The sequence below is a fragment of the Eurosta solidaginis genome, chromosome 4 (assembly GCF_040869045.1).
Source record: "Eurosta solidaginis isolate ZX-2024a chromosome 4, ASM4086904v1, whole genome shotgun sequence".
In the NCBI taxonomy this organism is placed as follows: Eukaryota; Metazoa; Arthropoda; class Insecta; order Diptera; family Tephritidae; genus Eurosta; species Eurosta solidaginis.
The window spans coordinates 89,217,584-89,361,762 of record NC_090322.1 but is presented as its reverse complement, the minus strand read 5'-3'; the positions used below and the strand labels follow the sequence as shown (position 1 = coordinate 89,361,762).

The 144,179-nt window shown below is 38.4% G+C and overlaps 3 protein-coding genes and 1 pseudogene across 10 annotated transcripts; 2 read left to right on the top strand and 2 right to left on the bottom strand.

Moving 5' to 3' along the window:
• Positions 1-28,827: 28,827 nt before the first annotated feature.
• LOC137250045 (glycerol-3-phosphate dehydrogenase [NAD(+)], cytoplasmic-like) lies at positions 28,828-127,249 on the bottom strand (annotated as a pseudogene).
• LOC137250044 (uncharacterized) lies at positions 44,413-49,969 on the bottom strand. Of its 4 annotated transcripts, none has more exons than XM_067782258.1 (9): positions 49,606-49,969; positions 49,201-49,353; positions 49,077-49,135; positions 48,816-48,985; positions 48,472-48,732; positions 48,231-48,412; positions 47,861-48,026; positions 47,623-47,788; positions 44,413-47,479 (listed from the first exon to the last, which is right to left on the bottom strand). In XM_067782258.1, the coding sequence occupies exon 9, from the start codon at positions 45,533-45,535 to the stop codon at positions 44,528-44,530; it is 1,008 nt and encodes a 335-aa protein (XP_067638359.1). In that variant the 5' UTR covers positions 45,536-47,479; positions 47,623-47,788; positions 47,861-48,026; positions 48,231-48,412; positions 48,472-48,732; positions 48,816-48,985; positions 49,077-49,135; positions 49,201-49,353; positions 49,606-49,969; the 3' UTR covers positions 44,413-44,527. The 4 variants fall into 2 exon arrangements, with proteins under 4 accessions (XP_067638359.1, XP_067638361.1, XP_067638360.1 ...); XM_067782259.1 differs by lacking the exon at positions 44,413-47,479 and having other exon boundaries at positions 47,531-47,788.
• Positions 113,352-115,737, top strand: LOC137248056 (uncharacterized). Of its 5 annotated transcripts, none has more exons than XM_067778937.1 (8): positions 113,352-113,545; positions 113,798-113,950; positions 114,016-114,074; positions 114,166-114,335; positions 114,419-114,679; positions 114,739-114,920; positions 115,125-115,290; positions 115,363-115,567. In XM_067778937.1, exons 5-8 carry the CDS (start codon positions 114,523-114,525, stop codon positions 115,485-115,487), a joined length of 630 nt encoding a protein of 209 aa, XP_067635038.1. In that variant the 5' UTR covers positions 113,352-113,545; positions 113,798-113,950; positions 114,016-114,074; positions 114,166-114,335; positions 114,419-114,522; the 3' UTR covers positions 115,488-115,567. The 5 variants fall into 4 exon arrangements, with proteins under 5 accessions (XP_067635040.1, XP_067635038.1, XP_067635041.1 ...); XM_067778939.1 differs by adding an exon at positions 115,672-115,737 and having other exon boundaries at positions 113,352-113,950; positions 115,363-115,528; XM_067778936.1 differs by having other exon boundaries at positions 113,352-113,950.
• A 1,562-nt stretch (positions 127,250-128,811) lies between the features above and the next one.
• LOC137248055 (uncharacterized) lies at positions 128,812-130,257 on the top strand. Its single transcript, XM_067778935.1, has 2 exons — positions 128,812-130,055; positions 130,120-130,257. The coding sequence occupies exon 1, from the start codon at positions 128,928-128,930 to the stop codon at positions 130,032-130,034; it is 1,107 nt and encodes a 368-aa protein (XP_067635036.1). The 5' UTR covers positions 128,812-128,927; the 3' UTR covers positions 130,035-130,055; positions 130,120-130,257.
• Positions 130,258-144,179: the final 13,922 nt, after the last annotated feature.

Sequence of the window (144,179 nt, the reverse complement as noted above, 5' to 3'; positions counted from 1 at the left end):
AGGTAATTGCCACAGCTCACCTGACATCTCAATTGTCAGTGCAGGGCTCATAAATTGAGCTGAATGTCAACCGATCCTTACTTTAGCTTCTGATCACCTGCCCATACTCCTTTCAATTGAGCGACCTGCCAATTTTATCACCTCTGAAAAGCGGACTTTCATTAATTTCAAAAAAGCCAATTGGGAAGATTACACAACCTTTACAAACCAATCTTTTGCTGCTCTTCCCGTTCCGCCCGATGTCCGGGAGGGCAATCGTGCGTTCCGCAAGGTCATCGCTTCAGCTTCTGTACGCTTCCTGCTCCACCTGAGCATTTTAATGGTGCTGTTGTTGCTGCTCACATTGTAACTTCGATTGCAGTGTCGCCTGGTAATAATACTGGTTCTACTGCTTTTGGTACTAATGCTTTTGTTGCTGCTGCCGCTCTTACTAAAGCGCCTGATGATAATACGTGTTTGACTGGTTCAGCTGATAACCCTAATGACGTTGCTGATGTTGTTTCTGCTAGTGCTGATGCTGTTGCTGTTTCTGCTGCGCCTGCTACAATTAGTGGTTTGACTGGTTGTGCAGAGACAATATTAATATAGAGACATTGCAGGGACGAAAAATAGTGTGAAGCAAGCTTCACAAAACCTCTAGTAGGTCACATTCACCACTTACCACAGCAGAATTTGTTAAACTACCACTGTCTGTATTTATTATGTAACAATTATTTGTACACTTTTTATTCAGCTAATGTGTTCAGAATTCACATTTTTACACTCCAAAACTGCAATCGGTGTATTTTGTGTCCTTAAATTATGTTAAAAATCGTGTTAAAATTTGTGGTATGGTGGAAGTGACCTACTAGAATTTTGTGAAGCTCCGCTGCTTTCCCCTGAAGTTCGCGCATGCAAATCTTTATCTTCAAAAATTTTTGGGTTGTGTTTATAATGAAGCTGTTACTACTGTCGCGACTAATACAAAATCTATTATGCATGCGGCCGTTAACCCCACTTCTAATTCTCTTTCTACTGATTTATTAAATACGCCTGGTGCCGAAACTGGTTTGGCAAGTATTATTTCAGTTCCTGAAGAATCATCAGCTGATGGTGCACAGTGGTCTACTGTTGCGAAAAAACGTGTCAAAAAGAATCCTCAACACAGGCGTCGCATAATTGGCTCCAACAATGATACCGAGCTTGGCGTAATGATTCGACGCAAATGGCTCCACCTATCATCGTTCCTGCCTAATGTTACGTCTGATGATATAATCGCTTATGTTGCTAAACATGCGGATATCAATAGTAATTCGATTTTGTGCTCTAATTTAATTAGAAAAGGTAATGATCCTAACAATATTAAATTCGTAAATTTTAAACTTGGTGTTCCTCAAATGTATTTTAACAAGCTGTTGACCTCTAATATGTGGCCATCAAACGTCCTTTTCGTCCTTTTGATTTTTTTCAAAAAGCCCTTCAGTCCCAGCCTAAAGAATAAATAGCTGCTACGGTACTGGTGGTAGCAAAGTTTGTATTTACTATCAAAATACTTCCGGTATCAGAACTAAAACCGAGGCTGTCTACACACTGTCCTCAGAGCTAGACTATGATTGTTTCGTTCTTACTGAAACTTGGCTAAATGAGAATTTTTTTGATGCAGAGTTTTTCAATCCAGCTCTTTTTGATGTATTTCGCAAGGATAGAGACTATGCTAAGACTGTTTTTAGTAGAGGTGGTGGTGTACTCTTTGCTGCACGCAAACACCTTCGAGTTTCATTGTTTCATTTACATAATACTGACTCTTTGCTGAATCAACTGTGCATTAAATTGCAAGGCGCTTGTGGTTTCCAGTACATTTGTGTGTCTTATATTCCGCCGGGTAGTTCTGATGCCCTATATAAGGCAAATGTGGATAATATATTGACTGTGCATGATACAATTGGGGACAATCAACTTTGTATCCTGGGGGATTTTAATATGGGTAATATTTCATGGAGCTCCTTGGATGGTAATGCCGTTCTAACTCCATCGAATGTTACTACTGTCTCTGAGTCACACCTTATTGATAACTTTCAATGTATTGAACTAGTTCAAATTAGTAGCTTTTTAAACTTACTAGACAGGGTCTTAGATCTAATATTTGTAAGCTACAATGTTAACCATAAGCCCTCGATAGCAGCTAGTTACATCTCCCCTCCAAATCAACATCATAGCCCACTAATGCTGGAGCTTGAGTTTTATCAATATTTCGAACTACCAACATGTGATAATAGAGCGGCTTTTAACTACTCGCGATGTAATTTTGATGAGTTAAACATTTTATTTGATTTGAATCGGGACCATCCTTTTGAAAATGCAGATGTAACTGGTTGTTATGATATTTTTAAGTCAACAATTTATGACATCTGTGTGGTTCGCCAAAGAACTCAAACGGTTAAGGAATTTAAAGAATAAGTTCTATAAAAAGCATAAACGCTCTACCAATGCCAATGTTCGTGAGCGCTACATATTTTACATAGCTAAATTTAATAAGCTGAATAGATTTTTGTATCGGCGGTACATTCATAATGTTGAAAACAGTATTAAATGTAACCCTAAATATTTTTCGAGCTACATTAAGTCGAAAAAGAATTGTTCAGATATTCCGACATCGGTCCACCTTAGAGGTGTTTCGGCCAACTCAATTTCGGAAGCGGCTGACTTATTTGCTGAATTATTTTCCTCGAATTTCGTTATGGATAATAGTAGTGGGGTGTCGTCTGAATATCTGCCAATTGTAAATACTTTCGGGAAGCTATGCTTGACTGACTTGGACACTTGGTATTGAACAGCTAAAGATGTCAACCACAACTGACGCAGATGGCCTCTCGGCTGTCCTGTTGAAAAGTTGTTCATCTTTGATTTTTCCTTTAAGGCACATATTTAATATGTCACTATCTCCCGAAGTTTTTATTGATGCATGGAAATTGACTCTTATTACGCCTATCCTTAAAGGTGGTAACAAAAATTATATCGAAAATTATAGGCCGAGGTAAGTTTGGATACCACTGTGTCAAAGCTATTTGAGTGCATAGTTAAGAATAAAATTTACTTCTCCGTGTCCTCAGCAGCACGGTTTCGTTGCGGGCAGATCTACCATAACTTATCTGGCTATTTTTACGGAAGACTGTTTGGATTCCTTTCAAAAGGGCTACCAAATCGACGCGGTCTATACTGATTTTTCTAAGGCTTTCGATAGGGTATCGCATCGAATACTACTGGCAAAACTTGAATGCTTGGGCTTTCACTCTGAGTTTCTGAATTGGATCTCTTCTTTCTTAGAGAACAGAAGTTGTGTCGTTCGTCTAGATAATGTGTCATCTTTTCCATTCGCCCCAACTTCTGGTGTCCCCCAGGGCAGCGTTTTGGGTCCGCTACTATTTGTCATATTTATTAACGACATATCATCTTGCTTTGCAAGTGTAAGTTTCTTCTTTATGCTGATGACCTAAAAGTTTACCATGAAATCAAGTGCTTGGAAGATTCTTTAATCTTACAAAATGAGCTTAGAAACTTATAGCATTGGTGTGTCCGTAACCTTCTATTCCTAAATATTGGTAAGTGTCATTTTACCACTTATGCTAAAGGTTCTGGTTTAGTTCTTACATCTTATAGTATCTCAGACGTTCAATTAAAAAAGTCAACTGAAGTTAAAGATTTGGGTGTGTATTTTCATGCCAAGCTGACTTTTACCACTCACATAAGCTATATAGTTTCTAAAGCGTACGCGATGTTGGCTTTTATCCGCCGTAACTGCTCATCATTTTCAGATCCTTATACTCTCAAACTATTGTACACATCTTTAGTTAGATCGAGGTTGGAGTATGCGGTATTTGTTTGGAGACCTTTTCATGCTGTTTATATCAAGAGGTTGGAGTCTGTTCAGAGAGCTTTTGTGCGCTTTGCATTGCGGTCGATGAACTTTGTAGACCCTGTACCATCATATCACTCTCGCTGTTTATTGCTAAATCTTATGTCACTAGACTCCAGGCGAACTCTGTTGTCAATGTGCGTTGTCTTTGATATCGTTTCGGGCTCAATTGACTGTTCTTGCCTCCTCATGAAAATTCGTTTTAATGTACCCTGTCGTATCCTTCATTGTAACGATCTGTTATCGGTGTTGCTAGAACGGTTGATGCAATGAATGGTCCCCTTAGGAGGACACTTTCTCAATTTAATGCTTATTCCTATTCCTGGGCGTTTGATTTTAGTTGTAGTAAATTTAAATTTAAGAACCTGATAATCAGATACTTGTCATAAAGTTAACTATACTTTTTATATAAGCTATGTAAACATGAAGTTTTGTATATTAACAGTCTATAAGCACCTTGTTTGTTGACAAAATAAATAAATATAAATATAATTTGGATATCATGCGGCTGGTAAATGAACATAAACCAAAAGCCAAATGGGAGGAGCATCTAAAGAACTGCAACTTCTTTTCGGGTGTCGGTAAATTGTGGTCAAGCGCCAAATCCTTGTCTAATCTTAACAAACACAATGATAAAGTTTCTATAGCCTTCGGCGATAAAAATTTATCTGATTCGAAGGAATGCGCGAGCGGCTTTTGCCGACAATATATAATGCATTCTTCTGTAGACAAAGCCAGACGTCGCGCTAACAGACGAGCCCATAAACATAAACACGACGTCCCACCCATTACCAACACCCCCACAGAGGTTGATGCAGCCATCCGTAAGGCCAGGCCCTCTAAGTCGATAAGCCCCGACGGAATAGCCATGCCAATGCTTAAACACCTTGGCGATGAGGGAATAAAATACCTAACACATGTTTTAAAGCCTGGAAAACCTGCCAACGAAGGCGAGTCTTATCGACCGATATCATTCCTTACGCCAGTAGCGAATACATTGGAAACCGTTGGCTCCCTCATTTCACGGAAAATCTTCGCCTAGTCACGCACCAACATAGCTTCCGTAAAATGCACAACACCACCACCGCGCTCAATGCCATTAACACTCAGATCAATTATGGGTTAAATCAGCAAAAAACCCATCATAAGACATTGCTCGTGGCACTTGACCTGTCAAAAGCTTTTTACACAGTCACGGCACGCTACTCCAAGACATAGAAGGCTCACACCTTCCTGCTTGTCTAAAAAGATGGACCGCTAATTACCTGAGTGGTCGGCAGGCCTCGGTTGAATTTAGGAACGAAATTTCTAAACATAGAAAAATTAAACAGGGGGTTCCACAGGGTGGTGTCGTATCCCCGCTTCTGTTTAATTTTTACCTATACAAACTCCCTTCCCCACCAGAAGGAGCCACAACCATTTCCTATGCTGACGAGTGCAAGATCATGGCTACAGGAGCTCGCCCTTCAGTTGATGAATTAGTTTATAAAATAAGCAGCTATCTTCCTGATCTTTCCGGTTTCGTCACCTCGCGCAACTTGGCATTATCACCGACAATCCACGGTCACCTGTTTACGACGTGGAACGAACAGACGTCGCAAATATTGGACGCGTGCATCGATGGTCTCACACGACCGACTGTCAGTCACCCAAAGCCAAAAAGCTCAATATTAAAGAGCACGATGAAATGCTGAACAAACAGTACTTGCTTAATTGTCACAAACCAGGACATCCTAGCAAACAACTGCTTGATTTAGCACCGCCTCCACGGGGATTAGGGGACCATCTCCTAAAGCACTACGACGAGATCCGGCACCAGCCAATACTACCGTTGGATCCAGGCAATCATAAGCAGGCCCTTAGCTAAATCCACATCATCCTTTGTCAGGACGCGCCAGTTATGTATAATGCCAATAACCCCCCAATTACCGATAAATAGCCAACTTATGTAAGTGCAGACTCAGCGCAAGACGATATCGACAAATTCATATTAAGCATAACAAAATAAATAAAAGTAACTTCCGGCCCAATTCAAAATTATAGTCATTGCAAAATTTAAGTAATCAATTCCGGTTAATTAGTAGTAAGCATTTTCACCATTGTTTTAAGTAAGCAATTCAGGTTAATTAGTAGTAAGCATTTTCACCATTGTACATTTACGCTTTCTTTTAATTTGGAATAAAGAAAAGAATTCAGTCTGATTTTGGAGTATCTCGAGTTAAAGTCTAGTTCTCGGATGTTATTTTATTTAATTTTTAAGGCCGTTGCCTTTGGCATTTTTTAAAAAATCCGCTTGCCGCTAACACGACGAAATTGGCGCAGTCGGTATTCCTTTATATATTGTCACGGATATTAGCATCACTAAGTTATTGCATCACTAAGGCGATCTAAGGCCACGATAAGCAGTATTTACGTCAATAATCCAATCATGTATACAAATATATAAGGCAGCCGAAATAAGTCACACACAGATGCATTTACTTATACGCCTATGTATGCGCGGGAGACTCTAAACTACAAACATTCACATCAATAATTCAGTCATTATGTATCTACATAAACGAATAAATAATTGCGTCTACACATATGTACGTATACGAGCAGCGGAGCGGTAATGCACAAACACATGCATATATCTTATCTGAGTTGTCACAAGAGAGAGCAATAATTTGTGCACGTAGTTGTGGCTGGCGATTTTGTAGCCGAAAATAACTAGTAAGTTCTGGAAATCTAAGAGCCTAGAAGTATGCAGCGTAAACTATAAAAGCGGGGCAGGCGAGTAAGAAGTAATTCAGTTTGATTTGAGTTGTTAAGCAGTTGCAATTAAGACCATATATATCGAGCAATAGCAGTATTATTTTGAATAGTAGAGTTTCATTGAGCTATCAATCAGTGTGGTTATTAAGCAAGCTATTCGTTGCACAGTTTGAGTGTTATTGTGAAGTACTTTAATAAAGGCATTTTTCCATTATTCAATATTGGAGTTATTTATTCAACAGTTTAGTGATTCGAACTTAGCAGAGGATTGCAAATAAGAGGATTTGCAGGAGAAAATCGTTACAATTGGTGTCAGAAGAGGAATTGTTGAATAAATTCCAGAGGACAACAAGGACATGGCAAAGTTCAGTGAATTGAAGATCCAGCAACTAAAGAAGGAGTTGGAAGCCCGTGGATTGAATACAAGCGGCGTTAAGCTCGAACTTCAGGCACGGCTACGAGAGGCAGTGGAATTAGAAGGAATTGACGTGGAAGAGTATGACTTTCATCTTGAAGGCGAGGAAACAACAAAAATGGAAGAGACAGTTACGCAAACACTTACGAGCACAGACTTGAACATGATTTTGGCTGCAATATCTCCTCAAACATCGACAGTGGCTTCTCAACTGGAATCGCAAAAGACAGATCTAACATCTCAACTGGCATCTCAGCTCGAAGAACAGAAGACGTATATGGTATCCCACATGGAATCACAAGAAACGCGTATGTCAGAAATGTCGACACAGATTACATCGAAGATGGAAGCACAAGAGGCACGGATATCCGAAATGTCGGCTCAAATTTCAGCACAGATCTCTTCTCAACTGGAAGAGCAAGAAGGACGTATTTCCTCGAAGTTGGAGGCGCAAGATACAAAAATTTTACAGTTTGAGGAAAAAATCGAGGCCGAGGTGGATGCTTTGAGAGGCCGTATCGAGCAGTTGCAACTAAATCGCCCAGCAGTTTCAACTAGTAATCCAAAGGTAAAAACACCATCCTTTGACGGTTCTGTTCCTTTCCAGGTCTTTAAGCTACAGTTTGAGAAGACCGCAGCAGTGAACCAATGGAATGCTGAAGATAAAGTTGCAGCTCTGTTCATGGCACTGAAAGGGCCTGCCGCGGAAATCTTACAGACCATCCCAGAGTACGAGCGGAACCACTACGAAACATTGATGAGCGCTTTAGAGAGACGTTACGGAAGCGAGCATAGGAAACAGATATTCCAAATTGAGTTGCAAAACCGCTACCAAAAAGCAAATGAGACATTGCAGGAGTTTGCTTCAGATATTGAAAGATTGGCTCATCTTGCAAATGCGGACGCACCCGTGGAATACACTGAAAGGGTAAAAATCCAGAGCTTCATAAATGGCATACGAGATGTGGAAACGAAGCGGGCTACATATGCGAATCCAAAGCTAACGTTTGCTGAAACGGTATCGCATGCACTGACTCAGGAAACAGCCTCACTTTTGAGTAAGCCAGCGTACAAAGCTCATCGCGTGGAAGTGGATAAGCCAGACTGGGTAGACGCAATTTTGGAAGCATTGAAGGGTACGCAGCAGAAGAATAATGATGCAGTCAAATGCTTTAAGTGTGGAAAGCCAGGGCATATTGCGCGTTATTGCAACACCAACCCTACCAGTTCCAACAATGTGGGTGGTCGTAAACGCAGAGCAGAAGGAGATGAGCAAATTTCCAAGACAAATCAATCGTTAAACTAAAGCGAGTCAGCAGCAAGGGGCGACAGCTGACTCCCTCAATTGAATGCCCCATAATCTCTATCTCACAAATTGGAAGAAGGTCGAGCAATCTTACTGTCGGAGGACATGTGGATGGAAACGAACGTTTACTGACTGTAGATACGGGTGCATCTCATTCCATCATTCGAGCGGATTTAGTCAACAAGAAGGTAAGACCATTGCATGGAGCAATATTGCGTACAGCCACTGGAGAAGACACCCAGGTAATTGGAGAAGTAGAATGTGAAGTAGTAATTGGAAACGTCACGGTACTACACAATTTTATAGTGGCAGGTATTGTTGATGAAATCATAATTGGAGTGGACTTCTTAATCAACCAAGGCATCAAAATCGATATGCAAAGCAAGACGATGCGATATAAGAACATGGATGTGCCACTTAATTTCGGCTACGAGAGAGGCTACAGCAGTAAACGAGTGCTGGTGGAAGAGAGTCAGCAAATACCACCAAAATCAGAAGCAGTCATCTGGGCAAAGGTTGATGGAGATTGTGGGACAAACAAATTGTGGGTTGTCGAAGCAGCAAATAAATCAGCACTGAACATACTTGTAGGAAAAACCCTGGCTATGACAAAACAAGATGGACGTATTCCGATAAGAGTACCCAATGAGTTCAAGTCACCATTCAATTTGACCAAAGGAGCGATTTGGGGAAGATGCCAAGAGGCCGAAGTAGTTATTAACTGTGAACAGCTCCAGGAACACGTTTCATCTAGTAATAATGATCTTTCAAATGATATCACGGCATGGACGCATGGGCTAGAGGAAGCCTATCAGAGTAAGGCAAAACAACTGCTCATAAAATACGCGAACATATTTGACCAGGATGGTTCCAAACCAGGCCGCACCAATGTTGTGAAACATCAAATTGACACTGGAGATGCGAGGCCGATCCGTCAAGCTCCACGTAGTGTTCCACTGGCGAAGCGGGAAGTTGTGAGTCAAATCATACAAGAAATGAGTGACAGCGGCGTCATCGAACCATCAGCTAGTCCATGGAGCCCACCGGTAGTACTTGTAAAGAAGAAGGATGGAAAAATGAGGTTTTGCGTGGACTACCGAAAGTTGAATGACGTTACGAAAAAGGATAGCTACCCGTTGCCAAGAATTGACGACACTCTGGACTCGCTATCTGGTACGAAATGGTTTTCCACACTGGACTTGAAAGGCGGCTACTGGCAAGTTGAGGTGAAGGAGGAAGATAAAGAGAAAACAGCCTTCAGTGTCGGTGATGGTCTTTGGCAATTTACAGTGATGCCTTTTGGACTTTGTAATGCACCAGCTACTTTTGAGAGACTCATGGACCAGGTACTGAAAGGACTAAATTGGAAAACATGCTTGGTGTACCTGGACGACATCATCGTATTGGGCAAGAGTTTTGATGAACATCTTAATAACTTGGAGGAAGTTTTCCAGAGAACAGCTGGCGCTGGTCTGAAGTTAAGTCCCAAAAAGTGTACGCTGTTTAAAAAGGAAGTAAATTATTTGGGCCACAAGGTAACGATAGAAGGTGTCTGTACAGCAAATGAAAAGATAGAGGCAGTAAAGGATTGGCCAAGACCACAGAATCTGCATGAATTGAGAAGTTTCCTTGGGCTGTGCACATATTACCGCCGATTTGTACCAAATTTTGCCAGCTTAGCCCATAGTCTCCACGAGCTAACAAGGAAAAATAAAGCTTTTGAATGGAAGAAGGAGCAAGAAGTAGCTTTCCAAACATTGAAAGAGCGGTTGTGCACTGCCCCAATGTTGGCATACCCGATTCCAGGAGCAACGTTTATTCTAGATACACATGCGAGCGGATATGCTATAGGAGGCGTTTTATCACAACTGGTCGATGGACAAGAGAAGGTAGTTGCATATTACAGCCGTTCAATTGGAAAACCAGAGAGGAACTATTGCGTTACACGGAGAGAGCTGTTGGCATTGGTAGAGTGCATTAAACATTTTCACAAATACCTCTACGGCCAACGATTCCGTGCCAGGACAGATCATGCAGCGTTGAAATGGCTTCTGCAGTTCCATAATCCGGAAGGACAATTGGCACGGTGGATCGAGTGACTACAAAGCTACGACTTTTCCATTGAGCATCGAAAAGTAGTACCCATGGAAATGCTGATGCAATGTCACGAAGACCATGTAGTTTGGAATGCAAGCACTGTTCAAAAGCCGAGGCTAAAGAAGACATTATAGATGTCCGGCTAATGAATATAACATGTACAGATGAATGGGACAAGGAACAGCTAAGAAAGTGCCAGCTAGAAGATGCAGATCTGTCACGTGTTATGCAAGGGCTCGAACGAAATGAAAGACCAAACAGAGAAGAGATGTCAGCAGAGAGTCCCTTTGCGAAGTCATATTGGGCACAGTGGAACAGTTTAGAATTGATATCCGGTTGCCTTCATCGACTATGGGAGAGTGAGGATGGTAGATACAAGAATAAACTGATAGTTGTTCCCAGAAAGAGGATTCCTGACGTGCTCAGCGAGCTGCATAATGGTCCAAGCGGAGGTCATCTTGGAATCACGAAGACGCTCGAGAAGATTAAACAGAGATTCTATTGGGTAGGTTGCTGTCAGTCGGTCACTGAGTGGATTGCGAACTGCGAGGTTTGCAGCAGAGCGAAAGGGCCCAGAACACGAAGTCATGGCCAGATGAAGCAATATAACTCAGGTGCGCCATTTGAAAGGATCGCCATGGATATCGCAGGTCCATTTCCTACTAGCAACCGCGGAAACAAATACGTACTGTTGGTTATGGATTATTTCAGTAAATGGCCAGAGGTATACCCAATCCCAAACCAAGAAGCTGAAACAGTAGCAGAAGTGGTTAAAAACGAATGGGTTGCAAGGTATGGTGTACCAATGGAGTTACATTCTGACCAAGGCAGGAATTTCGAATCAGCTGTGTTCCAGGAAATGTGTAAGTCATTGGGCATTCGAAAAACACGGACAACTGCATTGCATCCTCAATCCGATGGTATGGTAGAACGATTCAATAGAACATTGGAGGAGCACTTAAGGAAAGTAGTAGACAAGTACCATAAAGAATGGGATACCCGCATACCGTTATTCTTGATGGCTTACCGATCAGCAGTGCATGAGACAACGTGCCAAACCCCTGCAAAAGTAATTTTTGGCAATGACCTTAGACTGCCAGCTGATTTGAAGTTTGGGATAGATTCCAATGCGGAGAGAAATGTCAGGAAATCCACTAGTGATTTGGAAGAAGAGCTAAGAGAAATACATGATCTGATAAGGCAACGAACAAAGATGAAGCCAGATATGATAAAGCAATTAATTCAGAAGGTTTTCAGGAAGGAGATTTGGTGCTGTTATACAACCCACAACGTAAAAAAGGTTTGTCCCCGAAATTGCAGTGTAATTGGGAAGGCCCATACAAAGTTGTAAAACGGATCAACGATGTAGTGTACCGCATACAAACCATCGGTAAACCACGAACCAAAATGAAAGTGGTCCATTTGGAAAGGCTGGCAACGTTTATATCGAGAGATTTGTCTGACCGGGACGATCAGACTAAGGTGGAGGGCCGTGTCACGGATATTAGCATCACTAAGTTATCCCATCACTAAGGCGATCTAAGGCATGATAAGCAGTATTTACGTCAATAATCCAATCATGTATACAAATATATAAGGCAGCCGAAATAAGTCACACACAGATGCATTTACTTATACACCTATGTATGCGCGGGATACTGTAAACTACAAACATTCACATCAATAATTCAGTCATTATGTATCTACATAAACGAATAAATAATTGCGTCTACACATATGTACGTATACGAGCAGCGGAGCGGTAATGCACAAACACATGCATATATCTTATCTGAGTTGTCACAAGAGAGAGCAATAATTTGTGCACGTAGTTGTGGCTGGCGATTTTGTAGCCGAAAATAACAAGTAAGTTCTGGAAATCGAAGAGCCTAGAAGTATGCAGCGTAAACTATAAAAGCGGGGCAGGCGAGTAAGAAGTAATTCAGTTTGATTTGAGTTGTCAAGCAGTTGCAATTAAGACGATATCTAGCGAGCAATAGCAGTATTATTTTGAATAGTAGAGTTTCATTGAGCTATCAATCAGTGTGGTTATTAAGCAAGCTATTCGTTGCCATTTTTCCATTATTCAATATTGGAATTATTTATTCAACAGTTTAGTGATTCGAACTTAGCAGAGGATTGAAAATAAGAGGATTTGCAGAGAAAATCGTTACAATATATATAAAAGGATCGTGATACTAAAAAGTGGCAGTGCAGTTACATACAGTAGTATAGGGACCACCCACAAAAGAACACAATTAAAAACTGGCAGTGCAGTTACATACAGTAGTATAGTGACCACACAACTAAAAAGTGGTAGTGTAGTGTGCATATAATTAAATAAAGCCACCACCCATAAATAAACATTAACAAACAAAAAGAAAAGTGATAGTTTAGTGGCATATCAACATATAGCCACCACCCATAAGAAGAAACAAGAAAAAGTGATAGTGTAGTGCGCATATAATATATATAGCCGCCACCCACAAATCAGCAGCAAAGCGGCAACAAATTGGCTTCAAGAAGACAGAGAGAACACGATGAACGAAGGAATATGACGGAAAATCAGGCTCAAATGGCACCAGTAGATTGGTCGAGGAACTGGCCAGACGGGAACAGCAGTTGGAGGCGCTGAGGGCAGCATACCTGGAGTTGCAGCACAGAGCGCGCCATACGAGGACGGACCGGGTGTCGAAGAACATCGCCCAGATACCAATTTTCACCGGGCGAGGCGATGTATCGGTAAACTCTTTCTGCTCGAGCACGTAATACCTGTTATCAACAATAGACAACGAAAACGAGAAGGAGGCGACGAGGATGATCTTCTACCGGACCATCCAGGGCGAAGCGAAAAACGCAGTAATAAATATCCCTCACCCAGACGACTGGCAGCTGATAAAAGAAGTGCTAAAGATGAGATACAAACCCGACACGGAGCCTCACGAGACCTATAAACGGATTACAGCCCTTAAGGTGAACTCGGTAAGTGAACTGGCTGTTGAAATTCAAAATATTAAGTATAAAGCTGATGAGCTTATAGTATAATATAGGGGAGGACAGGGAATAGATCTCACTAACATAGATAGTCACCTAGTAAACACAATCAAGGAGATGACACAGAGCACGTTGCTAGACAAAATATATGAATGTAGGGAATTAGGCCAAATTATATCCATAATGAATCAAAGAAGATTCGAGGATACGTGTATCCGACCCGAATATAGAAAAATATATAGAAGGGAAGAAAGGTATAGAGAGTGTCCGAAGAAAAACTATAACCAAACTCCACAAGTTCCAAATAAAAACACAGGCCAAGGCGAGAGAAGCCCAGGTAATTTTAGAAATAATCAAGGAAACTCAGCACAAGTAAGACAAAATCAGCAAGGGTCATACCAAAATAGGGAAAATGTGTCATAACAAAGGAGGCAGATTCCTCAAAATTATTATCAAAATAATAACTACAGAAGTAGTTCAGATCAGCTTCAGAGGTACCCAAAGGTAGGAAACCCTAGGCCAAATTCCGGTCAAAATCGCGGTAATCAACCTAGGCAAGACTGAGCGGAACCGATTGAGATTGACAATTTAGAAAAAATTCGGGCAAACCAAGAAGAAAGAAAAGAAGAATTAAATAATTGTGAATATTATAGGACCCAATTTAATGAAAATCCAAATGAAGAAGGGCAAAATTTTTTCGAGGGACCTGCTCGGACTGTCTTCCCACTATAACGCTTACATTGCGGAACAAGAAATATTTTGCTCTAATTGATACTGGGGCAAGTATAAGTTTAATGGATAGTGATATAAACGATTTCAAAAAAATGTTGCTGAAGAATCCAATTTCATTTAGTACAATAACTAAAAATGATATAATTAAATATGAAGTATTAACAGAAGCCCCCACGGAATTAAATCTTCCGAATTATGCAAGAGTTAAGTGGAAAGTAACTCCATTAAAAGGTAGAAAATATAATTTTATAATAGGCATCGATCTACTCAATTGTTTTAACACAACAATCAATTTAGTGGATGGATGTATAACACTTAATGAAAAAAAAAACTTATTTTGAAAGTAACCCGTATAAAAATCTTGAAGTTCATACGTTAGAAGCAAATAAGTTTGACTGGAGCAGAATAAGACTTGGCCACTTGAACAAGGAAGAAAGAGAGGAGGTTGAAAAAATAATAAAAAGGGTTAAAAACTTATTTTTTTAAAGAAGGTGACCAACTAACAAGCACGACGAAGGTTGTACATGAAATTCGGACTACACAGACGGACAGATTAACAGCAAATTATACCGATATCCCCCACAACATGAGGCAGAGGTGAGAAAACAAATAAAAGAAATGTAAGAACAAGGAATTATAAGAAAAAGTAGCTCACGATATTCTAGCCCATTAATTGTTGTACCAAAAAAAAAAGGATAATTCTGGAGAAAGAAAATACAGGATAGTTATAAACTACAGAAAAATGAATGAGGTGACAATAGACGATAAATACCCCCTACCAAATATAGACTCTATTTTGGATAAGCTAGGAAAAGCTCAATACTTTGCCACACTTGATTTAGCCAAAGGGTATCACCAAATTCTAATTAGAGAACATGATAGGGAAAAGACGGCATTCGCCACACCTCATGGCTTATACGAATTTATAACAATGCCATTCGGACTAAAAAATGCACGGGCTACATTTCAACGGTTAATGAACGAAACATTACGGGACTATATTAATAAAACATGTGTAGTGTATCTTGACGATATTTTAATATTTAGTACATCCCTTCAAGAGCACGTAAAAACAATAACAGAAATATTCAAAGTGTTATAAAAAGCAAATTGAAAGATCCAAATCGATAAATGTAACTTTGTGAAGAAGGAGACAGAGTTCTTGGGTCATATCTTAACAAAGGAAGGATTAAAACCAAATCCCGATAAAATTAAAGTTATAGAATTATTTAAATTGCCCAGAACAGAAAAACAAATAAAAAGTTTTTTAGGCATTACAGGCTATTAACGCAAGTTCATAAAGGACTACGCGAAGATAGCTCAGCCTATAACAAAATATTTAAAAAAGAATGTTAAAATTAACTTAAAGGATCCAACCTATATAGAAGCATTTGAAAAATTAAAAACATTAATAAGTACGCATCCAGTTTTAAGGTATCCAAATTTTGACAAGCCATTCACACTAACAACTGACGCATCGAATTATGCAATTGGTGCTGTCCTATCACAAGAACGACACCCTGTGTGCTTCATATCTAGAACACTGAATAACCATGAGAAAAATTATTCTGCCACAGATAAAGAATTCTTAGCTATTATCTGGAGCGTAAACTATTTGAGATGTTATCTCTACGGAAAAAAGTTTACAATTTTTACAGATCACCAACCAATTAAATGCCTTCACACCAAATACAAAGGTAAGGACATGTCACCTAGACATCAGAGATGGCTTCTCAAACTAGGAGAATATGATTTCAATATAGAATATTTGAAAGGAAAGGAAAACCAGGTAGCAGATTTTCTGAGTAGATTGGAAAATAGTGCAGATGATGCGGAAGAAGAAAAAGTAGAAAAGATGTTAACGAAAGTAGTGGATTGGATTTTGATTTACAGTCAAGCCAATATGAAGCAAATAACATAGAAGATAATGAAACGTTAGCAACAATGCACTCAGCAGAAGAAAATTTGCGGGACCATTTCTTTATTAAGGAAGAAATTGTAAATAAGTATAAAATGCAAATAATTTTGACTAACAATAAAGTTGAAGAAGCAAAATTTTTGCATGGGAAAACAATAATTTTCATAGCAGAAAGTGATTTTGATGTAATGGGCGAAATATTTCGGAAATCATTACAAAAGGCAATGTAGGTATATACTCAGAGCTATCAGACTCAAGTTATAACATAGTTCAACAAAAATTGAGAGAATTTTTTTCTAATAATAGGCAGTCAAAATTTACAAAATGTACAATAAGGGCACAAGACATTGAAACCGAAGTCGAGGCAATAAAACAAATTTCCCTTTACCATGTAAGGAAAAGCATGCATTCGGGCATAGGGGAAACATACAATAAAATAAGAATTAAAATCTATTACCCAAAGCTAATGGAATTAGTGCAAATGGTAATCAATCAATGCGATATATGTAAAGGAGTCAAATATGATCGGTGTCCTATTAAAAACCAATTTCATTACACCGAGACACCATCGGACATAAATGAAATAATACACATAGATACATACGTTATGAAAATGTTTAATTTTTTAACGGTAATAGACAAGTTCTCTAAATTTGGGGCAGCGTATTCCCTGAATGACAGAAACCACATATCGATAATTGAACAATTAGAAAACCATTTTTCGAAAATAGGAAAACCAAACAAAATAACTGCGGATAATGAATTCAGGACAACACATCTTAAAGAATTTTTAGACCAAGAAGGAGTCCAAATTCATCTAACCAAACCAAACAGTCATACAGGTAATGCAAAGGGATGTTTATACCGAAAACAGGAAAGAAGGATTTATAAAAAATTACAAGGCAGTGAGGCATAATGAGCAGCCAAAATAGAGAAAGAAGAACTTAGAAGGCATACACCCATGCAATATTAAAACGCCCCTTAAATTTTCAGATAATGATGATACTGTTTGTTTAGGCCCAATGCCTAACTTTTACGTGATTGACGGCGCCCCTCCCTAACGTTTTAATGATACTTGCAGCCACCCACACTCACGCCGCATTTGTGTGCATGCATGCACATGCATGCGTTTCGTACACATACATGTGTTTGTGTGCAGGTTGTCAGCACCCATGCACGTATATGTGGGGGGCGGTTGTGTGCGTGGCCTTTCCCCTCCTTAACACCAGAGGACTTTTTCGCGGCTTAGCGGTTGTCATCAACGAGACAACCTACCTCTTTTTCGATCGACCGCCAACCAGCACACATCGCCGAGGATCACCGTCGTCACTTTAAATACAAAGGTAACATTTTATCCTTAATATATTTTTCTTTCAATATCATTAAAGAACAAATTATAACGAGGAAAATTCTCGTGTTTGTTTATTTCTTTTGAGTGAACCACCAATCCCGAGATCGACCCTCGTGCGCCTACCCACTGCCGGTTTACGACGCACTCAGGCCGAACATTGGTCCTTACGCACCGAAAAAAGAACTAAAAGCCTAAAATTACAGTCCACAACGCAGCACAATTTTGCCTACTACACAATTTGCCAGAGGATTGCCACAAAAATATTTATTTGCCACAGCAGATCACAGCAGCCAAAAATTGAAACAAGGAAAAAGTTGGAGGTTTATATTATACATAGGTGACCAGAGCCACAGCATATTCGCCAACCACAGCACAGCACAATCAACTTTTCCAACACAAAATAAGAAGTAAGTGTTATATTTCTTGTCACTTTTTTTTGAGTATTGTTTTTTTGCAAAATAAAGAAAAAACCCGTGTAGTGCGCGAAAAATTAAAATCAAAAAAGGAGTGAAAACAGTGAAGTTATTTAGTGAGCACCAATTTATTTTTCTATTTTCAAAGGCTAAATCACTTGGTTTGTTAACCATACTTCGGTCCTTGTGATTATCTGGTCTATCCCCCCCACCAGTGGTAAGGTTTTCCAGACACAACACAAGGAAGAGGGTAACCTAACCTCACTTTCCGCACCATACTAAATAGGGTTTCGTTGTTGTTTTTTGAACATCACAAACACGAAATTAAGTTCAATTTAATTAATTAATCCGGTGCTCACTTCACTTTTTAAACACTTTTTACACTTTTTTTTGCGCTTAGCAAAAGTCTATAAGACAAACCCTTTGTTGTTGCCCTGCTGTACCAGAAAGCTTGAAAAATAAACCTCCGTTTTTGTCGCTACCGAGACAAAAAGTCTGTAAAATAAACCCTTTTCGTTGTCGCTACTCTGACAAAGTCTGCAATAAACAAAATAAATAATAAAATTCGAAATTCAATAGTTTTTATTTAGGGCTGGGCAGGTATTTTAACTCTGAAAAGTTCTATTTTTCTAATAGGAAATTTTCTCGTTAATAAACGTAAATAAAACAATGGAAACCTACATCCGTTTAGCAGAATCAATCGCAGAGTTTGATAAAGATTACAGTCTTATTCCGGAAAGCGACCATAGCAAACACACCCTTGCAATACAGCAGGAAGAGTTGCGGTCCTTGTGGAAGAAGGTAAAGTCTGCGTTTGATTCGCTATTGGGATCTGATGAGGTGTCAGGGGATGACGTTATGGCGGTCAGAAAGAAGCAAAAGGCAGCATACGCAATCTACGTGCGATGTTCAGCGTCTATATCTGCTGAGGCAGAAAAATACAAGAAGGATGAAAAGAACGTCAACCCTGAGCAAGAACCTCATGGGCTTGCGACACGGAAGTCTTTAAAGGGGATTATTTGTCTTGGCCAACTTTTCGTGACCTGTTCACGGCAATTTATATAAACAACTCTAGCTTGAAAGGGGTGGAAAAGTTATTCCATCTCAACAACAAAACGCAGGGCGAAGCAAAAGACATCGTGAAAAAATTCCCTATCACAAATGAAGGTTCCGAGATGGCCTGGAAAAACTTGTGTGAAAGATACGAGAATAAACGTATCTTAGTTAATACACAACTACAAATTTTATTTAACTTAAAAAAGGTAGAAAGTGAAAGTGGCAGTTCAATAAAAAAAGCTACAAAATGATAGATTGTATTTCGTCCCACAAATGCCACAAAATTGACACGTCCAATTGGGATGCAATCCTGACTTATCTCTGCTCAACCAAGTTACCAGAGAGCACGTTGGCTCTTTGGGAGCAAAGTATAGACCATAAAATGGACATATCCAAGTGGGAGGATATGGATAAATTCCTGTCTAATCGGTTTCAGACACTTGAAACAGTGTCTGGCTTTACAGGGCATGCCACTTCGAAAGTGCAAAAACCAAACGCGTTGCGACAATCGACAGAACCCCCTACGAAAAGACTTGGTGCTTTTCAAACAAAATTATCCATGCAAATAATAAAATCAATTTGTAAAATGTGCAAATCCCCGGAGCACAGATTACGAAAATGTTCACGCTTTTGCGAGTTCAACCCAGTAGAAAGGATTAAATTTATAAAATCCACAAGTGGCTGCCTGAATTGTTTATCCCCAGGACACACCGTGACGAAGTGCACCAGTTCCTACAACTGTTCCAAATGCCACTCTCGCCACCACACGCTCCTGCATGTGGATACATCTCAGCAAACTGCTCTGCGCAATCCTTTCAAAGATGCGGATAATATCCCAACAACTTCGGCACAGGCGCGACAATCTGCGAACCAGAATGTAAAATCCTGTCATGCCAATTGCAGCACAGGCGTGCTATTAGGAACTGCTCGCGTACACATTTACCATAATGGTACCGACTTCTCCGCGCGGGCATTAATTGATTCAGGGTCTGAATGTTCTTTCATGACAGAAAGACTGAAACGCAGAATCAATTTGCCGGCGAGGAAAATGCATGCCCAAGTGTCAGGCATCACCAATGCAGTATCTGCTCAAGTTAGAGAGGCATCTACCATCGAATTACGTTCACCAGTGGATCCATGCTTCAGCTTGACTACTCCAGTTCTGATTCTAGCCAAATTTACTGGGAATCTGGCATCCTGCCATATCAACACCATGACTATGCAGGCATTCCCAGACTTGGTTCTGGCAGACAAGAGGTTGTACGTCAACGAAGATGTAGACCTCATACTTGGTGGAGACATATATCCCCAAATTATAATGAGGGGTCTGAAAAAGAATGTACTTAATACACTTCTGGCCCAAGAGACAGTGTTCGGTTGGATACTAACCGGTCGAATAGAAGCACCGAGTCCAGCGAAGAGCATCGTGTCATTTTACAACGAGGTTGCGTTGGACAACCAATTAAAAGCTTTCTGGGAGGTAGAAAATGTTCCCAAAAATAAAATGCTTAATGAAGAAGAAAGGTATTGTGAACAGGAAACGACAAAACGTGATCAAAATGGGAGGTATAAAGTTTCGCTACCATTCAGGCAGGATTACCCTGAGAATGTTAAATTAGGACCGTCCCTAAAGCGCGCCTGTTCACAATTCTTCAGAAATGAGGGGCGATTACTGAAAAACCAATATTTAGGGAAATAGTATGTTCGGGTGTTGTCAGAATACGAAAACCTTGGACATATGTGAAAAATCAAGAATAATATACCATCCGACGATTCGGATAATTATTTCCTGCCCCACCACGCTGTTGTAAAGGCGGAAAGTAGCACTACCAAGGTGCGCGTCGTCTTCAACGCGTCAAGTCCGACGGCAAATGGCATTAGTCTAAAGGACATACTCCACCCAGGTCCAGTACTCCAAGCAGACTTGCCTATTTTACTTCTACGTTCCAACTTTCACATTTGGTGTAAACTGCGCCGCCTACCTCGCGATACGGTCACTTCTACAATTGGCTGATGATGTCGAAAATACCCACCCAATAGCATCGGGTATATTACGCGAAAGTATGTATGTCGACGACGTTTTATCTGGAGGACATACAATAGCGTCAACTATCCGAGCAAGAAACGAGATTCGCGAAGCATTCCACTCAGCTGGCTTTCCATTGCGCAAGTGGACATCAAATTGTGAGGAAATCCTTCAGGACATCCCCAAAACGGATCTGCTCAGGGAGGACTTCCTAGCGTTTGAAGAGGCTAGCTCGGTGAAGGCACTCGGAATACGATGGAACGCGCACTCAGACATGTTTTACTTTACAGCAGGAGCGCAAGAGAATGGCGAGAACATCACCAAACGCGCACTCCTATCCGCTATAGCCAAACTTTTCGACCCTTTAGGCTGGCTTGCACCAATGGTCATAGTGACAAAAATACTAATGCAGAATATCTGGTTAGAGGGCACCGGGTGGGATGAACCTGTCTCCACAACTACCTTAGAACGGTGGGAAAATTTCACCCAACACTACAGCGAAATAGATAACATTAGGATACCGCGGTGGGTAGATTTTTCACCGGAAGACGACATAGAAATCCACGGCTTCTGTGACGCTTCCGAGAAAGCATATGCGGCAGCGGTATACATGCGCGTGAAAAGAGACGATCAAATTTTCATACACTTAGTTTTAGCAAAAACCAGAGTAGCTCCAGTGAAAACCATCACGCTACCACGTTTAGAACTCTGCGGCACCGTGCTGCTCACAGAAATCATGGAATCAATATTCCGAAACATCCATTTAGGATCAGCAAAAGTTCACATTTGGACGGATTCAACCATCGTACTCGCATGGATAAGAAAGCCGCCCTGTTCCTGGTCAACTTTCGTTGCACACCGAATCACTAAAATACTCGATATGGCCGGTAGCAAGGACTGGCTTCAGTGGACTCGGAATCTAATCCAGCGGATCTAGGAAGCAGAGTTGGTCAACAATTCGTTGTGGTGTCAGAGACCTTCTTGGCTGCAAGAAGACAATTCCCACTGGCCAGCACAAGAGACCGAATACAAAACGTCCGTTGAGGAGAAGAGGGCACAAACATATGCCACGACAAGGGTAGATCAAATAGATGTTATGGACCGATTTTCAAATCTGCCCAGGGCTTTGAAAGTTCTATCCTATGTTAGGAGATTCTATAAAAGAACGCATCCTAAAACGAAAGCAATGTTCCACGAAAGATCGTGTATAATCTCAGCCGATGAGATTAAAGCAACGACTCAAGCATTAATACGAGTCTGCCAGAAACAATTTTACGGGACAGAATATTTAAAATTGAAAAATAGGGAACCTGTTGATCGAAAGAGTGAAATAGTACAAAGATGATATTATTAGAACAGGGGGCGTCTAGGGGCTTCACAAGACATGCCATACAACGAGCGTGATCCGATCATCTTGCCTTACAATTGTAGGCTGTCTCGCCTTACAGTTATGATGGTTCATCATGACTCCCTTCATTGCGGGAACCAGCTCATGCTCCGTCTTATCCGAACCCAATACTGGATACCGAATGTCAAGACCATGATCAGAGCCATCATCCACAATTGCAAAACCTGCATTATTCACCGAAAGCAGGCGCAGTCCCAACTTATGGGTACCCTTCCCTGCGAACGGACTAATTTTACCCGCACCAATACCGGGGTAGACTTTGCGGGGCCTTTCGACATCAAAAGCTACCGCGGTAGGGGATGTCGATTGTCAAAAATCTACGTATGCCTTTTTGTCTGTTTCTCCACTAAGGCCATCCACCTAGAAACCACTAGTGACCTGAGCACCCCATGCTTTCTCGCAGCCTTTTCGCGTTTTAGCACGAGAAGAGGATGCCCGAAAAACATCTACTCCGACAAGGGTACGAACTTTGTCGGAGCTTCCAGATCTCTACGATCGGAATACAAAGCCTTCCTGGCAGAAAGCCGAGACAAAACAGTCTCCAAGTATAGCCATCAAGCATTAACTTGGCATTTTATTCCCGCCGGCGCTCCACATATGGGCGGCCTGTGGGAAGCGGGAGTGAAGAGCTTCAAAAACCACTTCAAAAAGGTCGCTTCTCTCCGTTAATATACCATGGAGGAGTTCCAAACCCTTTTGTGCCGGATCGAGGCATGTCTAAATTCACGGCCTCTTAGCCCGGCGTCCAATGACCCAACGTACCTGGAGCCACTAACCCCAGGACATTTCCTCACGGGCAGCCATCTTCTGGCGCCGCCAGAACCGGATGCGAACGAAAGCCCTGCCTCCATGCTAAATAGATGGCAGAAACTCAAGGCCCTCCATCAAACCTTCTGCCGGCGATGGAAAACCGAATATTTATCCAAACTTCAAACGCGTGTGAAGTGGAAACACACCAAACAAAATATAAAAGTGTATATGGAATGGAGGTTAGGTAGAGTCGTCAACGTAAACCCCGGCGAAGATAACCGAGTACGTGTAGTCGACCTCATAACCGAGAAGGGTCAAGTCAGACGACCTTTGGTCAAACTGATCCTTCTTCCTACGGAGATAGATTGTGAGAGGACCACGAGCTCCTCTTAACAATCCTTCTGTTCCTCCACATCACTCGATTTGGCATTCAACAAAGCAATGATGCGGTAATTAAGAATTTTGTATTTTGCATCGAAGTTTGAGTTCGATTAGGGCCTTAATATAGAAAACTTGGCGAACTATTTCATTACGCCTCTGTGAAATTGGCATAAAACTCATTATTCTATCAACAAAATAGCCTGAAAAGATTCAGAAAGCCGAACTGAAAATGATTCAAAACTTTCGATCATCTACAGTAACCACAGTAGATTCAAGTATGATTCCACCATGTGTGATTGGAAAACTTTCTCTATTCAGTTTTTTTGAACATTACGAGGAGTCATATCAAAAAATTGTCCATGACTGGCCCTGTTGTTTAAATTATATGACAACTCATCATTTGGTCAGAAAGAGTAACCCACTTGGTAGTGGTATAAGGGGAAATTCAGATTTTAATCACCTACGCGCTGTGGGTAGGTAGTTCAAGCAACTCTGGTGGAAGGTGAACAGCGTGTACGTACACAAATGCAAACATAGATGATTATACATATAGGACTATGTGAGCATCTACATTAATAGTAATTCAAGTTTAAACTCACCCTCTTTTTGTTCATTGATTCATAGTTGCGTTTTGTGAATGGATGTGTACCTCGTTACAGTGCACCACCAGATAAATTGGGTACTTCCGGATCCATGATCTCATCAATTTTCATTGGTTTCATAACGTCCGAAAGGAATTGTGGAGGCACATAAGCGTCACGTATTTGACATGGAAGCTAATGACACCTAATTTTATTGAAAAGGAAACATGAAGTTTTCCGTTGCACATATTCATTTATGTAAATATGTTTATATCATCTATGAAAGCTCAAACCACATATAAAACGTTTTCCACCATAGAGGGGTTGGTTGGAACTTTCACCGACGATATTTTAGACTACAAATTATACTACCAATGAGCTCCTGTTAATGAAGTTGGTTGAGAAACCACATTTCAATTTAATAAATACAATCTTTATATCAAGTCCTCCATTCTTATTGTATATGAGTAACTTAATTACAGTCATGCTGTATATATTCACAGCTATAACATATACTTTGTTTTTTGCGGTTGGTGTCCAAATGTGCAATAAAATTTTCCAAAGAATTCATGGAGCCTTCGGTAGACACATAAAGTGAATAGTCTACAGCCAAAATCGTATTTGAAGCTGTTAAAAGAAATGGTGATCTGCAAAGACTACATAACCCAATATTTAGGTCACCTCGGATTTTTTCCTGATCTTCAATATAACTGAATGTTGCAATTTGTTTCCAGTACGTATTATGGTGTGAACCGTCGTTGGATATTGTTTTTGCAAATTTCCCACAAACAACTCTGTCAAACTTTGCAGGCTAGTTAAGCACTTCGATGGCCGAGTTTTTTTTAGGTGTATACTATATTTCGAAAGTTTACTGGTTACAATACAAATTATTTGCAAAAAGTTTTGAAAGTGTTACTTTTCGTAGGGCACGTCGATATATGATAGCGTCTACATATTACATACTACTAGATTTTATGTTTAAGTAAAAGTAATTAGGTATCCTTAATACCACAATGACTCGTAAAAATCAAATTGAATTTGAAGACGAGACAAGTGACTCAAGGAACATATTCACCGTGAATAAACACTACAAGAACATATGAATCAATTTATTGAAGAGTACCCAAAATATGAAGCTTCTCATCTGGACTGATATTCCAAATCTTAGAGACTACGGGCCCAACTTTAAACTCGTTTCGAGTCATTTTCTTGAAATTGATTAGTTCAAACATCTCTCTTAAACTTTTACCAGGAATTACGGTTTCAGGTTTTTCATCAACGGAATCATCGGCTTTCTGAATTGTATTGAATGAAAACTCTTCCATTTTTAATGCGTGTATTTTAGCGTAGTTTTCAATCAAACAAAATCGTTCAGACGCTTTGAATTTGGAATCTAGCACCTCTACCAAATCATAGAAATGTATAGGTTCCAAATCGTATATGGATGTGTTTGTAATAACACGTCAGATTTATATGGAAATGTTACTGCAATATTCTGATACTCAATAATTGCACTATTAAGTTTGAATGTGTCAATCATTCGTCCAAGTTTCTTTTCATATTCAATTCTTTGTAAAAAATCATAAAAGCTGGTATGATTTTCCGCAACTGTTTTCTCGATTTTAAAATGGCACATATTTAAAAGTTTGTGCAGCATATAGTAATCTGCAAGGTATGCCACATGTTTTAAACGTTCCAGACTCAGAAGCTCAAGAGAATCCGTTTTTTTTTTATAATAAATATACTCCCATATTACTTTAAAATCCATGTAATCCAAAACAACTGGCAGTGGTATGTTGGCACTAGCATCTGCTTCCTTATAATTACCACTGAACACACTTTCAAAAACAGTGGAAGTGCCAAAGAGTATAAATTTATGAGCTCCAACGGTTTTGGCATTCACTCCCTCACCAATAATAAAACTGCAATCAACTGGTAATGAATCTAACAAGTTAGCTTTCGGCTATAGCTTAGGTTATCCCAATCTTCAATTTTAGTGGCCATTTTCGAGTTGATTGAATCGATACTTGATTATCCTTAATTTCAACTTTTTTATTAAATGCGCGCAATACCCACTACAGCTGGATTTCCAGTTGTTAGTTGTATTCAGAAATTTCAAATTTGTCGCAAGTATGTACAATTCAATTTCTGGTTTACTAAGATCTTTAAGAGGTTTTATTATTTTTAAACCATTACCTAAACGATCATCTCCACAAGCGACGTCTAGAGCAGCATTATTTCCTCGTCCAAGCACAATTGCTGATAGCAGATCAACTGCTAAGCTATTATTTACAGTTGGTAAGAATATATATTTGCAGCTCAAATGCGTGCCCACTGATGCAATCAAGTTATAATAATGTCACTTCACAAATTCGTTGCGACTAGTGACAGTACGAATGCCATTGCAGGATTTCGAAAATGATATCTCCTCGAATCTGTCCCGTGCGAAATACTGTTCAATATCGTTGACATCAAATGGTATTGGATTTTTAACATTTCTCACATTAACATCATATCGTTTGGCAACTTCGAAATATCATACCACCTTGAGCCCGTTTTGTATATAATATGAGTATTCATCTGAATTAAAGGCCTCATTGCACAGATCGTAAACATCTATAAAAAGAATATACTGCCCACAATTCAGCCGTTTAAAATTAGTTTTAGATTGCGCAATTCTCATTAAGTCGAATAGCACAATCGACTCTGGAGTACTGTCAAAAATTAACATAACATTAGCACCCTGACCTAGAGCTTTGGATGAAGCCGGAAATTGTGACTGACGTAAATTTGGTAGCAATTTTTGCCTTCGGCCATGCGATGGTGCAATTTATGTATTTCTCCAACTTGTTGACATTTTTGACAAATTTCCTCGGAATATTTAATGTCAAATTGGTCCTGAGGTGTCTTATGTAGAAACATTCCATGTTGTTGTTGTTGTAGCGATGCTCGCCCCACCTAATAGCCGCGACCGATCACAAATTGTCATCAATATCCTCTAACGGGAGTCCAAGGAAACTTGCCGTTTCAACAGGGGTGGACCATAAGGAAAGGGGTGTTAGAGGCGTTGGTTCCACATTACAATTAAAGAGATGGTTGGTGTCATGTGGGGACACATTGCAAGCAGGGCATACATTTTGTATGTCGGGGTTGATTCTTGATAGGTAAGAGTTTAACCTGTTACAGTATCCAGAACGAAGTTGGCATCATAAATCTATTAATTTTACGATCGAAATAGAAAAGGACGGAAAAATACCTTTTTTGGATACCCTAATAATTAAGAGAGATAACCGATTAACAATAGACTGGTACAAAAAACCCACAACACCTGGAATATTGATTAACTTCTACTCGCAGCATGCTAGAAATGTAAAAATTAACACTGCCATAAATTTTGTGAGGCGTGTTCTCTCCATCAGCGATACATTGTACCACAACAAAAACATCAATATCATTAAAGATACCCTGAAAAATAATGACTTCCTCACGAAATTAACCTATAAACTCATATACGAATTTTACTCTAGGCGTGATAAAGATAATAATAAGGAAAATCAAACTGAAAAAATTTACAAATCGGTGACTTATATCCCGGGGCTCTCGGAGAGGATCAAAAATTCCAAAATATATGACAAGGAAACGGTGCAGCTGGTCTTTACCCACAGCAACCCATTAAAAAAAGTATTCAGAAAACTGAAAGATCCCATGCGAAAAGGGAAAAATCTGACGTAGTGTATCGGATTCCTTGTACTAGCGACGGGTCCCACATATGCGAGAAAGTATATGTGGGTACTATAAAATCTAAACTCAAGACAAGGATATCCGCTCACAAATCAAATATAAAATTAATGAATCATAATAATAAACTGTAGGGTTATATTTATATTCAACTTTAAATGTACCTACTTTAAATAAATTGAATTTTTTTGTTCTTGTTAATTTTTATTTTTCAATTGTAAAATATTGTCTTTCAAAAATTTTCATTCGGTTGAAATATTTAAAAACGTTTTGTAACATACTTTTAGGAGCGGTTAAATAAAAATATTTTATAAAAATAAATAGTGCTTATTATTAAATAGTGATTTATATATTAAATACCACATTGGCGATCTAGCCAGCCAAACATAAAAACCGTCCTTCAAAAACAACGAATCAAATTTTAATTCTTGTATGCTGTATGAAATAATAACGCCACCAGTTGATGTTCAGCAAAAATCGATTTATTCTCTTCCTAGTTATATATTATGCGATTGGAAACCATATTGACTTCCGAAAACGATACCATAGTTCTGTTTACTATATTCAACTTATTACGTTTTTATCAGCAAATTCTTAAACAAATTGTTAAAGATGGTGCACTTGAACAAACTTTAATTGATTTACAAAAGACCAGCGAAGAGATTTATTTAAATTCACTTTCAAATAAAGTGCGTAACATCTTGCAACGTCCAGCTCTAACTCGCTAAAAGTTTTTTAATTCGTACCTTTAAACTAGTGTGAAGTGTCCTCACTACTCGAAGAATTATCTGAAAAACAAGTTGAAAATATATACCAAATATATCGTGAACATCACAAGAGCCCTCTCTAACGCGTATTTGACGTAGACGTTGTGGTCCAAAAACTAGATTCACTTCTATAAAATTAGTTTATTTTCAACTGCACGACGTCATCTTCGTCGTATTTTTGGATTGTCATTATTTCAGGCGTCACCGCTGCATCATTAACATCAGCCTTTCAATCAAACATTGCAAGAGCAACAACAACAAAAGCTACAAATACAAAACAATTAAAGCCATTGCACAATACATTGTCTAATTTCATAAATCAATTTTAAAGCCATTGCACAATACATTGTCCAATTTCATCAATCAATTTTAAAGCCATTCCACAATACATTGTCTAAATTCATCAATCAATTTTAAAACCATTGCGACAAATATTTGGTGAGCTGTATCTAGTATTAATATTATTTATATATATCTGTATATGTATCAAAATAGATTAATAATTTGGGTTTTATAAACGCACCTTTCCGGACATTTTTATTTCTTCCTATAATATAATTTTTGTAGTTATTTCTATTAACAATGTTTCATTCACCATCAAATAATACACGTACATCTACACCACGAAATCAAGTAAACGATTCACTTATTGATTTGGATAATGAAAATTATCAGAATGATTTACCAAATCCATATGTGAATCAAAATAATGAAATTTTTGCTACATCGGTAAAACTTCCCCAATTTTGGACTAATTGCCCTGAAGCATGGTTCATCCATGCTGAAATGCAATTTAGTCGAAAGAACATTACTCAGGAAGGGACAAAATATGAATATGTCATAACTGCACTTCCACAGGATGTAATTATGACAATTGTTGATTTTATTCAAAATCCTCCTGAAAATGACAAATTTTCTGCATTAAAGAAAATTTTAATTGAACGGCACTCATTAAGTGAGAATGCCAAATTAGATCGACTGTTATCCGATTCAGAAATGGGAGATCGTAAACCTTCTGAGTTTTATCGGTCTCTAGTGCTACTCTCTGGAAACAATTTTAGCAAAGAAATTCTTAAAAAGCTTTGGATAAGGAAGTTGCCCAAAAATTTAAGTATTATTCTTACTAGTTCGAATTTGAATGAAATAAGTGAATTAGTTAAATTAGCCGATAATATTTTGGAAGTTTATAATAAAAATGAAATAGCCTCAGTTAGTAATTTTCCAAATTCTAAAAGCGAAAATGCAATTATTTCAAATTTGGTTCAAACAACTAACATGATGTGCAAAAATTTTGAAAAATTGTCATTAGAGATCAGTGAAATTAAAAATCACATGAGTCAAAATTATTCAAGGTCCCGATCTTTTAGTAGGAATCGTTTTAGAAGTCCTTCTAGATATCGATCAAAGTCTCGTGACAACCCAAATTGGCTCTGTAGGTATCATTATAAGTTTGGTAATCAGGCTTTGAAGTGCGAACAACCATGCGCTTTTAAAAATAATAGTTCGTCAAACTAAATTTATCCGTTGTTACGGCGACAAACAACGGACATTTAGACACCTTTACACGTCGCTTATTTATTTTTGATAAAACAAACAAACTTAATTTTTTAATAGATAGTGGAGCAGAAATTTCAGTGCTTCCGGTTTCAAAATCTTCAAATTCGAGAAAGTCATCAGATATTATTTTAACTGCAGCTAACGGTTCAACGATTTCGACATACGGTAAACAACTTTTAAATATTAATTTAGGACTGCGTCGCGAATTTCCGTTCACGTTTTAATAGCGGATATAGCTAAACCAATTATCGGTGCTGATTTTTTGTGTAAATATGGTCTCTTAGTTGATGTTAAACGCAAATGCTTAGTAGATCCGATAACAAGTCTTTCAGTTAACACAATTTCATGTGTTTGTAATGTTTCGCTACCAAAAGTTTTCGCTGTTGATAACAAATTTACAAAGTTACTAAAAGAATTTCTTTCTTTATTTTCTGAACCAGATTATTCACAACCAGTTAGACATACAACAGTTCACAGATTAGTCACTGAAGGAAATTTGCCATTTTCTAAACCAAGACGTTTAGACCCCATTAAATTCAAAGTAGCTAAAACTGAATTCGATTTTTTAGTAAAGACAGGGATATGTAGACCTTCTAATTCAGCAGTAGCATCTCCTTTACATCTTGTACCCAAGAAGGAGTTAAATGACTGGCGTCCTTGTAGAGATTTTAGAAGATTAAATGTCGTAACAGTTCCTGATCGTTATCCTTTGCCCCATGTTCATGACTTCAACATGAATCTAAGAAATAAGAAAATATTTTCAAAATTAGATTTGGTAAGAGCTTATCACCAAATTCCAATGGCAGAGGAGGATATCTATAAAACTGCAATCACTACGCCTTTTGGCATGTTTGAATTTGTACGAATGCCTTTCGGGCTTAGGAACTCCGCGCATACTTTTCAACAATTTATTAATGAAGTAGTTAATGATTTAGACTTTGTTTTTACATATATTGATGATCTCTTAGTGGCAAGCGAAAATGAGGAACAACATTTCAAAGATCTTCGCGTACTATTTCAGCGTCTAACGGAGTACGGTTTAAATATAAAACCAAGTAAATGTACTTTTGGCGTAACAAATGTTGACTTTTTAGGACATAATATTTCTGAAACGGGAATTAGACCCTCAGAAGAAAAAGTTTTAGCCATTCGAAATTTTGATCGTCCAAAATCTATTAAGCAGGCACAAAAATTTATTGGTATGGTTAATTATTACCATCGATATATACCAAAATTAACAGAGTTTACGACAGTTATCTATGATTTAATTAATAGAACAAATAAGAAGCGAGACAAGATTTTAATTTGGGACGATACATCTAATAAAGCTTTCGAATGCATTAAAGAAAAGTTTGCATCTGCGATATTGTTAAATCATTTTAACAAAGATGCAAAACTTTCTTTAAATGTAGATGCATCCAATATGGCAATAGGTGGTGTCATACATCAAACGTTTAATAATAAGTCAGAACCACTTGCATTCTTTTCAAAGAAATTGTCTTCATCCGAAATTAAATATAGTGCATTTGATAGGGAACTATTAGCTATTTATTTGAACATTAAACATTTTCGTTACCTTCTAGAAGGACGTGAATTTACAGTTTTCACAAATCACAAGCCTCTTGTATTTGCTTTAAATTCAAAAACAGAACGCAGTTCAAGACAGACTAGACATATGGAATTCATTGCTCAGTTTACAAATGACATTAGGTATATTAAGGGACAAGAAAATGTTGTAGCTGATACATTATCTCGTGCGTTTGAAGTAGAAGCGATTAATAATTCGGATATTAATTTAAAAATTTTACAAAGTGAACAACAACAAGACAGTGAATTAAGCAAACTTACCTCAGAGCAAACAGTTTTAAATTTGAAACTAATAAAAATTCCTGTTCTTAACTTTAATATATGGTGCGAAGTGTCAGGAGAAAATCCTAGGCCTTTCATTCCAAACAATTTAAGAAAAATAATATTTGATATGTTACATGGGATTTCACATCCTGGTAGTAGAGCTACACGTCGTTTGATAGTTAAGAAATATTTTTGGCCTAAAATGAATAAAGATATTAATAATTGGTCTAAAGAATGTATAAGTTGTCAAAAATCGAAAGTACATCGTCATACAAAATCTCCAGTTATGAAAATTCCAATTCCAAAATCTAGATTTGAACACATTCACTTAGATATTGTTGGACCATTACCTGTTTCAAAAGGATATCGTTACATATTAACTATAATTGATAGATTTACACGTTGGCCAGAGGCATTCGCACTAAGAGATATTTCTGCAGTTACGGTTGTAAATACATTTTTTAAAGAATATATTTCACGTTTTGGAGTTCCATTAGAAATAACAACAGATCAGGGATCTCAATTTACTTCAAACTTGTTTTCAGAATTAACGAAACTTCTTGGAAGTCATCAAATAACAACTTCTCCTTATCATCCCCAAGCTAATGGAATGATAGAACGTTTTCATAGACAGCTTAAATCTTCAATAATGGCTAGGAATGGATCCAGAGATTGGTATGAAGAGTTACCAATAGTACTTATGGGTTTGCGATCGATTTTTAAAGAATATATTTCAGCAACACCGGCTGAAATGGTTTATGGACAAAATTTAAGATTACCTGGTGAATTATTTGTTTCAACTACAGAGAATATAACTTCAACGGATGTTTTAAGTAGTTTGCGTGAACATTTTAAAAATTTTAAATCAAATTTGGAACATCATCAAAATTCTAGTGGTATTTTTGTTCCAAAAGTTTTAAAAGATTGTCATTTTGTTTTTGTACGTGTAATAAACAAATATTCCTTGCAACATCCGTATGAAGGTCCCTATAGAGTTATTGAAAAAGATATTAAAAACTTTAAAATTGAAATAAACAATGAAATTAAATCTATTCCTATTGATCGTTTAAAACCAGCAATGATTGATAAAATACAGATACCTAACACAAAAACAAAAAAGAAAGTTACTTTTAATTTATTTAACATTAAATCTCCGGAAGGGGGAGTATTGTAGGGTTATATTTATATTCAACTTTAAATGTACCTACTTTAAATAAATTGAATTTTTTTGTTCTTGTTAATTTTTATTTTTCAATCGTAAAATATTGTCTTTCAAAAATTTTCATTCGGTTGAAATATTTAAAAACGTTTTGTAACATACTTTTAGGAGCGGTTAAATAAAAATATTTATAAAAATAAATAGTGCTTATTATTAAATAGTGATTTATATATTAAATACCACATAAACGTATGAATTTTAAGGCAGACACCGAACACTGTGCCTACGCCTACCGCAACCTAATACTAAAGCACAAAAGCCACTATTGAGCTCTCCCAACAACAACACTACACGCTGTGATCAATTTTTCTGTATACTGATTTTTCGCCGCTTAATGTATTATTGTTTTTATAAAATTTTTCTTTACAATTACGGGACCTCATTTATTTATGCACACTCTTTGTTTGAATCGTCGCTATTTCTTAATTTATTTTGTTTTCGCATTTTAGTCTTTATAAAGCATTGCTTCAAACGTAAGTTGTGCTGATGATTTATGTTAAATATATTTATTTTCTTATATGTTGTTTAAATGTGAAAATGACTTATGTCAGAAATGTTAATATTTCATTAATTTATTAGTGTTTTTGTATTGTTTTTTGCAGTCCTGATGATAACTTTAGACTAAGGTCGAAATATCGATTAAATTAAATAATTAAACACAAAAATCAAGAGTTTTATTTATAAAAATAGGCTCAAAGAAAATTAAAACTGCTAAATATAATGAGGAATAATAGGCAATAAAGACTAAAAACTTGAAAATAAAATAATTAAAAAAAATTTTTAAGTTACACGGTTTTATTGAAAACAATACTTACATGAAATAATAATAATACTAAAAGCTAGAAAATAATTAGGTAGGTCCTAGGAAATAGTCATCACACTCCCCATCAACCTAGGGCGTTGATCAGACAAATAAAGCGTTGGGCGCGTGAAATTTCTAATGTTGTGTGAAAAATGTGAGGCGTGGCATGGCCTGATTAAGGCTCAAATGGCCTTATGACTATCAATAGAAATTTGACGCGTCCAACGCTTTTATTTAATTGTCTAAGCAACGCCCTAGATTGATGGGGAGTGTGGTGACTAGTGCCTAGGACCTATCTAATTATTTTCTAGCTTTTAGTATTATTATTATTTCATGGAAGTATTCTTTTCAATAAAACCGTCGAACTTAAACAATTTTTTTAAATTATTTTATTAAAACTTAACTAAAGCTTAACTGTAACTTGTTAAGTGCGTTAATATTGTGTGATACATGTCTAAATAAAAATATAAACCTGCTCTTGAAATATTTGTATATGTGTGAGAAAAATCACAAAAAAACATCCATTTGTAGGGGACACCAGGCAGTCAGGTGAAAGTTCAGCGAAACTATTAATATTTGAAAAAAGAAAAATAGTACATTTGCTAGTACTTGTATCTGTAGAAACACGAGGTTTGAAGTTTGGAAATAATAAAACACGTCTTTTCGTTTCAGCTTTACTAAGAAGAAGAAGTTAAGGTTTTATTGATAAGAGTTGAGTAGGTAGATAACTGCAAGCCATATGTATGTACATATATATTCATACATTTGTCCATAGTATGTATAAGAAAATTTAAAGAACAGTAGGAAATGAAGAAATGTGCACTGTGTGCAAGGTAGGTAAATAATTTCTGTAAAATTAATTCCAACACCTTCACTTAGAAAACATTTACTTTTTGTTAACTTATTAAATCATTACAAATTTCAATAAATTTTCATTGCAATCAAGTTTCAGTATACAATTACCAGATATTTCATTTCAGTGACTTCAATAATAAACTATTTAAAAAGTATATTAATTAATTTTCAATTCAAATTTAGTTCTTTAGAGCAAACTAATTGATTGTCCGCCTGCATTGGCTTTGTAAGAATATCTGGGACATTGAGTTTAGATTCAATATGATTAAATTTAACATTCTTAGATTTTACATGTTCACGTAGGAAGTGATGTCTTATATCTATATGTTTTGTTCGCGATTGATATAAGTTATTTTCCGCCAGACAAATAGCACCCCTATTGTCACAGTATATGGAAATCGTGCCTGGTGCATTTGCCAATAATTCACGTAACAGATTGCGAAGCCAAATTGCTTCTTGTGTTGCATAACCCATTGCCATGTACTGTAGCATTCATTCATTAAGTTATTCACTCATTTTGTACAAACATATATTTCAACCCGTTTTGGAATGTCTTAAAATGCATTGACTCTTACATACATATTAATACATTTGAACATACATATATTTTGGCTCGCTTTGGTATGGCCTGAGATTCTATTGACACATTCATTCATTTGTACAAACATATATAGTTGTACACCGTGCATCATCTGGTAACCTGGTATGCTACTGTTTGGAGCTTGCTCGCAACAAGCCTTTACCTGTAGACAAATTATTAACATGATTCATTTGTGCTTGCGTTGCAGATTTCCCAGCTAATTTTATTTATGCTTAGAATGCAGTTCCCAGGGAACTGAACTGAACGTATATGTGTGTTATACACTTAGTTTTAAGTATTAGTGTAAGTAAGAATTTTAGCTCATAGACATTTTGTATAAAAGAAAACAACTTTTGAATAAAGAACTTAATTCTATCTGGTGCCGCCAAATGGGAACTGCAACCTAAATTACTTTATTCTTCATTCTCCCAAACATTACATGGCGATCCTTCCATACTGCCTAAATCGGCATCCTACCGCCTAAATCGGCATCCTACTGCCTAAATTGGCATTCTACCAACGATCCTGCCAGCACTCCTTAATTTAGCAGGACTGATTACATTTTTATACTAAGCAAGATACTTACTGTAAAGGAGTTCAAGCCATCAACTTTGCAACGGCGAATGGTATAGTCAAAGCAAAGGGACGGATCACAGCGACAGTGACAACAAGGGTGCAGGACAAACCTTAAGAAATTCTTGAATACCACAAAGGAAAGGAAAAATATTACCGCCACTAAAACGACCACCACCGACGCATTGCGAAGTGGAATAAAAACAGGATCACTGCAAACAAGGAGAACAAGAAGGAAGCCAAAACGTCACAGACAACTGAGAAACCGCAAAAAACGGAGTGGAATAAAACAAGATCGTGGCATAAGAAACAAGGAGAACGAGGTCCAGCTAAGAAAAAATTTGGCATTAGTTAAGTTATTTTTTTATTTAAGTATTTTTTATACTTTTTAGAAGCATTTGGCAACCTAACGGCTGCCAGTTTACGGGCAAAAAGTAGATTTTTGCCAATAAATTTAAGATTTTTTTTCCCCTCTAATTTTCTTAAATGAATGATATAAGTAGTCAGGAAGAGCTTGACGCAGTATTCTTGTGTTGTAGCAAACTAATTGAGGAAGAAGAAAATTAACTAGAAAAAGCATTAGAAAAAGCAGTAGAAGCAAAAACATTAGTTATTTTGTTTAAAGCTGGCTTCAGGTCAAATTGAGTAAAACACAATATGCTTAAGTTTTACTACCAATATATTTCGGCTACTCTTTCGGTCTTCAGGGCGTAACTATTGACAAAATCAAAACAAAATAAAATTAAACATTGACAATTGCACATATTAAAAATTATAAAATTGAACAAAATATATGTACATACATTGCATTTATTGACACGTCTGCTCTGTCTAACGTGGAGCTGTGTACTGTCTTGTTGGAAAGTAAATATTTGTAGCTGTGCGCGCAGTTCGCTATATCTGTCTTATAATTGATCCAAATGTTTGTACCTTTGTCGACGATAAGTAACATTTCTAGAGTGAAACGTTTGTTATAATGTTGTTCTTGCTGGAGAATATTTGTTTCTTCAAAATTTGGTGTATGTGCTCTCATTTTACAGTGCATCATGAGTGCTGTTTTTTGATTCATTACATTATGGCAATGTTTTAAATCCGACTTGTGTTGGGTAAGCCTACTTTTCAATTTTTGTTTGCTTGTTCCTACATAAACACTATGGCAAGGCTCATTGTTTTTACCTCCTCTGCATGGAATTTCATAAACTACGTTACTTTTTTCCATTTCGGGTATTTTAGATTTTGTTTTGTTGAAAAAGTTTTTCAAGGTATTTATAGGTTTGTGTGCTATTTTAATATTTTCTTTATTGTAATAATCTGACGTCGCGAGTCGTTCATGGAGTTGAGGTATATAAATAACTGATTTGAAAATTACTGGGTTTTCGGATTTTTGCTTTTGGTTTTGATGTTTTGATTTATTTAATAAGCTTTTAATAGTTTTATCGGGGAAATCGTTATTCCTTAGTAATACTAATATTTCTTTTTCTATTTGGTTGTGGTACATCTCATCTGAGCTTTGTAAAATCCTTCGATGCAAACCAAGATTGCTTACAAAGTATGTCGATGACTTGTTTGCAATAGTAAGTGAAAAGAAGGTACAAAACACTTTAAACGACCTAAACTCTTTCAACAAAAGTATACAATTCACCTTAGAACTAGAACAAGACGGAAAATTACCTTATCTGGATTCAATGATAAACAACTATGGAAATGTAATCAAATTAAAGTGGTATAATAAACCGACGGCATTAGGACGAATCGTCAACTTTTTTTCTAAACACCCAAAGGCAATGATACGAAATACAGCAATGGGCTGTATTCGAAGGATGTTACAAAGTTCAGATGAGATGTACCACAACCAAATAGAAAAAGAAATATTTGTATTACTAAGGAATAACAAATTCCCCGATAAAACTATTAAAAGCTTATTAAATAAATCAAAAATTCAAAACCAAAAGCAAAAATCCGAAATCCCAGTAATTTTCAAATCAGTTATTTATGTACCTCCACTCTCTGAACGACTCGCGACGTCAGATTGTTACAATAAAGAAAATATTAAAATAGCACACAAACCTATAAATACCTTGAACAGCTTTTTCAACAAAACTAAATCTAAAATACCCGAAATGGAAAAAAGTAACGAAATTATTAAAAATTTCCTAACACCTAAAAATGCGGATGAGGCGAAGAGATTCGTCGCATTTTGCAATTATTACAGAAGATGTATCCCAAATTTTGCAGAATATTCTAGAATAATAACAAGACTTTGCAAGAAAAATGTAGCTTTCGACTGGACAGAGGATTTCAAAAAATCCTTTGACTACTTGAAAGCTTAATAAGCTCTAATATCCTACAATATCCCGATTTCAATAAACAATTTTGTATAACAACTGACCCAAGTGGATATGCTTGCGGAGCAGTGCTAAGCCAAGAGTATGAAGGAAAACAATTGCCATCAAGAGCATTTATTAAAGGAGAAATTAATAAAGCAACAATTGAGAAAGAATTAGCGGCCATTCATTGGACCATAACATACTTTAGACTATACATTTACGGTATAAAATGTTTGGTCAAAACAGACCACAGACCCTTAACATTTTTATTTTCGATGAAAAATCCGTCATCAAAGTTAACTCGAATCAGATTAGATCTGGAAGAATATGATTTCGAGGTGGAGTATATCGCAGGTAAAGAAAACTATGTAGCCGACGCATTATCACGCATAAATATTAAAGACCTAAAACAAATATCAGTAGAAGCGTGTAAAATATTAAAAGTTACGACTAGATCGGAAACTAACAAAAATTATAACAATAAAGATTCCAGTAATAAAAATGAAAAAATAAAAATTCACAAAGAGAACCCAATAATATTTGAAGCGCTAAATAAATGTGAAGTAAAGAGACTAGTCCAGCTCGTTTTCGGTCCTCCGAAATTACGTTTCAAAAAAGGAAAGAAAATTTGTAGCGAAATTAATATAAAAAATCTAATTGTTGAGGCGAAGATTGACTTAGGTCAATTCTTTGTCAGGCTTATGAAAGAAGACGGCAATTTAGGAATTAGAAAAATACAGTTGTCCTTAGGAGACAAATTGTTTAAAAATAATCATACCCGGGTAGACACATTTAAAGAAATTGGTACCAAAGTTCTCAAAAATCTAATTATAGCATTAACCCCAGAAGTTATGCATGTGACAAACAATGGAAAAATTAAAGAAATTATTCACAAATTTCACGACGATCCTGTTTTCGGTGGCCACCCAGGAATAAATCGCATGACAAATAAAATAAAGCAAAAATACTATTTGAAAGGAATGAAAAACGATATCAGAAAATATATCAAAAACTGTCACGCGATGTCTTAGATCCACTTGGTTTGAATTGCAAACGTGATTGCTTACCTTTGACACAAATAGTGCATTGATTCGGTATTAATTTTTTAAAATCCAAACCCTTAACCATGTTTGTCTTTAACTTGTTCAAATACTGGTCACAAATGTGGCCAAATCTGCGATGCCATAAATCTTGTTTCGCTTTCCGTGAGACATAAAAAACTTTGTCGCTCATTACATTAAGTTTGTATACATTATTTTGTAATTCAGCCTTGCCTACAATTTCTCCCATTTTGTCCCGTATTGTGCACGAACTATCACTAAAGACAACTGTTTTGCCATTTTTCACCAACTGACTGACAGATAATAAATTCGCACAAAGGTTTGCAACACATAATACGTCATTTACGTTAGCTACTGCTGCATACACTTTCTCGCTGTGAAACTTTTTGGTTTTTAATTAAATTTCTGTCGTGGGTCATATGAGCTCACGCTCCTGAGTCTAGGTACCAGTCATTCGATTTTACAACTCCAGTCGCTAGACAAGTGTAATTAAACTCACGATTTTGCCCATATTTTCTTTGTTTTTGTCTTACGGCACAGTCGCGAGCATAGTGACCTTCTCTTTGACATTCGAAACATTTGACAAACTGCTTTGATTTTTGATTCGATTTAGCCGATCTAGAGTACATTACCATTTCACCTTCACTGGATGTATAAGTGTCCTGAAGCAATTTCGTTTTGATAAAATTCGATGAAATTGCTGTACCAGAACTTTCAGTCGCCATTATCATTGGCTTGTATTCTTCTGACAAGCCCGCCAATAACAATGTGCCAATCCACTCATCACTTATATCGAATTTAGCGTTTCTTAATTTGTGAGCAGTGGTAACTATTTTGTCTACATACTGCTCCATGTTGTTACACTCTCCAAGCCTCGTGCTGATCAGCGTCCGCAACAAACCAACACGTCTGGCTAGCCCCGAATCGTCAAAAGCTTTTTCCAAATTGTCCCAGACATCTTTGGCAGTCTTAGCATCTTGTACATGGGAAATATTCACTGGATCTATGAGCAGAATCACCCTAGAACGCGGAACACCCTAGAGTCCTGCCGTAGTTTTTTCAATTCATCTTTTTCGTCATGTTCACCCGTAACATAACCCCAAAGTTGTTCAGATCCCAGATATGCACGCACAACAAATTTCCATGTTGCGTAGTTGTCCCTTCCTCTTAATTTTTCAATGGTGTTTAAAAAGTTATTTTCCGACATCTTCCCTAGTTTTCGTAATCAAAAAAAAAAAAAATGCTGAGATATTGATTAATACGAAATTCATATATTTTATATATCCCAGTGCAAAAGGCCCATAATCTGTAGAAAAACGAGGTTTGAAGTTTGGAAATAATAAAACACGTCTTTTCGTTTCAGCTTTACTAAGAAGAAGAAGTTAAGGTTTTATTATTAAGAGTTGAGTAGGTAGATAACTGCAAGCCTTATGTATGTACATATATATTCATACATTTGTACATAGTATGTATAAGAGAATTTAAAGAACAGTAAGAAATGAAGAAATGTGCACTGTGTGCAAGATAGGTAAATAATTTCTATAAAATTAATTCCAACAGTATAAAGCCTTGTTAAAATAACAAAAAATTAAATATGTTCATTCGAAAAAAAAGTTTGCTTAAAAATAAATAGTTTTTATAGGATTCACACACGTCCGTTCAGTTTTAAAATTTGGATTTTCCCTTATACTATATAACGTAGCGAGCCCCACCTACCACGCCGAAAATCCTGAGTTCAAGTCCCGCACAAAGCAATATCAGAAATTTAGAAACAATTAGAAAACTGTTTATAAACGGAGTCGCCCCTCCGCAGTGATATCGAGCGTATTTCTCAGTGAAAATTCGTCTGCCCTGCAAATGTCTTTCGGAGTAGGCGTAAAACATGCAGGACCAGTCCCTCCAATTTGTACGGAAAATTAAAAGAGTCGTGATTCTTTGGTGCAAATTGGAAGACGAGATCTGCCTTAATTATCTTCCGATTTATATCGCGCCTTATATTAAAGCAATGTTTATGCATGGAACTTTACTCCAGTTTACTTATATTTACATACATACATATTCTAGGAACAGTCTTAGTCTGTTTCCAGAAATGAACATTATACATTTTTTCAGCTAATTAATATAAAGGAATAAAAAAATTGTTGCTTAGGAATTTTTGAGAATTGTTTGTCTTTTAAATTTTTTTCTATACCATTTTTTCTTTTTTTAAACTGTATTTTTCTCAAGCTGATACCCATGGTGGAATAACCAGGTGAAGTAAGCCGTCATTTGTCTCGCTCTTTGTCAGGAGTAAAATAATCCACTTTTAGTACTCTTTTTCTCATCAACTAGTAGGATCGATGGACCTTTAATAGATTTAATTACAGAGATTCATCATTTGGGTATCTTTGGTGTTCCATAAGTAATGCCGTGCTAAAATATTACGTCTATATGGGTATATTTAATTGGTTCCAAAAAAATTAAATGTTAAAACACACAATTTGTATTTACGTCATATCCAACTAAGTGTTTTAGCCTGTTCAGCGCTACTGAAGACTTTCGAGGAATGTTTTTGTCTTTCCTACAACAAGAACACCAAAACTGTCGTATTACATTTATTTATGTTAAAACTTCACTAAAATACTGGAATTCTAAATATAGTTCTCAAAAATCTAATTATAACATTAACCCCAGAAGTTACGCATGTAACAAACAATGGAAAAATTAAAGAAATTCTTCCCAAATTTCATGACCATCCTGTTGGTGGCCACCCAGGAATAAATCGCATGACAAATAAAATAAAACAAAAATACTTTTGGAAAGGAATGAAAAACGATATCAGAAAATATATCAAAAAATGTCACGCGATGTCTTAGATCCACTTGGTTTGAATTGCAAGCGTGATTGCTTACCTTTGACACAAATAGTGCATTGATTCGGTATTAATTTTTTAAGATCCAAACCCTTAACCATGTTTGTCTTCAACTTGTTCAAATACTGGTCACAAATGTGGCCAAATCTGCAATGCCATAAATCTTGTTTTGCTTCCCGTGAAGCATAAAAAACTTTGTCGCTCATCACATTAAGTTTGTATACGTTATTTTGTAAATCAGCCTTGCCTACAATTTCTCCCATTTTGTCCCGTATTGTGCACGAACTATCACTAAAGACAACTGTTTTGCCATTTTTCACCAACTGACTGACAGATAATAAATTCGCACAAAGGTTTGGGACACATAATACGTCATTTACGTGAGCTACTGCTGCATACACTTTCTCGCTGTGAAACTTTTTGGTTTTTAATTAAATTTCTGTCGTGGGTCATATGAGCTCACGCTCCTGAGTCTATGTACCAGTCATTCGATTTTACAACTCCAGTCGCTAGACAAGTGTAACTAAACTCACGATTTTGCCCATATTTTCTTTGTTTTTGTCTTACGGCACAGTCGCGAGCATAGTGACCTTCTTTTTGACATTCGAAACATTTGACAAACTGCTTTGATTTTTGATTCGATTTAGCCGATCTAGAGTACATTACCATTTCACCTTCACTGGATGTATAAGTGTCCTGAAGCAGTTTCGTTTTGATAAAATCCGATGAAATTGCTGTACCAGAACTTTCAATCGCCATTATCATTGGCTTGTATTCTTCTGACAAGCCCGCCAATAACAATGTGCCAATCCACTCATCACTTATATCGAATTTAGCGTTTCTCAATTTGTGAGCAGTGGTAACTATTTTGTCTACATACTGCTCCATGTTGTTACACCCTCCAAGCCTCGTGTTGATCAGCGTCCGCAACAAACCAACACGTCTGGCTAGCCCCGAATCGTCAAAAGCTTTTTCCAAATTGTCCCAGACATCTTTGGCAGTCTTAGCATCTTGTACATGGGATATATTCACTGGATCTATGAGCAGAATCGCCCTAGAACGCGGAACACTCTAGAGTCCTGTCGTAGTTTTTTCAATTCATCTTTTTCGTCATGTTCACCCGTAACATAACCCCAAAGTTGTTCAGATTCCAGATATGCACGCACAACAAATTTCCATGTTGCGTAGTTGTCCCTTCCTCTTAACTTTTCAATGGTGTTTAAAAAGTTATTTGCCGCCATCTTCCCTAGTTTTCGTAATGAAAAAAAATGCTGAAATTTTGATTAAGACGAAATTCATATATGTTATATATCCCTGTGCAAAAGGCCCATAACCTGTAGAAAAACGAGGTTTGAAGTTTGGAAATAATAAAACACGTCTTTTCGTTTCAGCTTTACTAAGAAGAAGAAGTTAAGGTTTTATTATTAAGAGTTGAGTACACGCTGAGAAAATTTTCTTTAATATTTAGTATGCTAGCACTTCAAAGTGCTCCCCACTCCAAATTTATATACTTTTTGTTATACCCTTTTATATTTTTTCAAGTACGACGTAGTGGAAATTGGATATAATATATTAGCTTTCAAAGAACAGCATAATGGAAGTTGTTGTTAAGCAAATTAAATTTTACAGTGCGGCACATAAGTTTTTATTAGGAGCTCTTTAATTTTTGAAGAACTGCATACTTAAAATTGTGAGTTTGATATGTAAATTTTCTATATGGGTAATTAAATATAAAAGACTGCACAGAAACTTTTATTGGGAATTCCCTAATTTTTACAGAGCAGCATACTGAAAATTCGTTTACAGATTTTTAAGTTTTACTATACGGATTATTAAAAATTAAAATCTGCATATGAATAGTCTCTACTTTTTAAATGAAAGTATACTAAAACTTGCGGCCGGGTTATAAAAATTTAAATGTGAAATGAAAATATTGGCTCATATATTATGAAAAATTCAACTTACTCCAGTTAATACAATTTACCAATAACAAAAGTTATGGATTATAGAAACATATTTTTTTATTTGTTTTTGTAAACAGATACACATATATGTATATATATGTAACATTGGATTTTTAATTAGTAATGAAGTAATAAATATAATAAAAGTAAATAATATAATTATATAATAATTCAGTCAAACAAACTCTAATCTACTTCCAAATCGGCATTATTTCGACTACTGTTTATATGTTATACATATAAGTCATCCCACATTCATATATATATATGTATATATAACAGTATTATCTTTAAAGTTATATAAATTAAATCCATCGTTTTAGAATATACTCATTCCCGTTTCCAGCTCGGATTTTGTGCGTAACAATACAATATTTTAGTTCATTCCAAAAAAAAATCTTATAACTTATGCTATAATTTATAACAATAAATGCGTGAACGTCCTCGTCTAAATGAGCTTCAATACCTTGGGAAAAAACTAAAGCTTTGTTATCCTTAGCTATTGAAATAGTTTGTACATTATAAAACACAGGTCCGTGTTTAGTTGGAACCATAATGATTGAGTTTTGAGTCAAGTATTGATCGTTAAATTTCAACCAACTTCCTTCGAACATATCTTTACTAAGACCGTTATCCGTAAGGAATTTTTCAAAAACTACTGTTTGATTTTTTATAGGCCCAGTAATAAAGTCATCAGGAGTTTTAAAATTATGGAAATAGTGATTGAGTTTAAGTTGATGCTTAGTTGTAATTGTATAACATATATTAATTCTGTTAATAGCTACGGTTGCAAACTCCTTTGATTCTTTATTTTTACTTTCTCCTCTCATAGAGGACAAATTGCGCAATGCACCCGATACTTTCATTACTGTTGTGTAGTGTACTAAAAAGTGGTTTTTTGGTTTTAAGCTATTCGGAAAGAGTTTGAGGAGAGTAACTAAGTACTCATTTACAACACATTTAAGTAAGTCACAGTATTCTGGTTGGTAATGATTGACTGTTATTATATCAGTAATATCAGCCAGCTTAAGTACCAATTGCCAGTGCTCAGAACACTTAGGAATCAAATTACCAATCATTATAGGTAAATTTCGAACTAAGCTTTGCATTTTAGCAGCAGATAGAATTATTCGTTTATTTTTGATATGATCTTTAGAAATTTCTGGTGGTTTGTTTTGTCTATCATGGTAGCAAAATGAAAAACCTCTAACTTTTATATTCAATACTTCAAGTGCTATTAACTTTTTAAAAATAAAGTAGTCAAATATCAAAGCGAGATCATACTGACAAACATCTTCGAAAAAGTCATGCATAATATCTACAGCAAGGTTTTCAGTGAAATGAAAACTGGTAACATCATGAAAGCAACACTTTTCTTTAATACCTGTTTCTGAGGTTTGATTTAACGCTAAACCAGATGCATGATTCGACCTATTACGCAGGGTGCAAACTCATCTAATATTCTGTTTATGTTTTCTTTTTTTGTCAGACAAAATCGGCAGAAATAATTGGCAGAAAAACTTTCAACCATACCAAAAAATTCATTTACGCTGAGATTATCACCGATTATAACTACCAACTTAAAAAATATTTGCTTTGATTCATTATTTATGTTTATTGTTATGCCAGAGCTCTCTAAAAAATTTAGTTCACTTATTACTCTTTGAAAAATTTTTGCAATTTTGTTTTACGATCTAAGGTGTTTGTTAAAAGAAACAAAGATATATTTCTAAGTTTCGATCTGTATTTCGGAGGGAGGCATAAAATTATAAAATATAAAGCTCCACATTTCTGAATACCACGATGACTTCCAAGAGGATTATTATTTTCATAATCGTCGAAATAAAGTGCAATGGGTATCACGGTCTGACTATTTGTATCTTTAAACTTTCTCCAATAATCACCTTGGACGTAATTAAAAACTATGGTTTTAGTGTTTTCTAATACGTTTAAGTAATCTAAGGTTTCCTTGAATATAGTTCCTAGTTGGAAACATTTTTTAAGCACATCACGAATCGGTATAAACTCAGTGGTTAAAGGAACTTTACATAGGATATGAGAACTATTTTGTATTTTGTATTCATCTCTAAAGCCAATATTTAAATGAATAGGCCTAATAAAAGTACCCATTTTTTCAAAATGCTTAAAGCATCTGTATGATGTCCGAAAATCCTCAAAACAGCCTTGTAAAATATCAAATGATTGTTTAATTTGGTCTCTCTGTTTTAAGCTTTTTTCTGACCCATCCAAACAGCTTAACATATAATCTCTTAACAGTGTTAAACAAATATCATTAACGAATGATTTATAATCTTGAATTCATTTCAATTCTTTTTTTGGATAAATGAGAAAGACTATACAATTTAGTTGTCAACTTAAGAACACGTTCTTGTAACAAACTTCCAAACGTTTTAGAAATGTTCGATGTATCTGCTATATTTTGAGATGCACCCTGCATATTAAATTTTTGAGAAGAGTTGTTAATAACACTTGAATAGCTTAAATAAGTTTCCTCACAAGCATCAGATCAGTTATATGCGTATTCATTTAAAACCTCTTGAAATTCACTATCTGAATTGTAGTCAATCGATGGGTCTTGAATTGAAATACTAGGTACATTTGAAAGTGAAGGTGTTAAAGTTATTTGCTGATTGTGTTCCCGTTTCCGATGCTTGCAATAAGAATGAAGTATAGAGTAAATATGTTGGCATTGGGGTTCGCAGCACCAATACTCTTTTAAATTTGAATGGAAAGTTCTTATATGACATAGCAAAATATTATTACTTTCAAAAATACCTTGACATTTAAAACAAATAAACCTTTTCTGGATAGCTTAATACTAGTATCTTAAGTAATGGCAGCTGAGACTAGCTTTATAATTTCAAAATTATAATCAAAATAATTTGCTGATAATAATCGCAAGTTATTCCATTTGTTCAAAGTCAGTTATGAAGTCGTTCAAGCTGATAGAACTGAATTCTCTTTCAAGGCTTATTTCATACAGAATCTTTTGTAAAAGTGTCCATACGTGGATTGCAGTACATGGATATTCACAATTTAGAGAAAAAACTTTTAAATGTAAAATCAAGTGCTGCTAAGGTCGATTTTGTTCTGTGCCGTTTGTCCTCGATATAAACGTAAGAATCTTCAACTTTATCTAAAGCTCCGACAAGAACTGCTATTGGTTGGCAGGATATATTGTTTTTGGATAAATATTCTTGCCTGCGTTTCACAGTATCGTCGATTTCTGAAATATTCTAAGAAAGAAAAATATTCTCAGTTAGTATTTACAACAATTTCGATTAATTGATTTAATCAATTATAATCATTTTATTTAGCAATAAAATCGAGGTCTAGCAATTTCACATTTGATAGCTATTGTTATGATTTAATAGATTACTGGAACAATCAAAAACGATGAATAACGAGCCTCTGCCACAGTTACCCTCCGTTTAGTAACTTTTCTTTTTTTGTCGCTAGTCGCTCTGTTTCATCTGATAAAAGTTTTTGAATGTAAGGCGCCGATATTAACCGTGGTAAAAAGTGCCAAATAATTGCGTCCTTATCTGATAAAACAAAAGTGAGTGATAAAAATTTAAATAAGGTACTCAATGGACAAAAATAAATTGCAAAAATACCTTCTTCCTTTAGAAGGTGTAAAGTATTTATAATGGCTACCTCTTCCACTTCTTTAGGTCGTCGGGTCGTTAAGAGTAAGTTTATTATTTTGTTTTTAAAGTTGCTCCAATTTGTTATTATTCTGTTTTGTTTGCTGTGATAAAGTTGGTTAAAGTCAGACTCAATCTGTGGAAAAATTAAAAAGATAAAGTTCAACCGAAAGAAAAATTTTGTATTGGTAGCAGCTGGGGTATTTTAAAAAGCCAATATGTACTATAATTTGCTGTGACTATCACGATAAACCGATCGACGACAGTGACGACAATGTACGCCACCAGAATGTGTTACCACAGCTGTATATAGATGCAAGAATTTCTCCACCTAACTTACCAATCTCAGTCCAAGCTCTCCTTCCAAACAGGGAAACCGGATATAGTAATCATTCAAAGATATTTTATTTTGTGTTAAAAGTGTCCTGCGATATTGCAGAGTGGTCTGCCAACTGTTTAATACTTCGACGTTTGGTTGTTTTTCTAAACTCCCCAATATTGTTAAGGGGTTGTCTATGTCATCTGAGATAAAAGTTATATGTGTATATGAAATTCATAAAATTTATATATGTAATTATTACCCGTGCAGAAAGTTTTGCTAGTGGCAAGTACAACTGGAGCCCCTCTCGTCGATTTATCCTTATGCGATAGTTCACTCTTGATTAACTTTTTGCTTTTAAAGTCGCCAACTATGTAATTATAATGTGATACTAACTTTCCTGATGGTCCTATTTTCATACCGTTCCTATTTTCGTATGTAATGTAATATACTGATGGATTTTCATTGGGAAAAAATGTAGCAATTTTGGCTGTATATTGCTTTAGTATTTCTGGTGAAAGGCCTTGTAAATAATATAATAAAATCACTCATTAAACGCTGAGCAAAGTGAAAAAAATTTCCGCACTCTATCAAAAAAATGCATACCAAAATTTCGGTGATTTATCCAACTGAGCCGTTTTAAATGCCTTCTCTTTTTCACGATTGATCAAACGTCTTACTAATAAGTTACGTACTTTAGCATTAAAATTTTTTCCCGTGTAAGCTTTTATTATAGCTTTTCCGTCAATGTCATTAGTGAGGTAATCGTATAGCATCTGGAATAATTAATATGAATTTTAAGTATGTACTTTTAGCTAATTGAATAAAATATATATTTTGGGTTGCGGTAAAATTAAATTAGCTTACGAAAGGAATATCGGTTTTATTAACTTTAAATTTTCGTAGGCCGGGATCAGTATCACTATCTAGAACAGAGAGATATAATACAATAAGTGTTTCAACTTTAAAAAGAATCAGAAACTATAAATACCATTTAAAATTCCAAATCTAATTTTATTACTGCCTGAAGTGAATTCTGTTATGTCCAGTATATCTTCATCAGAGTTAGAATTTGCGCCTTGTGAGTTACGGCTCCCTATATCGGTTTGGGTGCAAGTTTCTAATGCTTGGGGCAATGGTGAAACTTTGGATTGATGAGTAAAATTTTGAAATAAAATAAAAATGGAGTGGCCATAATACGCCCAAAAACGCTCTTTTACTTTAATTGAAGAGCATATGTATGTACATTCATACAAACTTATGTGCCAGCAAAATATACATACATTGATACACATGTAAAAATGTTACTACAGCTATTTTTGTATCCTATAAGTGATACGAATATACATACATATGCACGCTCGCATAATAAGTTATAATTTAATTTTTTACTTACCTTTTATTACGGGCTCCAAATGATTCATGCCCCATTCATCCAGATCATTCCACATAATTTATACCACTTTTGAGTAATTAACGCGACCACAATAAATACTAAATGCATTGCATCACGGTTGCCACTTTTAGGCAGTAGCCACGATTTTGGTACTTTGGTTTTTCACTGAGGTAAAAATTCACAACATTCGCCACGCTTTCATTATCCCACACATAATTTTCAATTTACTTCAATGAAATGCTTACCACAACAATTGATGTTGTTGTTGTTGTTGTTGTTGTAGCAATGCTCGCCCCACCTAATAGCCGCGACCGATCACAAATTGTCATCAATATCCTCTAACGGGAGTCCAAGAAAACTTGCCGTTTCAACAGGGGTGGACCATAAGGAAAGGGGTGTTAGAGGCGTTGGTTCCACATTACAATTAAAGAGATGGTTGGTGTCATGTGGGGACACATTGCAAGCAGGGCATACATTTTGTATGTCGGGGTTGATTCTTGATAGGTAAGAGTTTAACCTGTTACAGTATCCAGAACGAAGTTGAGCAAGAGTGACACGCGTTTCCCTGGGGAGTATGCGTTCCTCTTCTGCGAGTTCTGGATATTTTTCTTCAAGTACTGGATTCACCGGGCAATTCCCGACATAAAGGTCCGACGCCTGTCTATGGAGTTCACCAAGGACCTGCTTGTGTTTTTCCGCTTCATACGGCTGGGTTCTCAGGTGCCGTATTTCCTCAAAATGCTTACGGAGATGACTCCTTAGGCCCCTAGGCGGTGCTGGTTCGTCAATCAGATGTCTGTTGGGATGCCCAGGTTTCAACAGAAACTGTTTGGTCAGCATCTCATTTCTCTCCCTGATGGGGAGTATTCTCGCCTCATTATGCAGATGGTGTTCTGGGGACATAAGAAGACAGCCCGTGGCGATTCTGAGAGTAGTATTTTGGCAGGCCTGTAGTTTCTTCCAGTGGGTGGTTTTTAGGCTTGGCGACCATATGGGTGACGCGTAGCACATAATCGGCTGGCTAATTGCTTTGTATGTGGTCAAGAGCGTTTCTTTATCTTTTCCCCAGGTACTGCCAGCAAGGGATTTGAGGATTTTATTACGGCTCTGAATTCTTGGAACAATTGCGGTTGTGTGCGCACCAAAATGTAGATCCTGATCAAACGTCACACCCAAGATTTTGGGGTGTAGGACAGTCGGTAGCGTAGTGCCATCGACGTGGATGTTCAATATGGTCGACATTTGGGGCGTCCATGTTGTAAATAAGGTCGCGCAAGATTTAGTCGGTGACAATGCCAGGTTTCGCGAGGCGAAAGAACTGGAGAGATCAGGGAGATAGCCGTTTATTTTATTGCACAGCTCATCGATCTCTGGGCCTGGGCCTGTGGCCATTATCGTGCAGTCATCGGCGTAGGAAACGATTGTGACTCCTTCCGGTGGTGAAGGTAGCTTAGATATGTAGAAATTAAACAAAAGCGGGGATAGGACACCACCCTGTGGCACCCCTTGTTTAATTCTCCTTTGTTTTGATGTTTCGTTTCTGAATTGCACCGATGCCTGCCGACCACCCAGATAATTTGCGGTCCACCTTTTAAGACATGGGGGAAGGGTAGACCCTTCCAGGTCTTGCAGTAACGAGCCATGGTTGACCGTATCAAAAGCTTTTGATAGGTCTAACGCTACGAGTACTGTTCTATGGTGGGGATATTGATTCAAACCGCAATTTATCTGGGTGCTAATGACATTTAGCGCGGAGGTAGTGCTATGGAGTTTTCTGAAGCCATGCTGATGAGGGGCTAGCTGCAAATGTGCTTGGAAATAAGGGAGCAAAATGGCTTCAAGCGTCTTTGCCACTGGCGATAGGAGAGATATCGGACGATATGACTCACCTACGTTAGCTGGTTTCCCAGGCTTTAGTAGCGGGACCACCTTGGCCATTTTCCATTTCTCGGGTATGGCAAAGGTGGAAAGAGACAGGTTGAAGACATGCGCTAAATATTTGAAACCCTCTTTCCCTAGGTTTTTAAGCATCGGCATGGCTATGCCGTCTGGGCCCACTGCTTTGGATGGTTTAGCGCGACCAATGGCGTCCTCAACCTCTCTAGCGGTGATGGTAATTGGTGACGCGCTGAGTTTGTGTTTATGTGCGTGTCTATTGGCTCTCCGTCTATCTTTGTCGACCGTAGGATGCATTATATATTGTCGGCAGAAAGCGCTTGCGCATTTTTTCGCATCCGACAGCACCTTATCGCCAAAGGCGATGGAAACTTTGTCTTTGTGCTTAGTCGGATTCGATAGGGACTTTACGGTGGACCAAAGTTTACCTACACCGGTAGAGAGGTTACAACCTCTTAGGTGCTCTTCCCATTTCGCCCGCTTGTGTTAGTCCACAAGCAATCTGATGCGTTGGTTTATATCCCTTATTTGGGGGTCGCCTGGATCAAGCTGTCTTATAAGGTCGCGTTCCCTCGCTAAGCTCGCGGCCTCCGCCGGGAAGTGGGGCCGGATTTTGGGAATTCTCCCGGCGGGAATGAAATGTGCCGAGGCGGATTCAATGACCTTACGGAAGGCACGCTCCCCTTGGCGGGCATCAGTCGGGATAGGGAGGGCAGCAAAGCTGCTGTCTGTTGCAGATTTATATTCTTCCCACTTTCCTTTTTTGAAGTTTATGAAAGTGCGTTTTTCGGTGACGATGAAGTCGGCGGTACGCTCGAACGAAATAAGTATGGGCAGGTGGTCGGATGCCAATGTTACCATCGGCTGCCAGTTGACGCAGTTTACGAGTTCTGCGCTCACGATTGAGATATCTGGCGAGCTATGACAGCTTCCTACCATACGTGTGGGGGCGTCTCCGTTTATTGTGCAGAACGTCGTTTCGTCTATTTGATCCGCCAACATCTCACCCCTACTGTCCGCCCGCAAGTTTGAATGCCATAGGTCGTGATGGGCATTGAAATCGCCTAAGATAATGCGATTGTTGCCAGTGAGTAAGGCCTCGATATTAGGGCGGTATCCACTGGGGCAACAGGTGACAGGAGGGATGTAGATGTTGATGATTTCTAGATTTGCATCGCCTGACCGGACAGATAGGCCTTGACGTTCTAAGACATTGTCACTGCGGTCGATGCCAGGATCAAATATATGATATTGCACAGAGTGGTGTATAATAAACGCGAGGCCGCCTCCATTTCCGCTCTCGCGGTCTTTCCTGTGAACATTATAACCAGAGCAGGTCTGCAATGCAGATCTTGCTGTGAGTTTAGTCTCTTGAATCGCAGCAATGCGGATGTTGTGCCGCTTCATGAAATCGACTATCTCCGTAATCTTCCCAGTTAGTCCATTACAGTTGAACTGCAGAATTCTGAAGTGCATGAGGGGTGACGCCGCCACTCTAGGGGTAAGTGAGGGGTGACTACGCCTAGGTTGTGGAAGGCCAGGACGCAATTGCTGTTGTGGCCTTGGGACTGGGCGCCCTTGGGCAAGCATTGGGGTACCCGGATGATTTGGGTTTGCGACCTGGCAACATGGCGCGATGAAACCCGTCGGGGGGTTGCCGTCGCGGAGACCAGAACATCTAGGAAAGTGGCACCACCCAAGGCAGGAGCTGCATTGAGCGGATGTCGCATACCTATATATTCTGTGCTGGCAGACGGTGCAAACGGAGGCAGGGACTAAGAGTATGTTTCCCTGACCTGCACGATTGCTGCCAGAAAAGAGGGGGGGGAGAAGAAGACGGGGGCAGGGGCTGATGCTCAGCATTGTAACCAGCTCTACTACGAAGGTAGTAGTTATGAGTGGTATCAGCTGTTTGAGTTGTTGGCGCCGTGGGGCGCGAGCAGCAGCGGGTACTTGTTGTGGCTTGCTGAGCAGCGAAGCTGCTGGAAGGTAGTGGGGATACGCTTAGGCGTAGACTACGGGACGCCCTTGGGCGTGAGCAGCAAGGAGCCACAAAAGATTTATAAAAGTTACGTGGACGTCGGGTTTTGGGATCAAGCCCAGAACAACCTGTCCGATGCAACCATCCCTTGCACGAGACACACTGAACAGAGTATGACCGTCCTAAAAAGATTCTTTTCTGGCAAATGCAGCAAAACCATTTCTCATGACCGGGGTCAGGAGACGGACCCGGATTGGGTTCGATACCTTCCCGGAGTAAGAGAATATGTAGCAGTCCTGCTGCAAGGAGCTGCTGGGAGGATGACAATTTGTGGGAGGGACGAAACAAATTAAATGGGGTCACACTGAAATGACAGTCCTTGGTCGGGAAAAATCCCGAGTCGCTCCGGTACATAGAACCGACTGCCTTGGGAAGCGTAGAAACATTCCATCTTTAATACTTGTATTTGGTCGATTAATTCTACCAAAGCTGGTGCACCCATTTTGGCGGCGAAGTAACAGAGGAATACTATAATACCACGTACATATTTGGTAGTCTTTAATAACGATAGGCGTTGAAAGAGCAATGCAAATATCTGGCGCATATTAGGTTGTATTTGGTCGGCGAGATAATAGGCGAGCAAATTTTGCATAAGATAGAAACCCTCATAATCATTCGATTTTGAGGCAATCATTTTTTGGAAAATGCCTAGAACAGTGTTCAATTTCCCAAGTGCTAAAATTTGCGAAGAACCTTGCCTAATAAACGCAGTTATAAGACGTATAAGTGACGTAACATTGCCTGGCCGATCCCACAAAGCTGGCACCAACAAACAATGATAAAGTGCCCAGTATGGCTCGGGTATAGTGCCGCTGCCCTCGCGTATTTCTAACAATAGCGAAAGCATTTGAAAAAAAATACAAGGCATAAATTCCAATATGTCTTGTTGCAATATGCCTTGGAAAACAGGAAATAATGCTTCTTCAAAGGAACTAACTGCTGCTTGCTCTGTTTTGCACACGATTTACTTTACTATTAATTCTTTTCATTCTTCTTATTATTTATTTCCTGCCTTTCCAGGACGAGGAGTTACAAATAAAATTTCGCAATGAAAATAATTGCAGATATACAAATCAGCTTATCATAACCAGAAGAAACATCTTTTTGAAAACAAAGAACTTACGATTCCTTTGTTAAAATTGAGTTTTTTCTTCAAACAGCACAGAAATTCTCGCAAAATTGGGTAGTTGGGTTGGTGTCACTTTGGAACTTTCTTTGGGTGTTCTCGAAAAATCAATACATTTACCTAATGATAGCAGTATTGAGTAGGAGTAGGAAATTAAAACGGGTCAAAAAATGCATCCACCTATCAATAAAGTGCTAAGGTCCGAGCGCTGGACGTTGGTATACGTATACCAACGTATGTACATGTATATGATTATTTTAAATGTACATGATTCTAGTGATGCATAAAAAGAAGCAAACGGGTACCCAAAAACCCGTTTCGAAAAATCGGTACCGGAGCAAAATACCCTTCGGGAACCGTGCCATTTGATAAAGGCCATCAATTTAACAGGACTACAAGCCTACTTGGGGGAAGGTTGAATAAATAATAGAAGGGCAATACAAAAAAAGAAAATGATACATTCTACAAATTTTTCTCCTCTTCCAAAACGAAGATCTTTTATTTTTTTCTTTATATAGCATAAAATTTTGCTGTCCAAACATTTTTTTTGCGGCGGGCAGGAAAGTTGTTGGTTTTTAGCACCAACAACACAAATAACAACGATGCAAAAACACCCACATAACACACCGTCTACCCGGTTCAGTACCAAAATGTGAGTACCGAATAATGGATATGCTCATTTTTCTGCAGCACTAGTATGCCTGACTAACTAAAACGCTACCGGGTGCACGGGTGAGGGCAGATGCCGAAGATGTGGTGGCAACCATCATACCACGCTGCACCTTTCGATGGAGGACTTGTCCGAGCCAGAGCCGCCCAAGAGCTGGAAGCAGTTGGTTAATGAAGAGGAGAAAGAAGGGTACGAAAGGATGCCCACGATGCAGCAGGTGGACGACGAGACGATGGATGAGGCGCTGTCTCTCCACGCGTCCGAGTCGGCCTTTGCAGAGAAACCACCAGCACGATCCGGGAGTGAAGCGGGCTCCCATATAGTCCGGCTCGGCACTAGTGGATCGGACCCACGGCCGTTCCGACCCCTATTCGCGCATTAAAAACGAGAGAAAAGTGGAGCGGAATTACGGCCTTCCGCCCACCCTCGCAACGCCGCCCACAAATACACTGAGGAAAGCGCGAGCGTATACTGGCCCCTCGGCCGCGCCAGCTACGCGCTCTACGAAATTTTAAAGATGAAAACCGGGACAGTAGACTGGCCACTCGGCCGCGCCAGCTACCTCAACATAGTTCCTTCAGGAACGAGATCCGTCCGGCTAACACTACAGCCGGCCCAACACTTCGGCCAATGGCTGCTCTGGCGCCCACTGCGGTCGTGAAAGTGGAAGCCGGGGGCGTTTTCACCGCATTCGTGCACTCGTTGATGCATGTTCCCCCCGCACAACGATCGACCGCAGGCTGGCGCGAGAGTTAGCACTACCGACGACCAACGCCGCCGGCGAAACCGGCTGTTTTATTAGATTCCGGGGTAAGCATGGACAGACGAAGATGGTGACGACTCACGCAGTCTGCGTCCACGATTTTAAGCGCGTTAGTCCAACGTATAACGTCGACCCCAGCGTCGCGGCTCCATATGAGCATATTCGTCTGGCAGATCCCCAATTCTATGCTTCAACGCCCATCCGCCTCGTTCTCGGCGGCGACGTGTACGCTGACATTATAACGCCGGGCACGCTACCATCATCTTTTGGCCCTCTGCTGGCCCAAAGCACTATCTTCTGGTGGGTGCTCCCGGGGACCCATCCGATCTAGTAACCTTAAAGGGTACTTAGGTTAAGTTTATTTATATAAATAATATCTTTCCTTTTTTTCGAAATAAAATGGAGTATTTCGTTAAACGGCAAGAAATATAAACACGTATATCTTCTTGTTTCTTTTTCTCAGTCCCTAGCCCTAGGCGAACACGGCTCGTCAAATTTTAACCACGAAGGGAAAAAGTGGCGAATGACTGAGGCATCAGCAACCAAGCTCGCACACTATGCAAACCATATTGCATACCGCCAAGCCCGTGGACTGGCCGTCGTTAGGTTAAGTTAGATATAGTTAGTTATAAGTCCTTTATTTTCTTTCTCTTCTTCACGGTCGGTGATCCTTGGAGGACTGTGAGGTTGCATACCGCAAGGGGGCGGCATGTTTAGGCCCAATGCCTAACTTTTACGTGATTGACGGCGCCCCTCCCTAACGTTTTAATGATACTTCCAGCCACCCACACTCACGCCGCATTTGTGTGCATGCATGCACATGCATGCATTTCATACACATGCATGTGTGTGTGCAGGTTGTCAGCACCCATGCACGTATATGTGGGGCGGTTGTGTGCGTGGCCTTTCCCCTCCTAAACACCAGAGGACTTTTTCGCGGCTTAGCGGTTGTCATCAACTGGACAACCGGCCTCTTTTTCGATCGACCTCCAACCAGCACACATCGCCGAGGATCACCGTCGTCACTTTAAATACAAAGGTAACATTTTATCTTTAACACATTTTTCTTTCAATATCATTAAAGACCAAATTATAACGAGGAAAATCCTCTTGTGTTTGTTTATTTCTTTTGAGTGAACCACCAATCCCGAGATCGAACCGCGTGCGCCTACCCACTGCCGGTTTACGACGCACTCAGGCCGAACATTGTGGTCCTTCGAGCCGGACATGCCAAATTAACGGACAAATTACTGTAACACAAATAAGGGAAGAAACAGGATTCACAGATATACAAATGAGAGACCAAGAAATAGTTAAGGACACAGAAATAATTCTTCAGATGATTAACATTAGTAAAATAGAGGACATTTTAGACGAAATAACGGAAAATGTAGTGCTAATGAAAGCAAAATACAAGGAATTACTTCGTTGGTAGCCTATCGAAATAGATATTCGGCACCATGGATGATGAAGATAGATAGGACATAAAAAACCATCTCTTACAGACAGAGGAAAAATCAATAAACAGGTAGAAGTAAATAATTATTTCGAAATAGCATTAGAACAGTTAAATAATGTTATTAATAGCGACAGCATAATATTAGAAAAAGAATTTAATACCATACAAAAAATTATGGATGAGGAATATGAGCGAAGTTTATATTTATTCTTAGTATAAAAATTCCCATTACTTTTGTAAATGTTAAAATTAGATATTTCATACCAATACCTAACAAAGATTATAATGAAATAGATAGTGAAATTGAAAAAATTTTTAAATACGATAATCAAATTTTTAAATTTGAAGAAAACAAACAATTGAAAAAATTGAAAACAAGCTCACATTGTACATTATCCTCAAACTGTCAAAATTAAGCTAAGCGATGTAATAAAAATAAATAAATCAAATTTGAGTAGTATTGTAAACTTATATTACCATAGTAAAATTTCATTTGTATGTATTGCAGTAATAACTTCTTTAATAATATCAATTTTCGTAGTTTCAATGATTAAGCATAAACGAGTAATATTAAAACTAAATAGTAGAATTCAGGAGAATCCTAATCTAAAAGGGGGAGTAGTTATGTATAATGCCAATAACCCCCCAATTACCAATAAATCGTCAACTTATATAAGTGCAGACTCAGCACAAGACGATATCGACAAATACATATTAAGAAGAACAAAATAAATAAAAGTAACTTCCGGCCCAATTCAAAATTATAGTCATTGCAAAATTTAAGTAAACAATTCCGGTTAATTAGTAGTAAGCATTTTCACCATAGGTATCCGAGGGAAAAGAAGCTAACACCGTAATTTTTCATCAGAATCTGCCTACAAACACTCTGCATTGATTTCCTTTGAGTTAGAGATATATTTTTCCAAGTAATCCCTATGCGTAGTTGAGCGAAACCAACTGGAAAAATGCACCTAATAAAAAATGCACCTAATAAAAAATGTACCAAAAATAAAAATGGTACCATATCAAATGTACCAAAGCAAAACTAAGTGAACTGGTATACCAAAAAGCATAAATGGAATCTATTACAATTTTTCAATTGGTACACACCAAATGTCATTACCATATGGCGGATATGTGGTTTAGACAGGAAGTAGAGTGAGCTGTCAATCAGAATGTGCAGCCTCTTTCTTTTCCAATTGGACCAGCAAGGAGATCGGATGTGTGGTGAAAACGTGTTAATTAACATAAAGTTATTGTAAAGTTTTGAGTTTCAAACCGCGCTTCAGTATTGAAACACCATCAATTATTTTAACAACTAAAAAGTTGTAGTGTAAAATAACCGGAAGAAACCATCGCAGTGTTTGCAACTTTAATAATTCTGTCGAAAATTTTTGGAAGCAACTTTCAATTCTATAATGAGATGGAACCACAACCGGCATAAACCCAAGGATTTTGCATCCTCATCTTCAACACCCGCTATGAAAAGTTGGAAAACCGACCAGGATAAGTTTTAGAAGGGCTCATATCTATTTTTTTATTAAAAGAAAACATCGGGTAATTGGAAAAACGTGATCCGATAATCAGATTCTCCTGGCCATAATGTTCGCCTTTGAATACCATAAATTACTATTTCTGATTAAATAGCATATATAAGTGTTGCGCTCGAGAAACTTATAATAAACTTAATTTTTATTTGGATAATCTTTCGATTAATACTTACCGTAACAATCAATACTTACCTTAAATAATTTAAAAACATTAAGAAATATTTGCTTCATATGCATTTGATTCCAAATTAATCTGAATTATCAAACTAAATTTTACAACAAAAAGTATGTATACCCATTAGTCTATTGCTTAGTCAAAATCGAATGTTAGTTATATGCCTTTATACATACACCTTCATATATACATGTTAAAATTTTAGACTGTGTTACAAACATATATGTATGTATGGAAATCTTCACCCACTTGTTCCCCACTGATCTTCCCAACATTGCTGTTTTCATTTTTTTTGCGATCTCTTCTGTAAATTCAATTCATAAAAACTTTCATGGTCAAGGTCATATTTAGTCATTTGCAAAGAGATGTAATCTCATTAGTTGTATTTAAGTAATTCTTCTCGAGCTCTGTGAGCATATACCTCCTTCTATATATACATTTAATGTGCGCATATTAGACTGTTTCAAAAAAAGCGTTATAGCTACTTTGCGAATTTGAGATCTTTTGGTTTCGTATAAAGCTTATTTTTTTTATCATACTTAACCACATAAAACTCGTAAGTTCAGTTATGGAAAAATCGTGCGTTACCCTAATAATTAATTCATCGTAAAATTTTACCATAAACTAGCAATAACGACGATCATGGAAGGCCTTCTACGCATCATCGATAACAATGTAAGTACTTTTTATTAATCTTATGTATCGCATTTAAGTTTTCCATAATTTTGCAATTTAATTTATATATGTGTGATGTGAAAGCGAATTGTGGTGGAATTTCGTAAAACGTAACCTTTAATTTGTTTATATATACGTGATTCTACAAAGCCAATTTTGAGTTTCAGAACCACAATTTGTATGGTTTAATACGGTGAAAAGTTATTCTCCGAATTTCCTTCGCCTTATTAAATTTGTTTTTTTTTTTTAACTTTGTTTATCCTTGAACACTATCCACAGTACGTTCCTTATATATGACCAGTAGTCTTCCTATTTAAGATCGGTAATAAAGTCTTTCAAATTTTTGCTATATATTACATTATATTGATAATTTTTTATTGGACGCTACTGTATCGGAATTTTTCATCAAGTACATACCTCCCTACATAGATCGAAGCAGCTGAGCTTCTCTTAAAATTTTTTTGATCTTCGTTTGTATACATATATAGGTGCCTAATGTTGCTACATTTATACATATGGCAACCAAAAGTAGGTCATGGAGCACATATGTGCAATAAGCAATGTTGAGGTAGATCAGGGTAGTTAATCGAGACTTACCCGGGTGTTTCAGGGGGTGCCGCTTTGTGGAGATGGTTGGTGATGAGGTTATGGTGGTGTTTTGCTACTATGCGGACACGTTGCTGGCACTGTGTTGACCCTTTTTTGTCTTAATCTTGCGCAACGCTGATGGAATCGTTCAGATGTTGCAGAAAGCTTCAGTCACTGGGTTTCACCTGCAATTTACTGGCTCACAACTCGTTTGCAAACCGTTACGTACAATTAATTCTACACAACCAAATTTTAGTTACTGCATATCGCGCATTCAATATATTTAAACACAAGCTTTCTAATTATTCATAAAATTTTATAATTCTTATAATGTTAAAGGAATTTTGCAGCGTATATAGAGCTACGCACTGATTTAGTAAAGATTTGATTTAACTAAGAACTTGAAGTATACATCTTTTGCATATACTGGAATACACAGTATTCTTTTCGTTTCAATTTCAATATTTTACACCTTGCGTATAATATAAACACGGGTTTATCTCCCTTTTGGCAAATCTTTAGGTTACAATGTAATTCTAACTTCACTCTTAGTCGAGCAGAATCTTCAATTCTCACAAAATGTCTTCATCGACCACCAAGTTGACCAAAGCACAAAGTTCTGTTAAGTATAACTACTTATCTTATATGGAGCGCAAGCTTCGAATATAGTTCTTGCGCGGAAATATGGAATATTCACAATTTACAAGTTTATGTCCAGCAGAAAAAATGGAAATCCTTTCACCGGTGGCTATGATAATGTCGATACGTTGGCACAATTATTGCGAATTATGTTAAACTGAAAATAATTTGGCGACAGCCTCTAGGGTTATAAATATTGACGCGAGTATTCCAATAATTTATAATGTAGGCGACACTCTTATCACAACGTTATCCAATTGTGTTAGGAAGGAATCAAACTATATAATTTTCCGGAAAGGTGAAAATTTTGCAAGAAGAAAAAAGGGAACCGTGCTGAACTTGTTCAGATGACAATAATAATAATTTTTACATATATGTTCAATACCCAAAAGGTGGTGGTTTTTTGACAGGTTGACGATCATGCCATATCGCCATCCTGCATTTGCGGCGAATTAAATTTGGTGGATTTTGCGCGATGGAGGCTGCCACACGTCGACGAGGAGACCCAATAGGGAAGTTAAGGGTAAATACAATTCTTTGATTTTATGGGTAATTCAATATAATACAATTCCATATAATAAAATACAATACAAACTATGGGTTATAAATAAATTCATAGATATACGTATGTACAAGGAGGAGATGGGACGGGTGGCAGCCTACGCCGCGCAAACACAGGGATTGGTCTACCACCAAAAAATTATGTAATCATATCTAATTGAATTCTAGAAAAACATTGTAAATTGAATAAGTAAACTTATTGTTAGGTCAAGGTTGGTTTCTTATTTTTGAAAGATCCATTCGTATACAGAGAATAACTATATTAGACACTTTTATTATAAATTTACGCAAACATTAGCTTTAGCAAATTTGTAACGTTTCGTTTGTATTCATTTATCAAGACCTTCTTGCAAATTCTTTACCAACTTAGGTTTAGATTAGTACGATTATATTAAGAACTCTTTATGTAACAATATTGTAAAGTTTAACAAAAAAAAAAAGGAAATATATATAAAGATGAAATGTTAGTGAATTTAAACTTTAAACTCTAAAAAAGAAAATCATGGAGCGCTAATTTGGGGACAAATGTTTTCCGGGTAATAATGTGAAAGGGTAAGTTGACCAAGGGGCCTTATAAACATACATTTTAGGCGCTTAAAGGCCAAGGCGGGCATGGAAGCGCGAGCGCAATTACACCAGTGCAGCTTTCCGTGTATGAACATATTTAGTTTCCGCATTTTCAGCTGATCTAATTCCAATCCATCACACCAACCACCTTTTTCATTAGATCTTTTCCACTACATTATCCACAGGCATCAAATAATTTTTGTAATAACCAAAAAAATAGGGGCTCTGTAATAGCAATGTAATGACTGAGATGTTAAGGAACTTTCGTAAATTTCTATTCTTTTAATTATTTCTCTTTTTTTAACAATTAATAAATAATTGTCCGTACCGCATCGTATTACTTGCACTGAATCACTTCATAATTTTTGGGAAGACAACTAGATTTGGCGTGGTTTTCAAATTTTTTAGTTCTCTCAAATTTTGCCTTTTTTGTTTATTATTTTTTAAGTACAACTTATGAAGACATGCTTCATTATCAGCTTTTAACAATTCTCCTCAGTTTTTTCTTTTCTTGTTTTGTTTTTTGATCAATAGAAAAAAACTACAAATTTGCATACATCCGCACTATAGGGCTCTTTTGATCTTTATTCTTCCGAAGATGGAGACGCCTAGCATGTGGTCGCAGGGAGTTACAAAGCCGAAGTTAATCGAATTTCGACACACACCCTGGATATTGGCTTTGGTTTTTTGGTCACTTTTGTACCATCAACCGATTTATGCTTCAAAAACTTAGTTAATGGCTTTTACAGCCGGCGTTGAGTTCTTATTTCGACGGCTGAATCCAAAAAAAAAAGAGGCGTTCTTATTACTTTTATTTAACTTTGTATTTTAGTTACTTTGAACTTTGTAATTTTAAAATGTTTTATCAATATTTTAATTTTCAATCTTCAATCAAAAATTTTCATGATTTTCATATTTTTAGGCGTATTCTTTATTGAATAAAAGTTTCTTTATATATAAAATTAAAAGTGGTTTCAATCACCACATTGGCGATCCTGCCTAATTACATATTTGACGGTTTATGTCACTCGAAATTCGAATTCAAATTCACATTTTGGTGAAACACTCGGACACGTACAACTGAACAATTACGCAAATATCTGCAATTGCATCACAGTTTTGCTCGTCACAGCTGACCAAAGTATTGAAAATATATTTACAAAATACAAGCTATTTAAACTGCAATTCAAAAATTAAAAAAAAAAACTTCAAAAAGCACAAAATGTGCGACGATGTTGAGGAAATCGACGAGTTTATTTGCGAAATCAGTGTTATAAAGCAAAAAAAATATTTATAATAGGTCTCTTTACCCTTTCTATGATTTATAATAAATTTGTAACTTTGCAATTTAAGAACCCATCGTGCTAGACGTCCACATAGTTTGGGTTGGCGCATAAGCTATAAGAGCCTTGAGTGGTCCGTGCTTATCTCAAACTCCTGCCCTTCTAAATAACATTGGAAACGCTCTATGGCTTCAATAGCTGCTAAGCACTCCCGTTCTGTAACGCTATAATTTCGTTGGGCATAATTTAATTTTTTTGACATAAATGCCTCTGGACTTTCCTCTTACCCTTACCGTTCAAATGTACTAAAACAGCTCCAATGCCATAGTCGCGTCACAGTACACGTACATTTTTTTTGAAAAATCTGGATTTTGTAAAACCGGGGCTGTTTTTAATCGGTTTTTTATTTCTACAAAAGATGTATTTGCGGCTTCTGTCCATTCAAACTTCCTTTTTGTCGAAAGCAACTCAGTGATCACAAACGTGATTTCTGAAAAGTTCTCTATAAATCTACGATATCATTCTGCTAAACCTAAAAGTCAAATTGGCTTTACTTTTCTGTGCTATTTTAACCAGAACTCCAAGGCGTATTTTAAACGTGTCAGATACAACATATATGTCATCGAGATATCCGAAAACGCAAAATTTTAGGTCCGCGAGAATGATATCGTCCATTAGACGACTCATCGTTTGAGCCGCATTGCATAGGCCAAACGACATCACCACAAATTGATACAAAGGCCGCCCCGGACTGTAAATGCCCTTATTTCTTTCGCTTTATCTGTCAGCAGAATTTTTCAAAAGGCATCCTTTAAATCAATTTTGGAAATTATGTTAGACTGAGGCAAACGTGCGAAAATGCCAATCACTCTCCTCGCATCCAGACTGAGAGCTATTTTGTTGGGCTTTATAACCATGCGCACCGGTAAGCTCCACGAGCTTTTCGGACTTTCTATTACCCATAAGCTGAGCATCCTGTCCACCCCCTGTTACATCAGTTTATCTACCGCTGGCGATACTGGGTAATAACGTTGTTTGACAGGCTTTGCACCATTCACGTTAATATCATGTTTTAACAAATTTGTCATACCTAATCCTTGTTTTTTAAAATCTGGGAAGAGATTTCACTGTTTCCAGTTGCTGACATTGACCCACAGTCAGTGAACATGGAACAGTCACATCAGTTTCGCCTTGCGGTACTACTACGTCATTAGACATTTCTAGCCACCTCGAATTTTTGGCCGAGACCCAACCTATAATATTAGGGGTTAGATTGAATATTTTCCAAGAGTGTACTAGTAAAATTACTTCTTGCTTTATAGATGGGATAATATAGTTTAATTTTTTTGACTATCGTTTTATACTCCACCTCAATATCAAGGAATCCTAGTATTGCATGCGACTTTTCGTCAGCGGTCGTAACTGTCGGTTTTATCTTGCGAAATTCTGGTCCGTTGGCGAAACTTTCGTTAATCCATTCCGAGCCCATGCAACTTATATTAGCTCCGTATCGAGCAAACCAAATACCGCGCGTTAAGGAGTTTAACTGTATCGTAATAACGCGCATCCTCCTCATTTAATACGGACGACACCAAAAACCTTTTAGGTTCTCCAAACGCTTTTCAAAATCGTCTTAGACGCAAGGTAGATCTTTTGCATTATAATTGTTTGTGGAAAGTCATTAAAAATATTTTCTTACTTCGATATAGTTTTGCATACGTTCAATTCATGGTCTTTCTGGATATATAATTTTACTAACATCTGATGGCGTATGCTTTTGGTTCCCCATGCTTTGTTTTTAGTTTCGCTTTGCAAATGTCGCATTGTCGCTTAAACACGTTCTTGGCCCCGCAGCCGTAATAACAAATTTTACATAACTTAACACACATATCCCATGGATGTCCTTCTTCGTCACAGTTCCAGCAGGTGAGTTTTCTGATAGATTCCCTCTCTATTGCGGAAATTTGGGGATCTCGTCTTTCAACCTATCCTCTTCCGGATGTGCTGAATCTACCATCGCTAAGTTCCCGCGAGGTCCATAATTAACAATACTCGGACGAAACGGAGTATGGGTTTTATATGCAGCATCCTTTAGTATATTTTCCCCATCTGGGCCAGCTTGCGTAAATGTATGATGATGTAATGACAAGTCCGTGATGAATATCAGGTCGTCGCAAATTCCCAGTAAGCAGCTCTACCAGCTCGCTTTCCTCAATTGGAACGGGAGGTCGATCTAGCATGACCATTACCGCATCATAAAAAAAAGTGTATGACTCATTCGAAAGTTGCTTCCTATTTCTTATTTCTTCGCGCAAGTCATACGTAGGACTATAATCCTTGAATTCGATCGCCGTACAAAAAGAGTTCCAGTCAATTACTGGTACTTGCTTATGCTTCTCTTTACCAGAGATAAGTATGTGTAAATCTTACAAACAGCGTTAAAATCATTATTTAGGCTCTCTCCTGTCAAAGAGCGTAATCGGTAAATAAATTCGTTACAGGTTAAACCCTCAGTTGAGCCATCGAACTTGAAATGCCAATTTTGGATAATATTTGTTATTTTATCTGGCCGAAGAATTTTAGGATTGTTTTCCAGAAAAATTTGTCGAGATGGCATATATCGGTCAAAATTGTATTCATCTATATTCAGTGACGTAGTTACGTTTTCTTGCGCCCGGGGCCAAATATTTATAACAACAACAACATATTCGTAAATATGTCAAAATCAGTTTTAATTTGCTGAATGAACGTTCGCAGCTAGCAATTGACACCGAGATAGTCAAGAGTATTTAAAGTGCCACTCGCAAATTTGGAAAAACATCTTCTCAATACGAGGTTATAAAAGTAAGTAATTCTAACGGATTTTTAGGTTAAATTTCCTTTCTACTACGAAGTAACCTATTTCGATAAAAAGTTCTGTTCCATCGAAATCTGGGGCCGAATCGGTACATACGATCCGTGATTGAATGCCGTTTTTAAATCACTTTAGCTGCGAAATGGTGCATTGGATTAATGAAATATGTGAACTAGGGACAACGCGTTCTCACTAAACCCATAATATATTATTATTTTTTTAAATAGTTGGATAGCCTTATTTTTATGGCTTGTGTGAAAACCCTTTTCGATCCGTGATCGTATGTTACGATTCCATAGCTGTATTATAAAATTCACCTAACCTCTTACAATTTCTTTCTAAGTCGTTATTATCCTCGTTTAACAAATTTCCAACGTTAGAAGTAATCCAAATCTAAAATTAAGGTCATTAGTCGTATAAATCTTGTATGTATTTCTTGTTGGAGACGATCGAGAAATTTTTTTATAACGCGAGAAATGTCATATTCTGCGGAAAGACCAACATCTCTAGCCGATTCTCTGGGCATTTTCCGGCGCCTTCTTAAAGGTTTTACTATATCAATATCAAGGCCTAACAATAATTATTTTATCATCATTATTGTTATGATACATTTTTTCTTAACTGAAAAAATTTTTTAATTAGAATAGAAGAAAGAAAAAAAGTTTGCTATAACCATTCAGCTATCATATATATCATTATAGCAGCGGCGCCTAAACGTTGCCGATGAAGGAATTTAGCAGTTACCGAAATAGATTTATACAACGAGCTTTGCCAGTTGTCTAAACATTTTTTCTTTCTTCTATTCTATTTTAAAAATTTTTTTTCAATTAAGAAAAAATGTATAATAACAATAATAAGGATAAAATAATTATTGTTAGGCCTAGAGCTTGATTCTAACCCGCGATCTTACAAATCAGTAGGCCGATATAACAACAAAAATTATCCCATTTTTCAAAACGAGACTTCGTTTTTTCTATTGCTTCTTAACAGAGTGTCTCGAATTACGGATAGTTAAGTCGATAATGATATTCATCCCCGAATCTTGTAATCTGAGCTGCGCACGATCAATCCTCCTTAAGTTTTCACACCAGGAATAAAGTAATGTTATGAAACTAAAATTTAGTATATTTTACGACTGAACTGTAGCTTCGCTTCTGGTTTCACTTGTGGTGTTAGTGTCCTCTGCTAATTGTTCTAGTGTTCTACTACATTCTCTAGCCCTTCGACGATGACGCTAACCGCTTGTATTCTGGTGCTCCATCGTGTTTTCGATTCACGTTTGGCAGTTTTTGTTAAAGCATTTTTTAAAAATTCCCATCGTAACGTTGAACGTGAGAATTAAAGATATATGCTTTCAGTTATTACACAACCTATCACAAGTGATTCGGATATATGCATGCATTTTTTAGTATAGACAGTTCTTCCCGGAAATAAATATCTTCCAGAAATCGGTTATAATAAAAATACAAATTATCCAGGTAGTTCTGCTTTGCGGACCATTTGGCGCCCCAGCGCCAGGGGTAAGAACAAAAACGTGTTTCTCAGGGGGCTCGCGATTTAGAGGTACTAAGGCATTTTTTTTAATTCAGGCGAGTCTTTAGTTGTTCCATGTGCAAATTATAAGCCAAATTTCAAAAGCAACGAATATTGATAACGATTTTTTGCCTGGACCTTCGAACAGTGAGGAAACAATAAAAACATCAAACAAAAATGTGTTTCTCAGGGGGCCCGCCATTTAGAGATACTAAGACATTTTTTTAATTCAGGAGAGTCTTTAGTTGTTCCATGCGCAAATTTTAAGCCGAAATTCAAAAGCAACAAATATTGATAATGATTTTTTGCCTGGGCATTCGAACAGTGAGGAGACATTAAAAACATCAAACAAAAATGTATGTTTACATGAATCAGTTTTCGTGGTGATACTGATGAAGGTTCATCTTCAAAAAGTCTTCCAACAATACCACCAACTCTGTATCAAAGTCCAGATTATTTAAACGACTTCGATATCGGTACCGTGAATAATGAGTTTTTCCGATCTGAAGAAGTCAACGAAATAATTGGTCGAGGTCATCAAAAGTGTCCTGTTATTTTTCCACGTGATTGTTATGACGAGGCATTTCCTACCACGCTGTTAAATAGAATCTTGCCAAATGGAGAGAAAGTGGAGCGTGACTGGTTGGTGTGGAGTGCCAGTAGCAATGCTTTTATTGCCTAACATGTCGTCTGTTAAGCACCAATACTTTACATCGACCTAAAATTTGTTGTCCTCGCGGATATTCGAAATTCCAGGTATGGAAGAAGCTATACGATAAACTGCCATCACACGAAAATACTCAAGATCACATTAAATGTTATATTCAATGGCGATCTTTACAAAATCTGATTCAAAAAGAGGCTACAATTGATACACTTATCAGTGAACAGCTAATCACTGAAACTTAAAAGTGGAAAGAAATTTTATATACAATTTTGGACACTATTTTATTTTTGGGTGAAAGAGGCCTAGCTTTCAAAGGCGAAGTATATATCCTTGGTGAAAGAAACAATGGACATTTTGGGCATCTAAGATCTCATAATTATGATCCGATACTTAGAGATCATTTGGAGGAAGCTAGGATTTCACATCAGCAGCACAAACGTTTACAAGTTCACTATCTTTCCCCAGTCATCCGAAACGATTTTATAGAAATTTGTGCAAAGCACGTGAGGGAAATTATATTAGATCAACGCAAAAAAGTCAAGTATTTTGCTATTATCGTTGATGCTACGCCTGATGCTAGTCACGTTGAACAGACAAGGCTACCTCCATTTCAATTCGAAAGCAACATATTTTACAATTCAAGAACGGTTTTTGGCTTTCGTGTATTGTAACCAAAAAACTGGTAATTAAATCGCGGATTTAATTTGTCATACTCTAGGTAAACAAGAAGTCCCATTAAAAGAGTGTCGTGCACAAGGGTATGAGAACGGCGCCAATATGAAAGGAGCTTACAACGGAGCACAACGTCACATTCCACTACTCAACAAAAAAATCTCCAAAAATAAAATAGGCCTTTCCTAAAGTAAAATTTTCTCCTGATTCCGAATATGACTTCCATTTTCCTGTGGCAGATCTAATTTCCGAGATATCGGCGAAAATATGAAAATTCCCATTTTTGCAGAACACCACTTCATATAGGTAGGGCAAACTTTTGTAGCTTTCATTTTTTTCGTTTTAAACTGTTGAATTGTACTAATTCCCATAAAAATTTCTTGCCTTCACCTCTTTTCAGTATCTTCAGTAGTATGGCCACTATGCCAAAAAACGTTGAAACAATTTTGAGAAAATAAATAAATTTTTTACAAAATTTCAGATTTAACCACTGTAAAATCGGTAAAATTCTATGGACGAAAAAAAAGTTAGCCCTCCTATGTTGTAGGTAATTTAACTACGAAAATTTTAAGCATACCATTACAACAATCGGACGTGCCGTTGAGACTATAGCTCCGTTAACTTGTAAGCGTCTATCCTAAAATTTTAGTATTACTTTGATAAAATTGGCGAGACATTTCATTTGGTCACTCTACCTTATTGTAGTGCAAATTTATACGTACTATATCGGTAGATGTGTTTACGGAATGGCTTGTTGTAAAAGAGATTTTAAATGTAAAAATAATCCGAATGATTTTTGCTTTATTTGCGGACATTATATTTTCGGAAACTCAGCTCGGAAAATAACTAATTCTGTCAAAGATGTATAATTTCATTATTTCCGTGTAAAAAATCTTGATAAATCTTGGACACCTCATTTTATTTGCGCCTCCTGTAGATTAACTTTAATGAGATGGGTATCGGGTAAAGGTCATAACATGAAGTTTGGTGTTCCAATGATGTGGACTGAACCCTTTAACCCCGGCCAGTGCTATTTTTGCGTGATAGACCTTAAACGTAAAACGAGAAAAAAGAGGAAATTAATAAGTTATTCAAATGTGGCATCAGCTAAAAAACCAAAACTACATGACCATACCTTACCCATACCTAGGCCGCCTATAAGTTTTGAAGCCTCAAGCGAAAGTGACTCGAAGCAGATAAATCAGACAGTGAACAAGAAGTAGAGGTCCCACATTGAGTCTCACAAGCCGAACTTAATGTCTTGGCCAGAGATTTGAAATTATCGAAATTTGATAGCGAAGTTCTATGATCTCGTTTGAAGCAATGGGGCAGCCTGGGCCCTTCGACAAGTACTTCCATATTTAATATTTGTTACTGCAATGATGTTCAAGGTTTATTTGAAGCACTAAAATTAGAAAATAAAGTGGATGATTGGCGCTTGTTTATAGACAGTTCAAAGCATAGTTTAAAAGGAAATTCGTTACCGTCAATACCAGTGGTACATTCTGCGAATACTAAAGAAACTTATTTAAGCATATCCAATTTACTTGAGCTCATTCAATATAAACAATTTAATTGGAAAATTTGTGCGGACTTAAAGGTAAGCAGTTTCGGTGGTACAATTTAAAATAAATAGCATATGAAATACATCCCAGATTGAAGCTATAATTCTCGGACTTCAAGGAGTTTTCACTAAATATTGCTGTTTTCTCTGTCTTTGGGACAGCCGTGCTAGTACGAGCTGAGTACGAACCAGGTGCCTTCAATATCGCTAACCCGCCTTTAGTAAATCCCGAACGAGTTATTTTGCCAGCACTTCACATCAAATTAGGATTAATGAAAATTTTTGTAAAGGCTTTAAATAAGGACGCGCCATCCTTCCAGTACCTAACGAAATTTTTCCCTAAAATAACTCAAGCCCAATTAAAAGAAGGTATATTTGTTGGTCCGCAAATTAGAAAGTTGCTGAAGGACGTAAATTTTGCGAATCATTTATCATCAGTAAAGCAGCGGTTTGGGACAGCTTTAAGCAAGTCGTTAGTGGATTTCTTGGCAACAACAAAGATCCCAACTATAGAGAGATGGTCGAAGCCTTGCTGAAAAAGTACAGTGCTATGAAATGCAACATGTCCCTCAAAATGTTTTTTTTCCATTCACATTTGGATAATTCTCCCGCAAACCTAGGTGCTGAAAGTGATAAGCAGGGTGAAAGGTTTCACCAAGACCTCATGATTTTTGAAAAGCGTTACCAAGGTTTTTGGAATGAAGAAATGATGGGAGATTATTGCTGGACAATAATACGGGAGACAAACCCAGAAAATTATAAACGGGTAGTTAAAAGTACCCACGTCCCTCACTATTGACCACCACGGTAAAATCGCTCAACTTGACTTTTTTAGATGTAGATATGTATGTATTTAATGTTGTTGTAGTTGTTGTTTTTTACGGAATTGCTGATTTATACTCATATTACTCAATTGAATACAGTGTAACGTGCAAACATATGTCTATAATAAAACGTTATAAAAAAATAAAAACGTAGTTTGAATAAAAATTGTCTCTATAAAAAATTGTAGGATAGACGCTTGCAAGTAAACGGGGTTATAGTGTCAACGGCACGTCTGATTGTTGTACTGGTATCCTTAAAATTTTCGTAATTAAATTACCTTCAACATAGGAGGCTAACTTTTTTTTCAATAGAATTTTTCCGATTTTAAATCTGAAATTTTGTAAATAATTTCGTTTTTTTCAACATCTTTTGAACGTTCTTTGGCATAGTGGCCAAACTACTGAAGAAGGGAGGTGAATGCAAGAAATGTTTATGGGAATTAGTATAATGCATAATTCAACAGTTTAGAACGAAAAAATGAAAAATACAAATTTTTGCCGTACCTATATGAAGTAGTGTTCTGCAAAAATGGGAATTTTCACACTTTCGCGGATATCTCGGAAACTAGATCTGCCACAGGAAAATGGAAGTCATATTCGGAATTAGGAGAAAATTTCACTTTAGGAACGGCCCATTTTATTCTTGGAGACTAAAGTTGATCAAAATTTGTTGAGTGGTGTTCTCGACAAAAACTCGAATGCTGATTACTCGCCTTGTGCAACCCACAGTCTCAATTTATGCGGTGTTCATGCTGCAGAATGTTGTACGGCTGCAATTACTTTCTTCGGAGTTTTACAAAAATGTTTTACTATTTTCAGCAGCAGTCCACAACGATGGGACACCCTTGAAAAAAATGTACCGATGTCTCTTCACAGTCTTTCAGACACTAGGTGGTCGGCTAGAATTGAGGCAATCAGACCATTCGCAAACCATGTTCCAGGATTAACACAAGCACTAAACGCATTAATTAAGCTAAATTTCACTGCACAAGCATACGGAGATGTTACCGGCATTTTCAAGGACATCAACAAGTTCGAATGTATCTTGCTGTCCTCAATTTGGTTCAAAATACTAACTACCATTAATGAAAGAAACGTCGTACTCCAAGCTGGAGACGCCGACATCTAGATGCCTTATTAGTTGATTTGAAGTTGATCAGGAACCAATGGGAAATAATTTTAAATGAATGCAAAACAGTTGCTATTCAATTGAACATCTCGCCAAAGTTTCCGGAAATTCGAAATAGAAAATCCAAAACACGTTTTGAAGATAATGGAAATGAGATCATTACGTATGATCCAGAGTCTGATTTTAAAAACAACACATTCTTGGTGATCGTTGATTCGGTAATCACTGGCATTACTGAACGATTTGCAGCTATGAGAAATTTGTACGAGATGTTTTCGTTTTTGTGGCAATTTCAAGACATGGATGAAACTACGGTTCGGCCGAGCGCAGCAAAATTGGTCGACAACAAGTCGGACGTTTCTCAAAGTTTAGAATACGAAATAATTCACTTGAAACACATTTACGCAGCAAATTTTGATAAAGGTCTGTCACCATTGGAATTGCTAAATGCCATCTATCAAAATCTGTATACAATTTTCCCCAATATTTGTGTTGTTTTACGTATCTTTTGCACTATAACTGTCACTGTAGCTAGTGCAGAACGTTCCTTCAGCGTCCTTTCAAGAATCAACAACTTTGATAGATCGTGTTTATTTCAAGAGCGAGTTTCAGGATTTTCCACGCTTTGTGTTGAATCCGTTTTGGCGAGACAGTTAAATTTTGATATTATTAGAAAAAATTTTACAACGAAAAAAGCAAGAAAAGCCACTCTTTGATATCCGAACTTTCTATATTGAATAGTTACAATTTATAATCATCATTATATTTATCAGAAATGTACTAAAATGTTACCAAATAACTAGAAAATATTATTTAAAACAATACGTGGCTGTTGGGAGAAAATTTTATTTCTACGTTACAATAAAACAGTATAAATAGTAAATATTCTGTGTTAATTTTATTTTCAGCTCTTAGTCCAAAAATCATTTAGTTGATATTGTAAAATTTTTTTTTTGATGTAATCCATCAATAATGATTCATGAATGAGACGTCATTAATTCAAATTAATCAAATGTATTAGAGGATTTTTTATAGGGGCCCGTAAATTGTTTAGTCTCGGGCCCGGATTTTCTCTCTACAGCCCTGATAGCACTAACCCCAGAGGTTAGGAATGTGACAAATCCAGCGGAAATTAAAGAAATTTTTCATAAATACATGACGATTCTGTCTTGGTGGCCCCCACAGGAATCGCATGACACATAAGAACTAATAAAAATATTTCTGGAAAATATGAAAATGGTATGAAAAATGTTTACTACACAACTACTTCTTGCTCTAGCAGCAACTGAATTTACTCAATCTACTGTATTAATACGCTCAGAAATCTCGTTTTTAGAACAACGTCAATTTTCAACCGATGATGCCTGTAAATATCATCTTATTCTACACGTTTTTTTTTAATAACAATGTAGAAGCTTTTGTTTGATAAAGATGGTAAAGTAATGAAATTTAAATCAATTATCTTTATTACTTATTAGAAATATAACATTAAATAAATAAATATAAATATTAGTTTGACTTGCTTCGTCTATAAATATTAGTTGGGCTAACTGAAAAACAAAATAAAAGCTTTGTTTAACTTTTTTCATCTAGGAAAACCTCGTCTTTTAAATAGGTCATAATTTTAGTTAATAGGTTCCGTAATATTGATAGGAAAAATAGTTTCGTTAATAAAATATAGAGTAGAAAATATAGATAGTAAAAATAATTACACTTTAATTCCCAATAATATAGAAAATGATAATAAATAAAAAATAAATGTAAGGCGCGATAACCTCCGAAGAGATCTAAGGCCGAGCTTCTCTTCCAATTTTCGTCGTGCTCCTCTTGATTTTTCCCTACAAATTGGCCGGACGGGACCTACATGTTTTATGCCGACTCCGAACGGCATCTGCAAGGCAGATGAGTTTTCACTGAGAGCTTTTCATGGCAGAAATACAATCGGAGCGCTTGCCAGACACTGCCGAGGGGCGACCCCGCTTAGAAAAATTTTCTTCTAATTGAAAAATCTTATTTCTAAAATTTTGATGTTGCTTTGCCCGGGAGTTGAACCCAGGGCATACGGTGTGAAAGGCGGAGCACGCTACCATCACACCACGGGAATATAATAATTCGCTAAAATAGGCATAAGCTACTATAAATTTGAATTAGTCATCAACAAAATATGTTAACTAGAAAATCCAAATTACAATAAATAAAAGCATTCCAAATTACTCATAATTTTCATTAAGTGCTCACAACAAATATGCACACATGCAAAAACAAAACAAAAGAAAAAACAAACTATAAACTATTCATTGAAATCAAGCTAAAATTATGTCATAAAATACTGGCACACAAAAAAAACCAACAAACAAAGTAAGCACAAATGGATTCAAAAATTAATAGTATCAGTTGAGTAGCCATAGATAATTCGTGCACAAAATTATATATGCCTAGTCTTTCAAAAGCGGATGGTACAGCATTCACTCATTAAGTTATTCATTCATTTGTACAAACATATATTTTGACCCGTTTTGGAATGTCTTAAAATGTATTGACTCTTACATAAATATTAATACATTTGTACATACATATATTTTGGCTCGCTTTGGTACGGCCTGAGATTCATTGTCATATTCATTCATTTGTACACACATACCAATTTTATTTACGCTTAGAATGCAGTTCCCAGGGAACTGAAAGTATATGTATGTAATACACTTAGTTTGTAAGTATTAGTGTATGCAGGTATTTTAGCTTATAGAAATTTTGTATAAAAGAATAAAGAAGAGAATTCAATGTTTGACTACCATTCTAGCAACACACTATCTAAACTTTCTTTATTATAACAGCCGTCAATCTCATTAAAAATCTCCAACATCAAGTCATTTACAAGAATATCTCCTTAAAGAAGTTTAAGTTTTTTTTTACAATAATAGAGCTGATCGACGAGAATATTGCTTCGCTTCCCAAGGCAGTCGGTTCTATGTACCGGAGTGACTCAGGATTTTTCCCGACCAAGGACTGTCATTTCAGTGTGATCCCATTTAATTTGTTGCGTCCCTCCCACAAATTGTCATCCTCCCAGCAGCTCCTTGCAGCAGGACTGCTCCATATTCTCTTACTCCGGGAAGGCATCGAATCCAATCCGGATGCGTCTCCTGACCCCGGGCCTGAGAAATGGGTTTGCTGCATCTGCCGTAAAAGAATATTTTTAGGACGGTATACTCTGTTCAGTATGTCTCGTGCAAGGGATGGTTGCATCGGACAGGTTGTTCTGGGCTCGATCCCAAAACCCGACGTCCACGTAACTTTTATAAATCTTTTGTGGCTCCTTGCTGTTCACGCCCAAGGGCGTCCCGTAGTCTACGCCTAAGCGCCCCTCCGTCCCCCACTACCTTCGAGCAGCCAGCTGCTCAGCAAGCCACAACAAGTACCCGCTGCAGCTCGCGCCCCACGGCGCCAACAACTCAAACAGCTGCTACCACTCATAACTACTACCTTCGTAGTAGAGTCGGTAGCAATGCTGAGCATCAGCCCCTGCCACCGTCTTCACCCCCCTCTTTTCCGGCAGAAATCGTGCAGGTCAGGGAAACAGACTCTTAGTCCCTACCTCCGTTTGCACCGTTTGCCAGCACAGAATATATAGGTTTGCGACATCCGCCCAATGCAGCTCCTGCCTTGGGTGGTGCCACTTTCCTAGATGTTCTGGTCTCCGCGACGGCAACCCCCGACGGGTTTCATCGCGCCATGTTGCCAGGTAGCAAACCCAAATCATCCGGGTACCCCCATGCTTGCCCAAGGATGCCCAGTCCCAGGGCCACAACAGCAATTGCGTCCTGGCCTTCCACAACCCAGGCGTAGTCACCCGTCACCCCCAGAGTGGCGGCGTCTCCCCTTATGCACTTCAGAATTCTGCAGTTAAACTGTAATGGACTAACTGGGAAGATTACGGAGATAGTCGATTTCATGAAGCGGCACAACATCCGCATTGCTGCGATTCAAGAGACTAAACTCACAGCAAGATCTGCATTGCAGACCTGCTCTGGTTATAATGTCCACAGGAAAGACCGCGAGAGTGGAAATGGAGGCGGCCTCGCGTTTATCATACACCACTCTGTGCAATATTATATATTTGATCCTGGCATCGTTCGCAGGGACAATGTCTTAGAACGTCAAGGCCTATCTGTCCGGTCAGGCGATGCAAACCTAGAAATCATCAACATCTATATCCCTCCTGCCACCTTTTGCCCCAGTGGATACCGCCCTAATATCAGAGCCTTACTCACTGGCAACAATCGCATTATCTTAGGCGATTTCAATGCCCATCACGATCTATGGCATTCAAACTTTCGGGCGGACAGTAGCGGTGAGATGTTGGCGGATCAAATAGAAGAAACGACGTTCTGCACAATAAACGGAGACGCCGCCCAGATATCTCAATCGTGAGCGCAGAACTCGTAAACTGCGTCAACTGGCAGCCGATGGTAACATTGGCATCCGACCACCTGCCCATACTTATTTCGCTCGAGCGTACCGCCTACTTCATCGTCACCGAAAAACGCACTTGCATAAACTTCAAAAAAGGAAAGTGGGAAGAATATAAATATTTTACAGACAACCGCTTTGCTGCCCTCCCTATCCCGACTGATGCCCGCCAAGGGGAGCGTGCCTTCCGTAAGGTCATTGAATCCGTCTCGGCACGTTTCATTCCCGCCGGGAGAATTCCCGAAATCCGGCCCCACTTCCCGGCGGAGGCCGCAAACTAAGCGAGAGAACGTGACCTTATAAGACAGCTTGATCCAGGCGACCCCCAAATAAGGGATATAAACCAACGCATCAGATTGCTTGTGGACGAACACAAGCGGGCGAAATGGGAGGACCACCTAAGAGGTTGTAACCTCTCTACCGGTGTGGGTAAACTTTGGTCCACCGTAAAGTCCCTATCGAATCTGACTAAGCACAAAGACAAAGTTTCCATCGCCTTTGGCGACAAAATGCTGTCGGATGCGAAAAAATGCGCGAGCGCTTTCTGCCGACAATATATAATGCATCCTACGGTCGACAAAGATAGACGGAGAGCCAATAGACACGCACATAAACACAAATTCAGCGCGTCACCAATCACCATCACCGCTAAAGGGGTTGAGGACGCCATTGGTCGCGCTAAACCATCCAACGCAGTGGGCCCAGACGGCATAGCCATGCCGATGCTTGAAAGCCTAGGGAAAGAGGTTAACTAGAAAATCCAAATTACTATAAATAAAAGCATTCCACCTTACTCATAATTTTCATTAAGTGCTCACAACACAATATGCACACATGCAAAAACAAAACAAAAGAAAAAAACGAACTATAAACTATTCATTGAAATCAAGCTAAAATTATGTCATAAAATACTGGCACACAAAAAAAAACCAACAAACAAAGTAAGCACAAACGGATTCAAAAATTAATAGTATCAGTTGAGTAGCCATAGATAATTCGTGCACAAAATTATATATGCCTAGTCTTTCAAAGGCGGATGGTACAGCATTCTCTCATTAAGTTATTCATTCATTTGTACAAACATATATTTTGACCCCTTTTGGAATGTCTTAAAATGCATTGACTCTTACATAAATATTAATACATTTGTACATACATATATTTTGGCTCGCTTTGGTACGGCCTGAGATTCATTGTCATATTCATTCATTTGTACACACATACTAATTTTATTTACGCTTAGAATGCAGTTCCCAGGGAACTGAAAGTATATGTATGTAATACACTTAGTTTGTAAGTATTAGTGTAAGCAGGTGTTTTAGCTTATAGAAATTTTGTATAAAAGAATAAAGAAGAGAATTCAATGTTTGACTACCATTCTAACAACACACTATCTAAACTTTCTTTATTATAACAGCCGTCAATCTCATTAAAAATCTCCAACATCAAGTCATTTACAAGAATATCTCCTTAAAGAAGTTTAAGTTTTTTTTTACAATAATAGAGCTGATCGACAAGAATATTACTTCGCTTCCCAAGGCAGTCGGCTCTATGTACCGGAGCGACTGGGGATTTTTCCCGACGAAGGACTGTCATTTCAGTGTGACCCCATTTAATTTGTTGCGTCCCTCCCACAAATTGTCATCCTCCCAGCAGCTCCTTGCAGCAGGACTGCTCCATATTCTCTTACTCCGGGAAGGCATCGAATCCAATCCGTGTCCGTCTCCTGACCCCGGTCCTGAGAAATGGTTTTGCTGCATCTGCCGGAAAAGAATCTTTTTAGGACGGTCATACTCTGTTCAGTGTGTCTCGTGCAAGGGATGGTTGCATCGGACAGGTTGTTCTGGGCTCGATCCCAAAACCCGACGTCCACGTAACTTTTATAAATCTTTTGTGGCTCCATGCTGTTCACGCCCAAGGGCGTCCCGTAGTCTACGCCTAAGCGCCCCTCCGCCCACGACTACCTTCCAGCAGCCCCGCTGTTCAGCAAGCCACAACAAGTACCCGCTGCAGCTCGCGCCCCACGGCGCCAACAACTCAAACAGCTGCTACCACTCATAACTACTACCTTCGTAGTAGAGTCGGTAGCAATGCTGAGCATCAGCCCCTGCCGCCGTCTTCTCCCCCCTCTTTTCAGGCAGCAATCGTGCAGGTCAGGGAAACAGACTCTTAGTCCCTACCTCCGTTTGCACCGTATGCCAGCACAGAATATATAGGTTTGCGACATCCGCCCAATGCAGCTCCTGCCTTGGGTGGTGCCACTTTGCTAGATGTTCTGGTCTCCGCGACGGCAACCCCCCGACGGGTTTCATCGCACCATGGTACCAGGTAGCAAACCCAAATCATCCGGGTACCCCAATGCTTGCCCAAGGACGCCCAGTCCCAGGGCCACAACAGCAATTGCGTCCTGGCCTTCCACAACCCAGGCGTAGTCACCCGTCACCCCCAGAGTGGCGGCGTCTCCCCTTATGCACTTCAGAATTCTGCAGTTAAACTGCAATGGACTAACTGGGAAGATTACGGAGATAGTCGATTTCATGAAGCGGCACAACATCCGCATTGCTGCGATTCAAGAGACTAAACTCATAGCAAGATCTGCATTGCAGACCTGCTGTGGGTATAATGTCCACAGGAAAGACCGCGAGAGTGGAAATGGAGGCGGCCTCGCGTTTATCATACACCACTCTGTGTAATATTATATATTTGATCCTACAACATCTACATCCCTCCTGCCACCTGTTGCCCCAGTGGATACCGCCCTAATATCAGAGCCTTACTCACTGGCAACAATCGCATTATCTTAGGCGATTTTAATGCCCATCACGATCTATGGCATTCAAACTTGCGGGCGGACAGTAGGGGTGAGATGTTGGCGGTTCAAATAGAAGAAACGAAGTTCTGCACAATAAACGGAGACGCCCCCACACGTATGGTAGGAAGCTGTCACAGTTCGCCAGATATCTCAATCGTGAGCGCAGAACTCGTAAACTGCGTCAACTGGCAGCCGATGGTAACATTGGCATCCGACCACCTGCCCATACTTATTTCGCTCGAGCGTACCGCCGACTTCATCGTCACCGAAAAACGCACTTTCATAAACTTCAAAAAAGGAATGTGGGAAGAATATAAATCTTTTACATGCAACCGCTTTGCTGCCCTCCCTATCCCGACTGATGCCCGCCAAGGGGAGCGTGCCTTCCGTAAGGTCATTGAATCCGCCTCGGCACGTTTCATTCCCGCCGGGAGAATTCCCGAAATCCGGCCCTACTTCCCGGCAGAGGCCGCAAACTTAGCGAGAGAACGTGACCTTATAAGACAGCTTGATCCAGGCGACCCCCAAATAAGGGATATAAACCAACGCATCAGATTGCTTGTGGACGAACACAAGCGGGCGAAATGGGAGGAGCACCTAAGAGGTTGTAACCTATCTAACGGTGTGGGTAAACTTTGGTCCACCGTAAAGTCCCTATCGAATCCGATTAAGCACAAAGACAAAGTTTCCATCGCCTTTGGCGACAAAGTGCTGTCGGATGCGAAAAAATGCGCGAGCGCTTTCTGTCGACAATATATAATGCATCCTACGGTCGACAAAGATAGACGGAGAGCCAATAGACACGCACATAAACAAAAATTCAGCGTCACCAATCACCATCACCGCTAAAGAGGTTGAGGACGCCATTGGTCGCGCTAAACCATCCAAAGCAGTGGGCCCAGACGGCATAGCCATGCCGATGCTTGAAAGCCTAGGGAAAGAGGGTTTCAAATATTTAGCGCATGTCTTCAACCTGTCTCTTTCCACCTTTGTCATACCCGAGAAATGGAAAATGGCCAAAGTGGTCCCGCTACTAAAGCCTGGGAAACCAGCTAACATAGGTGAGTCGTATCGTCCGATGTCTCTCCTATCACCAGTAGCAGCGACGCTTGAAGCCATTTTGCTCCCTTATTTCCAAGTAAATTTGCAGCTAGCCTCTCATCAGCATGGCTTCAGAAAACTTCATAGCACTACCACCGTGCTAAATGCCATTAGCACCCAGATAAACTGCGGTTTAAATCAATAACCCCCCCCCATAGAACAGTACGCGTAGCGCTGGACCTATCAAAAGCTTTTGATACGGTCAACCATGGCTTGTTACTGCAAGGCCTGGAAGGGTCTACCCTTCCCCCATGTCTTAAAAGGTGGACCGCCAATTATCTGGGTGGTCGGCAGGCATCGGTGCAATTTAGAAACGAAACATCAAAACCAAGGAGAACTAAACAAGGGGTGCCACAGGGTGGTGTCCTATCCCCACTTTCGTTTAATTTCTACATATCTAAGCTACCTTCAACACCGGAAGGAGTCAAAATCGTTTCCTACGCCGATGACTGCACAATAATGGCCACAGGCCCAGGCCCAAAGATCGATGCGCTATGCAATAAAATAAACGGCTACCTCCCTGATCTCTCCAGTATTTGCGCCTCGCGAAACTTGGCATTATCACCGACTAAATCTTCCGCGACCTTATTTACAACATGGACGTCCCAAATGTCGACCATTTTGAACATCCACGTCGATGGCACTACGCTACCGACTGTCCTACACCCCAAAATCTTGGGTGTGACGTTTGATCAGGATCTACATTTTGGTGAGCACGCAGCCGCAATTGTTCCGAGAATTCAGAGCCGTAACAAAATCCTCAAATCCCTCGCTGGCAGTACCTGGGGAAAAGATAAAGAAACGCTCATGACCACATACAAAGCAATTAGCCAGCCGATTACGTGCTACGCGTCACCCATATTGTCGCCAAGCCTAAAAATTACCCACTGGAAGAAACTACAGGCCTGCCAAAATACTGCTCTCAGAATCGCCACGGGCTGTCTTCTTATGTCCCCAGAACACCATCTGCATAATGAGGCGAGAATACTCCCCATCAGGGAGAGAAATGAGATGCTGAACAAACAGTTCCTGTTGAATACCCAGAAACCTGAGCATCCGAACAGACATCTGATTGATGAACCAGCACCGCCTAGGGGCTTAAGGAGTCATCTCCGTAAGCATTTTGAGGAAATACGGCACCTGAGAACGCAGCCGTATGAAGCGAAAAAACACAAGCAGGTCCTTGGTGAACTCCATAAACAGGCGTCGGACCTTTATGCCAGGAATTGCCCGGTGAATCCAGTACTTAAAGAAAAGTATCCAAAACTCGCGGAAGAGGAACGCATACTCCCCAGGGAAACGCGTGTCACTCTTGCTCAACTTCGTTCTGGATACTGTAACAGGTTAAACTCTTACCTATCCAGAATCAACCCCGACATACAAAATGTATGCCCCGCTTGCAATGTGTCCCCACATGACACCAACTATCTCTTTAATTGTAATGTGGAACCAACGCCTCTAACACCCCTTTCCTTATGGTCCACCCCTGTTGAAACGGCAAGTTTCCTTGGACTCCCGTTAGAGGATATTGATGACCATTTGTGATCGGTCGCGGCTGTTAGGTGGGGCGAAGCATTGCTACAACAACAACAACAACAAGAATATTACTAGGTGCGTTCATATAACAGTGTGTGTGAACGGATATATTTTTACACCTTATCAATTTATATGCTTTAATGAGTCCCCCTACTTACAGGGTTGCTAAGTATACTGTAGTGTTAATTCTAGTAAATTTGAGGAATTATTTTTTTTGGCTGAGGTTTGGACGGTTGTTCCCTATATAGTTGGAGTTTGTAGTTGCGCGTATTGTACCTAGGAATTCTCTCTGTTCCTGGGAATTCGAAGTAAGATTCGTAGCCGTGGTTGTCGCATTGTTAAAATGCGTGAAATTCACTATAGACAATTCTCTTAGTTGACACTTCCTCCTACAGTATGGACATGCTTGCGACGCAGACAACCAGGGGGTAGATTCAGTAGCTGTGAGTTTTAAAATGTACACTTTTTCTTCATACAATTTGTATGAAGAAAAATGTACACTTCAAAATTCACACTTACTGAATACAGACCCAGTTCTTGATACAGTCAGTATGATAATTATGGTCACATAGAGTTTTGGAGAAACCTTGACCTATGTATATGTCTTGTTGGCATATGGTACAAAGGTGTAACTCGCGTTCTAAATCTTCCATGCCTTGTGCAAGGTTATCGTTACTATGAACAACAGCCATATTCAATAGTAAGAAAAACAAAAACTTAATGCAAATTTAAATATATATGTAGGTACTTATATAGATTTATCTGCTTGTTGGTGGTAACTCGGTAAATGATGTTGTAATATGCCTTAGAATTCGTTTCAATTTCACTGCATTCAATTGTCCAATACATATATATAGATAGATCTGAGGAAGAGCAGCAAACACTTGAAAATAAACCTTTAAACAGTAACCCTCAAAATGTAAAGGCAGCTTCATTAGCACTATCTAAGTTCAATGGCAAATAAAAAATTTGCACAATTTCTTTAAATGCTCCTGACATCTTTGAACAAGTCAAAGAAAGTCATGAAGCAATAACAAAGTTCACACTAGATACCACAGTAGTTACCATGGAATTTATCGAAATAACAACTACGAAGGCTGTCAAAGTAGAAGATTTAGAACCCAGCCCCAATAAAACAATAATTTCTCACAAATTACCTTATATATAAAGCGCTAAATAAATTTGCAAAAGATATGTCGCGCTCGTTTTCAATTCTCCAAGGGATAGAAAATTCGTAGCATAAAAAAAATACAAGCAACCTGATTGTTGAGGATAAGACTGACTTAGGACAATACTTTACCAGGATGTGCACATGCTGTACAAATGCCGGCAATGTAAAAGAAAAATACAGTTGTCCCTTAGGAGAATAATGAATACTGCAGTAGGCAAATTAAAAAAAAATAGGTACCCAAGTTCTCAAAAATCTAATAGCAGTAACCCCAGAAGTTATGCATGTGACAAAACCCGGTAAAATTAAAATAATTCTTCATAAATATCATGACGATTCTGTTTTGGTGGCCGCCCATAAATCGCATGACATATAAGATAAGAAGAAAAAAACATTGCTGGAATATACGAAAAATATAAAAAGTACATTTAAAAATAAAAATTTGCATTCGATACATTGGTTTAACTACTACTACTATAAAATACCTTGCTCTTCCATCAACTACAGCTTATCAATTTTCTGTATAATTAGTTACAGATTTCTTATTTTATACGTTCTAAGTTTAATAGAACTTAAATGAAATGAATTAACAATGCAAAAGTATTGTTTGTCAGAAAGTAAGTTTGACGGGTTTCATCGAGGAAAACCTCGGCTTTTAGAGAGGTCATAAGTTAGATAGTATATATATATAATACATACTTCAATTTTCTATACAGTAGAAAAATCGGTAAGAAAAATAATTTTACTTTAACTCCGTATAGAATAGGAAATATTGATAAGAATAATAATTTCACAATAATACCGCAAAGAATAGGAAATAGCGATAGAACAAGTAAAGATAAGGAAATAATAATTCATAAGAATAGGCTTAAACCAATATAAAACCTTTAGTAATAACCACAATACTTTAACAACAAAAAATCTAATTATACATGTAAGCATTCCACTTTACTCCTAATTCTCATTAAGCACTCACAACTCAATATGTACACATGGAAAAAAATGCACAAAAAAGGTCAGCATAATATGTACACATGTTAAAACAAATGTAAACAAATAAAAATAAATAAACCACCAAATTTATTGTTCTCGGCATCAAGTTACCATTATGTCATAAATTACGACCACCCAACGACTGAGTGTGAAAGACAATTGAAATTTTGTAAACCCAAGCAAATTTTAAATGGGCCATAAACGTAAAACGATACAAAACGGCACACTTAAACTTTAATTATGTCACTTGAATAGCCATGCATAATTGGTGCACAAAATTAAGTATGACTATTCTTCAAAGGCGGATGGTGTAACATGCCTTAGAATTCGTTTTACTTTCACTGCATTCAATTGTCCAATACATATATATGTACACACATGTAGATCACACATGTAGCAAAATATTAATATCCAAAATAACCAATTGAGCTCAGCATGAATTTATGCATGCTTGCACATATTTGTTTACGTCTGTCAATTAGTCACGCTGACTGAAACGCCTATCTATTTGTCACACTGACCGACAAATACATTATACACATATACATACGTACTTATGTATCTAAATAGGTAACTTGTAATATGCTGACATGCATACAGGAAATCATGTACATTTAGTTTGTAAGTATTAGTGTAAATAGGTATTTGTAGAGTAAGAATATTTGGTATAAAAGGAAAAGTATCTTCAAAATAAAGATCAATCGGATTGAATCCACACTTTCCATTCAACCATCATCATACTTGTTTTATCTATTTACAATGGGTGTTGATAATACGACTAAAATATATGACTCGCCACTATCCTTTGGACTATTGCTACTGAAGGTAACTGAACGTTTTTAATTCCATATATTATTCGACCCACTCTTGATGTCGGACTAAATAATGCTCTTAGCGAAAATTTAGTAGTTTTCAAGACTTTAACAAGCATTTGGGAATTCCAATAACTAACACGGGTCAACACAAAATTTGACTTTGACTTCAAAGCATTAAATTTCATTTCTTTAGGTCGTAATTTGACGAAAAAAAATTATATGACATGAAAAAGTTTGCTTTCCTATTTAGGAAACAGCTTGCACGAAATTTTTCAAAATCTGTGGTTTTAATTTTTACTTGAAAATGAAACAATTCAAATATATATTTTTATTAAGTTTTACTATCGAAATAACTTACAAAAAAGTGGAAAATGATTTAAAGGTGTAGACTTTTACCTTCTCTTTTATGTTCGTAGGTACTATCCCTCAATAAACCCCAAATATAGTCTCCCAGCATGTTTTCACTAATTAGCCTTGATAACGTTGTTCGAAGAAGAGCCTCTCTCTCTGCTTTACTTTTTGGTAAATTTAAATCTCCAATCAAATCATTAAAATCTTCAGTAGTGATGAAATGATGTTTTGGTTGTTCTGGTGTCGGAAAAACTCCTTATCGGCATTGCTTTTATGAGAACTAAGAGATGAGCCACCTCTCTGCGATAATGTTTACGGTGGCTCTGGTACTGGTCGTGTCAGATCGTGTGCGACTGGAGCATAAGAAGATTCAAGATCAGGATATCTGGTAGGTTTTGCATTTTTACCTCTACGTCTTTTACTCGGATTCACAATGCAAGACTAGCAGTCTTTAATGTGGTCTTTTGGTTCTCGCCAGATTCTTGGTGTTGCAAATTTCATAGATCTTTTCTCACCTCGATAGCAACAAACCAATATGTCTACTTTATTTAATTTACTATTTAAATAAAATTTGCTTACCCTCCAAACATCTTTTACAATAACTACAAACAACATGTGGAGCCCATGTCTTGTCTTGATTCCAAACAGGACAGCCAAAATATGCTTCGTAGGCTTCACAGAGGATGAGAGATGTATTTAATTCATATTTTATATCTCGAACCTTAATAAATTGCCCACATATGTATATGACAAAAAGCATCAGCTTCATATGTACACTTTCGCGGCGACAGTTTAGGTTATTCTAGATTTGTACAATACACCTGATTGTTGTTTAGTTAGCACTCTAGCGCCATGAGTACTGTTACTATAACTATTACGAAAGCAAACTTTATACAGAAAATCATCAATCAATAAACAGGACAAAGAACAAAATTGTTTTTGTAGAGTCGTCTAATAGTTGGTGTAATTGTACTTCTTTCTTTTTCTTAATTCGGAAACCTTCATTGTAGTCTGACCAATAAGACTTGATTTGCTCTATAACTTAATAAAGCTGCAAAGTAGTATAGGAGAGCCAAGAGTTCGATATACCTGGGTGTTAGACACGCCCTGGAGTCGAAAATCACTCGAGGATCCTACACTTATTGCAACTGACTAAATCACTTCACAACCAAAAACCTCATTAAAAACTAAACTGTTAATTCTAGCCGAACTGAAACAAATTCGCGATGAAACAGGTAGTTTTGAATCTTATTTAAAATATATTACTTTTAAATTAAGCATTCGATGTTGCTGAAAATTTTTGATTGTCAAAACTAAAGCCTAACCTGCCGCACGTTGGGCAGCCTTTTGTAAAGATTGGCCTAAAATAGAGAGAGATGGCACTCTTCTGTAGACGGATTTGTGTTTGGAGCAGTACCGAGCAGGTCTATCGGGACCCGTCTACGGCTAGCAAGTAGTTGGGGGTTCGCCACCTTTCCTCAGAACCTCGTAACATTACATTTTTTTTATTACAGAGTACCTATTTATTTAATATTTTACAAAAACATTATTTAGTTGGCGAAAGCGTTTTAGCGGACATCTGGTGAAATCATTATAATCGAAATTATCAAATGCAAGGGGTATTACTTAACTGAATGAACAACAATAAAGATGAATAGCGGCTTTCTCCTTTCTCCTAGCACAGTTGACACGTAGGTGTATATGCGCCACGGCCTCTCTACCCACTCATCCGTCGGTGGCGTATACAATTTTTGACAGATCCCAAAAAAGTGACAACTTACCCACTCACATAGTTACCACCACCAAAGAAAATGAGCACCGCATAATTACCTATGCTAGGGTTTTATATATTTTATTATTGATAAGAACTTATTTCAACAATTTTAAAATTAAGGTTATTTATTTATCTAGGAACAGTTCGATTACTGTTTCAATTAAATTCATTCTTATTACAGGCTTATACGCCTATTAGTAGGCTAAATTAATGTATACGTGCTACTCTATTCATGTATGTGCACTTTCCACAAAAAAAAAACCATTAACTTCAGGTTAATATAAATCCTATTCCAAAGTCTAACATACGGATTCAAAGTAGTTCACATAAGTACACGCCTACTCTACCTTTACTGTTCGATATGATCATTAGTGTAAAAAAATATTGTTTTAATTAGTTTTAAATTATTATTAAAATAATTGGTGTAGAGATCTGAATGTTTCCCCACGAGTCTGGGATAGCGAACCAAGCGAACTGTTAGTTAATTAAATTTATAACATCATTAACATAAAATCATTCTGATAATGACGCTACATTTCATACAAATTCACGTGGAACATGATTTCAACATCATACGTTAACAGCATGTGTTCGCTATGTCTGGAGCTCGCAAAGAAATGTTTAAATTGTAAACATACAGAGAGGAAAGTTTTATTACATACCAGATAGCTTCTTTGTTCTTATATTTGCAGATCCACCGATGAAAGCGCTTCAATGTGTGTGTATATGCCTTGTTTCCGGCTGCATTAGCTGGTTCCAATTTAATTAATTTTCCTAAAAATTTTTCTCCGCGCAAAAATAATAAGAAATTAAAAGCTATTTGTGGATTTTTTTTTTTTTATTGGGACGTTTACGATCCGTCCTGTTCAATTCCCTAAATACATTGGGAAGCTTTTTGCTTCACGTTTTGTGGTTTCTAATATATTTTTTTTCCTTTTTTTGATACCGCGTATTTTATCGTTTCGTTAATTTCTATTTTTTTTTAACAATTAATAACTAATTGTCCGTACAGCGTCGTACTACTTGCACTGAATCACTGCATAATTTTTAGGAAGGCAACTAAATTTGTCATGGTTTTCCAATTTTTTAGTTCTCTCAAATTTTGCCTTCTTTTGTTATTTTTTTTGTTTTTATCAGCTTTTAAAATTCTCCTCAGTTTTTTCTTTTCTTTTTTGTTTTTTGATCAATAAAAACAAATTTGAAAATTTGCATACATCCGCATTCTAGGGCTCCTTTCCTTTCCGCCGAAGTAATTCGATATTTCGACACACACCCTGGAGACTGACTTTGGTTTTTTGGTCACTATTGTACCAAAAACCGATTTATGCTTAAAAAACTTAGTTAACGGCTTTTATAGCCGGCGTTGACTTCTTAGTTCGACGGCGGGATCCAAAGAAAAGAGGCCAGCTCATCGGAAGTTAATCTGAAGCTGGACATATGTCTTGACAATGGAATCATATGACTTCTGTCAAATATATACCCGTTTCAGGATTACTCCCAATTCAACACTGAGAAAAATCATTGTATAATAAACATTTTCAACACTTATGTCTAGCATTGACTAGCTATTGCTATTAGTCTTATCTCTTTTCTTAGGTTTTCCAACACTGATATTAAAAATATTAGAAAGGTACTTTTAATTCGAAATAGCTCACTACAAATATCGTTTTGGTTTAACGAATACTATTAAAATCAATGTTTTGAACACAAAAGTCTGCAAATTTAACTATATGACTTTCACTCATAAGGCACGCAATGATATTCACTTACATAGCTTATAATTTCGAGGCGGCATCATTGGCCGAATAGTTACTCTCTAACGTTTCAAGGCGTATCTCTGGTGTAGCTCGACCGCACAGCGCGACAAAAACATATATTGTCAAAAAGTTACGTCGGCGAAGGTATGAATTCTGTACTGGCATATGGTGAGGGCCAGGAGGCGTGGTAGCGACTGGTGGTCGGGATTGCTACTATTCGCACTTCGGAAATTGGAGCTCTTAAAAACGTCCTTTGGTACGATCAACAATAGGCCCGCTTTGATGCTAATCGTTAAAAATGTGCCACGAGAATCATGACTTTTAATATACCATAATAGGGGCTGTAAGTCGCATTTGTGCGTGAGCAGAAAGGACCACACATGAATGGAAGAAATCGTGTCATCGACGAGTATGTATTAGAAGTTAGCCTAGAACATCTCCTTCGGTGAAACTACGCTAGGTTCGACGCCTCCCTGGAGTAAGTGAATGAAGCACAGTCCCTCGGCAAGGATAAATAAAGTAAGTACGCCGGCGCGCGTACAATGAGACGCGCCTCCAAGGTAAGTGGGAGGGCTCGCCAGCTTATTTCTACCCCACCCATTCCTCTCAGCATTAGCTCTAGCAGCTGGTTTAACAGCTGCGAAGCGTTGGTGCAACCCGTCAACTGGAGCGGGTGCACCGCTCCCCAGCACCTTACTCTAGTGTGCGAATACGCAATGGGCGATACCGAGCGAGCGGGCCAAACCTACCACCGGAGTGGAAGGGGTGCCATCATGGCACTGGTCATCCTTCGCTTGCGCGGGCAACGGGCCTCGCCTTTTAGGCTATCACGTCCGTGCCCATGCTAAGCGAAATATAATAAAATTACTATCTACATTTTAAACATGTCGTTTTCTACATTTGTTTTCGGCAAATTCATCAATATCAATTTTGTTCAATAAATCTGACTCAATGCAAAGTATACCTAACATCTCGAGTAGCTCTTGTCGCGTTGTAGCTTTTTCAGCAACTTTGATTCTTTTTAATTGCGAGGAGGATCGTTCGGCAGAACAATTTGTGATCATTAATGTTAAAAAGATCCGAAGAGCTATTTCTGTGCTAGGAAATACATCGGCTAATTGATCTTCCATTAGAATTTTATACAAATGACTATGAGCTTTTTGTGCATCAGTGTATCTGGAGTTCACGTAACTTTGGAATTGTTTCATTTCAATGAGAAATTCTTCCATATCTCTAGAATAAAAACGAACTAAGTTATTTATAGCTTCGTGGAGGTCTCCATGACTTAGAGAAAAGTTGATGAGAAATGCAAATCTTTCTGAAGCTTCCATATACATTTCTTCACTGTGAAGATTGTCGATGACTTCGAGGAAACCTTAGGTCCTAAAATCATAGCGAGGCGAAAATTCTACTTCTGGACTTCTGGAGCATTTTCGTCATTAGGTTGGTTTTTTCTACGACGAGTACGTTTTACGATTTCTGTATAACCTACACCAGGTAATAATTGTTTTGTTTTTTCTCGAAGTCATTGATCTTTTCACAGAATGAAACTAAACTCTCTTCCAACAATCCGTACAAAAAACCACACGTTTACAAATCTGCTTTTTCACTTTGCAATGACTTACTCCCTGAACGCATAGCAGTCAAAATAGAGGTCCGTAAAATCAACATGAAACCAAATTCGAATTTTTGCATTTTATTCGCGACACACCTCGCCTCATAACGAGTATCAGTGTTTTGTGATTCATCGTCGGCAATCATTTCTAGAGCCTCTAATATGATATCAAATGAATCGTAAACTGCATTCGTCGCTTTCCAATGTGCTTCCCAGCGTGTAGTTGAAAATGTCTTCAAAGTTTTCTCATTGTTTATTTTTTTTTTCAATACGCTCCAAGGATAGGTGGAAGCGGAAAAAAATTATATAATGTCTGCATAATGGCGAAAAATCGACTGCATAAAAACAGCACTTCACAGCATGCTCTCCAACCAAATTAAGGGAATGCGCGGAACAGGGAACATAGATCGCATTCTCATTCACCCTCAATATTCTTGCTTGCACACCTTTATACTTCCCGGACATGTTTAATGCGTTGTCATATTATTATCCTCTACAATTTTGAATATCTAAACCACAAGACACTTTTATGTTTGATTCGCTAGACTTTCACCAGTATGACACTCCAACTGAAGAAAAGTTCTAAACCTTTTTTATTATTCAATATACACTCCTTTCACTTCGATACACTTATCTGCATGCTCATACAATTTGTCAAATGAGTCGGAAATGTCCTTTTTAGGAACCTTGTCTAGTTTGTCGGTCGTCGCCTTTTGAATGCGGTTAGTTGAGTTTTATTTATTTGAGTAAAATTTATTTTCAGTTCTGATTATATTTTTCTTTCACTCTCTAGAATTTTATGTTTCGAAATCGGCGCCCCAGGCAACTGCCCATTCTGCCTACCTGTTAATCGGCCATGGGTAACGGCTCCGCATACGCCCCCGAGAGGAAACCGTCACTGTCTGCTGGTAATCAAGCCCTATTGCTGTAACTGGCGCTCATTTTCCCTTACTGCGCCATTGGTACGCGATCCGCCGCCTTACGATCGCTGCTGGTCGGCCTACTGCCCAATGATTGCCGTCGGCACCCCTGCCTCTACTGACGCCTCGCTGTTCGTCATTAGCACATTAATATTGTGTTCTTATTAAGGCTTTGTGAGACGTCTACTCAACACTATATTGACTGAGTGCTACCTTAGCCTTCGAGAAAACCCACCTCATCATACACAAATACATATCTACGGATAAAAAACACTGAGTGACGTCGAAAAATACCTGGGAAGTCATACCATTTTCTTTAGTAGATATCCAATATCTAAGAATGACCCCGACACCTCCAAGACTAAGAAATGTTTTTTTGTGCCATTGTTGTCTAAGTTAAGAATATATATTCTAAAAACTTTGTATTTAATAACGAAATTTTGTCTATCCTAAACTGGTAAAATGTTTAAAATCGATTTGTTATTACAAGACTTAAACAACAATGAAAATGATAAACTGAGAACTTATATGATTCTCAGCTGTCTATCCGGGTTTATCGGCGACTTAGCTCAGATATGGCCTGATTAACATAATGTCTTAGATGCATCCTTTCTAACAACATTTTTTTAAAAAATCTCAAGATCTTTGGAACGGAATGTATCTTCTGAGGAAGTTTCGAGTGTTTATTTAATATGGCACATTGGCAGCCATGACCACGCTTCCCAAGGCAGTCGCTTCTATGTACCGGAGCGACTCGGGATTTTTCCCGACCAAGGACTGTCATTTCAGTGTGACCCCATCTAATTTTTTTCATCCCTCCCACAAATTGTCATCCTCCCAGCAGCTCCTTGCAGCAGGACTGCTCCATATTCTCTTACTCCGGGAAGGCATCGAATCCAATCCGGGTCCGTCTCCTGACCCCGGTCCTGAGAAATGGTTTTGCTGCATCTGCCGGAAAAGAATCTTTTTAGGACGGTCATACTCTGTTCAGTGTGTCTCGTGCAAGGGATGGTTGCGTCGGACAGGTTATTCTGGGCTTGATCCCAACACCCGACGTCCACGTTACTTTTATAAATCTTTTGTGGCTCCTTACTGTTCACGCCCAAGGGCGTCCCGTAGTCTACGCCTAAGCGCCCCCCCCCCCCCACTACCTTCCAGCAGCCCCGCTGCTCAGCAAGCCACAATAAGTACCCGCTGCAGCTCGCGCCCCACGGCGCCAACAACTCAAACAGCTGATACCACTCAAACTACTACCTTCGTAGTAGAGTTGGTAGCAATGCTGAGCATCAGCCCCTGCCCCTGTATTCTCCCCCCCCCCCTCTTTTCCGGCAGCAATCGTGCAGGTCAGGGAAACAGACTTTTAGTCCCTACCTCCGTTTGCACCGTCTGCCAGCACAGAATATATAGGTTTGCGACATCCGCCCAATGCAGCTCCTGCCTTGGGTGGTGCCACTTTCCTAGATGATCTGGTCTCTGCGACGGCAACCCCCCGACGGGTTTCATCGCGCCATGTTGCCAGGTCGCAAACCCAAATCATCCAGGTACCCCAATGCTTGCCCAAGGCCGCCCAATCCCAGGGCCACAACAGCAATTGCGTCCTGGCCTTCCACAACCCAGGTGTAGTCACCCGTCACTTACCCCCAGAGTGGCGACGTCTCCCCTTATGCACTTCAGAATTCTGCAGTTAAACTGTAATGGACTAACTGGGAAGATGACGGAGATAGTCGATTTCATAAAGCGGCACAACATCCGCATTGCTGCGATTCAAGAGACTAAACTCACAGCAAGATCTGCATTGCAGACCTGCTCTGGGTATAATGTCCACAGGAAAGACCGCGATAGCGGAAATGGAGGCGGTCTCGCGTTTGTCATACACCACTCTGTGCAATATTATATATTTGATCCTGGCATCGACCGCAGGGACAATGTCTTAGAACGTCAAGGCCTATCTGTCCGGTCAGGCGATGCAAGCCTAGAAATCATCAACATCTACATCCCTCCTGCCACCTGTTGCTCCAGTGGATACCGCCCTAATATCAGGGCCTTACTCACTGGCAGCAATCGCATTATCTTAGGCGATTTCAATGCCCATCATGATCTATGGCATTCAAACTTGCGGGCGGACAGTAGGGGTGATATGTTGGCGGATCAAATAGAAGAAACGACGTTCTGCACAATAAACGGAGACGCCCCCACGCGTATGGTAGGAAGCTGTCACAGCTCGCCAGATATCTCACTCGTGAGCGCAGAACTCGTAAACTGCGTCAACTGGCAGCCGATGGTAACATTGGCATCCGACCACCTGCCCATACTTATTTCGCTTGAGCGTACCGCCGACTTCATCGTCACTGAAAAAGCACTTTCATAAACTTCAAAAAAGGAAAGTGGGAAGAATATAAATCCTTTACAGACAGCCGCTTTGCTGCCCTCCCTATCCCGACTGATGCCCGCCAAGGGGAGCGTGCCTTCCGTAAGGTCATTAAATCCGCCTCGGTACATTTCATTCCCACCGGGAGAATTCCCGAAATCCGGCCCCACTTCCCGGCGGAGGCCGCAAACTTAGCGAGAGAACGTGACCTTATAAGACAGCTTGATCCAGGCGACCCCCAAATAAGGGATATAAACCAACGCATCCCGTAGTCTACGCCTAAGCGCCCCCCCCCCACTACCTTCCAGCAGCCCCGCTGCTCAGCAAGCCACAACAAGTACCCGCTGCTGCTCGCGCCCCACGGCGCCAACAACTCAAACAGCTGATACCACTCAAACTACTACCTTCGTAGTACAGTTGGTAGCAATGCTGAGCATCAGCCCCTGCCCCCGTCTTCTCCCCCCCCCCCCTCTTTTCCCATCAGATTGCTTGTGGATGAACACAAGCGGGCGTAATGGGAGGAGCACCTAAGAGGTTGTAACCTCTCTAACGGTGTGGGTAAACTTTGGTCCACCGTAAAGTCCCTATCGAATCCGACTAAGCACAAAGACAAAGTTTCCATCGCCTTTGGCGACAAAGTGCTGTCGGACGCGAAAGCGATTTCTGCCGACAATATATAATGCATCCTACGGTCGACAAAGATAGACGGAGAGCTAATAGACACGCACATAAACACAAATTCAGCGCGTCACCAATCACCATCACCGCTAAAGAGGTTGAGGACCCCATTGGTCTTGCTAAACCGTCCAAAGCAGTGGGCCCAGACGGCATAGCCATGCCGATGCTTAAAAGCCTAGGGAAAGAGGGTTTCAAATATTTAGAGCATGTCTTCAACCTGTCTCTTTCCACCTTTGTCATACCTGAGAAATGGAAAGTGGCCAGGTGGTCGCGCTACTAAAGCCTGGGAAACCAGCTAACATAGGTGAGTCGTATCGTCCGATATCTCTCCTATCGCCAGTGGCAAAGACGCTTGAAGCCATTTTGCTCCCTTATTTCCAAGCAAATTTGCAGCTAGCCCCTCATCAGCATGGCTTCAGAAAACTCCATAGCACTACCACCGCGCTAAATGCCATTAGCACCCAGATAAATTGCGGTTTAAATCAATACCCCCACCGTAGAACAGTACTCGTAGCGCTAGACCAATCAAAAGCTTTTGATACGGTCAACCATGGCTCGTTACTGCAAGACCTGGAAGGGTCTACCCTTCCCCCATGTCTTAAAAGGTGGACCGCAAATTATCTGGGTGGTCGGCAGGCATCGGTGCAATTTAGAAACGAAACATCAAAACCAAGGAGAATTAAACAAGGGGTGCCACAGGGTGGTGTGCTATCCCACTTTTGTTTAATTTCTACATATCTAAGCTACCTTCACCACCGGAAGGAGTCAAAATCGTTTCCAACTCCGATGACTGCACAATAATGGCCACAGGCCCAGGCCCAAAGATCGATGCGCTATGCAATAAAATAAACGGCTACCTCCTTGATCCCTCCAGTTTTTTCGCCTCGCTAAACCTGGCATTATTACCGACTAAATCTTCCGCGACCTTATTTACAACATGGGCGTCCCAAATGTCGACCATTTTGAACATCCACGTCGATGGCACTACGCTACCGACTGTCCTACACCCCAAAATCTTGGGTGTGACGTTTGATCAGGATCTACATTTTGGTGAGCACGCAGCCGCATTTGTTCCGAGAATTCAGAGCCGTAACAAAATCCTCAAATCCCTCGCTGGCAGTACTTGGGGAAAAGATAAAGAAACGCTCATGACTACATACAAAGCAATTAGCCAGCCGATTACGTGCTACGCATCACCCATATGGTCGCCAAGCCTAAAAATCACCCACTGGAAGAAACTACAGGCCTGCCAAAATACTGCTCTCAGAATCGCCACGCGCTGTCTTCTTATGTCCCCAGAACACCATCTGCATAATGAGGCGAGAATACTCCCCATCAGGGAGAGAAATGAGATGCTGACCAAACAGTTCCTGCTGTATACCCAGAAACCTGGGCATCCCAACAGACATCTGATTGATGAACCAGCACCGCCTAGGGGCTTAAGGAGTCATCTCCGTAAGCATTTTGAGGAAATACGGCACCTGAGAACCCAGCCGTATGAAGTGAAAAAACACAAGCAGGTCCTTGGTGAACTCCATAAACAGGCGTCGGACCTTTATGCCGGGAATTTCCCGGTGAATCCAGTACTTAACGAAAATTATCCAAAACTCTCGGAAGAGGAACGCATACTCCCCAGGGAAACGCGTGTCACTCTTGCTCAACTTCGTTCTGGATACTATAACAGGTTAAACTCTTACCTATCCAGAATCAACCCCGACATACAAAATGTATGCCCCGCTTGCAACGTGTCCCCACATGACACCAACCATCTCTTCAATTGTAATGTGGAACCAACGCCTCTAACACCCCTTTCCTTATGTTCCACCCCTGTTGAAACGGCAAGTTTCCTTGGACTCCCGTTAGAGGATATTGATGACAATTTGTGATCGGTCGCGGCTATTAGGTGGGGCGAGCATTGCTACAACAACAACAACAACCACGTATTTTGCTTACGGTTGGCTAATAAAAATCTGGTTTAGAAGTACAATTCCAAAGTCTATAGTACGAGCATTCCATGAAAAATCGTTAATTTTCGCCGATTTTCGAATTGCCTCCTTATTAATTTTCAATGCCAATATATTTTGAATACATCACACCCTTAATCACACCTTGAACCAATAAACAGATCCCGCATTAAGATATGAGAGAGCAAAAAATCATAGTTAGCTGTGAAGTAAATTTTATCGGCATGACGTCCTGCTTTTGACAACATGTTTCATTGCTGACGCAGTGTTCAGACTTTATTCTAATCGGGGTATTTGCTCCGCTCATATCCCCTACTACATTTTTTATGAAAAAGGTTTGTTTGGGTCGAGTTGAAAACTAAATAGCATTACTACCTAATATCTTCTGGTTGACGTTTTCATTGTATACGTATGAAAAGCTGATTGTTTACAAGTGGCGATTGGATGAAATGGCGTGAATTCATTGTTCGTGTCTTAGAGAGAGTAAAATGTAAGCAAAAACTGTGTACAGGCGTGATCTGTTAATCCTGCCAAAATTCAACACAGAGCACTTCTTTATGTTCAATATAAAAATGAAGTACGTTGAGTCAGTGAGGTCAGCTAACCCTATTTTGCGATAACAAACGCAATTGGGAGCACCAAGTGAGGTCAAACCTTCCTCCAAATCTTCGCTGCACTATCGTCATATATGCGAAATGCTCATATAGCTCATCATTATACCTCCTTCGATACTCGCCGTCGACATCACGGATAGGACTATAAGTCCTCCGGAGAACTTTTCTCTCGAATACTCAAAGAGCCATCTCATCTTCTCTCGACATCTTCCATGATTCCGAGCCATACATTAGGACAGGTATGATGAGTGACTTGTAGAGCGAGAATTTTGTTCGTAGAGAGAGAACTTTACTTTTCAATTGCCTAAAGAAGCACTTGTTGGCACGAGTTGTTCTCCTTTTGATTTCTAGGCCTATATTGTTTTTGCTTTCAATGCTGCTTCCCAAATAGACGAAATCCTTCGCAGTCTCGGAGTTATATCCGTCAACAGTTGGCTACAAAAGCCACAATGACAACAAGTACTTTGTCTTCTCCACATTTACTGCAAGACCCATTTTTTTGCTTCTTTATCTTATACCAACCCTTCGTATCCATGTTTGAACAGCCCGGCGAGTTTTCCGTCATTACTTGGCAACTAGTGGTTTTTAGCAGTAATATTGCCGTTTTCACTTCGCCATAGTTGGATGCCACAGAGTGTTTTCCATCATCGGCGATTCGGGTATCGGGTTCGTCTTCCCTCACACTCAGCACGTCAGTTACCAAGTCGCCATTATCATTCCTACAGGAATCTGCACCGGTCTTGAAAACTTCTGTTGTTAAAAGAGCATGAAATATGTATGGTAAACAGAAAATAATAATAATAATATTTTTTCGCGATAAATATCCGGGGAGATGCATAAAGACGACTCCATGTGCATCTGATAAGACATATACCTTTCCTGGCAAAAACACAATTGAAAGGTTTGCCAAGCCACAAATCACTTTAATAAAAGGAAGAAAAAATATACTCCGAAAATTTAATTTTTCATGTAACAGTTTTAAATACTCCGAACACTGGTAGCGAAATATGAGAGAAATGTAATAAATTGAAAAATCTCAAAAACACTACGTCATCAAACTTTATTTCAAATTCAATTACAAATACAACAATTCCGGAATGCGGGATCTTGGCTCATTTGTTTATGCCCTTAACGTACCAAGGTATCAGCATGGTGGAATCATCAGGTGAAGTAAATAAAAAAAGACGGAAGATGTACGCTATCTGAAATGGCAGTGATGTATTTTCAACGGTCAGAAGAGGGTAAAATTTTTACCCGCTTTGAAAAAATAGAAGTAGAAAAATAAATACCTTGCTACGAAAGCCTTACAGAAACTGTTTTTTCAGCATATCAGTGGTACCTAACGCCTATGCAGAAGGGATACACAGGACTAGTGCGAGTTCACATTACTATTGGCATCGAATAAAAATAAAAAAAATTAAACAGTGATGAGCGGTAAAATTCAATGAATGCATCTAAACTAAACTGACCCCAACTTCAACTGCAGTTGAAACTTTCATCGAAAAACCGTACTTAAAAGGGAGAGGTGTTATCCATTATTTAGTTGAACTGTAGTAACTTTGCGCACTTAAATGGTTTTCGGGTTTGATGAAAAGTTTTACAGTCCCACACAATACTTTTAAATTTGTTTCCATCCCTAAAAATGCATTGATATTGCCATCTTGCCCTGTTGATTTGTCGTTGAGAGTCGGAACTAAAACACGGCATATGTTTATGACAGTTGAATTCATGATGTATTACTAATGTTACCAAATTATTAATTACTAAAAGATGTCAGGGGATATACTAGCCCCGCGGCAGTCGGCCTAGAATCAGAAGGCGCTGATCCGATCAAGCCGGATTCATATATTCTATATTACAATCCATAACTGTAACATTCCTCTTACCTTACTCACTTAATTGGTGCTTAACCGTTTAAACGGTTATGGCCGTCCAAGAAGGCGCGCCAGTCGTTTCTTCTCTCTGCCAGCCGGCGCCAATTGGTCCTCTTATCTTAGTGGTTTGATTTTTAGGGCAAAGCAACAACAGTGAGTTAAAATTTGTTCATGTTGATACCACCGACTGTTTTGTTTTTATGTATAATTTTCTATAATCGGGTTTCCAACTAAAATAATTGGAAAACGCCTTTATTATTTTGTTGCCGAAGTTTCGACCGTTTATTGTGGTCTTCTTCAGGGCGTAGTTACAATTTTAAAGAAATTAAAATAACTCAATTTAGATTCGCAGTTCTATAGAATTAATATATATTAGGCCGGGTCGATTTGTGGGGAGGCAAAAAAATCGTCCATTGCTCTGTGAAAATCATATTCTAGGGATCAAAATAAGAAACTTTGCTGAAGGAGCCATACCTCTAAAACGAATTCTGATGTCCCCCAATTTGGGTCGAACTTTTGGGTAGGGCAAATTTTGAAAAATCCCACTTTGACCCATTTAGAGTGCTCCAATCGAGTCCAAATGTATGACCGACCCCCACTAACTTTGGAGGCCCGACCCACCGATGCCAGTGGCACACCCCCTGGAACCCCCCTGGGTACAAACATTTCAAAAAATCGCCGGTTTTGCACTTTACATGAAAAAATCAGCGAAATTCCTATGTTTTTTCTTTTTGGAGTTTATATTTCTCTTTAGAAATTTATTTAGTCAGAACATATGTAAATGAAAAAATGAATTTAACTTAGTAATAGAAAAGAAATTAAAAAAAATGATTAGAAACTAGCGTTTTTACAACCCTTTTAAAACCAAGGCATCACTGTGATGCATTTGCATGTCGTAAATATAGTTGCGTGGGTTTTTTATTCAACCGTTTTAAAATATGAAGGTATCACTGTGACACAATTGCAGATCGTAAAATTGCTTGTGTTGTTTTTTTTAAGCCACCACAAGACACAGCAGGTAGAATTAAAATTACCATTTCATTCTTATTACCTCGTCTCGTACGCCATATATAACGCAACAGTATTTGTGAATTCATTAAGTCGTTGTGAAGAACTCAAAGTGTGAAGTGCTAATTTCAGATAAAAAAATATTTCAAAAAAAAAATAATAAGTGAAGTGACCATTCCAAATCAAATAGTTCACAATGAATCCACCATCCTCTACACCGCAAGATGAAGCAACTACATCAACAACTATCGAAAACCTAATGAGTCATATACCCAAGCATGATGTTCTGTTTTTGGTGTGTATACTGATTTACCTGATCTTAATTTACCAACCCATCTGGATATCTTGAGATATTATTTTTACTTAAGCGAACGTGCTAAAGCAGAAGTTTTCCCATAAATCATTCACTATTCAAGTACAAGATAAGTTGATTGGAATGTGGGAAAAACTTGGCATGGAAACAATGCTGAAAAAAAGTGTATTTAATAAATTGAATAAATTGCTTGACAAGTATCACGAGCAAATCAAGAGAAGAAACAACACCCAACAATTTAAAGAGTATGTAAAATCTCTGGAAACAATTTTTTCTTGTGAAACTCTTCCGTAAGTTATTGCTATCACTCATTTATTATAATTGTCAACCATTTTTAAATATTTTATTATTATATATTTTCAGGTGGTGCACGGCTTCCAGAAAATTGAGTTGCAAAATATGCCCCCTGCTCCGGAAAAAATTGAATTTTCCACCGATTCGAAGTACTTATACGACATGGCCCATGCAATTTCTAGCGGCGTGGTTCCGGTGGATCTGGCTAACATCAAAACAGGGAGAATTGTACATTCTTGGTGGCTCACCAAGGCCGCTAGATTATTGCGATTATATGTGACAACGGAAAATCCAGATGCAAATTTAAGAATTCTGGTTGAATTTATAATTAAATGTTATGTGCCAATGTACTTCAATATCAAGTATTACAGCTCTGTCGTGTACGACAGTACATTATTTTTCAAGTTCATTGGTTGGTCAGGATGTCTAGAACCTCGTTTACGCAAAATTGTCAATCAAGTAACTAAAGATAATTCATATTATGCGCATTCGGAAAATATCTTGTTATCAATGTTGTTTGATGATAGCAAAGAAAAGCGCGACTGTGCCATCAAGAAAATTCTACGCTATCGAACCGATGTTGACGAGCTAATGGAACTTAGAGTTTATAAAAAACCAGATATAAACTTTAATTGCACAAGTTATACGGAAATGATCCATTTGAATGATATAAATATCGTATTTGAGCCACCATTCACGCGAAGCATTCCCTACGATACATTGAAAGAATATTTAAATCAAGATGATCCACCGTTTAATGATCCAAAATTTCCATCACACATACAAGGAACGGAACGACATATTCAATTGCTAGCTAGCGTTTCCAAACGGGTTATACCGGAAAATATAGAGGCTGTTATGGCGACGACATTAGAGAGCCGTGCGAAATTGCCCAGACTTGAAAGTAAAAAAGACTCACTTAAATTAATTTTTTCATTTACATATGTTCTTACTAAATAAATTTCTTAAGAGAAAAAATAGATATTATTATAAATAAATAATAAATATTGTTATAAATAAATAAATAAAAATAAAGAAAAAACATAGCCATTTAGCTGATTTTTTCATGTAAAGTGCAAAACCGGGGATTTTTTGAAATGTTTGTATGGTGAACCCCCAGGGGGTTCCAGGGGGTGTGCCACTGGCATCGGTGGGTCGGGCCTCCAAAGTTAGTCGGGTCGGTCATACATTTGGACTCGATTGGAGCATTCTAAATGGGTCAAAGTGGGATTTTTCAAAATTTGCCCCTACCCAAAAGTTCGACCCAAATTGGGGGACATCCCTGGAATACGATTTTTACAGAGCAATAAGCGATTTTTCGAGTGTTCGAGAGAAAAGTTCTTCGAAAGATTTATGGACCTCTACGCGTTGGCGATGGCGAGTACCGAAGAAGATTTAATGATGAGCTGTACGAGCTATACGCAGACATCAACATAGTCCAGCGAATTAAAACGCAGCGGCTGCGCTGGCTAGGCCATGTTATGCGAATGAAAGATGATGCTCCGGCCAAGAAAGTGTTTCTATCGGAACCCGCCTATGGAAGCAGAGGTAGAGGGCGGCCCCACTCCGTTGGAAGGACCAGGTGGAAAACGATTTAAACTCCCTTGGTGTGACCAATTGGCGCCGGTTGGCGGAGCGAAGGAGCGACTGGCGCGCCTTGTTGGACGGCCATAACTGTTTAGACGGTTAAGCGCCAATTAAGTAAGTAATGAGCGATTTTTAAATCGACCCGCCCTAATCTATATATATATATATATATATATATATATATATATATATATGGACATTCAATTGACAAAATATTTCTTACTTAAAAATCTCTGCGTTCTTCTTCGTCAGGTTTTTCTTTATATATATGTGTTTTTAAATAAAACATAGTCACTTTAATCCTCAATTAAGGAAACGGAAATTATTTTACAATTTAAAATTACTATTTTCAATAGACAACCCACAATTTATATTTCAAACTATAATTTGTATGTAAGTACATATGTATACATATTTGACGTTTGTTGATCACCGGCGAATTCATGCTTGATGGATTATTGCAGTTTCATTTTAGTATACACGCATAGATGCCGCTAATATTTCTTGCTTCTATACATCTTTTCTTTACAAATTGTTTGTCTGCTTTTATGTGTATTTCTTCCGGAAGCATTCTCTTTTGCCAGTTTGTTTCTCTTGCTATTACTTTGGCATTATCAAAATCAAATTTGTCCCCAAAAGTAATGGCATGGTGAGCAAGAGCACTTTTTTCTGTGCGTTTGTTTTCAACATCTTTGCTATGTTGACCCAGTCGTTTGTATAGTTGTTGTGATGTGGTGCCTATATAGTTTCTCTTAAGCCGGAGTCATTGGTGCCGTATGTCGTATCGCTGTATCCGTATCCCTAACGTAATCAGCTGTCTATCGTTACGACGGTAACCAAAACCCAATTGGTTGGCTACGATACGGTTACGACTTTAGCGGCACCAATAATCGATTGCATTGATTCTCATAAGGTTGGTCGAATCAGCTGTTATAAGGTTACCGATACGGTTACCGATAAAGCACCAATGTCTCCAGCTTTACGTTGCCAGTCAACGCAGTCAATTTAGTATACAATGTTCTTTTGTGGTTTTGTTGGGATGTTATCTTTTACACCCCGATCCTGAGCGTTACCGGTAAAATAGTACCCAGAACATTATGTAACCGAATATCATTACCAGTTCTTTTATCCGCGATTCTGGCCCAAGTGGTAACGCTGTCGTCACCGAAAAACTCACCAGTGTCTGTGGAGAAATTGGAAAGGTAGTTTACTTCGCTTTCACGGTTGCCACTTTGGTCCATTTGGACCAAAAATGGGCCCTTCCAACCCCATTTGGTCGCTGGTCCCTTTTCTTCAATTTTAGTCCTTTTTAGGCAGTAGCCACGATTGGTACTTTCCTTTCTTTTTCACTCAGGTAAAATTTCACAATATTGCCGCCACACTTTCGTTAGCCCCCATATAATTCTGAATTTACTTCAATGGAAATCTCACCATAAAAAATTGCTCAGTCAATAAAATGTACCAGAACAATAACATTTCACCTAGGATATAATTTATGCCAGGCATTAAAAAGAAAAGTGTTGGTTAACACATTGTCGTTAATTGTTGACGATATAACCGACTAATCAAAAAAACTCTTGTTATATAATAATATTAATAACGGCTAGATATTTCGATGGGTTATACAACACTATGAGCCTAACACTTTCAAAACTTATACAAAGAAATTCTATGCATTACTTCTCGTTTGGCACGTTGATATTTAAATTTTTCTCACCCAGCTCAATGAGTTCAAGGAGTTCCAGGACTATTGTGGTGTTAAGCCACGCAAGGTAATTGAAAATTAAGTATCTTGGCACAAGAAATATTTCAACTCGAAGACAGAAGGAAGCAAATGCAAACGAGATTTGATTTCGAAAGAAATGTTGTGTATAAAATTATTCCCGTAGGTGCTAGCTCAGGGGTTCCTGGGATCAAAACTCACACTTACTGAATCTACGCTCTGATATGAAGTTTAAACGTTAAGGGAAAAAGTAAGCATCTATAAAAAATAGCACTAACAAAATCGCCTAGTTTCATTTATGATTTACTGAGTTTTCCACATACATAGTTCGGCAACACCAGAACGCAAATTTTGAACATTTTCTTACTAAAACCTACCTGCAATATACATTTTATTTCATTGCAATCAAAAACATAATGCTAGAACCAAGAGCTTTGTGACCAAAACTAAGTTCACAACGTTTGGTTGGTGAAAGACATAGACTTATCCGATGTCAAAATATAGAACCATTTTTGGTTGCATGCACATATATTTGTTTGTTCAGCTTGAATTAAAGGAAATGATTCACTATGTTTAGTAAAATTTTATATGGAAACATCCTAAAATTTTGTATTTTATACTAATAAATAAAACAAAAATTTGGTCTATTTTTTCGAAGAATTTTGGTCCCAAATGAAAACATGGTGTGGCAACCGTGTTCGCTTTACCGAAAATGTCTCACTTGTAGATACGAGGTTAACGAATAAACGGGACGATGTGTGTATGCATATTATGCATGATAAGTTTCTACATAGGTATATTGTAATTTATTTTGTGAAAGTACATAATGTAAACAAATATGTATAGCAAGAGACAACATTTTTTTACTATTATCTTTACTTATTTGCGCTTACAATTCCTTATTTTTCAGTTTTGCGTTTTTCTAAACAACAGCTGTTGTGTGGTTATTTCGATGTAACCACCTACTTTTGTGGGTAAAAAATTATTCGGTTACTTTCGCGGGTAGAATACCAAAAGGATGTAAAAGTTGCCTCATGATTTCGTTACCGTGGTGAAGAATGTTGTTACCACACTAGAATCGGGGCGTTATTGTTTTGTATAGCTTCCCTAATAGGGCAACCAGTGCATACACCGGGCAAATCCTTGTGCAAATTGGTAATTGGCACAAGGAGACTTAAGCCGTGTAATTGGCGTATAAGTTGTTTCTGTTCTTGAAGGCAACCCGTATGTTGTTTGTGTACGCTTTGAGTTTTTTAGTTATCTTCTGGGTTATGTTTTGGTAATATGATATTGAAAAGGTTTTTATGTCTGTTTGTTGTTGTTGGTTGTTGGTATTGATTTGGGTATTTGACGTATTAGTGTTGTTGTTTGGCGCTTGATACCTGTTGAGTAGCCTGTATATCAATTTCTTTGGGTAATCATTACCTTTTAGAATACCAACAATTATTTTTTTGTTTTTGCAGTGATATTTGGATCGCTGATGTTATATACTCTGTTTATTAACCCTTTGGCGGTGTTAATTTTTTGTGACAGTGGGTGGATAGACATATAATTTAATATGCGGCCCGAAGATACTGGTTTCCGATACCAGTCAGAATTAAATCTTCTGTCTTCAGTATTCCTATAAATGGTCATATCCAGGAACGGTAGTATGTTGTCATGTTCCTGTTCATATGTGAACTCGATTCCCTTCTCTGTATCGTTAAAAATTCCAAATACCGAAGGGAGGATGCCTTCTGGTATTACCAAGTATAAGTCGTCTACGTATTTTTTTATAATGTTTGTTGTTAATTTTTGTGACAGTGGGTGGATAGACATATAATTTAATATGCGGCCCGAAGATACTGGTTTCCGATACCAGTCAGAATTAAATCTTCTGTCTTCAGTATTCCTATAAATGGTCATATCCAGGAACGGTAGTATGTTGTCATGTTCCTGTTCATATGTGAACTCGATTCCCTTCTCTGTATCGTTAAAAATTCCAAATACCGACGGGAGGATGCCTTCTGGTATTACCAAGTATAAGTCGTCTACGTATTTTTTTATAATGTTTGTTGTAACTATATTTCGAATTCCAGTATTTTAGTGAAGTTTTAACATAAATAAATGTAATACGACAGTTTTGGTGTTCTTGTTGTAGGAAAGACAAAAACATTCCTTGAAAGTCTTCAGAAGTTTTGGTGTTCTTGTTGTAGGAAAGACAAAAACATTCCTTGAAAGTCTTCAGAAGCGCTGAACAGGCTAAAACACTTAGTTGGATATGACGTAAATACAAATTGTGTGTTTTAACATTCAATTTTTTTGGAAAAAATTAAATATACGCATATAGACGTAATATTTTAGCACGGCATTACTTATGGAACACCAAAGATACCCAAATGATGAATCTCTGTAATTAAATCCATTAAAGGTCCATCGATATTCACCTACTAGCTAGTTGATGAGAAAAAGAATACTAAAAGTGGATTATTTTACTCCTGAAAAATGGAAAAAACAAAATTTTTTCGGGGACAACATTGGTGAACAATTTTCAGATAGCCGAATGACAGAACAAAACAGAATTTAGAGCGAGACAATTGACGGCTTAATTCACCTGGTTATTCCACCATGGGTATCAGCTTGAGAAAAATACAGTTCAAAAAAGAAAAAATTGTATAGAAGATAACCATTTTTTATTCCTTTATATTAATTAGCTGACAAAATGTATAATGTTAATTTCTGGAAACAGACTAAGCCTGTTCCTAGAATATGTATGTATGTAAATATAAGTAAACTGGAGTAAAGTTCCACGCACCTAAATCGGAAGATAATTAAGGCAGATCTCGTCTTCCCATTTGCACCAAAGAAGCACGACTCTTTTAATTTTCCGTACAAATTGGAGGGACCGGTCCTGCATGTTTTACGGCTACTCCGAATGACATTTGCAGGGCAGAAGAATTTTCACTGAGAAATACGCTCGATATCACTGCGGAGGGGCGACCCCGTTTATAAAAAGTTTTCTAAATTTCTGATATTGCTTTGTGCGGGACTTGAACTCAGGATTTTCGGCGTGGTAGGTGGGGCTCGCTACGTTATATAGTATAAGGGAAAATCGAAATTTTAAAACTGAATTTCACACACGTCCTATAAAAACTATTTTTAAGCAAAATTTTTTTTTCGAATGAACATATTTAATTTTTTGTTATTTTAACAAACCTTGATACTGTTGGAATTAATTTTATAGAAATTATTTACCTATCTTGCACACAGTGCACATTTCTTCATTTCTTACTGTTCTTTAAATTCTCTTAAACATACTATGTACAAATGTATGAATATATATGTACATACATAAAGCTTGCAGTTATCTACCTACACGGAGAGAAATGTTAGCAATAATATATTAAAAATTAAAGAAAAATCCTGAAACTTTATAGAAATTTGCGATAAACTAATAAATTATAATAAACATTACAGTAAAATGCTAAAAGTTTATGAACGTATATTGAAAATTAAAGAGTAGTATAGAAATTTCTATAATCTTTAATTTTTAATACACTAAAATATTAAAATTTGATATATTCTAATACTTTTCATTGGCCAAACACTAAATTCCACTAAGTTTTGTTTACTTTTCAAAAAATCTTCTTTAAAACTTAGTATAGTTTGTGTGGCAGTATTTCAATAAAGCATTATTTTAGGTTTCAAGAAAAATACACGGAAAATCATTATGATCATAGTAATATTTGATATGTGTACTAGAAAGTATGAAGTATGGTCCTGACATTTTGGATAACTTATACGAATAATCCGATGCGTCGAACAAAAATTACAAAAGTTTCTTTAGATTTTAGATACGTACTTCAAGTTGTATTATTCAAACGCAATGGAAAATTGCGTAGTAAAAATTAAAGAACGGCATAACAAAATTCAATATGCCGTATAGTAAAATTTGTCATGTCTACTTGTATCCCATGGTCGCATTGCGAACAGGAGTGGCATGTATTACACGCACAGTTAGAGCCGAAACACATAAGATTTTTGATGCAGAATCGTGCGTTGACAGAAGAGTAGATTGCATGCGTTTGCATGGGGAGCGACAAATAGGCTATTTGGCGGTCCACATACAAACACATGCAATGCTTAAGATTGCGTTAAACACATCTATATGAAACACTGCTTATGTGACGAGGATTTTAAGCGGAATGAAAAGGCAGAGTACGGTTGCCACTTTGAGACATTTGGACCACAAATAGTCCATTTATTTGGGTATGAGTTGCTTATCGCCTTTCTCCTGGCTTTGTTCTTATATGAAGTTAATAACAATTATTATAATAAAACCAAGCTACCTAGCTTTCAAGTAGCTTGGGTGACTTAACACTACAATAGTCCTGAAATTTCTTGAATTCATTGAGTTACTTTGATGTGTGTGAGAAAGATTTCAATATCGACGTGCCAAACGAGAAGTAAAGTTTTCAAAATGTCACATAAAATTTATTTGTAAAAAACTTTGAAAGTGCTACTTTTTGTGTGCCACGTTGATATATTCCTGCACTAACTCTCGGTATACTTGAACATAAGTTAAGTGAGTACACTTAACATAAAACAGATAAGTCTCATTATTTTAGGTAGTTTTCAATTCCTTCAAATCGACCGCCATCTAATGGCTCCATCACTGATGGGACTGATCAAGGCAGTCGGTTCTATGTACCGGAGCGACTCGGGATTTTTCCCGACCAAGGACTGTAATTTCAGTGTGACCCCATTTAATTTGTTTCGTCCCTCCCACAAATTGTCATCCTCCCAGCAGCTCCTTGCAGCAGGACTGCTACATATTCTCTTACTCCGGGAAGGTATCGAACCCAATCCGGGTCCGTCTCCTGACCCCGGTCCTGAGAAATGGTTTTGCTGCATTTGCCAGAAAAGAATCTTTTTAGGACGGTCATACTCTGTTCAGTGTGTCTCGTGCAAGGGATGGTTGCATCGGACAGGTTGTTCTGGGCTTGATTCCAAAACCCGACGTCTACGTAACTTTTATAAATCTTTTGTCGCTCCTTGCTGCTCACGCCCAAGGGCGTCCCGTAGTCTACGCCTAAGCGTATCCCCACTACCTTCCAGCAGCTTCGCTGCTCAGCAAGCCACAAGTACCCGCTGCTGCTCGCGCCCCACGGCGCCAACAACTCAAACAGCTGATACCACTCATAACTACTACCTTCGTAGTAGAGCTGGTAGCAATGCTGAGCATCAGCCCCTGCCCCCGTCTTCTTCTCCTCCCTTCTTTTCTGGCAGCAATCGTGCAGGTCAGGGAAACAGACTCTTAGTCCCTGCCTCCGTTTGCACCGTCTGCCAGCACAGAATATATAGGTTTGCGACATCCGCTCAATGCAGCTCCTGCCTTGGGTGGTGCCACTTTCCTAGATGTTCTGGTCTCCGCGACGGCAACCCCTCGACGGGTTTCATCGCGCCATGTTGCAAGATCGCAAACCCAAATCATCCGGGTACCCAATGCTTGCCCAAGGGCGCCCAGTCCCAAGGCCACAACAGCAATTGCGTCCTGGGCTTCCACAACCTAGGCGTAGTCACCCGTCACTTACCCCTAGAGTGGCGGCGTCACCCCTCATGCACTTCAGAATTCTGCAGTTCAACTGTAATGGACTAACTGGGAAGATTATGGAGATAGTCGATTTCATGAAGTGGCACAACATCCGCATTGCTGCGATTCAAGAGACTAAACTCACAGCAAGATCTGCATTGCAGACCTGCTCTGGTTATAATGTCCACAGGAAAGACCGCGAGAGCGGAAATGGAGGCGGCCTCGCGTTTATTATACACCACTCTGTGCAATATCATATATTTGATCCTGGCATCGACCGCAGGGACAATGTCTTAGAACGTCAAGGCCTATCTGTCCGGTCAGGCGATGCAAATCTAGAAATCATCAACATCTACATCCCTCCTGTCACCTGTTGCCCCAGTGGATACCGCCCTAATATCGAGGCCTTACTCACTGGCAACAATCGCATTATCTTAGGCGATTTCAATGCCCATCACGACCTATGGCATTCAAACTTGCGGGCGGACAGTAGGGGTGAGATGTTGGCGGATCAAATAGACGAAACGACGTTCTGCACAATAAACGGAGACGCCCCCACACGTATGGTAGGAAGCTGTCATAGCTCGCCAGATATCTCAATCGTGAGCGCAGAACTCGTAAACTGCGTCAACTGGCAGCCGATGGTAACATTGGCATCCGACCACCTGCCCATACTTATTTCGTTCGAGCGTACCGCCGACTTCATCGTCACCGAAAAACGCACTTTCATAAACTTCAAAAAAGGAAAGTGGGAAGAATATAAATCTGCAACAGACAGCAGCTTTGCTGCCCTCCCTATCCCGACTGATGCCCGCCAAGGGGAGCGTGCCTTCCGTAAGGTCATTGAATCCGCCTCGGCACATTTCATTCCCGCCGGGAGAATTCCCGAAATCCGGCCCCACTTCCCGGCGGAGGCCGCGAGCTTAGCGAGGGAACGCGACCTTATAAGACAGCTTGATCCAGGCGACCCCCAAATAAGGGATATAAACCAACGCATCAGATTGCTTGTGGACGAACACAAGCGGGCGAAATGGGAAGAGCACCTAAGAGGTTGTAACCTCTCTACCGGTGTAGGTAAACTTTGGTCCACCGTAAAGTCCCTATCGAATCCGACTAAGCACAAAGACAAAGTTTCCATCGCCTTTGGCGATAAGGTGCTGTCGGATGCGAAAAAATGCGCAAGCGCTTTCTGCCGACAATATATAATGCATCCTACGGTCGACAAAGATAGACGGAGAGCCAATAGACACGCACATAAACACAAACTCAGCGCGTCACCAATTACCATCACCGCTAGAGAGGTTGAGGACGCCATTGGTCGCGCTAAACCATCCAAAGCAGTGGGCCCAGACGGCATAGCCATGCCGATGCTTAAAAACCTAGGGAAAGAGGGTTTCAAATATTTAGCGCATGTCTTCAACCTGTCTCTTTCCACCTTTGCCATACCCGAGAAATGGAAAATGGCCAAGGTGGTCCCGCTACTAAAGCCTGGGAAACCAGCTAACGTAGGTGAGTCATATCGTCCGATATCTCTCCTATCGCCAGTGGCAAAGACGCTTGAAGCAATTTTGCTCCCTTATTTCCAAGCACATTTTCAGCTAGCCCCTCATCAGCATGGCTTCAGAAAACTCCATAGCACTACCTCCGCGCTAAATGTCATTAGCACCCAGATAAATTGCGGTTTGAATCAATATCCCCACCATAGAACAGTACTCGTAGCGTTAGACCTATCAAAAGCTTTTGATACGGTCAACCATGGCTCGTTACTGCAAGACCTGGAAGGGTCTACCCTTCCCCCATGTCTTAAAAGGTGGACCGCAAATTATCTGGGTGGTCGGCAGGCATCGGTGCAATTCAGAAACGAAACATCAAAACAAAGGATAATTAAACAAGGGGTGCCACAGGGTGGTGTCCTATCCCCGCTTTTGTTTAATTTCTACATATCTAAGCTACCTTCACCACCGGAAGGAGTCACAATCGTTTCCTACGCCGATGACTGCACGATAATGGCCACAGGCCCAGGCCCAGAGATCGATGAGCTGTGCAATAAAATAAACGGCTATCTCCCTGATCTCTCCAGTTCTTTCGCCTCGCGAAACCTGGCATTGTACCGACTAAATCTTGCGCGACCTTATTTACAACATGGATGCCCCAAATGTCGACCATATTGAACATCCACGTCGATGGCACTACGCTACCGACTGTCCTACACCCCAAAATCTTGGGTGTGACGTTTGATCAGGATCTACATTTTGGTGCGCACACAACCGCAATTGTTCCAAGAATTCAGAGCCGTAATAAAATCCTCAAATCCCTTGCTGGCAGTACCTGGGGAAAAGATAAAGAAACGCTCTTGACCACATACAAAGCAATTAGCCAGCCGATTATGTGCTACGCGTCACCCATATGGTCGCCAAGCCTAAAAACCACCCACTGGAAGAAACTACAGGCCTGCCAAAATACTACTCTCAGAATCGCCACGGGCTGTCTTCTTATGTCCCCAGAACACCATCTGCATAATGAGGCGAGAATACTCCCCATCAGGGAGAGAAATGAGATGCTGACCAAACAGTTTCTGTTGAAACCTGGGCATCCCAACAGACATCTGATTGACGAACCAGCACCGCCTAGGGGCCTAAGGAGTCATCTCCGTAAGCATTTTGAGGAAATACGGCACCTGAGAACCCAGCCGTATGAAGCGGAAAAACACAAGCAGGTCCTTGGTGAACTCCATAGACAGGCGTCGGACCTTTATGTCGGGAATTGCCCGGTGAATCCAGTACTTGAAGAAAAATATCCAGAACTCGCAGAAGAGGAACGCATACTCCCCAGGGAAACGCGTGTCACTCTTGCTCAACTTCGTTCTGGATACTGTAACAGGTTAAACTCTTACCTATCAAGAATCAACCCCGACATACAAAATGTATGCCCTGCTTGCAATGTGTCCCCACATGACACCAACCATCTCTTTAATTGTAATGTGGAACCAACGCCTCTAACACCCCTTTCCTTATGGTCCACCCCTGTTGAAACGGCAAGTTTTCTTGGACTCCCGTTAGAGGATATTGATGACAATTTGTGATCGGTCGCGGCTATTAGGTGGGGCGAGCATTGCTACAACAACAACAAAAACAACAACATCAATTGTTGTGGTAAGCATTTCATTGAAGTAAATTGAAAATTATGTGTGGGATAATGAAAGCGTGGCGAATGTTGTGAATTTTTACCTCAGTGAAAAACCAAAGTACCAAAATCGTGGCTACTGCCTAAAAGTGGCAACCGTGATGCAATGCATTTAGTATTTATTGTGGTCGCGTTAATTACTCAAAAGTGGTATAAATTATGTGGAATGATCTGGATGAATGGGGCATGAATCATTTGGAGCCCGTAATAAAAGGTAAGTAAAAAATTAAATTATAACTTATTATGCGAGCGTGCATATGTATGTATATTCGTATCACTTATAGGATACAAAAATAGCTGTAGTAACATTTTTACATGTGTATCAATGTATGTATATTTTGCTGGCACATAAGTTTGTATGAATGTACATACATATGCTCTTCAATTAAAGTAAAAGAGCGTTTTTGGGCGTATTATGGCCACTCCATTTTTATTTTATTTCAAAATTTTACTCATCAATCCAAAGTTTCACCATTGCCCCAAGCATTAGAAACTTGCACCCAAACCGATATAGGGAGCCGTAACTCACAAGGCGCAAATTCTAACTCTGATGAAGATATACTGGACATAACAGAATTCACTTCAGGCAGTAATAAAATTAGATTTGGAATTTTAAATGGTATTTATAGTTTCTGATTCTTTTTAAAGTTGAAACACTTATTGTATTATATCTCTCTGTTCTAGATAGTGATACTGATCCCGGCCTACGAAAATTTAAAGTTAATAAAACCGATATTCCTTTCGTAAGCTAATTTAATTTTACCGCAACCCAAAATATATATTTTATTCAATTAGCTAAAAGTACATACTTAAAATTCATATTAATTATTCCAGATGCTATACGATTACCTCACTAATGACATTGACGGAAAAGCTATAATAAAAGCTTACGCGGGAAAAAATTTTAATGCTAAAGTACGTAACTTATTAGTAAGACGTTTGATCAATCGTGAAAAAGAGAAGGCATTTAAAACGGCTCAGTTGGATAAATCACCGAAATTTTGGTATGCATTTTTTTGATAGAGTGCGGAAATTTTTTTCACTTTGCTCAGCGTTTAATGAGTGATTTTATTATATTATTTACAAGGCCTTTCACCAGAAATACTAAAGCAATATACAGCCAAAATTGCTACATTTTTTCCCAATGAAAATCCATCAGTATATTACATTACATACGAAAATAGGAACGGTATGAAAATAGGACCATCAGGAAAGTTAGTATCACATTATAATTACATAGTTGGCGACTTTAAAAGCAAAAAGTTAATCAAGAGTGAACTATCGCATAAGGATAAATCGACGAGAGGGGCTCCAGTTGTACTTGCCACTAGCAAAACTTTCTGCACGGGTAATAATTACATATATAAATTTTATGAATTTCATATGCACATATAACTTTTATCTCAGATGACATAGACAACCCCTTAACAATATTGGGGAGTTTAGAAAAACAACCAGACGTCGAAGTATTAAACAGTTGGCAGACCACTCTGCAATATCGCAGGACACTTTTAACACAAAATAAAATATCTTTGAATGATTACTATATCCGGTTTCCCTGTTTGGAAGGAGAGCTTGGACTGAGATTGGTAAGTTAGGTGGAGAAATTCTTGCATCTATATACAGCTGTGGTAACACATTCTGGTGGCGTACATTGTCGTCACTGTCGTCGATCGGTTTATCGTGATAGTCACAGCAAATTATAGTACATATTGGCTTTTTAAAATACCCCAGCTGCTACCAATACAAAATTTTTCTTTCGGTTGAACTTTATCTTTTTAATTTTTCCATAGATTGAGTCTGACTTTAACCAACTTTATCACAGCAAACAAAACAGAATAATAACAAATTGGAGCAACTTTAAAAACAAAATAATAAACTTACTCTTAACGACCCGACGACCTAAAGAAGTGGAAGAGGTAGCCATTATAAATACTTTACACCTTCTAAAGGAAGAAGGTATTTTTGCAATTTATTTTTGTTCATTGAGTACCTTATTTAAATTTTTATCACTCACTTTTGTTTTATCAGATAAGGACGCAATTATTTGGCACTTTTTACCACGGTTAATATCGGCGCCTTACATTCAAAAACTTTTATCAGATGAAACAGAGCGACTAGCGACAAAAAAAGAAAAGTTACTAAACGGAGGGTAACTGTGGCAGAGGCTCGTTATTCATCGTTTTTGATTGTTCCAGTAATCTATTAAATCATAACAATAGCTATCAAATGTGAAATTGCTAGACCTCGATTTTATTGCTAAACAAAATGATTATAATTGATTAAATCAATTAATCGAAATTGTTGTAAATACTAACTGAGAATATTTTTCTTTCTTAGAATATTTCAGAAATCGACGATACTGTGAAACGCAGGCAAGAATATTTATCCAAAAACAATATATCCTGCCAACCAATAGCAGTTCTTGTCGGAGCTTTAGATAAAGTTGAAAATTCTTACGTTTATATCGAGGACAAACGGCACAGAACAAAATCGACCTTAGCAGCACTTGATTTTACATTTAAAAGTTTTTTCTCTAAATTGTGAATATCCATGTACTGCAATCCACGTATGGACACTTTTACAAAAGATTCTGTATGAAATAAGCCTTGAAAGAGAATTCAGTTCTATCAGCTTGAACGACTTCATAACTGACTTTGAACAAATGGAATAACTTGCGATTATTATCAGCAAATTATTTTGATTATAATTTTGAAATTATAAAGCTAGTCTCAGCTGCCATTACTTAAGATACTAGTATTAAGCTATCCAGAAAAGGTTTATTTGTTTTAAATGTCAAGGTATTTTTGAAAGTAATAATATTTTGCTATGTCATATAAGAACTTTCCATTCAAATTTAAAAGAGTATTGGTGCTGCGAACCCCAATGCCAACATATTTACTCTATACTTCATTCTTATTGCAAGCATCGGAAACGGGAACACAATCAGCAAATAACTTTAACACCTTCACTTTCAAATGTACCTAGTATTTCAATTCAAGACCCATCGATTGACTACAATTCAGATAGTGAATTTCAAGAGGTTTTAAATGAATACGCATATAACTGATGTTTAGGCCACCAGCCTAAATATTTCGGACCACCCTAACACGCACATTAGGTATTTATTTATTATTCTTACCGGTAACGGCTAACACCAGCCGAGAGCTAACTTTGAAGGGGAAAAACTCAACGAAAGTTAGCTATCGGCAGGTGCCGCGGACTTGTTCGCGGTTTTGAACTTTCTTTTCTATTTTGGAACGTCAACGAGCCAGCAGCTAGCCCCAGGTGAGTTATCATATTACGTATCTTTTCATAGGTTGTGCATATAACTACGCTATAATCGCACCTTGCTATTGTGATTCTTCTTAATAATTGCGATTTTTTAACATTAGAATTTGCACTTGGCAATTGTCTGGCAATCAGCCACCAATATTTCTATTTTTGAATTGTAATCTATCCAACAATTTGCGGTCGTCATATTACTAACATTTGCCGTGCACGAATGTGTAATTAACAATTTAAGAACTTTGAATTCGAATTAGTTTGTGAAGCAATTCCCTTTTTGATGATAAATAAAGCTGAGAATTTATATTGTTTATAACGTGAATACATTTGTTGTTACTCGCCCTAATTCTTTTCTTTGCTTTCTTTTTATTTGCGACACACACGCCCGACTTCCCCGGGTCCACACTGCCCCGCAAAACATTGGTCCTTACGCGCCGAGGAAATTAATATTCGGACGCATACTCCAGAGAAAACAGCACTTTTTTTAAAAAATTTTTGCCAATTTTCATAGTTTGGATAAAGCGAACAAAGTCGAAAGAGGTTATTTATTATATCCAACAACATAAGAACCAGCGAAAACACAAAACAAGCGAGCACACATACAGCCACAAATCATCACATACAGTCCATTATTATATCATACAGTCCATTAGCTTCATCACACAACATCACAATCAAATTACTATAAGATATCACATCCATTAGAATCATCATCATAACATCACATTCAACAGCCACAGTCCATTATTATCGCATACAGTACATTCATCACATCATCGTTATATTGCAATCACTCATACAGTCCATTCGCATCACATCGAAAACACATTATCATCACTTCACATCAACACATAAAAACTTAAGGTACGTACGTGGTTGCTTGGTTTCACAAACTTTTTTTATGTATGTGAATCACGTAAAAAAGTGCACTCTGTGATTGATGCAAGGCAAAGCAAGTGAAATTGCTAAATTTCGTGTTTTTTAAGCACACAACGCCTTTTGACGATCGGGTAATTCCCCCCACCAGTGGTAAGGGTTACTCGACACCGCTCAAGGCAGACAGTCAGTGAATTTTTTTTAGTTTTTTTTTTTCTCACACTCATCACTGCACTGTGTTGTACCCCCTCATCGTCACATACATTGACAAACTTCCCAGTCAGGAACCATAATTTCACTTGGTTGATAGCCTTAGCTTGTCTATCACAGAATTCACTTTGGTAATCAGTTTGCGAGCTGAAATATTACCAAAAGCCAACAAGTATCACTACGTTGGGTGGCTAGTGGCTCATCACAATTGGTCACAAACACATTTTTATACTGATCGTTTTTATATTATATAGCTGTATGTTTTCAGCGTTTTTATAATAAATAATTAAAAGTGCAGTTGTCCACATTAAGTTGGATACACACATTTATTTTCTTATTTATATTGGGAAAGATACCCTGGTTGGCTACTCGGCGATACTCATCAACGTTCACATAACACCCTTTTTAATACACACTAAATCCTCGTCAGGATTTCTATCTGTGTTTCACATTAAATCCTCATTGGGATTTTTTATCTGTGGTTCACATTTTACACTATATCCACATTGGGATTACCATCTGCGTTTTTAATTTTTTTAAACACGCTAAGTTTCAAAATATTTCTATCTGTGTCCAACACACCTGTTAAGACACATTAAATATTTGCAGACGATTCTCTTCTCTGCATTGCATATCACTGTAGACACATTAAATCCTTTCAGGACTTCTATCCGTGCTTAATATCACTTTGCACCGACTAGAACCTCAGGATTTCTATCTGTGCTGCATATCACTACATTTATATCACTTTATACACACTAAATCCTCGTCAGGATTTCTATCTGTGTTTATTTCCATATCACTGCATACACATTAAATCCTCGTCAGGATTTCTATCTGTGCTGCATATCACTACATTTATATCATTTTATACACATTAAATCCTCGTCAGGATTTCTATCTGTGGCTTGCACAATCCTCGTGAGGATTTCTATAAGTGGTTCATATCACCGGCCACATTACATACACGGCATAATTTACATTTGATTAAATTTTTGCTTAGCACTATTCACATAAGATTGCTATCTGTGTTAACACATTCAATCAGAATTCGTGTGTTCCTAAAGCTTTTACTTATACAGCGCAATCACAGCAAAAACGAAAACACTCTTATAATTTTTTGTTGTGGTTGCATTTACACCAAAGCCACTAAGTCGTTTACCTCCGAGCTCGACACCTTCAAAGAGACAAAATATTCAAATTAATAAAATCAATGGAGACTTATATTAGATTGGCTGATTCCATAGTGGAGTTTGAACAAGAGTTCAACTCCACCCCGGCCGAATCCCGGAACAAGCACACCCTTGCACTACTGCAAGAGGAGCTAAGGGCACTATGGAAGAAGACCAAGTCCACATATGAAAGTCTTCTCAGCAATTCTGAACTGTCCAAAGACGAGCTCAGCTCATTAAGAAAGAAAAATAAAAGTTGCTTTGCATGCTACCTGCAATGCATGTCTGCTGTGGCGGCTGAAGCCGAAGCTATCACCCCACAGCCGGCGAAAGATGAAGCAAAGGAGGAAGACTCCTCGCGCCGTGGACATAGAATGCGGCTGCCGCCTTGTGACACCGATGTATTTAAAGGCGACTACCTCTCCTGGCCAGCTTTTCGAGATATGTTCACGGCGATATACATCCACAATACCGATCTGAAAGATGTCGAGAAATTATACTATTTGAAGCAAAAAACGCAAGGGGAGGCAAAAGAAATAGTGGGCAGGTGCTCATTAACAAACGAGGGTTTTGCAACCGCCTGGAAGAATCTAAGCGACAGGTACGAAAATAAACGTATCCTCGTCAACACACAATTAAAACTTTTATTTAATCTGACGGCAGTCGAGCAGGAGTGTGGAACATCAATTAAAAAATTGCAACGTGAGATCAACAATTGCATTTCTGCGCTACAATGTCATAATATTGACATCACAAATTGGGACGCAATCATAACTTACTTATGCTCCACAAAACTCCCTGAATCTACATTGGCTCTTTGGGAACAGACCGTAGAACGGAAGACAGATATCCCGAAATGGGAGGATATGGACAAATTCCTGTCCAATCGCTTCCAGACATTGGAGACGGTTTCCGATCTTAGGGGTAATAAAACAACAAAAGCACCCAAAAGTCAGAGTTCGAATTCTAGGGAAAATTCTACGAAACTTGGGGTTTACCAAGCAAGCGTACCAAAGTCGGCATGTAAGATGTGCAACAGTACGGAGCACAAATTACGAAATTGCCAAAAATTCCGTAGGTTGTCCACGTCAGGAAAAATAGAATTTATCAAAAACAATAGTTATTGTCTGAATTGTCTGTCGGGTGGACACACCGTGACACGATGCACTAGCCAATTTAATTGCAGCACGTGCCATGCAAGGCACAACACCTTGCTCCATCTTCCGACAGCACAATCAAAGACAACTCCTCAAAGGTGGACTCAAAACGCCACCGACAATTCACCTTCAACCTTACAGCAGGCTAGGGCAAGGATGGAGTCTGAAAAAAGGCAAGATAATACTAATAACGTCTCTTCGTGTCATGCTAACACCACTAAAGGGGTGTTATTAGGAACAGCACGGGTTAATATAATCCACAACGGAGTGAAATTTTCCGCCAGAGCTCTTATAGACTCTGGGTCCGAATGCTCTTTCATAACTGAAAGACTAAAGAAGCGAATAAACCTTCCGTCCAAACGTTTGCATGTGCAGGTGTCAGGAATAAGTAATACACCATCTGCACAGGTAAAGGAATCATGCTCGATTAACTTAGGTTCGCTTACAGACCCCTTAGTAAGCATCAATACAGTGGCCCTAGTCCTGCCTCGATTAACAGGGGACCTTCCGACTTGCCAAGTGAGCGCAACGACTCAGCAAGCGTTCCCTGATTTGACTCTGGCAGATAAGAGGTTCTTCGTTAATGAACCAGTCGACCTCATACTTGGAGGCGATATTTATCCCCAGATCATACTAAACGGTATACGGAAGAACGTTCTAAATACGCTTCTCGCCCAAGAAACCGTCTTCGGTTGGATTTTAACCGGTCGTGCAGATGCACCTCACCCAACCAATACACGAGTATCATTTTTTAATGAAATTAGCCTAGACAAGCAACTAACCGCTTTCTGGGAAATTGAAAACATACCAACAAAAAAGGCCCTGACTGAAGACAATGCCTATTGCGAGGCACTATATAAGAACACGACGGAAAGGAATTCAGATGGAAGATACACCGTCGCCCTTCCATTCAAACAAGACTTCCCAAAAACGCTCTGTTTGGGCCCATCTCTTAAGAGCGTCTGCTCTCAGTTCTATCGGAACGAGACACGCCTAGCCAAGACACCGGCCCTACAGACGGAATACAATAGGGTACTGACAGAATACGTCACGTTAGGGCATATGTCTAAGGTGCACACCGTAGTACCACCACAATCATCTGATTGCTACTTCTTGCCGCATCATGCGGTTATCAAAGAAGAGAGTACAACGACTAAAGTGAGGGTCGTGTTCAACGCGTCATGCCCGACATCCAATGGCACAAGCCTGAACGATGTTCTACACACCGGCCCAGTACTTCAATCCGACTTAACAATACTGCTCCTCCGATGGAGATTCTACAAGTACGTCTTCAATAGCGACATTGAGAAGATTTACAGGCAAATTTGGGTAAAGGAAAATCAAACCCAATACCAAAGAATAGTTTTTCGACTCAAAGCAGAGGACCCTGTCAGCGTTTTTGAGCTCAACACGGTAACCTTTGGGGTAAACTGTGCCCCCTATCTAGCGATCATAACCCTACATCAACTTGCTGATGACGTCGAGGCGTCTCTGCCAACCGCAGCGCACATCTTGCGAAACAGTATGTACGTCGATGACGTCCTTGCAGGGGGACATAGCATGGAGGCAGCAATCGCGGCCCGCGATGAAATCACAGCTGCATTAAAGGCAGCAGGATTCCCTCTGCGAAAGTGGACATCTAATTGCAGTAGGATACTACAGGGCATACCCAAACCTCACAGGCTTACGGAAGACTTTCTGGAATTCGAGGACGCGAGCATGGTAAAAACCCTAGGCATCCGTTGGAACGCGCATTCCGACTATTTCTATTTTACAGCGAAACCAATCGAAAGCCAGGACATCTTAACAAAAAGGGCGATCCTATCTGCCATCGCCAAACTCTTCGACCCTTTAGGCTGGCTTGCTCCCGTTATCATCGTAGCTAAGATATTAATGCAGAACATTTGGCTGGAGGGGACGGATTGGGATGAACCGGTATCCACAATCACTCTAGATCGGTGGCAAACCTTCATGCAGGAGTACCCCGCCATTAACCGGATTCGTATACCTCGGTGGGTGCACTTCACCCCAACCAACGATATAGAGATTCACGGCTTCTGTGACGCGTCCGAGAAAGCCTACGCGGCTACGGTTTACGTGCGAGCTAAGATCAACGACAGGACATACGTTAGTCTACTCATGGCAAAAACGAGGGTGGCACCAGTAAAAACAATTTCATTACCACGATTGGAGTTATGCGGTGCCGTCTTGCTGGCTGAAACTTTGGAAAATGTGATGGAGAACCTGAACTTAGGCACATTTAACATGCACCTATGGACAGATTCGACCATCGTCCTCGCATGGATTCGAAAACCCCCGTGTTCCTGGTCAACATTTGTAGCTCACAGGGTAACGAAAATCGTCGAAAAGGTCGGAACTAAAGCATGGCATCATGTCGAGTCCGCATCAAATCCAGCGGACTTAGCCAGCAGAGGACTTCCAGCCACGGACCTAGTCAACAACTCTTTGTGGTGGCAGGGACCTTCTTGGCTGCAAGAAGGCAAAGCAAAATGGCCATCTCAAGGCGAACAGGAGTACCACACAAACATCGAAGAAAAACGAGTACAAGTGCATGTAGCAACGAACATCAACAATAGCGAGGATATTCTTGATCGGTTTTCCGATCTATCAAGAGCGTTGCGGGTAATCTCCTACATTATACGATTCTCGAATAGAACACGTCCAAAAACTAAAATGTCCTTTAAAGCCGAGTCTCACCAGATCTCTCCCGACGAAATCAAGGCTACGACTAGCCGCCTCATAAGGATATCCCAAACCAACCACTATGCCGAAGAAATAAGCTCTCTGCGAACTAGGAAACCCATCGCGACCAAAAGCGAGATTCTCTCTCTAAACCCCTTTATCGACGAAGATAATGTCCTTCGGGTGGGGGGTCGCCTCAACGCATCCAGGGACGTTCCCGTCAACGAGCGTCACCCGATAATCCTCCCTTACGCCTGCCGACTCACCCGTCTCCTGGTCCAGTTTGTCCACACCATTTCCATACATGGCGGAAACCAACTAATGCTGCGGCTCCTACGCACGCAGTATTGGATACCTCGGGTCAAAAACATGATCCGATCCATCATACACAACTGCAAGGCCTGTACGCTATTCCGCAAACGTTCCCCGACGCAACTCATGGGAACCCTCCCTGCGGAACGCACTACCTTTAGCAGGGCATTTACCAACACCGGGGTGGATTTCGCAGGACCGTTTGACATCAAGTCTTACAGCGGACGAGGATGCCGCGTGTCAAAGGGTTACGTCTGCCTATTCGTCTGTTTTGCAACTAAGGCGATCCACTTAGAGGCGACTAGCGACCTCAGCACCGCCGCGTTTCTAGCAGCATTTAGTCGGTTTGTCTCCAGACGAGGATGCCCGAAAAACCTCTATTCCGACAACGGAACGAAGTTTGTCGGTGCGTCAAGGGCTCTCCGCTCAGAGGTCAAGGCATTCCTCGGTGATGCGCGCAACCAAACCCTCTCTAAATATGCCCACCAAACCCTTACATGGCATTTCATACCAGCAGCTGCTCCTCATATGGGCGGACTGTGGGAAGCGGGAGTCAAGAGTTTCAAAACCCATTTCAAAAAGATCGCATTGGATCATAAATTTACTCTAGAGGAGTTTAGCACCCTCCTGTGTAGGATTGAATCCTGTCTCAACTCCCGACCCCTAAGCCCATCTTCCAATGATCCGTCCAACCTGGAGCCACTCACCCCCGGGCACTTCCTCGTCGGGGGCCACCTACTAGCGCCACCCGAGATTGACGTCAGCGAGAATCGCGCTTCACTCGTCAATCGATGGGAAAAACTTAAGGCGCTGCATCAAACCTTCTGCAAGCGGTGGAAAACGGAGTACCTCACCGAACTGCAGAAGCGCGTTAAGTGGAAGCATCCACAATCGAATCTCAAACAGGGGGACTTAGTCGTCATTAAAGAGGACAATCTGCCCCCCAACGAATGGAGACTAGGTCGGATAGCCAACCTCCATTATGGCCCCGATAACCGAGTTCGAGTCGTCGAACTTGATACGGCAAGAGGACAAACCACCCGACCAATCACGAAATTGGTCCTACTACCACCCTCCAGTGAGGGTGAGGGAGACTTGTAACTCCCAACCGTTATAACCAACAACCCGTATAACCCAGCTCTCGTTCACCCTGAACGAGGCCTACAACCCGCTTAACCCAGCTCTCGTTCATCCCGAACGAAGTCAACAACCCACTTAAACCCGCTCTCGTTCACCCCGAACGAGGCCAACAGAACCCTACCGCAGATCCGCTATCTGCCACAGAATACCAGTGAATCAATAATCATGATTTTGTCTTAAAACATCTACATATCAATTCTAAATATTCCCGCGGAAAAATTCCTCCAATTCTTTTCTCCTAGGGAGAAGAAAAATTGGGGAATAGGAATTTCGAATTTTCGAAGTCAGCTGTTTTGTCAATTGAAATCTCATCGCGCATTTCTTATTTTGTTTAAAAAAAAAAAAAAAAAAAATTTTTTGTAAGGTCTAATGATGGTTGCTAATTTGTTTGAAATTAAGAAATAAGGTGTAAACCACGCACATTATTGCATTTCATGTGAAATGAGTAATGAATTGGTGCCACAGCAACATCAACTGAGGAGCATAAGAAGAAGACGGCGGGATAACACAAATCCGCCGGGAGGCCTGCTCTCATTCTGCAAAGCAAATTTCTGGCGGCCATGTCGAGTTGAGTTCGCCCTTCGCCATATACAAAAATCTAATTAAGCCTTCTTAAAATCCTTGCGCAATTTCTGGATGGCTACATCAAGTATACAAAGAGCTCTTCCGTTGCTTATGAAATACTTTCCGACTTAAAATAAAGAATATTGTGGTTGTTGATGCGGTTGTATTAACAGTGAGAATATTGCGGTACAATGCAAATACATATTTTAGCACACATTTGTACAATTAAGTGCTCTTTCTTAAAAGAACCAATTTCCTTTAACTATTTTGATGCATTCCCTTTAACTAGTGGAAAAACTCCTATGATGGCAAGGAAATATCCCTCTCCCTCACAGTCATAATACCTACTCTTCTCCCATAACTGGTTTCCTCCTTTTCGAACATTGTTCAGAATAGGAGGAAAGGGAGACGTGAAAGAAAACTCACAAGGAATTCCTATTTAGAATACGAGGAATGGGAGAAGGGAATTGGGCTGCTAATATTTTATTACCTTAACGTAATATAGTTTACCATCATACCTTTAAATCCGTTTGGCGTATCAATCTCCGTCATTTGGTGCGCAGGTTCTGCACGTTCCTGTGGTTTGACTGTAGTAGCATTTGAGGTAGTTGTTTTGTCAACGTTGTTCCACCTGTTAAATTAACTGCTTTGAAAATTAAGGTGATTTTAGCTATCATTACTACCTACTTACCTCAGCGGTAGGTGGACCTTGCAATTTCTGGCCATTCAACATCTCATTTTCGAGTTGCTCAATTGTTTTGCCGGTTTTCACGAAAACTTCTGCAACGCGGCGATTGCGGCCACCATAGCAAGTTGTGATTAAATCAGCAACACCGCAACTTTCACAGAATGTTGACAATTTGCTGCCGGGATAGAAGACATCAACAAATCGTACCATTTCCATCAATCCTAAACGTATGACTGCCGCTTTGGTATTATCACCCAAACGTAACCCATCAACGAATCCAGCGCCGGTGGCAACAATGTTCTTGAGCGCACCACAAACTTCAACGGCATCATCATCGTCCACTACAACAACACGGAAATTTTGTGCTTGGAAGAGATCACGTAAAGTTTTGGCATATTTAATATCACGACAACCAATAGTGGTTTCACAGAAATTGCCTTGTGCCACTGCATTGGCCAAGTTAGCGCCCATGAGTACAGAGCAGGGAATCTTCAAATGGCGGGTAATGATGTGAGAAATAAGATCAATACCACCTCCTTTGGCTTTATCGAACCCTTTGATGAGTGATATGGCAATTGCGTTGGGCTTGATTTTTCCCAAAGGTGGTTTACAGAAGTTCGGAATGAACTGATGTGGCACAACGAAAATAAGGATATCGGCATTTTGGCCGCTTCAACGAGATCTGGCACAGCAACCACATTTTCTGGCAACTTATGTCCTGGCAAATATTTCACATTCTCATGGGTGGTGTTAATGATTTCTGTCATTTTTTTTACCATCAATATCCTCCTCATATATATACATAGTCACACATTTCTCAAATTGCGGCAGTCGCACAATTAGCGGCCACTATTTTAGCTATGGCCGAGCCCCAGTTTCCTGAGCCCACAATGCAAACGCTGATTTTATCGGACATGTTTAGTGATGTTATTTTACAAATGTGCAAATATTAAATAAGTTTATGCATTAAGTGCGTGAATCGCCGGTGAACGTATGCCCACTAAATATCGTTTTTTTTCTTATTAATACAGATCAAGCTATCTTTATACCAATTTTGTGTAATACGTTTAACGCGATCGAAGTGGTCACCTCTCAGTAAAAGGTTGGTCACATCCCTTAATTGTGGCAAACCTTATACTTTGAAAGGGTGTATTCGATAATATCACAGAATTATCTGGTGGTTTCGTTTTAGACTGCGGCTTATGTACATTGGCTAATGCATACAATTCCGAAATTACTGTTTCAAAATACCATTCATCCTGAAGCTGATAACTATGTTTGCGCATAGTAACCAGTTCCGAATAGAATGCACGTAAAATAAGCCATGTTATTTCGCGCTGACCCGGCGTGACGCCACCCCCCTTGGTAAATGCAACATCGGCCCACGTTTTCGTGTATGCTACATTCACCTTTGTGCGATTCTCCATTGAAAATGATTTGCACACTTTCAGGGAGCCTAATTACAGCTGGATACTTTTTCATAGCAACCAGTAGACTAAATACATGGTTGAAACCATCGATTGGTTTACACCAATCATTATTTGGAGGTAGGGTGAAGACTTGCTCTAATTAGCCGTATGGTTTCGTTAACGCCGCTGGACCGCTCATACTACGTTGCATTACTTCCCATTCGCAACGTGTTGGTATTTGTACCCAACTTTTCATTAATTTGTAGCGGTGTACCTGAAATGAAACAAAAAGAGTACCTGAAATGAAATAAAAGAATAAAATTAGTAAATTTATAACATTATAAAAAAAAGGAACGATACCTGCATACTTACCCATTCTTCATAGTGAAAATTCATTCAAAATGTATCTATACTCATTTCCATGAATGAATGTCATTTTGAATGAACGAAACAAGGGTGCCACTCGATGCGTTTTTCTTACGCAGTAAGCACATTGCGCGCGATCCAAAGGGTATCACAACTCGGATCCATGAGATCCAACACACCCGAGCGTTAGCACGTGAACAAAAATCAGGATACATATATAATCGCGAGAATATAGATCTAAACAAGAAGGCGCGCTCTGGTTTGGATCATGAGCTTCCTTTTATCAAAACCAAAAAAAATAACAGTGGAAAAAATAAGCAAAATAGGTATCTTCCTTACATCCGTTTCCATTATTATTTTTATTAGGAAAAGTTAAGTTTTCTTCTAAACTCCAACTTAGTTTAGACTGTTTCGTGAACTATAAAGAAATAACTCCGAAATTTAAGACCGTAACATTTCCAAGCCTTCCACGTGTTTAGTAGCGTAGACTTAACGGTGGAAGAGCTAATGGGAGATTTCAATACAATCTTTAAGATTGATAAAACAATTAAAGAAAGGGTCAGAATGTTTTTACGAAATAATAATTCAACCAAATCAACGTGATGGGAGAACCCAAAACAAAAAAATGAAAATTTCCAGAAGTAATTATTAGCGTTGATGTCGCGTCAAGACCCAAACGCGAGCTGTCCCTAAATACTCTCATGACATGACCATTATGTATCAATACATTGCAATGGGCAGCACCGCACAGCTGTCTCCTTCCAACGATTGGAAAGAATGAACAACTGACAGCTCTATAAATTGCCACACTCGTTAGTGTAGGCTATTCCCGCAGAGTTGTGTTGAAATCAACAAACACACCACAATTTGTGATTCTCACACAACACAGCTGTCCCCTTCCAACGATTGGAAGAATGAACAACTGACAGCTCTACAAATTGCCACACTCGTTAGTGTGGGCTATTCCCGCCAGGGTTGTGTTGGAATCAACAAACACACCACAATTTGTGATTCTCACACAACATGGCCCAAATCAACACAAAGAGTGTTCCCAGACAGCGAGTAAAGGCCTCTTTACATTTGGCGCACATTTGTATGCACGACGGCATTTGACTAGTCATTTTACAGGGATTCATAGGTTATATTCACAGCCACATTTGTATCGGCGTGGGTGAGTTTTGTGACCAAATTTTTGTAGGGCAACTACAAGGAGCCGTGAAAATACACGGGTAACTCGTGATACCATCTGCTACCCAAATGTAGCGTATATTACCGCATATTGCCTGTATTAGGCAAACACCAAAAAATGACTGCTTTCAATATCAGAATTTCGTTATGATGAGGATATTTACCAAAATTAAAGATACCTTTAGGCGTATCTCAATAAAATTATATTAAATATAACAGTGGTTTCAACCACTACGAACCCATCATTACATCGACAAAATAACTTAATAAGATTATTCGTTCCACACAACCCTTTATCCCGAGTACGCCAACCACACGCTCGATCAATTAAGCCTCTACTCTCCGCCCATACGCCACCCAACTCCCTTAAAATGCAAAACAAATAATAACAAGTTCCCGTTCCAGAATGACGGGTTTCTCGGTTAAACGCACCAAGACGGAGCAACGCGTTGACTCCTTCACCGTCTCCTGCCGGTTGTGCCAGAAGAACCACGGCATACGACTATGCCCGCGGTACAGGGGAATGTCGGCAGAAGAACGCCTCCGGGCCGTCCTGATCCACCGGCACTGCCCCAATTGCCTATCGCCGTTCCATCGGTTAGAGATATGCCCTAGCAACGACCGTTGCCACCGCTGCCGTGAACCACACCACACTACGCTTCACATGGAGGATGAGCAAGCACGGCCACGCCCGATCCCTTGCGAAGAGCGCGACGACGACGAAAGCGACGAGGTGCTATCGATCAACCTCACCGAGGACACACGATCGTGGGCCCAACAGGTAGAAGAGGAGGAGAAGGAGATGGAAGAGTGCACGAGAGGTGCAGCCGCCTTAGCCATCGCCCCAACGGCCAGTGGAGAAGCACGATCCTTCCGACCGCTGCTTCAGCATGAGAAGCAGAAAAGCAATCAGCGACACATGGAACACGGGGATGGCGCGGAGACCCGTCCTTTCCGCCCATCGCACCGCAATGCCAGTGGGCGCCGGGGCGGCGCGGAGCCGCGTCCGTTCCGCTCGACCCGACTCTCTACTGGCAGAGCGGCCCCGTATCCACCACGCAAGGAGGGTACCACCACCACCCTCGCGCGCCAAGCAACAACCCCAGCCGGCTTCAGAAGTGGTCGACTCCGGGATAATTTAACGGCACCGACTATAACTCGAGCATTGATCGCCATCGCGCCGACAGCCATAGTCCGAATTGAGGCAGGAGGCCGTTTACACCTGGTACGCGCCCTGTTAGATGCCTGCGCTCCCACCAGCATTATCGATGCCAATTTGTGCAAGGATCTACACCTGGAGCGTAACAATACCGCACGTCTGTCGAGGTGCACCATCGTTCTTCGAGGAAAGTATGGGGTAGCGGGAAAGATCACGACCCAAGCCACCGTAATAGCAAACTATGCCAGGTTAAACCCCACGGCAAATCTGGACCCGTCGGTAGCGGCCCCATTCCAGTTCATGAAGCTGGCCGATCCGACGTTTTACCGATCGTCGCCAGTGTTGCTCACTTTGGGCGCCGACGTCTACGCCAATATTATGGTCGGCGGCATACCCGCGTCGACTGTCGGTGGGCTCCTCACCCAAGCCACAATATTCGGCCTCGTCGTGTCCGGAGCCCACCCACTATAAAACCGTAAACTATACCACAAGGTGCATTTTAAAACCAAGCAACCCCACGTACTTGAATACTAACGCTTTTCCTTTTCATCCACAGTTCAGCGAGGCTGCATTACTGCGAGCACGGATATCCGCCGGAGATCGTACTTACGATCCTACTATACATACGTCTCATATATTTTAAATTTATTTAGTTTATCCCGCCTTGGGAAGGTTGCTGGCGTACTCACCTAGTTTCAAGTTGCTCGCCGCAAGGGGGCCGGCATGTTTAGGCCACCAGCCTAAATATTTCGGACCACCCTAACACGCACATTAGGTATTTATTTATTATTCTTACCGGTAACGGCTAACACCAGCCGAGAGCTAACTTTGAAGGGGAAAAACTCAACGAAAGTTAGCTATCGGCAGGTGCCGCGGACTTGTTCGCGGTTTTGAACTTTCTTTTCTATTTTGGAACGTCAACGAGCCAGCAGCTAGCCCCAGGTGAGTTATCATATTACGTATCTTTTCATAGGTTGTGCATATAACTACGCTATAATCGCACCTTGCTATTGTGATTCTTCTTAATAATTGCGATTTTTTAACATTAGAATTTGCACTTGGCAATTGTCTGGCAATCAGCCACCAATATTTCTATTTTTGAATTGTAATCTATCCAACAATTTGCGGTCGTCATATTACTAACATTTGCCGTGCACGAATGTGTAATTAACAATTTAAGAACTTTGAATTCGAATTAGTTTGTGAAGCAATTCCCTTTTTGATGATAAATAAAGCTGAGAATTTATATTGTTTATAACGTGAATACATTTGTTGTTACTCGCCCTAATTCTTTTCTTTGCTTTCTTTTTATTTGCGACACACACGCCCGACTTCCCCGGGTCCACACTGCCCCGCAAAACATTGATGCTTGTGAGGAAACTTATTTAAGCTATTCAAGTGTTATTAACAACTCTTCTCAAAAATTTAATATGCAGGGTGCATCTCAAAATATAGCAGATACATCGAACATTTCTAAAACGTTTGGAAGTTTGTTACAAGAACGTGTTCTTAAGTTGACAACTAAATTGTATAGTCTTTCTCATTTATCCAAAAAAAGAATTGAAATGAATTCAAGATTATAAATCATTCGTTAATGATATTTGTTTAACACTGTTAAGAGATTATATGTTAAGCTGTTTGGATGGGTCAGAAAAAAGCTTAAAACAGAGAGACCAAATTAAACAATCATTTGATATTTTACAAGGCTGTTTTGAGGATTTTCGGACATCATACAGATGCTTTAAGCATTTTGAAAAAATGGGTACTTTTATTAGGCCTATTCATTTAAATATTGGCTTTAGAGATGAATACAAAATACAAAATAGTTCTCATATCCTATGTAAAGTTCCTTTAACCACTGAGTTTATACCGATTCGTGATGTGCTTAAAAAATGTTTCCAACTAGGAACTATATTCAAGGAAACCTTAGATTACTTAAACGTATTAGAAAACACTAAAACCATAGTTTTTAATTACGTCCAAGGTGATTATTGGAGAAAGTTTAAAGATACAAATAGTCAGACCGTGATACCCATTGCACTTTATTTCGACGATTATGAAAATAATAATCCTCTTGGAAGTCATCGTGGTATTCAGAAATGCGGAGCTTTATATTTTATAATTTTATGCCTCCCTCCGAAATACAGATCGAAACTTAGAAATATATCTTTGTTTCTTTTAACAAACACCTTAGATCGTAAAACAAAATTGCAAAAATTTTTCAAAGAGTAATAAGTGAACTAAATTTTTTAGAGAGCTCTGGCATAACAATAAACATAAATAATGAATCAAAGCAAATATTTTTTAAGTTGGTAGTTATAATCGGTGATAATCTCAGCGTAAATGAATTTTTTGGTATGGTTGAAAGTTTTTCTGCCAATTATTTCTGCCGATTTTGTCTGACAAAAAAAGAAAACATAAACAGAATATTAGATGAGTTTGCACCCTGCGTAATAGGTCGAATCATGCATCTGGTTTAGCGTTAAATCAAACCTCAGAAACAGGTATTAAAGAAAAGTGTTGCTTTCATGATGTTACCAGTTTTCATTTCACTGAAAACCTTGCTGTAGATATTATGCATGACTTTTTCGAAGATGTTTGTCAGTATGATCTCGCTTTGATATTTGACTACTTTATTTTTAAAAAGTTAATAGCACTTGAAGTATTGAATATAAAAGTTAGAGGTTTTTCATTTTGCTACCATGATAGACAAAACAAACCACCAGAAATTTCTAAAGATCATATCAAAAATAAACGAATAATTCTATCTGCTGCTAAAATGCAAAGCTTAGTTCGAAATTTACCTATAATGATTGGTAATTTGATTCCTAAGTGTTCTGAGCACTGGCAATTGGTACTTAAGCTGGCTGATATTACTGATATAATAACAGTCAATCATTACCAACCAGAATACTGTGACTTACTTAAATGTGTTGTAAATGAGTACTTAGTTACTCTCCTCAAACTCTTTCCGAATAGCTTAAAACCAAAAAACCACTTTTTAGTACACTACACAACAGTAATGAAAGTATCGGGTGCATTGCGCAATTTGTCCTCTATGAGAGGAGAAAGTAAAAATAAAGAATCAAAGGAGTTTGCAACCGTAGCTATTAACAGAATTAATATATGTTATACAATTACAACTAAGCATCAACTTAAACTCAATCACTATTTCCATAATTCTAAAACTCCTGATGACTTTATTACTGGGCCTATAAAAAATCAAACAGTAGTTTTTGAAAAATTCCTTACGGATAACGGTCTTAGTAAAGATATGTTCGAAGGAAGTTGGTTGAAATTTAACGATCAATACTTGACTCAAAACTCAATCATTATGGTTCCAACTAAACACGGACCTGTGTTTTATAATGTACAAACTATTTCAATAGCTAAGGATAACAAAGCTTTAGTTTTTTCCCAAGGTATTGAAGCTCATTTAGACGAGGACGTTCACGCATTTATTGTTATAAATTATAGCATAAGTTATAAGATTTTTTTTTGGAATGAACTAAAATATTGTATTGTTACGCACAAAATCCGAGCTGGAAACGGGAATGAGTATATTCTAAAACGATGGATTTAATTTATATAACTTTAAAGATAATACTGTTATATATACATATATATATATGAATGTGGGATGACTTATATGTATAACATATAAACAGTAGTCGAAATAATGCCGATTTGGAAGTAGATTAGAGTTTGTTTGACTGAATTATTATATAATTATATTATTTACTTTTATTATATTTATTACTTCATTACTAATTAAAAATCCAATGTTACATATATATACATATATGTGTATCTGTTTACAAAAACAAATAAAAAAATATGTTTCTATAATCCATAACTTTTGTTATTGGTAAATTGTATTAACTGGAGTAAGTTGAATTTTTCATAATATATGAGCCAATATTTTCATTTCACATTTAAATTTTTATAACCCGGCCGCAATTTTTAGTATACTTTCATTTAAAAAGTAGAGACTATTCATATGCAGATTTTAATTTTTAATAATCCGTGTAGTAAAACTTAAAAATCTGTAAACGAATTTTCAGTATGCTGCTCTGTAAAAATTAGGGAATTCCCAATAAAAGTTTCTGTGCAGTCTTTTATATTTAATTACCCATATAGAAAATTTACATATCAAACTCACAATTTTAAGTATGCAGTTCTTCAAAAATTAAAGAGCTCCTAATAAAAACTTATGTGCCGCACTGTAAAATTTAATTTGCTTAACAACAACTTCCATTATGCTGTTCTTTGAAAGCTAATATATTATATCCAATTTCCACTACGTCGTACTTGAAAAAATATAAAAGGGTATAACAAAAAGTATATAAATTTGGAGTGGGGAGCACTTTGAAGTGCTAGCATACTAAATATTAAAGAAAATTTTCTCAGCGTGTACTCAACTCTTAATAATAAAAGCTTAACTTCTTCTTCTTAGTAAAGCTGAAACGAAAAGACGTGTTTTATTATTTCCAAACTTCAAACCTCGTTTTTCTACAGGTTATGGGCCTTTTGCACAGGGATATATAACATATATGAATTTCGTCTTAATCAAAATTTCAGCATTTTTTTTCATTACGAAAACTAGGGAAGATGGCGGCAAATAACTTTTTAAACACCATTGAAAAGTTAAGAGGAAGGGACAACTACGCAACATGGAAATTTGTTGTGCGTGCATATCTGGAATCTGAACAACTTTGGGGTTATGTTACGGGTGAACATGACGAAAAAGATGAATTGAAAAAACTACGACAGGACTCTAGAGTGTTCCGCGTTCTAGGGCGATTCTGCTCATAGATCCAGTGAATATATCCCATGTACAAGATGCTAAGACTGCCAAAGATGTCTGGGACAATTTGGAAAAAGCTTTTGACGATTCGGGGCTAGCCAGACGTGTTGGTTTGTTGCGGACGCTGATCAACACGAGGCTTGGAGGGTGTAACAACATGGAGCAGTATGTAGACAAAATAGTTACCACTGCTCACAAATTGAGAAACGCTAAATTCGATATAAGTGATGAGTGGATTGGCACATTGTTATTGGCGGGCTTGTCAGAAGAATACAAGCCAATGATAATGGCGATTGAAAGTTCTGGTACAGCAATTTCATCCGATTTTATCAAAACGAAACTGCTTCAGGACACTTATACATCCAGTGAAGGTGAAATGGTAATGTACTCTAGATCGGCTAAATCGAATCAAAAATCAAAGCAGTTTGTCAAATGTTTCGAATGTCAAAAAGAAGGTCACTATGCTCGCGACTGTGCCGTAAGACAAAAACAAAGAAAATATGGGCAAAATCGTGAGTTTAGTTACACTTGTCTAGCGACTGGAGTTGTAAAATCGAATGACTGGTACATAGACTCAGGAGCGTGAGCTCATATGACCCACGACAGAAATTTAATTAAAAACCAAAAAGTTTCACAGCGAGAAAGTGTATGCAGCAGTAGCTCACGTAAATGACGTATTATGTGTCCCAAACCTTTGTGCGAATTTATTATCTGTCAGTCAGTTGGTGAAAAATGGCAAAACAGTTGTCTTTAGTGATAGTTCGTGCACAATACGGGACAAAATGGGAGAAATTGTAGGCAAGGCTGATTTACAAAATAACGTATACAAACTTAATGTGATGAGCGACAAAGTTTTTTATGCTTCACGGGAAGCAAAACAAGATTTATGGCATCGCAGATTTGGCCACATTTGTGACCAGTATTTGAACAAGTTGAAGACAAACATGGTTAAGGGTTTGGATCTTAAAAAATTAATACCGAATCAATGCACTATTTGTGTCAAAGGTAAGCAATCACGCTTGCAATTCAAACCAAGTGGATCTAAGACATCGCGTGACATTTTTTGATATATTTTCTGATATCGTTTTTCATTCCTTTCCAAAAGTATTTTTGTTTTATTTTATTTGTCATGCGATTTATTCCTGGGTGGCCACCAACAGGATGGTCATGAAATTTGGGAAGAATTTCTTTAATTTTTCCATTGTTTGTTACATGCGTAACTTCTGGGGTTAATGTTATAATTAGATTTTTGAGAACTATATTTAGAATTCCAGTATTTTAGTGAAGTTTTAACATAAATAAATGTAATACGACAGTTTTGGTGTTCTTGTTGTAGGAAAGACAAAAACATTCCTCGAAAGTCTTCAGTAGCGCTGAACAGGCTAAAACACTTAGTTGGATATGACGTAAATACAAATTGTGTGTTTTAACATTTAATTTTTTTGGAACCAATTAAATATACCCATATAGACGTAATATTTTAGCACGGCATTACTTATGGAACACCAAAGATACCCAAATGATGAATCTCTGTAATTAAATCTATTAAAGGTCCATCGATCCTACTAGTTGATGAGAAAAAGAGTACTAAAAGTGGATTATTTTACTCCTGACAAAGAGCGAGACAATTGACGGCTTACTTCACCTGGTTATTCCACCATGGGTATCAGCTTGAGAAAAATACAGTTTAAAAAAAGAAAAAATGGTATAGAAAAAAATTTAAAAGACAAACAATTCTCAAAAATTCCTAAGCAACAATTTTTTTATTCCTTTATATTAATTAGCTGAAAAAATGTATAATGTTCATTTCTGGAAACAGACTAAGACTGTTCCTAGAATATGTATGTATGTAAATATAAGTAAACTGGAGTAAAGTTCCATGCATAAACATTGCTTTAATATAAGGCGCGGTATAAATCGGAAGATAATTAAGGCAGATCTCGTCTTCCAATTTGCACCAAAGAATCACGACTCTTTTAATTTTCCGTACAAATTGGAGGGACTGGTCCTGCATGTTTTACGCCTACTCCGAATGACATTTGCAGGGCAGACGAATTTTCACTGAGAAATACGCTCGATATCACTGCGGAGGGGCGACTCCGTTTATAAACAGTTTTCTAATTGTTTCTAAATTTCTGATATTGCTTTGTGCGGGACTTGAACTCAGGATTTTCGGCGTGGTAGGTGGGGCTCGCTACGTTATATAGTATAAGGGAAAATCCAAATTTTAAAACTGAACGGACGTGTGTGAATCCTATAAAAACTATTTATTTTTAAGCAAAATTTTTTTTCGAATGAACATATTTAATTTTTTGTTATTTTAACAAGGCTTTATACTGTTGGAATTAATTTTATAGAAATTATTTACCTATCTTGCACACAGTGCACATTTCTTCATTTCTTACTGTTCTTTAAATTCTCTTATACATACTATGTACAAATGTATGAATATATATGTACATACATAAGGCTTGCAGTTATCTACCTACTCAACTCTTAATAATAAAACCTTAACTTCTTCTTCTTAGTAAAGCTGAAACGAAAAGACATGTTTTATTATTTCCAAACTTCAAACCTCGTTTTTCTACAGATTATGGGCCTTTTGCACTGGGATATATAAAATATATGAATTTCGTATTAATCAATATTTCAGCATTTTTTTTTTTTTTTTTGATTACGAAAACTAGGGAAGATGTCGGAAAATAACTTTTTAAACACCATTGAAAAATTAAGAGGAAGGGACAACTACGCAACATGGAAATTTGTTGTGCGTGCATATCTGGGATCTGAACAACTTTGGGGTTATGTTACGGGTGAACATGACGAAAAAGATGAATTGAAAAAACTACGGCAGGACTCTAGGGTGTTCCGCGTTCTAGGGTGATTCTGCTCATAGATCCAGTGAATATTTCCCATGTACAAGATGCTAAGACTGCCAAAGATGTCTGGGACAATTTGGAAAAAGCTTTCGACGATTCGGGGCTAGCCAGACGTGTTGGTTTGTTGCGGACGCTGATCAGCACGAGGCTTAGAGAGTGTAACAACATGGAGCAGTATGTAGACAAAATAGTTACCACTGCTCACAAATTAAGAAACGCTAAATTCGATATAAGTGATGAGTGGATTGGCACATTGTTATTGGCGGGCTTGTCAGAAGAATACAAGCCAATGATAATGGCGACTGAAAGTTCTGGTACAGCAATTTCATCGAATTTTATCAAAACGAAATTGCTTCAGGACACTTATACATCCAGTGAAGGTGAAATGGTAATGTACTCTAGATCGGCTAAATCGAATCAAAAATCAAAGCAGTTTGTCAAATGTTTCGAATGTCAAAGAGAAGGTCACTATGCTCGCGACTGTGCCGTAAGACAAAAACAAAGAAAATATGGGCAAAATCGTGAGTTTAATTACACTTGAGTTGTAAAATCGAATGACTGGTACCTAGACTCAGGAGCGTGAGCTCATATGACCCACGACAGAAATTTAATTAAAAACCAAAAAGTTTCACAGCGAGAAAGTGTATGCAGCAGTAGCTAACGTAAATGACGTATTATGTGTTGCAAACCTTCGTGCGAATTTATTATCTGTCAGTCAGTTGGTGAAAAATGGCAAAACAGTTGTCTTTAGTGATAGTTCGTGCACAATACGGGACAAAATGGGAGAAATTGTAGGCAAGGCTGAATTACAAAATAATGTATACAAACTTAATGTAATGAGCGACAAAGTTTTTTATGTCTCACGGAAAGCGAAACAAGATTTATGGCATCGCAGATTTGGCCACATTTGTGACCAGTATTTGAACAAGTTAAAGACAAACATGGTTAAGGGTTTGGATTTTAAAAAATTAATACCGAATCAATGCACTATTTGTGTCAAAGGTAAGCAATCACGTTTGCAATTCAAACCAAGTGGATCTAAGACATCGCGTGACAGTTTTTGATATATTTTCTGATATCGTTTTTCATTCCTTTCAAATAGTATTTTTGCTTTATTTTATTTGTCATGCGATTTATTCCTGGGTGGCCACCGAAAACAGGATCGTCGTGAAATTTGTGAATAATTTCTTTAATTTTTCCATTGTTTGTCACATGCATAACTTCTGGGGTTAATGCTATAATTAGATTTTTGAGAACTTTGGTACCAATTTCTTTAAATGTGTCTACCCGGGTATGATTATTTTTAAACAATTTGTCTCCTAAGGACAACTGTATTTTTCTAATTCCTAAATTGCCGTCTTCTTTCATAAGCCTGACAAAGAATTGACCTAAGTCAATCTTCGCCTCAACAATTAGATTTTTTATATTAATTTCGCTACAAATTTTCTTTCCTTTTTTGAAACGTAATTTCGGAGGACCGAAAACGAGCTGGACTAGTCTCTTTACTTCACATTTATTTAGCGCTTCAAATATTATTGGGTTCTCTTTGTGAATTTTTATTTCTTCATTTTTATTACTGGAATCTTTATTGTTATAATTTTTGTTAGTTTCCGATCTAGTCGTAACTTTTAATATTTTACACGCTTCTACTGATATTTGTTTTAGGTCTTTAATATTTATGCGTGATAATGCGTCGGCTACATAGTTTTCTTTACCTGCGATATACTCCACCTCGAAATCATATTCTTCCAGATCTAATCTGATTCGAGTTAACTTTGATGACGGATTTTTCATCGAAAATAAAAATGTTAAGGGTCTGTGGTCTGTTTTGACCAAACATTTTATACCGTAAATGTATAGTCTAAAGTATGTTATGGTCCAATGAATGGCCGCTAATTCTTTCTCAATTGTTGCTTTATTAATTTCTCCTTTAATAAATGCTCTTGATGGCAATTGTTTTCCTTCATACTCTTGGCTTAGCACTGCTCCGCAAGCATATCCACTTGGGTCAGTTGTTATACAAAATTGTTTATTGAAATCGGGATATTGTAGGATATTAGAGCTTATTAAGCTTTCAAGTAGTCAAAGGATTTTTTGAAATCCTCTGTCCAGTCGAAAGCTACATTTTTCTTGCAAAGTCTTGTTATTATTCTAGAATATTCTGCAAAATTTGGGATACATCTTCTGTAATAATTGCAAAATGCGACGAATCTCTTCGCCTCATCCGCATTTTTAGGTGTTAGGAAATTTTTAATAATTTCGTTACTTTTTTCCATTTCGGGTATTTTAGATTTAGTTTTGTTGAAAAAGCTGTTCAAGGTATTTATAGGTTTGTGTGCTATTTTAATATTTTCTTTATTGTAACAATCTGACGTCGCGAGTCGTTCAGAGAGTGGAGGTACATAAATAACTGATTTGAAAATTACTGGGATTTCGGATTTTTGCTTTTGGTTTTGAATTTTTGATTTATTTAATAAGCTTTTAATAGTTTTATCGGGGAATTTGTTATTCCTTAGTAATACAAATATTTCTTTTTCTATTTGGTTGTGGTACATCTCATCTGAACTTTGTAACATCCTTCGAATACAGCCCATTGCTGTATTTCGTATCATTGCCTTTGGGTGTTTAGAAAAAAAGTTGACGATTCGTCCTAATGCCGTCGGTTTATTATACCACTTTAATTTGATTACATTTCCATAGTTGTTTATCATTGAATCCAGATAAGGTAATTTTCCGTCTTGTTCTAGTTCTAAGGTGAATTGTATACTTTTGTTGAAAGAGTTTAGCGCGTTTAAAGTGTTTTGTACCTCCTTTTCACTTACTATTGCAAACAAGTCATCGACATACTTTGTAAGCAATCTTGGTTTGCATCGAAGGATTTTACAAAGCTCAGATGAGATGTACCACAACCAAATAGAAAAAGAAATATTAGTATTACTAAGGAATAACGATTTCCCCGATAAAACTATTAAAAGCTTATTAAATAAATCAAAACATCAAAACCAAAAGCAAAAATCCGAAAACCCAGTAATTTTCAAATCAGTTATTTATATACCTCAACTCCATGAACGACTCGCGACGTCAGATTATTACAATAAAGAAAATATTAAAATAGCACACAAACCTATAAATACCTTGAAAAACTTTTTCAACAAAACAAAATCTAAAATACCCGAAATGGAAAAAAGTAACGTAGTTTATGAAATTCCATGCAAAGGAGGTAAAAACAATGAGCCTTGCCATAGTGTTTATGTAGGAACAAGCAAACAAAAATTGAAAAGTAGGCTTACCCAACACAAGTCGGATTTAAAACATTGCCATAATGTAATGAATCAAAAAACAGCACTCATGATGCACTGTAAAATGAGAGCACATACACCAAATTTTGAATAAACAAATATTCTCCAGCAAGAACAACATTATAACAAACGTTTCACTCTAGAAATGTTACTTATCGTCGACAAAGGTACAAACATTTGGATCAATTATAAGACAGATATAGCGAACTGCGCGCACAGCTACAAATATTTACTTTCCAACAAGACAGTACACAGCTCCACGTTAGACAGAGCAGACGTGTCAATAAATGCAATGTATGTACATATATTTTGTTCAATTTTATAATTTTTAATATGTGCAATTGTCAATGTTTAATTTTATTTTGTTTTGATTTTGTCAATAGTTACGCCCTGAAGACCGAAAGAGTAGCCGAAATATATTGGTAGTAAAACTTAAGCATATTGTGTTTTACTCAATTTGACCTGAAGCCAGCTTTAAACAAAATAACTAATGTTTTTGCTTCTACTGCTTTTTCTAATGCTTTTTCTAGTTAATTTTCTTCTTCCTCAATTAGTTTGCTACAACACAAGAATACTGCGTCAAGCTCTTCCTGACTACTTATATCATTCATTTAAGAAAATTAGAGGGGAAAAAAATCTTAAATTTATTGGCAAAAATCTACTTTTTGCCCGTAAACTGGCAGCCGTTAGGTTGCCAAATGCTTCTAAAAAGTATAAAAAATACTTAAATAAAAAAATAACTTAACTAATGCCAAATTTTTTCTTAGCTGGACCTCGTTCTCCTTGTTTCTTATGCCACGATCTTGTTTTATTCCACTCCGTTTTTTGCGGTTTCTCAGTTGTCTGTGACGTTTTGGCTTCCTTCTTGTTCTCCTTGTTTGCAGTGATCCTGTTTTTATTCCACTTCGCAATGCGTCGGTGGTGGTCGTTTTAGTGGCGGTAATGGTCTTGCAGTATCCGAAAAAAATATTTTTCCTTTCCTTTGTGGTATTCAAGAATTTCTTAAGGTTTGTCCTGCACCCTTGTTGTCACTGTCGCTGTGATCCGTCCCTTTGCTTTGACTATACCATTCGCCGTTGCAAAGTTGATGGCTTGAACTCCTTTACAGTAAGTATCTTGCTTAGTATAAAAATGTAATCAGTCCTGATAAATTAAGGAGTGCTAGCAGGATCGTTGGTGGAATGCCAATTTAGGCAGTAGGATGCCGATTTAGGCGGTAGGATGCCGATTTAGGCAGTATGGAAGGATCGCCATGTAATGTTTGGGAGAATGAAGAATAAAGTAATTTAGGTTGCAGTTCCCATTTTGCGGCACCAGATAGAATTAAGTTCTTTATTCAAAAGTTGTTTTCTTTTATACAAAATGTCTATGAGCTAAAATTCTTACTTACACTAATACTTACAAACTAAGTGTATAACACACATATACGTTCAGTTCAGTTCCCTGGGAACTGCATTCTAAGCATAAATAAAATTAGCTGGGAAATCTGCAACGCAAGCACAAATGAATCATGTTAATAATTTGTCTACAGGTAAAGGCTTGTTGCGAGCAAGCTCCAAACAGTAGCATACCAGGTTACCAGATGATGCACGGTGTACAACTATATATGTTTGTACAAATGAATGAATGTGTCAATAGAATCTCAGGCCGTACCAAAGCGAGCCAAAATATATGTATGTTCAAATGTATTAATATGTATGTAAGAGTCAATGCATTTTAAGACATTCCAAAACGGGTTGAAATATATGTTTGTACAAAATGAGTGAATAACTTAATGAATGAATGCTACAGTACATGGCAATGGGTTATGCAACACAAGAAGCAATTTGGCTTCGCAATCTGTTACGTGAATTATTGGCAAATGCACCAGGCACGATTTCCATATACTGTGACAATAGGGGTGCTATTTGTCTGGCGGAAAATAACTTATATCAATCGCGAACAAAACATATAGATATAAGACATCACTTCCTACGTGAACATGTAAAATCTAAGAATGTTAAATTTAATCATATTGAATCTAAACTCAATGTCCCAGATATTCTTACAAAGCCAATGCAGGCGGACAATCAATTAGTTTGCTCTAAAGAACTAAATTTGAATTGAAAATTAATTAATATACTTTTTAAATAGTTTATTATTGAAGTCACTGAAATGAAATATCTGGTAATTGTATACTGAAACTTGATTGCAATGAAAATTTATTGAAATTTGTAATGATTTAATAAGTTAACAAAAAGTAAATGTTTTCTAAGTGAAGGTGTTGGAATTAATTTTACAGAAATTATTTACCTACCTTGCACACAGTGCACATTTCTTCATTTCCTACTGTTCTTTAAATTTTCTTATACATACTATGGACAAATGTATGAATATATATGTACATACATATGGCTTGCAGTTATCTACCTACTCAACTCTTATCAATAAAACCTTAACTTCTTCTTCTTAGTAAAGCTGAAACGAAAAGACGTGTTTTATTATTTCCAAACTTCAAACCTCGTGTTTCTACAGATACAAGTACTAGCAAATGTACTATTTTTCTTTTTTCAAATATTAATAGTTTCGCTGAACTTTCACCTGACTGCCTGGTGTCCCCTACAAATGGATGTTTTTTTGTGATTTTTCTCACACATATACAAATATTTCAAGAGCAGGTTTATATTTTTATTTAGACATGTATCACACAATATTAACGCACTTAACAAGTTACAGTTAAGCTTTAGTTAAGTTTTAATAAAATAATTTAAAAAAATTGTTTAAGTTCGACGGTTTTATTGAAAAGAATACTTCCATGAAATAATAATAATACTAAAAGCTAGAAAATAATTAGATAGGTCCTAGGCACTAGTCACCACACTCCCCATCAATCTAGGGCGTTGCTTAGACAATTAAATAAAAGCGTTGGACGCGTCAAATTTCTATTGATAGTCATAAGGCCATTTGAGCCTTAATCAGGCCATGCCACGCCTCACATTTTTCACACAACATTAGAAATTTCACGCGCCCAACGCTTTATTTGTCTGATCAACGCCCTAGGTTGATGGGGAGTGTGATGACTATTTCCTAGGACCTACCTAATTATTTTCTAGCTTTTAGTATTATTATTATTTCATGTAAGTATTGTTTTCAATAAAACCGTGTAACTTAAAAATTTTTTTTAATTATTTTATTTTCAAGTTTTTAGTCTTTATTGCCTATTATTCCTCATTATATTTAGCAGTTTTAATTTTCTTTGAGCCTATTTTTATAAATAAAACTCTTGATTTTTGTGTTTAATTATTTAATTTAATCGATATTTCGACCTTAGTCTAAAGTTATCATCAGGACTGCAAAAAACAATACAAAAACACTAATAAATTAATGAAATATTAACATTTCTGACATAAGTCATTTTCACATTTAAACAACATATAAGAAAATAAATATATTTAACATAAATCATCAGCACAACTTACGTTTGAAGCAATGCTTTATAAAGACTAAAATGCGAAAACAAAATAAATTAAGAAATAGCGACGATTCAAACAAAGAGTGTGCATAAATAAATGAGGTCCCGTAATTGTAAAGAAAAATTTTATAAAAACAATAATACATTAAGCGGCGAAAAATCAGTATACAGAAAAATTGA

Excerpts from the sequence above, each read along its gene's own strand:
- LOC137250044 (XM_067782258.1), bottom strand. The coding sequence starts at position 45,535 with ATGCATGACTTTTTCGAAGATGTTTGTCAGTATGATCTCGCTTTGATA.
- LOC137248056 (XM_067778939.1), top strand. The coding sequence starts at position 114,523 with ATGAAAATAGGACCATCAGGAAAGTTAGTATCACATTATAATTACATA. Across the intron at positions 114,680-114,738 it reads TAGCAAAACTTTCTGCACGG|ATGACATAGACAACCCCTTA; the intron begins GTAATAATTACA and ends CTTTTATCTCAG. Across the intron at positions 114,921-115,124 it reads GAGAGCTTGGACTGAGATTG|ATTGAGTCTGACTTTAACCA; the intron begins GTAAGTTAGGTG and ends ATTTTTCCATAG.
- LOC137248055 (XM_067778935.1), top strand. The coding sequence starts at position 128,928 with ATGTCGGCAGAAGAACGCCTCCGGGCCGTCCTGATCCACCGGCACTGC.